The sequence below is a fragment of the Pholcus phalangioides genome, unplaced genomic scaffold (assembly GCF_987345545.1).
Source record: "Pholcus phalangioides strain wild (caught in Gottingen) unplaced genomic scaffold, Ppha-v1.0 ptg000024l_1, whole genome shotgun sequence".
Lineage (NCBI taxonomy): Eukaryota > Metazoa > Arthropoda > Arachnida > Araneae > Pholcidae > Pholcus > Pholcus phalangioides.
The window spans coordinates 22,530,879-22,667,601 of record NW_028301616.1 but is presented as its reverse complement, the minus strand read 5'-3'; the positions used below and the strand labels follow the sequence as shown (position 1 = coordinate 22,667,601).

The 136,723-nt window shown below is 37.9% G+C and overlaps 1 protein-coding gene across 1 annotated transcript; it reads right to left on the bottom strand.

Annotated features, from left to right (window-relative positions):
• Positions 1–18,713: 18,713 nt before the first annotated feature.
• Positions 18,714–135,833, bottom strand: LOC149069001 (uncharacterized). The gene is made up of 6 exons (XM_089251113.1): positions 135,175–135,833; positions 69,428–69,715; positions 57,539–57,660; positions 39,906–40,279; positions 22,706–23,965; positions 18,714–18,924 (listed from the first exon to the last, which is right to left on the bottom strand). Exons 1-6 carry the CDS (start codon positions 135,217–135,219, stop codon positions 18,830–18,832), a joined length of 2,184 nt encoding a protein of 727 aa, XP_089107239.1. The 5' UTR covers positions 135,220–135,833; the 3' UTR covers positions 18,714–18,829.
• Positions 135,834–136,723: the final 890 nt, after the last annotated feature.

The window sequence follows — 136,723 nt, the reverse complement described above, 5'->3', positions numbered from 1 at the left end:
GTGCACACTTTTTTCTCACTTCCATGCTTGCACACTCTCTTGCTTGACCATGTCGCTCTCTAGGTCATGCGTTGCTCTCGTGCTGGCAGACTCTCTTGCTTGACCATGTCGCTCTCTAGGTCATGCGTTGCTCTCGTGCTTGCACACTTTGTTTTCACTCACATGCTTGCGCACACTCATGCTCACTCTCATGTCACTCTCTAGGCCATGCATGTCTCTTTTTGGTCACTCCCATGTTTGCGCACTGTTTTAGTTGTTCACGTGCTTGCACACTCCTTTGATCACTATTTTGGTCTCTCCAGTGAGCAATTCGATGCCTCATTAAGCCATTCTTTTTTGGTCACTCATAAACAAGTCCCTCATTCTTTGTGAACTCACATACTTGCACACTCCCCAGGCCACTCTTTTGGTCACTCCCTAACGTGAATCCGCTAGGTCACTTGTTTGGTTACTTCTATCCCTACACACTGTTTTGGTCCCCCAGATTCTTATACATTCTCGTGGTCACTCTTTTGGTCACTGTATCACCTATTTCACCAAACAACTCTCACAATTTACTGCCATTAATGAGATTGATTTGAAATGAAGGCGCTATCTATCGGTGGTCACCTCAATCGCGTTAGGCAAAATGTCTTATCTACATCTTCCCTCGGGTTTAAACCCGGGACAGTGACAGGAACCACCTTCAGCAATGAAGAGATGGTGGGAGACGAGCATCTTACCACCACGCCACTCGGACGCTAACCTCTTACTGACCTGGTACTTCACACTACACGCTCATGCTTTTAGTCACTGACTGACCTGGTACTCCAATCTGTGGGTTACACTTTTGTTCACTCACATGCTTGAACATCCTTTTTGTCCATTCATATACTCGCACACTCTTTCATTAGCTGACATGCTTGCACACTCTCATGCACGACCATGTCACTCTCTAGGCCATGCATATCCTTTTTTTGGTCACTCCCTTCCTCACACAAAGTTTTTTGTCAATCCAGTTTTTACACACAGTTTTGGTCACTCCCCTGCTCAACACTGGTTTTGGTCAATTATTAATTAATTATTCTTATATTTCATGTTCGATTTCACTGTCGAAAATAAATATGATATGTATTAAAGGACATGTTGTTTTTATTTTCGGGATAACGTTCATGTTCATGAATATTCAACATGAGGCAACAGCCGTAAGGATTAATAGCCTGGCTATTGAAAAACACACACACACACACACGTGACAAGTGGCATAGGAGGGAGGGAGGGGGGGGTGGGGTTATATATGACATGAATCGATGTAGAGCTCATATTTATGACTTGATGAGGTATTTTTCAAACACACACAAAAATAAATGGTAAAGGACCGCTGACAAAACGAACATGAAAGCCAATGCCGTGTATTACAACTACCTACTTACGCCACTGGGCGAGAGAGGGAGAGAGAGAGAGGAATGATGTATGGTCAGCGCTGTCGTCGTCGTGGTAAATGGCGCGTCCTCATGGTAGAAAATGGGTCGTTGACCCTCAAACGAATGACCAACGCGGGCCATTGGAAATTTTTCAAACGCGGTGCCAAAAAGAATAAAATAAAAATTCGGGCAGTGGCTATTTTTCCCGAGCAAAACGATACGTAACCCCACTCGCTTGCTTGTCCGTTGTCCATCCTGGAATATAGATGGACACTCGTGGAGAGGAGGAGGGGGGGGGGGCAAAAGAGGACCATTTTTCATTTTGTGACTTGGCAACGATTTTCTACGGGATGAAAAGTGTTCCGTCCGTATATTATTATACGATACTCCGCTGTCATGTAACGATTCGAAAGGAAATCAAAATTCGAAGTCAATTGTTGCATGTTAGCTGAAAGAAATTTGCAATTCAACACATACAAGGTGATTATAATTAAAGTTTCCGTATACTCTTGAGTAGTTTATTCTCGAATACTGCTAAATTTCTAGGATATCTTGATGAGACCAAGGGAGAGAAATTTCTGAAATAAAAAAAATTCCGTTTTTGACCCCCAGAGATGAAAAAGTGGCGCCTCTTTATTGCATTTTTTACATTTTCCCCATGATCTACATAGTCCTATACCAAGTTTCAGAACGGGCGCTATGTAGGTCTGAGTAGTTTCAGTGTACTGACACTGCTCACATCAATGTAGCACTCGGCAGTCAACTGACACTTCTCGGACCTATGTAGAGCCCGTTCAGGAGGACGTATTCCATTGAAACTTGGTACTCAATATCTATATATATAAAATTGATTTTCTGTCTGTGTGTCTGTGTGTGTGTTCGCTATACAAATCTACAATTTTAGATCGATCGTCGCCAAGTTTTGCATATATACCAAATGGGACCCGACTTGAACGATAGGCTACTTTAAAATTTCGCCAGACCAGGGCAAATGCCCTAAACGGGCAAAACACTGTCCGGCAGCAATGGTTTTTGGGCCTCAACAATCACTTTCCGAACGTTTACTTTGGTTACCGTGGTTCCCTAGCAATGCGTTTCAGATGTGTAGTATATGCCTTTACAACGGTTTGTCACTTCTTTAATCCTGTTAGTATATGTATAATAGTTTATGCCTTTATAATGGTTTGCCACATTTTCAATATACTCTCAGTAATGAGGCTTTTTGAATAGACGTCATAATCATCATCAGCATCGCTTTGAGGTTCAGGAAAAGGGTGATCCTCATAGAAATCAGTGCTAAAATTGTCGATTTTACTGTAGAAATGCGGAAATTAGTGGGATTTTCCACCCCATCAATAATTTTAAAAATTGTATTGAATTCTCGATTTTTGAAATATTCAGTTCGCTTAGAGATATACGAAGCCCAGGAGATTAAATACGAAGTAATTAGCCAAACCTATACTTTTGAGTTGGATATTCGAGCAATATCATTGATTTCATTTATATCTTCTCAAGTATGAAAATTAATGTCTCCATATTGTCTCTTTTGATATTTATTTGCATAAATTCATGTGCGTTAGGATATTTTAAAATTAGTTATGAGCCCGTGAAAAGTGCATCGAAGAAATTCCACAGCTGTAACTAAGGATTTTTGGAAGCTGGAACAGACAGATGGATAACTTGAAGTTCAGGGGGGGGGGGGATCGAAATACCTAGCGCCCCTTAAAAAAAGAAAAATATATATTCATTTCTACGTTTCTGTGTAAATCTATATTTGTTTATTTCATGAATCGCGCAGGTCGCCATATTGGTTAACTTGGACACGGTTTGTATGTCCCTCAAGAAAAAGAGAGGGAGATATCACGTGATCCAAAAAAGCCTCATTGAAGAAAACCCGGGCAGCGCCGGGTATTATAGCTAGTTCTATATATCAGGGATTCTCAACTTCTTTTGGCTCGCGGATCCCTTTCTGGTCCATAATTTCCATAGGGGGGGGGGGAAGCCCCGTAGGAAAATTTTTTTATTTATTCATCAAAAATTCTCCTTTTATTATTTAAAAATATTTATAATAATTCTTTTTTTAAATTTTACCGTCTTTTTTATATTTTCCTCGAGCGTCCGCGGAGGCCCTGGGGAGTGCACACGGAGCACCGGTTGAGAACCGCTGCTCTGTATGGTTCATGGGAAAAGGGGAAATTCGATAAAAAAAAAAGTCTCCACTTTTTCACCTGGTGGTCGAAAATCTAAATAATCTCTCTCCCATAGTCTCTCCTAGAAATTTGGCTGCATTCGGATAAGCAGGTTTTTGAGGGAAAACTACTTTGAGTACGGGGACTTTAATTATAATCACCCTGTACATACAGTCGAACTTGATTAATTCGAGGTCCAAAGTCATTGGGAAAAAAAGTTCAAATTATCCAATAAATCTGTCCTGTATCTGTAAAAGGGCTAAAAATTACCACAAAATCATTCACATAGGATAATAATTATCAATAATTAAAATTTTTTATCATCAGTTACGAAAGTGTTTCCCAAATTTTAATAATTTTTTGATTATGTTGATCACGTTAATTATGTGAATACGAGATCGTGGCTTTTACATTATCTAGTATGTTTTACACCGCTCTGTTTGTATTGTCACCGATACAACTGGCCTGGACAAATGATTGCCTGGCATGCCCGGAGCATTTAAAAATTTCTACCCGGAGACATCTGTCTTTTTTTAATCACACACCCGACGGGGCATATTAGAAAAAATTTACATTAAATATAGTAACACCTGTCTGTAGGGACGCCTATAAAATATATTGTTATAGACAGGTATCGTTGTAGAGAAATCAGTGTTTCTCAACCTTTCTGAACCCAAGGACCGGTAAAATATCTGAAATGATTCGACGGACCACTAACTCACAGCATGAGTAACATGACCATGTGTCCCGTATTTTACGGGACGTTACTGTATTTTTGTCCGTTCCGACTTTATACAATTGTTCCGTTTTATCAACGAAGATTATTCGAACTTGTAATCTATACTTAAAATAACGAATGAATCCTGCGATTGCAGTTAAATTCTTTCGGAGAATACATGTCGGCCGTCAGTGAACTACATTCTAAAAGTTAGTGTGAGTTTCAGTAGTCCTTCAATTTCCACTCATTCGTGATTTTTTCAGCATTTTAGCAACAATTCGTGATTTTTTTTAACTTGTGATAATGCTTGAGAAAACAACTATCTATATCCCGTATTTTGCCGTATTTCGGATCACAGTTTCCCGTATTTTTCCCGATTTAAATGGTCCCCAGTCATGATCGCCTTTTTTTCATGAGATACATTTTAGTTAATTACGATTCGCTGAAGCAATTTTAGCAATAATCAGCAAATTTGTCGTAAATTGCATTTCTTTTTTTGGCTACAATTAACTCCACATTGAGTATTCTGATAAACAGTATTTTCCTCAACTAGATGTTTTTACCCTAAGTGTTAAAATATAATTTTTATACTTTGAGCCCATAAGGTTCTCACTAAAAATCAATAAAATCTATTGATAGAATATATTGCTAAAGTCAATAAGAACATTATTCATATTATCAAGTCTGCCTGCGGAGCACCTGTATCATCATCGTGGACCACAGGTTGAGAAACACTGTTGTAGAGCATTTGAGCTATTTCCTATTGAACAGGATTTCTGCCGGGACCAAAGAAAATATCGTCGATGATGAAGCGTTCGGGTATACACATGCGATTTCACAAAAATGGCAGCCATGATGCAAATGTGTTGTCAACGTATTTTACGATCCTAACATTCAGCAGCCCGACGTGATGACAGACATTCGTATGTTGTAACTCGTTCAGCAACTATATACCACCGTAAGACAGTTTCCAACCAGTGGAGTTGGAAATGAAGTCGCCATTTATATATCAGTGGTTGTCCTCAGGTTCGGGAGGTAAAGAACTTGCTTCTGATGTTCCTCCACCCGGATTCGAACCCACGGATCTTGATGAGTGGACGACAAGCATCTTACCACTGCGCCACTCCGGCGATATACACTTCGACTGGGCTCATAAGCTGGAATTCCCTTGACGAGTCCCGGACCAGGATTTCTTACGGCTTTCTCAAAAGTTTATCGGGTAATTTGATTTCTTTAATAAATTCAACTCTTTCGTTAACAATAACAATGGAATTCATCCTAAGATAGGATGGTCCAGACGTTCCTGTTTTTGGCCAATAAAATGTTTTATCCCGAAAAAAAAAAAAAGATTTCGGGACAGCTGTTTGTGTCCCGATTTTTTCCCCTCCAATCGAACATTCAATAAAATCAAATTATTTTTAAGAAAACAATTTAGTGGAGATGATGGCGAATATTGGGAGGGTGGAGTGCGGGGGGGGGGTGTACGCTTTCCTGTTCCGATAATTTTTCGTACGAAAAAGAAATAGGCCTACATATAGATATTTCCTTGCATGCTAGGACCTCTCCTGCCACCTATTGGATAAAAGCAATACTATATGTTATAATATGTTTTAATTCCTTATATAAAAGGGTTGGTTTAAAAACCGATGTGCAGCATGAAAATTAATAACATGAGGTATGAAACAAAAAAAAATTTTTATGATGCATACCGGAGTAAGTTTTACGCTACTCAGTGTCGTATTATATAATTATGTTTATGCAATCTGATCCCATAGAATCCATTTGCTGCTTACTTTAAAAAAAGGGACCGATATGTTGGCATCATATGCAGTATGAAAACAAAAACAAAAAATACACTTTAATTCTATATGTTGTTTATTTTCATGATGCAAATTGTTTCAAGACCAACAACCATTTCATTTTTAGAGTTATAACAGATAGTTTTGTTTTTAGTCAACAGGTGACAGCACATGAGTCCTAACTTTTTTTAAATTTCAAATACCAGGGCCGTAACTAGGATTTTTGCCACCCGGGGCAAAAACATTATTTTAAAATTCGATAATTTTGTAACGTTGTTTTCTTGTTCCCACCTAAAACTGCCCCCCCCCGTAAATTTTCAGTTTCCCCACCTGTCTTACCCCCCCCCCCCCCCAGTTATGGCAAAATACAATACACAATCACAATGTCAAATCCACACACTCACACACTTTGTGACCAATAGTTCCTCATATTTATTTTAGTCAAGTATAAAATAATTATTTTCTATGGGTGGAAGATAATGAGGACAAAGTGATCCCACAGATGCCATATCTATCAATAGTATGAACGTACACACTACTACTACTACTACTTAACCGTACATGCACCTCATACACATTCCTCTACGGAATTTCTAAATTTCTAACGATTCGGCACACGCCGGAATGCGTGTTCTGGGTGTATGTGTGGCCCCTAACGTATTCATGTTGTCGAGGCGCGTCAACTGTAGGTGGTGTTGGTTACTTTGGTTTCGTGTTCATGCTGTCATCTATCTTCCATTTTCTGAAGTGAAGATGGAAATCCGAGGAGATGATGTCACACTCTCCGCTATCCATACGAAAGTTTTCAACAGCTGGCTGATGCGAAGATATATTTAGCGATTGTGACCTTTGGCCTGAGTTAGGTCCGACGGTCCATGTAAGGTCCCGTTCAGTACACACGAGCTCCAAGGAAAGATTGAGATGTTCATTGCCTCTGTAGTCTACTGGGCTAGTGCAGCGGTTCTCAACCGGTGCTCCGCGGAGCCCTTGGGAGCACTTCCCAGGAGCTCCGCGGCTGCTCGAGAATAATAAAATAAACCAAATAATAAATTTGATAAACAAACCAAAAAAAAAGAGGCCTAAAGGGTACCGCCATATAAATGATATACTAAAAAGGGCTCCTCGAGTTAAAGCAGGGCTCCGCCGAAGACGTTATTCACTGAAAAGGGCTCCATGAGTCAGAAAAGGTTGAGAACCGCTGTATTATCAGATTGATGATTGATTTCAATATGCGATTTAGGACTTTATATTTGAATTAGGACATTATATTTGAATTAGGATTTAAGATTTGAAATAGGATTTATGTTTGATTTATGATCTTGCAAACCTCGATTTTATACTTGTTATGATTACAATGTACTTTGTATAAAAATAAATGCATGTTTTTTTTGTTGATAAATGAGGTATCCAGTCCGTGAAGGCAATAAGTCGGTTTTGCTATATGGTGATGTGGACTGGGTATCCCTTTGATTGACGGATGAGTGTCCCCATCGCCCCCGCCGTACCTCCGGATCCACACCTGGCTCAAGGGTCCAGAGATCAACCTTAATTAAAACTCTTTTCTTATCAATTTGTTTTTGACTAACTTCTGTTGAATAAGTGAAAAATGTCTCATTCCTGGATGTGGGTGAGGGATCCTGGATAAGACGGGCCACGAGAAGAAAATATGGTACAAAGGGAGCCCCACGGACAAATAAACTATATATATATAAACTATATTTAAAAAACCGTTAAGAAACACTGGTATAAAGCATATACAGGGTGTCCTGGAAGGGATGATGCTGCCTTTATCTCAGCAATCGTCCCTCGTAGAGGAATGATTCCAACTGAAAAAAATGCTATAAAGGCGTTCAAAAATTACCTTGTACAAGTTTTCCGAGTGAAAATATAGTGTGTAACAAAATAAAAAAATGAAATTTTTATATGGTCCCCTTGTCCTCTAATTTCCAATTAGAAAGTTGTTGCCCTGTATCTTCTGAGACCAACAGAAAAATGTTCCATATTCCCAAGCGCAATATTCACCAAGATATTTGAATTCAAAGATTGGAGGAAATTGGGAAGTAACAGCAAAAACTAACGGACACTACGCTCCTTTCCCTCGTTAATGCTGTTGCTTTCCCGATTTTTCAATGATTTTTCAATTTGAATATCTCGGTGAATCTTTTTTTTTGTTTTTTTGTTAGCTTCAGGAGAGACAGGGTAACAAGTTTTTCATAGGAAGTTAGAGGACGGGGAGGGGACGTATAAAAATTTAGACTTTTCATTTTGTTACGCACTGTATTTTACACCCTCAAAACTGAGGGTAATTTATGAGCAAATTTTGAGCGTTTTTTAAAATTGAAACTATACCTCCACGCGGACGGTTGATGAAATAAAGGTTGCATTAGCATTTACAGGACACCCTGTATTCTTTCCCATGGCTAATTAGATTAGAACCCACAGTCCCGGGATCTCGACTCATTAAACCCTACGATTTCAAATTAATCACTCAACTGCCAGGCGACGCATTAATTAGTCACCAAACGTCAATCTAATTTATGACATACAAAAATACTTATGATAATAATCAAATATTCACAAACACCAGAGATTGATATTTGTATAATGATAATAATAATCCATATAAAAACCCGCATGTGGCAATCGAGACGTACTGTATGTATCCCGACCCACGGTCCCCGCCTCTTTTTGCAGCGAAGGAATGTTCTACTCCCATGTCACAATAAATCATCGAATATGCGCTTCTCTCTCTCTTTCTACATATTCCTTTTTTTTTTGGGCCTGCCAATATGAATTAATTCATTTTTACGAATCGCAGAAATACTCTCCGTCCATTTACACAGGCTGAATAACAACAGCGGGGAAAGCTGAATTATTGCCGAGTGGTAGTAAGTAGCCACTGTGCTGAATTTCTCATCTTAAAATCGCAGAGCATTTCTTCCCCTCCCCGATTCCCGTAACATTAAATATGTCTGCCGAACTTAAGAGAGAGAGAGATAGGGGGAATATATTGGCGACAAAGGTCGGCATTTATACGAATCCCAGATAAATAGTTTGGACCCTTGGGCGTCATTCCTTTTAGCATTAAAGCTCCCCTTCGGTGCATGGAGCAAGAAGTACGTATGGTAAACAGGTGAGGACTGGCTACTGCGCTGAGGAATTTCTAGCCAGCGGAAACGTACAATGGCTTTCTTTTTTTGTTTTTATTCTGAAAACAAACGTGCCAATTTGTCGACTATTAACTGTCCCACACCCAAATATTCGAAATCTGTTCCCGTTTGTAAATTGTGCATGAATGCATCGGCACAAACTGCCTTGCCTCTCCCCTTGTGCAAATGATCGGAATATATATTTTTTTTTGGCTTTATAGGTGCGCCATCTTTAGGCTCTTCTCATCTGGTATTACGCATGATGAAAAAACAACAACTAAAATAAAAGGCCGAGGATATATGAGACCTCGTCAATCCTCTTCGAGGCTCCTAATTTTGTCGATCTTTCTTTTTTTCGTCTTAAGAAGGTGATCAACTTCTGTTTCGTCGATCGATATAGTTTGTGTGGTTTTTATTTTACTTCTGTATCTTTTCGACCAAGGCCGTCTCGATGAGTTTCAGCCCCACGGGTTGAGCTTTCACGCGTTACTATTTAATAACTTCATGTTGAGTTCTCAGCCATATCCTCTGCTCCTTTTCTAAAAGGGCACCGCAGACAGGAGCAGCCTCAAAATTTCTGATGTGGCTTTACCGGTTGCGGTTTTCCATAATCTCCCATATACAGAGATTCAATATACAGTAATATGGTAACATATACCATAACTTTCGTCCCCGGAGCAGCCACCAAACTCTGGGAATTTCCACAGAATAATGTTTCTCTTCATTCTCACGTGACCCACAACTCATGTTAAACCACTTGGTGTTAGAGCAATGGGCAAAATTTGTCTAGGCTTTTCCCTTATGGGACGCCAAATGATGATGATGATGAAGGTGATTCAGCCCCCCCCCCCCCCCCGCCGGGAGTGAGTTGTGACAATTTAAGTCCCGTTTTGATAAAATTGGAGGTAGGCTGTGTCATAGACACGGCCGTAAGTTTTGACGGGAATACGTTGTTTTGTGTCTTGAATCGCATGTAATGAAAGTAATATCAGCGGTTTTGAATGGACGATAGCAATGGGGTCCTTCAAATATTACGTCATCATCGATGGCGGGCGGAGGGGTTTCCCGATTTGCTGACTTTTGATGACAAGGGGGGGGGGTTTCGGATAATGCTTACGTCATCAACCAATTGTCATCAAATAATTGTCGGACTCATATGATGATATGTGAATGTATATCTACAGTGTGTGATAATTACAATGCAAAATATAATACTTAAGGGAAGTAATTTTATTATAAATCCCAGGGACACTAAATTGCTGCTCGCGAGTTGTTAATGGTTGCTCCCTGGGGTAAGATGTAGATTGATGATGATTTTATTTTATTTATTTATTTTTTTTTGTGTGTTTAGAAAATAAATGCTCCCTTCGGGGAACCCCGTATGGCGAACTATGTTTGCTGGGCCGGGGGTTAGTATCTCTTACGTCATCAACCACCCTTTATCAAAATATGAAATATTTTTAATAGCATCTTACTCGGTGCACCAAAAACGAGAAAAACCTTTCGATAGTTTGTGGGCACTTGAATTAACACCCCCTCCCCCCTCCCTATTTATAAGTGCCCTACAGAGCCACTTTAGCGATCTCTAAATGTTTCGCGGATCTAGGTTATCTGGAAATGTGTCCGGGCCGCTTAAGTGCTCTGGAACTGTGCCACTCATCACTCAAGTGCTCTGGAACTGTGCCACTCATCACTCAAGTGCTCTGGAACTGTGCCACTCATCACTCAAGTGATCCGTAATTATATGTCTTATATGCTGCGGATCACTTAAATAATCTGAGAATGTACCGCGGGTAACTTGAGGGATGTGGAACCGCACTGGGAGCCACTTAATTTCTCTAAAACTGCGTCGTATGTCACTCAAGGGATCTCTATAAATGTGTCACGGATCGCTTAAGTGTTCTGGAATTCTACCACGGGACACTTAAGCGATCTGTGGATGTGCCGCTTAGTTCATTTTCTTGCAAAATTAGGTTTGATTAGGGCAGGCCGCATCAGATAACCCCCCGGGGCCATATTTGGTCCGCGGGCCAAGGGCCTTTATGTGATTTATCATTGTATGGCTTAGAGGGTAGGTCGCAATAAATTTATTAAAGATACATTTTGCGTTCATAGCCTTCAGATAACATTGAAATTAACAGAAATTGATTATAATAACATATAAAGGTATTTTCTTCCGAAATTTCAATGAGAAAAATAAATATTTTTTTTGCATTAAAAAATAAATTTTTTATCGTAGGAGGGGGGGCATAGGGAGTCCCCTATGCCCCCCCCCCCGTGTACGTCTCTGATCCCACCAATATGCGTTAGGATTCAGAGGAGCATAGTTGATGACGAAATTTTGCTGACAAGGGGGTAGGGGGCCAGAGTTTTGCTGACGGGGGGGGGGGTCCAAAATGGCTAAAAATTTGCTTACGTAATACTTGAGCGGCCCCAATGTAGTCACTTTGCGTTTCTCGAGATACAGCGTAAAAACAATTTCATTACGGATACGGGCCGCGTAGGAAAAGTGTTTTTCCACTTTTCCGCATATTTTTATAATTTTTGGGATTATTTTTTTTTTTTTAATTTTTCTGCAATTCCTTTTGCATTTTTCTGCATTTTCTTTTTGTAAATATTTTACATTTGTGTGTCAAATATCTGCTTTTTCAAAAATCCGCGTTTTTCCCCCCTCTTTATTTTTTGAGGCATATTTTCCCTCTTTAGGGAAGTTTCAGCATTTTTAAATGTATTTTTTTTTCATTTAATGTATATTTTTATATATTACCATAGGGCATATTGAAGAATTTTTAGAGCATATTTTTTATTGTATGCATATTCCAGCATTTTCAAATGCATATACATGTATTATATATAACAACTATTATTAACTTGCTCATTTTTTGATACTTTCAAATGCATATTTTTAATTTTTGCGTATATTTTTCATTTCTTGTCCCACACTTTAACATTATTAGATGGATTTGTTTCCATTTCTTGCATATTCAGTCGAATCCCGTTATAACCAACTCCAAAAGACCGGATAAATCACTTCGTTATAACGAAATTTTCGTTGTAAAGGAAATCCAGATTTTTGCATTGTTCCTGTGTAAACTTATCTGGCGGATTAGAAAAGTGTTCGTTAAAACGAGATTTTCACTATAACGGTAATCGACTGTATGTATTTGTTCTCAGCATTTTTAGATGAAGATGTATCGTAATTTTTAGTGCATACTTCATCTTCTTTAGTGCATATTTTGCCACGTTTTTAACGCATGAAATCCGGGTTCTAGTGAGATAACCGTAGCCGAAATATAATCATACCCAACCACACGTACACCCTGTTGTTTTCTCTACATCACTTCTCCCACGATTCGTTTTCCTACCAAAAAACGAAAAAATTTCGGGAAAATATTTACACACATATATACATATTGGGAAAGAGGGAGAAGGAACAATATATTGGAAAAAATCGGTCTTTCGAGTTTCCAGATCAATGGATTTTCTCTCCATTTCAATATGTTTATTACATCACAATAAGCTCGTGGACGCGACCGGGTGTTTTTCCAATATTATGTAAAATAAGTGTCACTTTCTCTGACGGCCAGATTTCATAACAGACTCGATTTACAGCGTCACTATTGTCACTCGTTTCATATTGTCACCGTTATGCGAGACTGGGGGGAGTTGGGTGGCTTCAAAATCTCGCGAAGTTTATATACGATATCTTTTTTTATCGGGTAAATCTATGATCAATATCATGTAAATTTGAAATTTCAAGACATATCCGTAAAAATAGCAATAAAACGATGTTATTGTATTGAATCTCAATGAACGAGAATCTGTTAAATATCATTTTAAAATTTTAAACTAAAATGTTGAATATTTATTGGGAAAAAAAATTGAATTTTGAAATGTAATATACCATACAGTGACCTATTGAAGGGACTAATTTACTATATGGTGACCAATTGAAGGGACTAATTTACCATATAGTGATCAATCGAAGGGACTAATTTACCATATAGTGACCAATTGAAGGGACTAATTTACTATATAGTGACCAATTGAAGGGACTAATTTACCATATAGTGACCAATTGAATTGACTTATTTACTATATAGTGACCAATTGAAGGGACTAATTTACCATATAGTGACCAATTGAAGGGTCTAATTTACCATATAGTGACCAATGGAAGGGACTAATTTACTATATAGTGACCAATTGAAGGGACTAATTTATCATATAGTGACCAATGGAAGGGACTAATTTACCATATAGTGACCAATTGAAGGGACTAATTTACTATATAGTGACCAATTGAAGGGACTAATTTACCATATAGTGACCAATTGAATTGACTTATTTACTATATAGTGACCAATTGAAGGGACTAATTTACCATATAGTGACCAATTGAAGGGTCTAATTTACCATATAGTGACCAATTGAAGGGACTAATTTATCATATAGTGACCAATGGAAGGGACTAATTTACCATATAGTGACCAATTGAAGGGACTAATTTATCATATAGTGACCAATGGAAGGGACTAATTTACCATATAGTGACCAATTGGTCATATTTATCGAGTTCGATACATTTTGAATGTTCAATCATTCCGAACATGAATTCCAGTTTCGATACATTACTGTAAACCTACATTTGTTTCTTGGCTTTGATTCTACATCGAAATATCCTTACATAAAAGCTCAATTACAGTTTTAAATGAAAAAAATATTGAGAATTTAATTGAAAAATTTTAAATTGAAATGCTAAGAATTTATTTCAGATAAATTATGAATCTTCAAACAAATTTTGAAATTATTAAATTATCTAAATTTTTCTTTTAAAGATAGGATTATCGATATCGTTAATTTTTGTCAATGATGTTCTTGAAAAACTTTCTTATGCATCAGTTGTTATTAATCCGTTATCAAGTTATAAAGATTTAATTAAATCTAAATTTTTGTAAATGCTATGAGTTTCCAAAATTTTAGCCTTTTGAACCCTGGATATCCGAGAGGGTGTTACCAAGTCCTAAATGATTAACGCATGGTAGCCTAGTGGCCTTAGGGGGCTCTATAACGATGGGGTAAGAAATTATGATTTATTCAAGAACAATTTTAAATGGATCCGTAGGCTGGTACATCCAACATGATAGACATCTACATGGACCGGGGGAAGGGGGCTTGATATTGTTGAGGCCAACGCCGGGCTCAAGTATTTTACGGCACTCTACAATATCTGTACGCATATCCCACATAAAGGGATCGCTTTCTAGGCTAAACCAACAAATTGATCGACTTTATGCATGTTTTTTTGCATTTAATGCATGAATTTTTCAGTGAATTGAAATGCTCAATCAATTTCATTATAAATTTACTAGAATACCATTGTAGGAGACTCAAAAATTACCCCTTCTTGACCTAAGTGGGGCTAAACCATACTTAAACAGATGGGAAGAGTTTCATCGAAAAAAATATTGGGTATATACTAACTACATTCACTATATATTTAATTTTTACTGAACTACTTGACAAAGCCTTTATTAACCCTCTCAGAGCGATTATCGGGTATCTCGCCTCCTTAAAACCCCTTTCTTTCGGCAATGACGAGCCCAGTATTCATGGAATTTTTAGACATTTAACCGACATATTATTTTCCCTCTATACCCCATGTAAAACACTATACAGTCGAACCCCGTTCTAACGAATACCGTTATAGCAAAAATCTCGTTTTAACAAATACCGTTAGAGCGAAAATCTCGTTTTAACGAATACCGTTAGAGCGAAAATCTCGTTTTAACAAATACTTTTCTAATCCCTCAGATAAGTTTACATACTAACAATAGAAAAACCCGGAATTCCTTTTTAACGAAATTTCGTTATAACGAAGTGGTTTATTCGGTCTCTTGGAGTTCGTTATAACGGGATATTCGACTATATATATATATATCTGTTTTTAATATAGATTTTTTATATAGATATATATGAAATAAGCTTTCTTTTTGGATTTTCAGTGTGGTGGGGTAAATGTTTTCCATTGAGAAATTACTTTTACAAAACGTCCAGATAAGCTAAAATAAAAGGCTTTCAAGAGGGCGAGATATCTCGTCAATGCCGCTTAGAGCGTTAAAAATTTTTTAGGAGCGTATTCATTATGAATGTTAAAGATCCAACTCCGCGGAATGGACAGCCACTTCGCGTCACCAGTGTCGTCTTAACGCATGGGCTCCACCCGGGCCTCACAAAAATGAGATCCAATTGAAATTTTCTAGAATTTACCAGGTGGGGCCTCAGAAAAACCACTTTCAGCCCGGAGAGAACATGATGCTCTTAAGGGCCGTATTCACCGACATGGTTTAAACTATAGTCATAATTTTTGGATAAGAGATCGACACGGATTGGTTAAATTCAGGTTTCTAACCAATCTATATTCATTTCTTATCCAAAAATTGTAACTACAGTTTAAACCATGTCGGTGAATACGGGCCTAAGATGGCTCTGCGCGTCACACACATTCCTCAGAGACTTCGGACTTGATCACTCCGTGAAGACGCTCAAACTTCGGACATTGGAGAGTACCATATCCTTGAACTATATCAATTTCTCGGCTTTTATGGTGACGCTGTAGTCACGGCAAGAATGTATTAATACGAAATCACTCAATTTCCCAATAAGTAAAGAAAATGATGCATACACAACAATATTGTATATAAACAAAGTGTGATCTTTTTTTATTATTATTATTCAATAATATCCTCGTTGTATAATTATAATACAATTCTTTACAGGTATTGTTGTACGTCCTCATGCACACTTCGAAGAGCAGGACAAAGTGTGTGTGTGTTTTTTTTGACATGGGACAACATATATTCAAATCATTGTGGGAAAATAAGCGATTGCACTTGAAATTCGTATCGCAGCTATATATATATGTATATATAAAACAGTGACATTTGCGACCATTTTTCTTGTCGTTACAATAAATACATTTGATCCAAATCAGAAAACAATAATTTCTTAATGATGACGATTTCAAAATGAAGTCAAATTTGTACAGTAGGAATTCGATCAATTTCGTCGGACGACGGTCATTTAACGGGCGCCAAGGTTGATTGGGTTGGAATCGACCATTTACAGCGCAAGTTCTCGACCTGTGGCCAGTGAATCAAATGTGGCCTCCGGAGTCATCCAATGTGACCCGCGACCTCAAACAGTATATTTGTAAAAATGAACTAAGCGACACATTTAGAAATCTATTAAATGTTCTGTGCAATTCAACATCGTTTAAGTGGCCCACGGCATTTCTACAGATCACTTGAGTGACCCTCAGTACAGTTCCAGAGCACTTAAGCTGTTCACTTTGCAGTTCCACATCACTCAAGTTACCCGCTGCAGAATTCCCGATAACTTAAGCAGCCTAACACCCGTGATCGACCCAAATGCAGTGATTCTTAAATCTCTTTTGGCACCTTTGACTCCTTGTATCTAGTGATCAAATACCTGTTAATTCTTTTTTCCCGTGCAGGGTTTTTTTTTAACCAGGGGTTCAAAGACCCCTTCATATATTTCAGGGGACCTTGAGCTAAATCAGATAGTTAAATTATTCATTTTAAATTATTATATGCCGAGTATTATTCTGTTGATGGTCCGAGGGGTTCATTTCATTGGCACGGGGGGGGGGGGGGGCATGACTTTCATCTAATTTTCATAAAGGGTCCATGGAGCAGAAAATGTTAAGGACTCTTGCCTACTGATTGTGTACCATTGGTTCCTTGCCTTAGTGGTCAAAAACCAGTGACTTTGGTTTTTTTTTTCAGTTTGTTGGTGACTTTTTACCCATACCTCACCTTTCTTGTTGCTCATTGATCCGCGGACCCGTTGTCTCTTATAACAGATGTACCCGTGACAACGCTCTCATAGCAGCCACTGTTGTGCATATGATCGGGTAATTCCGGTTAATCACCGCACAGGCTCATAAATGTATCTTCGGCTCGGTGCGACGCCATTAACCGAGTTTGGTGACACTTCTGGAAGAGCTGTGACGCATAACTTGAGAACCATGGGTTTGAGGGCACCCTGGTTGAACTACAAACACCGTACGCTCCGAAGTTTACATGCTGCAAATATTTCAATCTACGTCCCTTAGAATTCAGTTGTATACGGACCCTAAGATATCATGTCGTGGGTGAGTAGACTGAGGCCCCGATTCCAGCCTCGGACTACTCCTCCACCACTCAGACTGCCAGAGGGGACCGTACTGACAATTCCAAGTTTGTCAATCCGATTGCAATGATCCAATTTCCACTGTATCCTCTCGGATTATCACCAATATAAGTAATGATAATAATTATATTATTTCATTATTTCAGCTGCACAATTAAGTTTCTTCATACCAGAGGTGCACAACCTTTTCACTTCACGGGCCAGATACGTGGAATTTCAGCAATTCGCGGGACAGAAACTGGAATATTTATATCTGATGACCATGTGACCCTAATTTACGAAACATCGCCGTAATTTTGGCCGTCCTGACTTTTCTGTAAAATGTCCCGATTTTTCACGAATCTATTCATTTTTTACTGAAATCAAGGATTGAGATGTTTATACGATGATAATTGCGACTCTGATAACTATTTATTTTACATATTTGTCAAAAATATAGTACGTTTTTCTGATGAATTACATCTATTTTTATCTATTGTGAGTTGCGGAAGCCATTTATTTCCCACCGTTGGTGATTTTTCAGCAATTTTAGCAATAGCTGACAACTTTATTTCTCCTTGAACATTTTTTGGCCCGAAAATGGCAGCATCGCATACCTTTGACAATTTGTGAAGTAATTGGCATTGGCCCGCATGGATTCCGATTTCCAGTATTTTTATGATCCAGTATATTTAACATTTTACCTGACACTTTCCTACACGAACACCTTTCGCGGTCCGGATGGAACTCCTCATAGGGCCGCATTTGGCCCGCGGGCCAGAAAGTTGTGCACCCCTGACTGCATACGGATGTTACGAATCACAAACATTATAATAATGAGAAATAATTATTATAATTCCTTGTATTACATACTGAAATATTTTAAAATTAATTTAATGAATCGTCGAGAAAACCTATATATAAAAAATAATAATAACGACATTATGCAAAGCATGTAATAATTATTGAATTTCTCACATAAAATAGCGTGAATGAACACGTTACAACGCATGCGCAGTGAAGTACATTCCGTCGGATTTACATTGAGATCACCATATCGTGTACGTACATACGTATATATATACACCGTCATTTTATAATAATAATTATAACAATATCAACGCATTATTTCTTCTTCAATTGTTGGTGATTTCGAAGAAATAATGAATAATCAGACATTATTTCGGAAAATTAACATCGAGAAGGAAAAAAAAACACTCCGAAAAATAGGAGAAAGAACGAGGAACCATTTTCTTTTTTTTCAATGTATATATAGTCCAAATATAATAATTAATTTAATTTTTAAAACATCATCATCATCATCATTATCGTCGTCATTATTTCCCGGTGATTGTACAGGTGTTGCGTTATTTTCTTTTTATCTGATTAATGCCAGGCATGAAGGCGGCTGCGTGGCAATAGTCACATTTTCAGTCACTAAAACGTCACCTTTGTCCGGTTGAACGGGCTTCCCTGCAACAGTAAGAAATAGATTAATATTGTTTTAATATATATATTCAGCATTATAAATCATTAAAGATAATGATTTGTTTCTTTAGAGCAGTGGTTTTCAAAAAAGTGGTCCGCGTGGAAGTCCGGGGTGTTGTTAAAGGCACCGTGGGTCACAACATAGCTTTTCGCTATACTGTATTTTCTGCCGCACCATGGGTTAGTAAGTCATATGTCCCGCACATACTAGTGCGGGGGGGGGGCCTAGGCCGGGACCCCCGGTCAGACTTTTCACGGGCGCTTTCAATAGTTAATTTATAGGGTAAAAAATAAAACAAAAAACGATGAGAATTGCCCGGGCTCTCTGAGCCCCGTCCTTATGGGAGCCATATTGAGTCAGGCCTGTAACTAGGCTGCCTCCCCCCCACAAAAATATCAACTTATTTTGCATAACCATAACCTATTTCAAGGAGCTCAAGAATAAGTCTGCCCCGGGGTCTCCGAGAAGTCACGCTGCAGTGTGTCCTCGTTTTGACCAAAAGAAATGGCAGACCAAATAATGCTAATTGTTACAAATATTCCGCGACACCAGTTTTTCCTCAAAGTGTGCGCCGGAGAAAGGCCCCCTACGATGGAATCTTTGACGGGCCTCCCAGTCAGACTTCTCACGGGCCCTTCTATAATGAATTTATAGCATGGAAAAACAAAAAAATGATGGTAATTGTCTCCGGCCCCACGGCTAGAGCCCTGTGAGCCCCACCCTTGTGGGAGCCTGGGCGTCGGGGGAAGTGATATTCTGAGCCCCCACTTCCCCTATTTATTTGAAAGCACGTACCTTTTACCAATTCACATGTAAATCACTTTGCCAAATACAATTATCAAGGAGGTCCTATGCATTGGGGCTGCCTGATTCTACCATAAAGAGAAGCCCCATAGCATTGTGCATGATTAGGATTCTTCAATACTTCTGCGGTATTACCACTACTTGGGTACCATGTAGCAATGTTTACAGTTCATCGCTCCCGTTTCACTATGAAGCGAGACATTATTTGAAAAATACTGCTCTAACGGCACAGTAATTAATATAATAATATAATAAAGACAATGAACACAATGTTTTTTATATTATATATTATATTTCTTTACGAAAACATTTACATTTCTTCGTAAAATTGCAATTTTTCATTCGGTAACAGTAATTTTGAAATAATGACTTTGTTCCTTATAAGCGAACAAAAACTCATAACAGTTCCGATAGGTAGCAGTTTTATAATAGAATAACCTTTATGTATGACAACAATTGCAACCGTTAAAAATGCCATAGGGTGATGTCCTGTTTCGTCCTTTCCCGATTCATGGCATAGGCCTACTGCAAACAGAACTATCAGCTAAATATAGCTTGTGCTTAAGGTGGTCATTTTTTGTCGTAACCAGGTTCTTCCATTTTTATGTCGAGACCTACTGCTTCGAAAGGCAATTCTGCCCACGTCTTTTTAATAGGAATCGAACTCAGGCCAAATTCGACTTAGGGGGGGCCGTACAAGTATTACGTCAGCAGATTCACTAAATAGGCTCTGTAGGGGACTTATCAATAGGGAGAATGTTTGTTCAGGTGCCCACAAACTAGCGAATGGTTTCTCTTGTCCCACCGAGTAAGAGATGACATTAAAAATACTTCATATTTTTAGACAGATAGATAGAACCGCTCACAACCCCGGACTGATGTAAAGCACCTTACTTCCGTTACCTCAAAAGAGGCAAAGTTGTGTCGGAGAAAGTTAGCAAAGATTTATAGCAGTGATTTATTGCTCCCCGTGCGTATCGGGCAAATATCGAATCACTCGCGTCGTTCTCCCCATGAAGGCAGTCATCAACTCGACGCAACGTAAAAGCCATTTGACATAAATGTATAGCTGAACCCAATGACTAGGGAGAAAAATTGCACTTGCGCCCAGTGGCACATAAGAGCCGGAGACCGCAGCCTGGGTTTTCGAAAGAAATGAGGAAAAGACTTGTGGACAAGTAAGAAGTAGTTGGCATGTTGAAGGAGACATGATATTTAAATTTAAATACCATGCGTAATAATTTAATTTAACTAATACTAGTTACAGTAAGACCCGCTCTTAACGGACACCTCTCAGATGCAGTCACCCTTCTTTTTTTACGGCTAAATAATTTTCCCGCGTATAATAAAAGTATGCTTTCGAAAACCCCTCATTAACGGCCACTACTCTTTTATGGACGAAGTCTTTCGTCCCACCGGCGTCCCACAAAACAGAGGTTTTACTGTATTTTGCTGAAGAAAAACGGTCCTAAACAATGTTTTCTTTTACTTTTCCCCCCTGTTAAAATACGTAATGTAATCAGAAAATTTTGTGTCACCCTTAGACTCCAATTTAGAAGTTCACTCAAATTTAGCTCACATTTAAAAAAATTTAGGTGGCAATGCCGAGATTTTCTATTTGCCACGTCGACCTGGTGCTTGGGATTTGTCCAGCCCTGAATTAATGTGGCATATTTAGTAGGCCTCATATAACTCTTTTGCGACATTCAACGAAAACTGAAATGGGGCCCCCACTTGAAGTACTGTTTAGAGTTGTGGGAAGGGAAGAAGGGGTCCTCAATTTACTTAATATGTTGGCTCTCTCGATGTGGATTCTTGAGAGAGCGTTTATTGTCACGAAATATCGACATGAACTATTTAATCCTGTGTTTCTCAAAGTGTGCGTCGTGGCTCTTAGGGATGTCGTGGTGAGCCGGAGATATTTGTCCATGTTTTTACTTTAAGTGGTTCTTATATAACTAAAAATATTTATTAAACCAATGTTCCTCAACATGGAATCTATACGGCTCCTCCCCCCCCCCCTGGTCCTGGAATATTCTGGGGGAGGGGGCACGGGTGGAAAATCAGATGAAAGGGGGAGCCACGACAAGTGGTGAAGAGGGCCACAGAGAAATCTGAAAAAAAAATCTTTCAAGTAAAATATGGTGGACAAAAATGTGATCAAGAATCTAGCAGAGATGTCCATGGAATATCAGGGCAACCTTAACCCATGTGTTCCCAACCAGGTTCCTCAGGAAGGGGGGGGGGCACACGATGAGATCTGGCCCTGATTTTCGAGTGTAAGTATGAGATATGTAAGCTGTTGGTTGCTCAGTTAAGTGTGGGTCCCAGAACATCACTCTGCTCAAGGAGCCACGATGTTGAGACGGCTATGCATGAAACTCCACATGAAGGAAGTTCACAGAACTCTAGTCCGGAGTAGGCACGGATCCAGGGTGAGGACAAATCACCCTCTCCACCCCATGTGTCGATAAATGCGATTCATTGTGGAGGTGCATTGAATCGTCCTGCATTTTACACACCATATATATTTCCCCATATATTTCGGCTATTGGGTTGGATGATCCTCCCCTTTTAGACCCGCCCTTGGCCCAGGGGTCCAGAGATCGATCGATCCTTATTTATAAAAAAATCTTCATCACTATAAATTCAGTTGTGCCTGAATTAAATTCAATAAGTGTAAAAGGTGGGAGTATATGTAGGACCCTAGATAAGACTAGGGGCCACGAGAAGAAAATATGGTACAAACGGGAGGGGGCGGGGGCGCTATAAAGGTGGAGAAACAATGTACTCATGAAAAGCCACAGATGAACCATGAATTGGGCAAGGAAGACACGGGTGACAAAATTTTGAGAACCACTGATTCAATCCATATTTTTCACAGAATGATTCTTACGGCGTGATCGAGTGGCATTTACACATATGCGAGATGCCTCGATTTAAAGTCCCCCTGATATTTACCTCTGTTCATTTCGCAGGGTTCGAAATCAGGCAGAGCGGCTGCCATGCCGGCCGCAGCCCCGGATTTCTCGTCGTCCAGATAGCCGGCTGGTTTACGAGGAGCAGGAACTAAAGATTGCATGTACTCACAGGAGGGTGGCGGTGGTTGCTGTTGCACATCGGAAGGGCGTGGCCTCGTCGTCACACCAGCTGGCGATGAGGCCGTCGACGACGATGCGGATGCCACGTCCCCGCAACCGCCGCTCATGCTGTAAGGTGAAGGTGCGACGACAACGTGTTCGGTTTTGTAGTTCTGATTGCAGTTCGAAGAGGGTGATAGGCACGATTGAAACACCGGTTGCGACGATGCGGCGAGGACAGCACCGGGATAGCACTTGCCGGCATCGTACATGCCGGCGTAAGCTCCTCTCAGAGGTCCATTGTAACAACTGCCGTATTGTTGTTGTTGCCCCTTGCTGCTATCACAATCGACGACGACGACGTTTTGAGGTTCCTGAGCACAATCCGATCGGGTGTTCATGGTGGTGCCGCCACCGCCACCGCTGTCACCGTTCATCCAGGCGCTGTTGCGCCGCCCGACTTCGTCCGGCGGGTGGTGGTGGTGCTGCTGATGATGATGAGCCGGCGCGAGCCGTCCGCCGCAGGCGCCGTAAGCTCCGGATCCCGGAGCCGCCACCGGCGCGTTTGGTGGTTCTTTCGGGGAGTTCCCGCCGCAGTTCAAACCGTATTCCTCCGTCGCCGTCGGCGGAACGGGCATGATCTGCGTCAGCGACTCCGACCGTTTGAGGTTTGGTGGGCTGTCGGAGGTCGCCGTGTGGGCCAGTGACCATATCTTCGGTCGCTCGTCCATGTTCAGGTGTCCGGCAACGTCGCACATCGTCGAACAAGGAGACCCCGGACGAAGCTGTTGCTGCTGCTGGTGATGGTGCTGTTGTTGTTGATGGTAGTGTTTATGGAGGTACCTAGACGCGTCGTCGTACTGATGATGGTAGCCGTGGTGAATAGGGTGGATTCTCTCCGAGGGCAACAGCGGCATACAGTTCCCGGGGCTGATGGGGGACTGCGATCTGAACGCATTTGGGGAGCTACCAAACATCCGTTGAGCGTTAGGTCCGTGGTATTGGCCCATTCCCGCGGCAGACAAGCAGCCTGCCGTGGGGAGTCCCGTCGATTCTGTCTTGACGGAGCACGATCCGAAGTCTGGAATTTTCGTCCGGTCATCCACTGGATTTGACGAAAGCTCGGATTTCACTCTTAGATCTGCAAAATAACGTTAAACAAAAATGAAATTTCGATTCAGAATTTCAGTAAAAAATAATAATTTTTATACCGTATAAGGCCTGTATTACACTATAAAAGTTTTGTAAAAGTTATTTTATTAATTTTGAAAAATGCAGCCAATAAGCGTACGAGTAAAAAACAATAAGACTTATTATTTTTTTTACAAGTTTTGTAAAAAATCTTTCATCAAACATTAATAGTGTTAACATTGTAGTTAACATTGCAAAAGTTAATAGTTAACATTGTAAAAGTTAATAGTTAACATTGTAAAAGTTTGATAGAAGTACTTTTATAAAACCTTTATAGTGTAATCTCGGCCTAATCGTCCTCCCCCATGCTAGAAGCACTAATGTGCAATGTCATTCGAAAAAATAAAAAAAGAAGGTGGGAATTGTTGAATGCCTACTCTATGGCATTTAAGCCGGTATTACACTATAAAAGTTTGATAAAAGTCTTTTTATAAAACTTGAAAAATCCAACCAGTAATGTTATTGGTTACATTCTAGAAAATGCAACCGATGACCTTATTCTCTGCATTTCTCAAGTTTCATAGAAAATTTTACCAAACTTTTATAGTGTAATCCCGGCCTTACTCGCGTTTGAATATGCCTACTCTGTCCATGATTCTCTATGGATGTTATTTTGCCAAAATGTTTTGTAACGTGTGTTTCAATGGGGATACACATTGGCGTTTCAGGTAAAACTTAGATAGCAAAACAAGGTACACAAACAGCTGATAAAAGAAAAATTTGCACATTCCTGCTTCTAGCATGAGGGGGGAGGGGACGATATTTTATAGTATAGTAAAAGTCCGTCATAACGTGTACGGCTCAGGACTGGACAAATCTATGGCCCGACATGTCCAGAAAATTTAAAAAATTTGGATCGATCATGCATTTTTTTTCCGACCACGGGCCCGACGCGGGTACATAATATATAATGGTCATTTAATTTTTTCATCGGTGATGATGAAACTGTTCTGATGAACATGCGTGAACAAAAATGCTTTCTTTGGCAACCATGATGATATGCGTGGTCAATATATGTGTCCTAATATTTAGCAGCCTTTGAGGGGCCTTCATGGGTCTTCATATACTGCAACTGGGCTTATAGACTGGAATCTTTTTATCGTGCCTATTCTAGGACGGGCCTTTCTCCTACCTCTTTATTCAGCCCGTGGCCCCCTTTAGAATATCCCAATACCACCGGGTGTGGGGGCTATATGAACCCCAGTTGAGAATCACTGCCATAAATTATTCAGTGGGTTGACTAAATCACTGAGAATAAAAAAATATATGCAAAAATTTCTTAGGCAGGCGTTACACCATAAAAGTTTGATAAAAGTTTTTTTATAGAACTTGAAAAATGCTAGCAATAATCGTACCGGTTACATTCGCACAAGTGCAACCGATAGGGTTATTGGCTGCATTTTTTTAAGTTTTGCAAAAGATCTTTTATCAAACTTTTAAAGCGTAATCCCGGCCTTAGAGCAGCTGTTCCCAACCTTTTTTGACTCGCGGAGTACTGATTTATTTTTATTGTTCAAAAATAATTATAATTATTTTTTTCAAATTTACTGGGGTTTTTTCCCCCTCGAGTGGCTGCGGAGCCCCTGGAGAGTGACACGGAAACCCCAAGGGTTCCGTGGAGCACCGGCTGTGAACTGGTGTCTTAGAGAATCAACTGCTGTGAGACTGAAAATAAATTTCCTGATTAGAATTCCGTTCATTTGTCAACATTAGAACGAAATGATATGAAAGGCGTTTTAATGTTGAAAAAATAGAAATTTTTCTACCCTTACAGAAAAAAAAATTTTAACTGCAATTTTTTAACCTTTACCAGAAATGGAAATTCGTTTATAACGAGAAGTCCGTTACAACGACAACTTTCTTCGTGATTGTGAATTGGCATTAAGGGAACTTTTACTCTAATTATCACACTCGTGGAGGCCATAATGAAGGTTCTTGAACGAACCTTTGCTTGATTTTTTTTTTGGTCAAATGACAGATCTTGATTTCTAATCAATCAGATTGATCAGTATTCATTGGTCAGACAATTATCGTTCCGCTTTATTATATGCAGGGGATTGTTAAGGACATTTTCACAAGGACTAATATGCAAAAAAGTGCACCTACTTGTCCGCCACTATTGATACGAAGGGCGATGTCTGCAGCGTAAAATTGCATCAGATAATGCGCTTCAGTACATGATAGTCTTTCCCAAGGTCTTCCATAAATGAATTATTGAATTTTATGACATTAAATCAAATTTTGTGGAAGAATGGAATTTTCGTCCGTGTGTGAGCTCATGAATAAATAATCGAGTCAATATCGCCCCGAGTTTTTAGTCCAGTTTTTCTGGTATTGAGTCAACATCATGGTAATTTAAGAGGGATAATTGGGTTGGTATAAGAAATACCTATAATCAGTCATTAGCTAGGCATAGACTTAAAAATTTAAAAAACAAACGAACATGAGCATTATAATTATGGGTAATTAAGTACAGCACTATATCTATAGTCGGTCAGATACAGTGCATCTCGTCTATAACGTTTTTCAAAAACCAATCATGAAAAAAACGTTGTAAGCGGGGGAACACTTTTAACGGGAAATTTCAATGGGTATTCGTCGCAGTTGGACCACGAAAATAACTCGTATAAAGTGGGAACGTTGTGAGTATGATCCACTGTATACAGTATTCAAATACAAAGACCACAACAGGCAAATATTTACAACCTATTGACGGATATATCCGTGTAGTTAATCCTTACACAGTTATTTTTAATTGATTTAATTGTGATATGAATATTTCAAATAACACACAAAATATTATTTGTAGAATATTTTCTCAAATTTAAAAGTTTTTTAACAATAAAATTTCAAACGGTTTTCGGCAAGTAGATTTTTCTTAATACTCTGCTGTAATTATGCGTATGTGTGTAAAATAAATATTTGAAATGCTATATTTGTTTTTAGCATATGACGATTTATCGATATTCTTTTATGACAATATTTTCCGACAGAGGGCTTTTCTGAAAATTCACTGCCAATAGTTTCATTCTTCCGAAATGCTCTGTTTAAAAAGGAATTTCTTGGCAATGTCTGTGAATAAATGCGCTTTTTTTGAGGCTCGGTCGATTGCCCTCGAAATGGAAAGTTTTGAATTTTCGTGTTTCCGCAACAGGTCGATTGCCCTCAGTCTGATTTTCATCATTGTAGGTTAAGTAGGGGATTTTGAAATTTCTCAAACATATTGTCTGAGTAACCAGTAATCATATGTAGCGCCCGAGTAGCGGGGTGGTAAGATGCTGCCACGGTCCCGGGTTCGAACCTAAGGGAGGATTATAGAGATAAGATGTTTTCCCTAACGAACTTGAGGCGACCACCAGTAGAGTGAGGTGCCTTCATTTCCAACAGATCTCATTAATGGCAGTAAGTTACGATATGGTCAGAGTTGGTGTTTGGTGAAGTAGTAATAATCATGTGTATAAATTACCTGTAATTTGGTTTAAAAATTGAAAGAGCGATCAGAAATTTGTTGATGCGCACGCATAGCAGAAAAGTTGTTTTTGTGCTAGCGTTATCTGCTGTCAATTTAGAACACTAATTCCTTAATTAATGAGTATTTAATATTTTTCTCTCTTATTTTGGAAAAATTGACATTGTGTTTGTGTGAGTTATGATTCTGATTAAATTTTTAACAATTGAGCTCAATCAGAGTGAAATTCAACAGTGTCAAATATCGGTTAAAATAATTTATATTTATTTTCTTCTCGATCATTGAAACCAATGTATCGAAGTCCGTTTTTAGTGTCGGATCCGTTAATTATGCGTTTAAATCAAAATTGGTTTTGTTTTCTACTACAGTCGAATCCCGTTATAACGAACTCCGAGAGACCGGGGAAGTCACTTCGCTATAACGAAATTTCGTTATAAAGGAATTCCAGGTATTTACATTGTCTCTATGTAAACCTATCGGGGGGATTAGAAAAGTGTTCGTTAAAACGAGATTTTCGCTAAAATGGGATTCGACTGTAGTAGCATCTATTGCCAATGATGTCACAAACGATATTTTTCTTTTTTCTGAGAATTGGTTTTTTTTAACACATGTACTGTAATTTAACATTTTAATGATATTTAAGAAAGCTGAAATCACTTACAACGAAATTGGATGTACTAAAATATTGGTTAATACGGCCAAAATAATTCTTATTATTTAATTATATAATGATTTGTTTCTTTAAGCGTCATCTATATCTTTGAATTTAAATGAAACTTTCTGATTTTACTCGTATGAATTTCGGTGATATATATATATATATATCTTCATCCATCATGAACCTGAAGCATTGAAATAACGTTTAAAAAATAATATACGTCGCAATGTATTTCGTACTGCCTATTTATTATGTTTTGAATGTAGGAAACAAGGCTGGACGAATCTACTATTGTTTGACATTCCCGGAGTATGTAAAAATGTTGACAAGGACCCATCGGTCCCCTCTACCAAGATGTCACTAAATTATATGAGTTGGAGGCCCGCGAGCTTCATGGAAAGTTTCTATTTGGCCCGCCGTGTCTGAAAAGTTTAAGACCCCCCGATGTAGAATATGCTACTCCGTATAATAATATTTACAAATTAATTGTTTTTAATTGTAAATTACGTTTTATTACTCAAATTTCAACAGATCCTAGCATTAAAATGCCTATAAACTTCATCTAATACCAGCTGTCAAGCTAACCATAGTGTGTAAAAAAAAACACATGAAAAAAATCACTAACATTTCTAGAAAATTTAGTTCAATAATGAAGTACTATTTTATACTGATAAAAGCAAAAAATTAGTTCTTATCTCGGCATCAAAATAATATATTCGTGGAACCTAAACCAAACAAAAAAATTACCACCTGTTCGTAACATTAGATTAAATGGAAGTAGAAAAGAAAACACACACACTGTGTGATTTCCACAAACACACAAACTAAAGAAAAACATCACCTTAATGTTAAAACAACATGGCTAATAACTAGTTGTAGGTATATAGAAAAAAGTGGGAGTAACACTAGGAAAAACACGAGTGGTGTTTTTCAATGAGAACCTCCCTTTCCCACTATGATCATATCCTAGAAATGATCTTTCGATTATTGTTCTTGGTCCAACCAAAAAATGATGGAGTAGATCGTATAAGAGAGAGAGAAAAAAAAAATTAAAGGTTATGTAACCTCTCCTGTGGCACCACATTTCACAATTGATATAACTAACCACCGGTGTTTATTTAATCCGATTTTGATGAGTGTCGTTGGATCAACAAGAGGTGGGTTCTGTTTGTTCCAGAAAATTGCAAGGCAGCAGCAACAACTGAGATAAATAGCCCAAAACACGCAATTTGCCATCTCCTCGCGATGGACTGATTGACTACTGCCCGTAGAGAATTCTCTGAAATCTCTGAGGCTTCTTTTCTGTATCAATGGGTACAAAAAATAGAAAAGAGAGACGAGAAATATTTGTTATTCTTCGTAATAAAAATCTATTCGATCTTTTGATTGTCGTTGTTTTTGGAAACGATCGGTATCATCTGTATTGAATGGGACCAAAAAAGAAGATCCAATTTATGATTCATTTGGGTCATTTGTTTTTCTTTTTGTGGGAAGATCTCGCATCGATTGTTGTTGCCCGTAGACGTTAAGGACGTCGCCAAAGAAAATGAATGTTTTCTTAAAATCACATATTCTTACATTTATTTTCTATTGAAATCAGCTCTCAAACAAAAAACCAATGTAAAAGATAATTGTATATTTCTTAAAAGCCCGATTAAATGATGGGGATTATTTCTACTCTAAATAGAAGCAGCTTCGGGCAACGCACTTTAAAGACTTATCGTGTTTTGGTTTCGGTGTATTCCCGAAGAAAATGAGCGAAATTATTAGGATTGTATCAGAAATTACGCTTTAAGCATTGGTTCTCACAGTGTGTGGTGCTGCTTGCTACACGTCGACAAGATTGAGGCAAAATCGGCAGTCGGCAACCCGTCCATAGAAGGAAAAAAATCCTTTTTTCCTGACGATTTTTTGAAAAACTTCAGAATAAAAATCTATGGAAGCATACACATTGTACAGATATTCACAGTTGTAACTATAAAGATTGATTATAATTAGAGCCCGGATTATATGCTCTAAAAAGTGGCGAAATATGCTTTAAAATATGCACTTGAAATTGAAAAATATGCACTTGAAATTGAAAAATGTGCACTTGAAATTGAAAAATGTGCACTTGAAATTGAAAAATGTGCACTTGAAATTGAAAAATGTGCACTTGAAATTGAAAAATGTGCACTTGAAATTGAAAAATGTGCACTTAAAAATGCCAAAATGTGCACTTAAAATATGCAAACAACTTCTACATATTTTTTTATTTAGGCATTTTTAATTTCTAGTTTATTGCTCAGTAATGAAATAATCATTAACAAAAGAATTTGGACACTATTTTCTAAAAAAATTTGAACACTCTTTTTTGACATACGTCTAGGAATAACATTACAATGAAACGGTTGATTATTTGAAAAATGCAGTATTTATTGTAAACATCTCTGTTAATTCACTAAATACCATCACCGGCGGTTCATATTTTCATAACAACCCGATGTTATGAAAATATTATGAGCAATATTTGTTTGAAAAATTAAAAAAAAAAAGTGAGCTTAAATAAACCTTCAAAAATATGCACTTATTCTGAAAATTCTTTGATTTTATGCACTTATATCATATGCTAAAATAGGTCAAAATATGCAAATGCATATGTGCATATGCATATAATCCTGTGTGTGTGTGTGGCTCTCTAGTTATAATCAAAGTAAAACGTCAAGTAATTTTTGATAATAATATACGCTTAGCAGTGTGTGTTGTCTCGTGTACTCTTGATGCCCCTTGGAGAACACATGCAATTTTTTCTGAGGACGGAAAACATAGGTTTCTAAAATTTAAGGCCAAAAACGGCTACTTGAATAACTGTAGCATGGTTGTGTTAGCAAATTGTCAGGTTCCCGGCCCCTTAGGCCCCTTACACACGAGCACATATTTGCGGGCGTTTCCTCCGCATCTTCAGACTCATTTTGTTTTCACCCAGTGAACGCTGTACGTGAATAGCGAGTTGTTTTTTTTATAGTATTTAATTTTTTTAAAGTTTTATTTTATTATTTAAGAATAAAATTGTGAAGTATGGACAAAAGGAAGGTTCTACCTGTATACTAAAAATTTTCTTAAAATATTTTAATGTAAATTGCTGGCAGGCATTATACACACATGCTAATGTTTTTCATTGTAAAATGGGTTTTTTTTCTCAAATCTAAGTTTTTTCATTAGATAAGGAACATTTTCTCAAACATCACTCATTCAAATGTCTTGATACCCTGTGTCTCTCTCAACACCGCATACCGTAAAGTGGGGTGACTTTGTGCAAAGCTTCCGACTATGTGCCATTGACGGATTTTAGGACGAAAGCACTTCCTGGGCTGATGCCGATTAACGGGCTTTAGGTGACTCACCGACAGCATTTATTGCATCATCTGCTGTCAGTTGTTGTGTAGAGAATTTTTTAGGTTATATTGTGATATTTACGCGAAATTTTTCAAGTGTATGGAAACCTCTCCTGGTGTAGACAGTGTGTGTTTAGTGGACACTAGGTAATTTAATATCTGTGTAGAAGTTACTGAAATACCTATTGGAATTGTAAAAAATACTGCATTTTGGCAGAAATATGACGTATATAAACAAAAAAAAATGGGGATTCAGGTAGTGACTTTGTACCCCCTGTTTTTTCAGGGTTTTTGCCCTTTTTTCACTAGTTTGTTATTGTCCCAGCAATGGGATGTATATGTGAAAGCTGGGTAGTCGAACCTACCGCTATTACTCAAATGAAGCACTTGAAGAGGCTCTTAGAATAATAAGAAACAAACAGATGCTCACCATTTTTGATCATATTGGGGGAGGCGTGTGTAAGGGCCATGAAAAAAAGTTGACAAATTTTACTCATGGCCTGACTCAGTTGACGAAATTTGGTGTCCAAGGAGCCGAATCATAATGGAAATCAAGAAACCTCGACCAATTGCAGGGACAACAACTTCGTAGTGGATTCGAAGAAATGAATGTTATATTTATAAGTGTGTTATTGTTTTTTAAGAGCCTTATATTTTTTTTAGAGTTTTAAGTCTTCTTTATTTTTGTTACTGTGTCAGCAAATTAAAGCGTTTCCAAAAAAAAGTAAAAATAAATGCTTTCTTTACTTAAAAATGTTAATAAACTGATTTTTTAGGTTTCAGAGATTATTTTATTTGAAAATTCAAAATGGGCGGAAATAATTTTTCCAAAGGGTTGTAAGTAAAGTTAACAACCGGAATTTAATAAAAAGGGGTGTGACAGGCGAGAAAAAGTGATGGCACATAGTTGCCATCCCCCAGGGGTTGACAATGTGGAAGATTCTACAGATATTCATTGCCACGCGAAAAAAATTCGCTGTCCTTTCTTTGTCATCATATTTTTTTTTTAAACCAGAAATCGAAAGCTGACATGTGAGGCTACCTTTAATAAAATCACCAGCAGCCTAGGCAAATCATAAGAGTTGATATCAATGAAAAAACTCGAAAAGTGGCACAAAGTCATTCTAGTTTACGGTACTTTAACACGAGCTTTTAGGATTTTAATTGATGGTTATTTTTTTTTATTGAACTTTAACAACATGCAACTTTTTCAAACATCACCAAAATTTACCCATGTTTTGTCGCATAAAAATTTTTTAAAATAATTTTAATAAAAAATCCTCGTGTTTAAGTATGTAACACGTAGGCAGTTGCTATATCTCCTCTATCTCAAGATGGATAGACGTATGTGGGTACATTCTTTTGATGTATAGGGACCTTCATAATGGTGTTTTTAAGGGTATTTATGGCAAATAATTAAAAAAGTTCCATGCAAAATCATCTTTGAAACAGCCAAAGATGCGAGCGAGTTCGACCCGGACCCTCTCGCGTGAATAGTTCCATATAACCTAATGTACAAAACTTGTATATGCGGATGCGGAGACCGCACTTAGGTTTGGACAAGTGCGGATGCCATTCGGACCCGCGCGAATACTTCCAAGTTGCGGGCGCATTCCGCATCGTCTGAAAGGCTTCGTATGTACCAATAGTTGAAACTTCTTCCGGCCCTGCGTCCGCATCCGCTCAGTGTGAAAGGGCCCCTCAGCCGTGAACACAGGGTTACAGCAGGAGCGTACGTAGGAGTGATCGTTGGAGGCGCGCATTAGGTTTGGAAGGAGGCGAAATGAATTTCTTCAAGACAATTTTCTGTTACATACTTTTTTTCCAAAAAGTATTTTGAATAAACAAAATCGATTAAGAAAGCCCTCTCTCGAGGTTTTGTAATTATTTTACAAAGATATATAAAGATATTTTTGATTGTCTGGGTCTACGATGTACCACAGACTCTCGCTATATTTGCATTTAAATTTTTGCTTTGTTCTGATTATCATCTTAGGGAACCCTAGGGGTCACCAAACTAGCTTTTTAAAACTGCTCATCTAAACTATATCTAAACAACTGTGTGACCAGTACCATTGGAAAGAACAGGGTATCTCTCTCTCTCTCTCTCCCATAAATTCGTAAATAGTTTAAAACTTCATAAAAATTGAAGGAATTGAATGCGGTTTGAGAAAAAGCTATTCTCTCGAAGGGGAAATTATTATTATCATTATTATTATTTTGGTACGGAAAAAAAATTAGTTCAAATTTTTTTCGATGGAGAACGTTTCACGATAGAAAATCACTTTAAATATGCAAATCAGAGTCCTATAAAATTACGAGATTACGATTAAAAACTCATTTCTGAATTTTGTTACTGGAACTTACAAAAGATTTTGTGACGTTGGTGAATAAAGCATTATTGGTGAAGTTGTTCTACCTCAGCCACGTTCACAAGGGTTCATAAAAGTAAACCTTCATAAAGCCTCAGCCGGCTGAGGCTTTGTGAACGTTCCGGACACAGAAGAAATTGAAGAGAGGTTCAGGTCCAGAATTCTGTGATTTTTTTTCATGCAGCGTCCTCTATTGACAAAACTTTAAAATAAATTATTTTTCCGTACCAAAAAAAAAAAAAAAAAAATCCCCTCTATGAGAATAACTTTCTCGCATACCGCATTCAAATATACCAATTCCTTCAATTTTTATGGATTTTTAAACTACAATATTTGCGAATTTGTGAAGCACCCTGTATTTACCAAAATGATATCATGGCTTCATAGCTATCGTAATCTACTTCCAGCACGTCATTGAAAATAATTGTCCAAAGGCTGCCACGCGTGTCATGACGGACATACTCGGTTATACCAATAGTTAACTTAACCGATAATAAAATACTAGATTTTTCAGTGCATGGCGGACTGCATTTAAGTTAATAGCAAAATTACGAGCCATCAAATGGACGCAAAACTTTTCTATCATGTATTGTTTTTATATATAATTACACTTAATTTCTCATCCATTGTCCAATTCTTTTTTAGTATTACTTCGATTATTTACTTACAAAAAGAAATGAATATTTGATGAGTTTGTTGCGGATATTTCTCCGCGAACATTTCAGTACGCACATGGCAACAGCGATTTCTCCATAATGGCATCCTTTAACATGTCCAACTGGTGGCAACATCCAGTTCTTTCAAGGCACCACATGACACATAAATCGACTGAACACGTTTTCACTCCCATACAATAACAATAACAATTATTAACAAAAAAAACTTACAGTTCTATAGAAATTCGAGGGTTATTAGTGCCACTTAAATTTTTCATCACACGATTTTAACAGCCCTTCTTAGACCATTAATTTCCAGCCAGTGCATACCAGAAACTCAAAATATCCAATAACCATTTCTTTTCCCCCGGTACATCTATCAAATAATGGTAATTTTTTTTTTTTTTTTGTGTCGTGTCTCGGACAGTAATTTACGTTGAGTTATAGCATGCCGTGCTAGCTAGTACCGTACGTACACACCACAACCGTTGTGGCACTTTCCGTGAGTAATTATTACAGGATTTACGAATCGAACAAAACCGAAAACTGTCACATGCAAACATATCATTTTCCCCCTAGAGGGAGTAAACTCTAATACGTTGTAGACTGAAAAATCGTGTACACTGTACATACTTGTGTCTTTTTTTTTTTCTTCTCTCTCCCGTATATGGTCTGAAAGCTATAATCGAATGAGCAATTTATATTGACAAAGTCTGCGCATCATCATCATGGCCGTCGCGTTCCGTGCTAACACATCATCATCAAGGCATCAATACTACGAATTCAAGTATAGGATAATATGTAATTTCACCCCCCCCCCCCTCCCAACTCTGTGGGCATTGGCCCGCAAACGATATTCGATGGCGATATGGACCCATCACGAAGGCCGTATTGATTGTAATTTCCGTGACAAAACTGGCTATTTGCATACGTCCTCCTCCTTCACGACTGACCATTACATAATTTATCTACCATTACCTATGTGTGTAGCGTAAAAATTTCTCTAGTCGTGTCATGCGTTTTGCGTTGTGGATGCTACTCCACATTTTTTTGCTGTTTGTTTGTTTGTTTCTACGTACGTGATGAGATTTTTTCGCTTATGATGTTTGTATGTTTGACAAGAATATTCCTCATTAACCTCTTGACCATTTAGAACCAGAGGTGCGGAACCTCAGTAGACGTGGGCCAAATATTCCAGAGCGGGGCGGTTTGGACGCTACTCACTGGACGCGAGACACTTGGACTCGTGCAGTTCGGAGCGCCGGTCACAATTCCAGAGCATTTAAGTGACCCGTGGCACATTTTCAGAACACTTAAACAGTATCCGTGGCACATTTATAGATCCCTTGAGTGACACGTGGCACAATTTTAGAGCACTTAAGCGACCCCCCCCCCCACCCCGCACAATGCCATTCTATATCATTTAAATTACCCACGGAATATTCCCAGATTACTTAAATGATCCGTGGCATAGTTGCGGATCGCTTGAGTGATGCGTTGCCCAGTTCCAGAGCACTTAAGCGGCCCGGAAACATTTCCACAGCACTTGAAGGATCCGTGAAACATTTAGATATCGCTGAAGAGGCTCTGAAAGGGATTTATCATTAGGTAGAATGTGAGTTCAGGTGCCCACAAGCTAGCTAAAGAATTTTCTCGTTTTTGGTTACACCGAGTAAGATGCCATTAAGAATATTTCTTATTTTCATGAAGGGGGTGGTTGATGACGTAAGCATCGTTCAACCCCCCCCCCGTCATTAAAAGTCAGCAAATCGGTAACCGCCCCTCTCCCCCCTCACGTCGATGCTGACGCAATACTTGAATGACTCCAAACCAAAGGGGGCTCTTGGAAAAATATCGAAATGTAATAAATAAAAAATATGCATTCTTTTCTCCCAAAAAAATGCTGATCCTTTTTCCCGAGTGCGTGTTGTCGTTTCATCAACTGATTCTTCCTAGTCACTTTTTATTACGGTAAGGAAGTCTGGGTAAGAAACCAAAGGGCAAACGAAGGCCTGGATAAAAGAGCCGCGGCCACTACTACTTGACCGTACCTGCACCTCGAAAGATTTCTCAGAGGATAATTTGCAATGAGATAAGGTGCATGCCGGAACATGTTGCGAGCGTATGTGTATATGCGTCCCTAACGTATTTATGTGATGATTTATGATTACGAGTGATGCATGTTTCGTGTTTTGCCAATTTGCATGATTCGCGTTGTCATCTGTCTTGGGTCACTTTAATAATTGATCTGGAACAGCGCCACAGGTCCCTTAAATCATTTGTAAATATGCTGTGGGTCACTAAAGGGCTCTGAAAGTCTGTCGCGGTTCACTCAAGTGACCTGTAAATAGGCCACGGGTAACTTAACTGATCGGCGAATGTACTCGGGCCACTTGAATGATCTGTAAATGTGCCGCGAGCCACTTAAGTGTTCTCTAACACTACCGCGGGTCACTTTAGAGATCATGAAACACGCTGTGAGAGCCACTTAAACGATAAGGAACTGCACTGCGACTGGAAATGTACCGCTTAGTTCATTTTTACAAACCAGGGGGTCCACATCAGATTACTTCGAGGGCCACATTTGGCTCGCTGTCCATGGGTTGAGCATGCATGCGGTATAAGACATACAAGTCTCTTTCCCGAAGAAATCCAGATACAGATGTACCTCAACTATTTTGTAATTATATCGAATCATTTGATTATACCATGATACACGAGTAGCTCAATCATGTAACAACTCACATGCGAGTTCATCAACTAACGCCAAGTTCTCCATATAAATGATTCAGCCAATTAAATTCCCGGCATGCGTTATGTGTGTATAAACGTTTTCTCAAGATTTCTCATACATACAATACACGTGAGCACCCTCACACACAACATACACGCTCGAACACCATATATTTACCTGTGTTTCTTTGCAAGCAAAACATACCATTGATCGCATAATTGATGGTGGGAAAAGTAAAAACGCCATCATTCTTAATGTGGCAACACATACCATGATCTTTTTTTCGGCTATATATATATCTCCTTGAAGTAGAACAAAGCAAAGAAATCATTCGTTCGTATGGATTCTGTGGGGGGGGGGGGGGGGACCTCTTCCAACCTTAGGGCCCACGAGCAATGAATGAAATAAATGCCCTCTTTTACAAAAGGTCGAAATATCAAAATACTAGAAACTAAGACAGACACGCCCCCTATTCGTTTCTCACATCATCGCTCTATAATTTCCAACTGGAGATTTATCGTCGGGTATTAGAGGAGAAAAGTGGGGGGGAAGAGGGGGGGCCCTCCGATTAAAACGTCTTGGAGACCCTGGGAACTGACAAGCGAAGGTCCGCTTTCGTATGGTGAAGAAGAAGGATGATGGTGATCACGATGATAACTTTCCTTATGTATGTAGAAGCCGAGCCGGAGACTCTTAGACTTACTTTCCGCACACATACACCCTTTCCTCTTATGTGTATCACACACGTGTACGTATTTATAAATGGATCGCCATGTTCAGTCAAATTAAAGGGGTTTTAAATGGACTATGTTGGAATGGATATATTGGGTCTGGTTCGGTTCTCGCCTACTTACTCCTCTTGACATCCGTTTGATTGGAGAGGCGAGACTAACAAGATGTTCCGTCGTCCAACCTCCAACGCGGATGAATCGATCGTTTCGACGGGGGATTGGGTGAATGTTAGAGAGACTCGAGAGGTTTCATGTCTGAGACGCGGTGTCATCGTCGTCGTCGTCGTCGCATGTTATGAGTGTCTGGGATCGCATGTCAGCTGTCACCTTTGTCTGACCGATTGACGTTCTTAGAGCTAGTCAAATGAGCAACGTGAACTTAATTGGAGATTAATTCGAATGGGATGTTGTGTCTGAGGAAGTCCTGAACTTCGGACATGATGTCGAGCCGTGTTTATTTGATTTTTCATGAGAATTCGTTTTAAACATGGATTTGATTTTTTTGCAGTTATTCAGAACTTATGGGTAAAAATCTAAGGAGAGATAGAGCACATTTTTCAAACGAGCAATTTTCGTCAGGCAATGCATGGTCGTAACGCAAGCGGTGAGTAGCTAGACGGTGCTGTCGTCATACGCATAAGAGTGATGGGTTTTTGCCACTTAATCACCATTTTTATTGTGGATTGTACGAGAAGAGATGGCTGGTTTTTGCATACGGACATGCATTTCATGTATAGTACTACTACTACTTCACTATACACCAACTCTGTGGCCATATCGCTATATTACAATTTACTGCATTAAGGAGTTGGCTTGGAAATGATGACGCTATCTATCGGTGGCCACCTCAAGCTCATTAGGGGGAAAATATCTTATCTATATCCCCCCCCCCCTTACTTAGAATCTGGGACCTGATGAAAACCTTCACGGTGGTATACGAACATCTTACTACCACGCCACTCGGACTATGCATAGTACTGCGGACAATAAAATTTCTAGAGGATGAAGATTGTACAGGAGGTGTCTTCCGACCAGGATAGAGTCATTCTCCGGTATGAGTATGGCTTTACGTTGAGTAATAACCTCCAAGAGTGTGGTGCAAATGTGTTTAGGGATCGGGAGTTGTCTCAGTCGTTGTCTTATTTTAGGCTTACTGGAGATTATCAAAATCTGACCAGGACTGCAAAATAATCCAAAAATTTACATGCCCAACGTGTATGTGACTAAAATAATGGATGCCTAAATAATAATTTCACACCCCAACGTCAGGCATGTGGTTGAGAAGAAAATATGTCCGGTCAAACTTCTTACATGCTTTGTGTATGTCGGCAATAGATTTGTCCAGCCCCTTCTGATAAGAATATGTCCAACCTCTCAGCCATACGTGTACCAGATCGAAAAAATTTTGGCCGATTTTTCTCCTAGTGTCTGTGCGAAACAGGCTCCTTGTGGCATCTTCACACCCCTACCATGCCCTGTAGTCTGGATACCACTGACAAAGGACGGGTTAACAATCTGGCATGCGTGTTGTCGGAGAACATCCCCTGTAAGTACAATCGTTTGGCATTCCAGAGCATTCCCGTATGAAGTACAACACATGAAATGCATGTCCGTCTTGTCCTATCTCGTGGAACCATCTTCTGTAATTCACGATAGAAATAGCGATAAACGACCAAGCTACCACTTTATGCGTTCAATAACAGCGCCGTCTGGTGAGATTACTGGATAGCACTGTCATTGAACGCATGAAGCGCTAGTTTTAACGTTGTTATGACGAAAACAGATTAAGGAGTGATTGAGCACATCTGAACAAAGTTTTACCCATGAGCTCTGGATTACCCTGTAGATAAAATAGTGATATAATAACACTGAGTTCACACATTATGTATCACTCACCCCCACTGTCGTCGTCGTGGCACCCGTTCATGCTGTTGTCATCCCTGGACGACTTCTTACCCTGGACGATGTCGCTGGCCGCAGGAGACGAAGACGAGCAGTTGCCTTCGTCCTTGTCGTCCTGGTCGGTCGCCTCGCCACTCTTGTTCCTAGGTTCCCAGGTCATCTTGTTCTCTTTCTTGAGTCGCCTCCTGGCATTCGCGAACCACGTCGACACCTGAGTCAATGTCATTTTAGTGATGATTGCCAACATGATCTTCTCGCCTTTGGTCGGGTAAGGGTTCTTCCTGTGCTCGTATAACCAAGCTTTCAGAGTGTTCGTCGTCTCTCTGGTGGCGTTTTTGCGCCGCGCCACGCTGTCCATAGAACTATACCTGCGTATTACAAAACATAAAAATAATTAACTTATCATCACCGGAAGAAAAATCTCCTGAATTTTTTTTTAATCTTGAAAATCTCATAAAGGAATGGTTTTGCCCTTTTCAAACATTTTCGAAAAATACGTTTCTCGTGATCATTCTTCAAATGCAGTAGATCCCGGACTGTCCGGCCTAATGTGACGGAAGAGCGGGCCAGATAACAGAAAAGCTGGATAGGCGGAAGCTCTATAAATACAGTGAGATCTACTCATTTCCGACCCCTTTCATGCCATCAAAAACATCGGTTTTTGTACCGAAACCCGCTCTTAGTCATATTTTCTGACCTCGAAGCACAGGCGAGTACTACTTAATAAATTTTATTAAGTACTCGCCTGTACTTAATGTTTGATATGCACTTCTGTGAAATATTTACTACAGAAAGGAAGTCCAAGAATAAAAATATTGCACACATTTCAAGATAAGCTTTATACAGTCGAATCCCGTTTTAAGGAATACCGTTATAGCGAAAATCTCGTTTTAGCGAACACTTTTCCAATCCCCCAAATAAGTTTACATAGGAATAATGCTAGGTAACAAGGAAATCCTTTATAACGAAATTTCGTTTTAACGAAGTGATTCCTCCGGTCTCTTGGCGTTCGTTATAACGGGATTCGACTGTAATGTCCAACTTAATTGCTGGAAACATAAAGTCGTGTACAGTGTAAAGCAGTGTTCTTCAGCGAACCCCCATGCGATCATTTTCATTTACTATTATTACTACATTTTTCTATTATTACTACATGAAGTGTTGTGGACTTAGTGTTGTGAAATTGTAATTTACTACTTCAACTTTTTATGATATGCAAATTATAAGAAAAACATTTTGGATTTGGTGGGAACGCAGCGTATAAATTGACCTCCCTACATGCAGTTCGTGGTGCCTCCACCTTCATTAGGGAGGGGTGTCCACTACAGCAAAAATTTGAGAAACACTGCTGCATAGTACAAATACACACTCTTTTAGAATGAACGAAACATAAACGCATAAAACATAGACTAAGTTCTCACGAAAATTATTGAAGCTTATTTTACTGTTCATTGATAATGATAAATGATAACACAAATGTGAAAAAGTAATATTGTAATTCATTAATGTGTGTATTATATTTAAACTAAGCCGGATAGTACGGAGCCCGAGTATTCTACTGTGATTCCATAAAATTATTTGATTAAAGTTGCCAATCATACCAGCTACGAAATTAGCTTGAATGTTTCAATCACAATTACAGTTAACCCATTGTTTATCACTGTCCCTTTTTTGGGACCCTTACTTCTAAGCAGTGTTTTTGTTGTACCCAGATTTTGAACCGACTGCTATAAGCATTACGAACTGAATAAAAATATTTTAAATTGTTCAATAAGTAATAATTAATCAATAAGTAATAATTAATCAATAATTAACAATTTTAATGCAATAAAACATTTTTTTTTCAAAAAATAGTTTTCTTAGCATATTTGATTCATGTGATCATATTAATGTAATTTTTTTAAGTGAAATTATAGGGTTTTTTTTCGTATTATGAGTGAGTTAAAATAACCATGACTTTTCCTCAAACAAGAGTTTGCCAGTTCAGGGGAGGTTTTCCCCCCAATGCAGGGAAATCTTAATGAATTCGGGGATCCGCTCCCTAACCCTTCCCCAGAGAACGATATAATAAAGGTAATAAAGGTATAATCATAAGATCTTATGAGATTTGTTTTTCAACACTGTGTGAGAAGCTGAGAGGAAACTCCCTTTTTTCTTCAATTTCTTTTTTAATTGAGATAAATAATTTTAGAATAATTGAGTATATAATTTTGGTATTATTCCAAGAAATACGGGAAGGGGAGGGAACGAGAAGTTCTGGACAGATTTTAAAAATTGGTAAACAAATCTATCTACCAATTCACATAGAAAGGTGCGATTTGCATTAAAATAATTCTCACATGTAGTGTTTTCTTTTTGTTGTTTTTTTGATAAATTAAAAAATGGTTGAAATTTCACTCACACAGGTGGCGCTGTAAAACGAAGAACTCGACATTACATAAAATGCAATACAAATAGTGAACATAATTAATGCTTACTATAATAGATTATATTTAAATTATAATAGATTTTTAGATTTTAATAGAATTATAATAGATGTTTACAACTTTTGTTAATTGCATTTTTAATTGGGTTGCTGTATTTTTTAAATATATGACATCCATATTTTTATGGGCATCTTTTTCTCAGCCACCTCGTTGGGCATTTTGCCTGTTGTGGCGTTGTATTTGTATTTGTATTATGTTTACAATTTGCGTTATATAAAAATACTACATTTCGATGTGAGCGCCCTGTTTAGCTCGGACTGCATATAAACGGGTAAAAGGGGTGTTATGTTGAAATATGGTAGTTTTATATTGTACGAAAACTGTCATAAACATTAATTATGCACTGTTTGTGTTGCTTTCTGGGTGTTATGTTGGGGTTTTCCCTTTTACAGCGCCACACATGAGTGAAATTTGAACTTCTTTTTAATTTATCGAAAAAGCAAAAACCTCTTGGCCATAAGAAGCATTTTAGTGCAAATCGCGTGCCAATTGACTGATTTGTTATTAATTCTTGAAATGTGTCAAGGAGTTTTCGTCCACCCTGTATTTCAGAATCAATGGAAATTTATATTTAATGAAAAAAAAATTATTTTAGAATATATAAACAAAATTTAAAATTAACGAAAAAATATTCCAAAATTAAAAAAAAAAGGAAATTTCAGAATCAATGGAAAAACGATCTCAGAATAGATAAAACTCCAATAATTTAGGGTTCTGCTCCCCCTTCAGTCCTGCGTCCGTTGGGCAAACCGGTTAAGAAGCCAGTATGTGAATCTACATAATTCAGTTGGACTCGATGACCCTCGGGCTTCAGGTAAATTGTAAATTTGGCCAGCAATATCTGGAACATTGAAGACCTCTACATCAATACGAACATTTCTCCTATAATAGAGATTCGAACCCCAGTCAGAGATTGTCGCGCAAAACACACGGCTACGATTCACACACAATTCAGGGGCGTACGCATCAACATTTGGAGGGGGCGCAAAAATTTTCTTCCCGAGAAATTTTGCGTTACCATCCTTCGAAAAGTATTCAAGGGGTCTCCAACCTTTTAACATTATACAAAAAACTTTCTTATGTTATGTTTTATACTATTAACAATATTATTTACCCATTAATTTATTCCAAATTTTCACCGTATATATTTGATTGCGTCTGCTATTCTATGTGCTAATACAAAATTTTACTAATTTTTTAATTTTTTTACAAATTTTCAAAAAAAAAAACAAGTTAGCATCGTACTTGAGCACGATGAAATGATATCAATAAAATTGACTAAAAATTGATTCAAAATAAAAGAAACTGTTCAGTTCATAAAATGACGAAAGGGAAAAAATTTTAAATTTCTTTAAAATTTTAATTTTGAACAAGATTGAATGGATAAAATTTTAATATTTTTCATGATTTTATGAACTGGGTAATTTTATTTATTTGCAATCAATTTTTATTCAATTACACATTGATTTTATACAATTTTATTATGGGCGCAAGCATTAATTAATGAACTTTTTGATGAAAATTTGTAAAAAGTTACGTATTGGAGATATGTAAAATATTTTGTACTAGCATAGGATAGCATACACAATCAAATGTGTGCGGCAAAAACTTGAAACAAAAAAATCAATGGATATTTTAAATAATATTTCTACATAAGAAGTTTTTACCCTATAAAAGGTAGGAAGCCCCTTGAATTAATAGAAATTTTCAATATATCAAGGGTGTTTTCTTTAGAAATTTCGATTTCTTCACCGATATATTTTTTTTTCTTCTAATTTTTAGCTTGGGTGGAGGGTACGGGATCCCCAAGTACCCCCGTGCGTACGCCTTTGCTGTAATTCATACAACATACTTTCAGTAGATTTCAACGCACATCGAAAACTTTTCAACGGCTGAAGCTGTTTCTGCTGTCTAAAATTACGTGGTACGCATCCCATAAAGGATTATCACAGGTAATTTCTCAATATGCTAAAAATAATAATAAATAAGTTAGCGAGGGATATAAATATAATTGGTACCGAATCGAAGAAAGATGAACAGGCCTAGAGAAAAAGGCCGAGCAGGTGCAATCTGACGGCCATTTTTTTTTTCTTCTCTCTCTCTCTCTTAAAGGTAATATTCCATCAAGTCATTTTTTGACAAGTTTCTTAAACGGTTAATAGGCCAGCCATACAGAGAAAGAGAGAATCACTGGGCAGTCTGAAGAGTTTATCGCACTGTAATTGTCTATAATCAACGGGTCTCCACGAAGAGAAATGGCAAAAAACAGAGAAAACACTCAATCTATCCATATAACTGATGATATTATATTCGGCCTATCTCATGGTAATCGAACCTCTCACCCACCCGATTCCACAAAATAAAAATAATATAATAATAAACGCTTTTTCTATATATTCGGATAGAGCCGTCACGATTAGTAAATGGTCCGAAGTGGCTTTTTATTTCCCAACCAACCCTTGATCATGCATTTTTCAACATCACTGCTAAAGTGGGAGGAGTTTTCGTTGTTTTTTATATATATACGGAATGTAATTGCAGTGTCACGTTTCTTCTTGGCAATGGAATGGAATCATGCGCACACACACACACACACACGAGGGCCGCAGCATGATTCGATATTTACCCCCCTTGTACGTTTAGATTGTTTGACACTAATAACACCACAGTCAACATCGCTCCTCCCTGATTCAACATAACTCATTGGGGCTTTTCCGTTTTCTTGTTTTTTTTTCTTCCGTACGCTTACGTACGCACATGTAAGTACGCTTCGCCGGGATCGTGCATCATACGAAAATTGATGTGATTCCAGCATTTAAATCTGCGCTCCTCCCATCGTTACGGTCGATTCTTTATCTTGTACGGTGTGTACGCAAGGGCCTAAATGCTACTGATGATACGCTGTTTTTTTTGCTGGTTTTTTTTTCCCCTATCGGAATAGCGTATATCTTTAATTTCTTTTATTATTATTGTTATTTAAGGATCATGGTTGAATCTTGAAGTTATCGTCTTAAGAGATCTCGTTACGTTTTGAGATTTTTTTGTTTTCCACGAATCATAAATCTTAAAAGCTACATCCGGGGAATTCGTTGTCGAGTACTTGTTGTCGACAGCGTGTGTGCTTGTATTCTCTTATCTAATACCTTTTTCTCTTTCTTGTGGCACGAGATTGGTAAATTACAGTGGCTGGACGTGGAATCATATTTCTTTCTTTTCTTATATATATATATACCGTGGATTTCTTTTACTTCTCGACCAATGGTTTTTCTTTTCTCCTCTTTCAACTGGAACTATCAATAACATTCATTTATGAAATCCGAGTGGATTGTGGGCGTTAATTTATTCCAGCTGAGGTTAAATAGTTTCTCTGTAGATTTCGTGGTGATTTTGAAATGGTCCGTGATCCGATACATTAAAGCAAATGACGGATTTTTTTTTTGAAAATTGTCGAAAAATGGTTACAGTCAGTTACTTATACACTTGGGATAATTTTGAAAAAACTTGTACTGAAAAAATCAATCTCTCAATGAAATATTAATATTTAAAAAAAAAAGATACCCCCATTCTGAAGGGTGTGAAAGCTTTTCGTACTGATAATTTAAAAATTTTAGGTGTACATTTAGTAACGAAAAGAGAATAATGTTTGTCCCGTGTTAGGTGCGGATACCCTAACTTGAACAATATAGTTTTTGTGTGTTGACTCATGTTCAAGTGCCTCAGTTTTAACAACTTGAAAGAGGACTTTTTTATAAAAAAAAAGATTTAACCTAAAAACTATTATCAGACTGGAAACCGTTCGGAAATCATTTTATTCATCAAAAATAACGTCATAATCTTTATGACGAAATCACAGAGTAATTTCTCTGGCAAGAAAATATCACACGTCACAGCACACATTCAAAAAAAGGAACATATGAACTTAGAAAGTAAAAACTTTAAAGAAAACCTAGAAAAACCCGAACTATGAAAACTACTTGAAAGTAGAAAAACTTGAAAAACGTTAATATGTACAGCGACTTCGGCTGACTTAAACGAATAAAGAACAAAACATTGAAATGCTTGAAAAGCTCGGGAACAAAAGTGCAGTGATCCTCGGTGGGCACTAAGAGATTAAACAATTCTTTATATCGCATTTTATTGAAACTTCATTAATGTAATCAACACCAGAAAATGAGAACGCACCTGTTTTACCCATGTACGTTCTTATAAAAGGATTGGGAACAGCTGTCCCATCTGAATTAGCATATATGACCATGTAATTAATTTGGAATTGTGGATAACATGGGGCACTGTCCAAGTTGAGTGAAATTTGATTTTTCTTTACTCAAGCAGTGTTGTACTTAATAATGGCGACAGAAAAAAATATTGAACAGGGGAGATCTTATCTAAAATTGCCCTAAATTAAATCAGATACACCCCCCCCCATGTCAAATTCCATTCCTGATATCAAAATCTCTTTAAAAAAAGTCAATGCGTCATATGAGTAGATAATAAAATACAAAGAATCCGTATTACACAGTCAAATGCAAATGAGTTCAGAACTTGTAGAATAATATGCAATATGGACTCGATAAAAATCACATTCAAACAAGTAGGCACACTGTCTGGTAACATGACGATCCCACCTATTTACATGCAACACAAATGTGTGTACTGTGCTCAGATCGGTCTCTTGCAGACTTATAGCAAACCATCTTAGACATTATTCGCTTTTTATATGAACTAACTGCAGTACTTTTTCTTCAAGACTTTTTTTTTGTGGTTCTTCAATGACAGAAAATTTGCATCAGGAATTCGCAAATACTGTCTCGAAATGTGGTAAGCATGTCTCTGCCACTGCAATCACGTCTTCGTAGAAGACAAAAAATGAAGACCCAGAGGAGCGAGCTTGGAACTTTGGACTCACAAATTTAGCAGGGAATTCAGATTCCAGCCGAGAGGTGAGCAGAGACTCACTGGGTTACCCTGATGGAATGGTCTGGGGGAATCAGATGATTGGAGGGGAGTTGCCCATGCAGGTGTCTGAGGCTCCGGAGTGTGATGGAAGCCTTTTTACGCTTCAACCCATCCCCTCGGGGGTAGCAGGCAGTAAGTCATCCTTTGACAGGCATGAATTGATGTCGGATGTAACTGGTAACTCAGTCTTTCCCGAGATATTGGATTGCGTCGATCATGTAGTTAGTCTCATGGTCGCAGACCATCACTATTTTTATCCCACATTTTGTGTGCTTATTCGGGAACACTTTAAAATCTACCCATCTCTCGAAGGGAACAAGTTGTGTGCCGTTCTAATTCCGCTGCTATTCCTTTTAATGTATTCCGTTTTCTTCCCCCTTGAAGTCTTCTTGTTCCATGATCGCGGTCTGGAACAAAACCGTTCACAAAACAATTTTATTGACAAATAATTCCTCAAAAATACGTCTGCGAGATATTATATATCATATATATTCATAAACCTATCGTTACCAATAAGTCTCAGACTCACAGGCCAGTAACTGGGCTAGCGCAACCGAGGAACTGCTTTAGGGTTCCGAACCCAATTGGGGGGGGGGGGGGTCCAGAAAAAATTTACACACTTATTTTCATAATAATAACCCTTTCAAGAGGGACTCTAATAAAAAGTCTGCCTCGCGCCACCGAGAAGGCACGCTATGGTCCTGGAGAACCACAAACATGTCCCAATCATTACTAACAATACGTCTGAGAGATGTAGGGAAATATACTTTAGATACTAATGATACGCTCAAAGACGCAAGTATTCTACAGTTAAAACAAGAAGTCCCAAGTAAGGTCGCTGTCCCAAGAGTGCTTGACTATATAAATTTATTTGAGAAATTTCTTTACGCTAAATCCAAAGCAGTTGTTAATTTTTATATTGTTACTAGTTGATACCCGGCGACGTTGCCCGCCCCGTAAAAAATTTATATATGTATATATTTATTAGCTTATTAATTATTTCTTAATCAAAAAAATTTCTGCATCAAGTAAGAAAAAATTACTTTCATTTTTAAACATTTTAATTAAAAACTTCAGGCAATTGCTTGTGGATACACAATATTTTTTGTTTTCCCATCTGGTGTGTAAATGTACAAACTTTTAGGATTACCAACACGCGAACAGGCGACGTAAAGCTGTCCGTGTGAAAAACAGGCCTCAAGTAGGTTGATACCTGCCACTGCTAACGACTGGCCTTGCGCTTTGTTGATTGTCATGGTAAAAGCTAAACGAATCGGGAACTAATCGCTTGAAAGTGAATGGCATTTCTTCAGTGATAATTGGGACACGTGGAATGAAGACGTCTTCTCCTCCAGCACATCCAGTTAGAATCGTTGCTTCAATTATGTAAGTGTGCAATTTCTTCACGCAGAGTCTGTTGCCATTGCAGAGTATTGGTGTCTCAAAATTTCTTAAAATCATTATAGGTGCTCCGACTTTGACGGTCAAATTGTGTGGTGGCACACCCGGAATATCCAAAGAGTTCAGAAATTCTGCAGGATACAGAACTAAATATCTGTGCCATGTCTGTGACAGTGTCAACCGATTTGTAAGATGTGGAGTCTCCCGGAATAATTTTTAGGATTTTTTCGTTGATCTTGCTCACACTGTCATTTTTCGGTGCCAGAATCGCTCTCTCACAAAGCCACTCATGGTTTCGGTGATTTTGTTGAATTTGTTGAATGTTTGGGAAGACTTTGTCTGCAAGTTCTTGAACTGAATTTAACAACTGGCAAAATCCATTTGGGAACATAATCAGTCCAGTGCTTGGGTCTACGGGAATTCTTCCATTGCCAAGTTTCATCAACTGATGTGAAAATTATGTCAGTGCTGAGTCATTTTGCAGTTGAACTCGCATGTTTGTGGATAATGATAACTTCGTACCAGAGTGTTAACTTTGTGCCAGATTTTTTTAAAATTGAAACTATACCTATACGATGGGCGGTTGATAAGTTAAAGGCCGCATTATCACTTACAGAACACCCTGTGTATAGGCTAGCTGAAATACCCGGCGCTTCCCGGGTTTTCTTCAATTACTGGGAGGATTGGAAAAGTGACAAACCGTTATAAAGGAATAAACTGTTATAATAACAGAATTAAAGGTGTGACAAACCATTGTAAAGGCATATATTCACGTCTCAAAACCCATTGTTGGAAACTACGGTAACCAAAGTAAACGTTCCGAAAGTAATTGTTGAGGCCACAAAACTATTGTTGCCCTACAGTTTTTTGGCCATTTCGGGCATTTACCCAGCTCTGACGAATTTTTAAAGTAGCCTACGGTTCAATCCCGGACCTGTTTGGTATATATGCGAAATCTGGCGATGATCAGTTTAAAACTGTAGATTGTATAAAGAACATACATACAAACATACGGGGGTAGCCAACAGCTGGCCCGTGGCCCGTGAAGTGATTTTGTTGGGCCCGCGACAAGGTAAAAGTACCGTGAAAACGTTAAATTTGTGATCATTATTTGAACTATCGGTTCCAACAGCAGAATTCTTGATTACCAAACTGCTTATAAACTTCTTATTTCTAGTGACGAAATTAATTTAATAACTAATTAATTCAATTGATATTGGAGCGACTTATACACCGAAGTTGCACCACTGATGCGGCCCGCGACGCTATAGCTGACCATTATGTTGGCCCGCGAACAGAAAGAAGTTGGCCACCCTGATATATATGTCTTACTACATATATCATTAAAAGATATATGTAATAAGAATTACAATTATCGATAGCACCATTAATCGAAAATTTATTTATAAATTTTAACTCGCACAATACATAGGTTTATATATTAATTTTAAAAACGTATTGAAAATCGTCTAAAAATGTTATAAATATTTCGAAAGTTTCTCTAGGTTTCCTTTTCTATATAGTATTATTATTATTATAACTACATATGTTTTGCAAACATTACTCTGTTTAAAACAAAATCGTGCGTAGTCAGTTGCCTTATTCAATATATCGAAGGCAGGTAGCATGTGAAAACATAACATTTTGCGTGCTTTTATAGTTTTGTGTCTGATTTTTCAGTGTTGCCATCTATATTTCAGAAGTGAAGTGTAGTGATTGGATGTTTCTACCGTTGTAGGTCTGTAGCTCACGGTGGCGAGATTTCTTAACGGGGAGATTGGCTGGCATTCGCTCTTAGAACACCACTGTAGCTCCAGTGGGGATTCTTACCCGGGTCTTCGCGATGCGGGTTCGTCACTGCGGCCACTCGACCACCACATCGTGGCAGCACAAGCACACCTCTGGCAAGATAAATACATTAGGGCCATGTATATAAATACATTCACACAACACCTATCAACATGTACCGATTCGTTAGAAATTCCGCAGGGGAAATGTCTACGAGATGCATGTAGTAGCAGCGAGTTGCCTTAAACGCGTCATCTATTATACAATAGTTATCAAGACGGTCGTTATCAGTTATAACGACACCTACCAGACCAAAATCAAAAAAATAAAAAATTCCTTCCCCTCCAAGAGCCGATGGTGGACAAACATATTATGCATAGACAGAGTGGACACTGGGCCGACACGATAAGCGATACTATCCGCAACTCGACACGGATTACTGCTACTAAACCACACATGCACCTCGTCCACATTCCTCTGCGGAACCTCTAACGAATTGGCACATGCGGGAAGGTGCGTGTACGTGTAGGGAAACCTGACGTGAAGTTTGTTTCTGTGTAATGCTTGTTATGTTTAAAGTGCTGCCATCTACCACCGATTTTTCTAACTATGAGTGAAGTGAGGTGATTGAGTAATTAATCGTTGTAGGCCTGTTGCTCTCTGTGGCGAGACTTTTTAATGAAGAGATCAGCTCGCATTTGCGCCTCGAAGTTGGGAACTTCGGCCAACCACCACTGCGGCGACGGTGGGGTTCGAACCTGGATCCTCGCGATGCGAGTCCGTCACTATGACCACTCAACCACCACAGCGGCCCTCGACGCGGATTGAAACACGGATTGGAAACCTTAATCTCAGGTTCTTCAACAATCCGTGTCGAGTTGCGGGTTGTATCGCTTATCGCACCGGTCCAGTGTGTACCACGGCTATAAGGATCAACTGGACGCGATGCACTCATCTTGTTGGCGAGAGCTACCCGATATTACGTCTCCGAAGATGTCTGCCACTTACGTGAACAAAAACGTCAGGACGTAATTATCCAGCACGGCAATTGCCATAAATTCCAATATACAATTCGTATTCCAGCTCTTCAAAATTTCCTCAATTCGAAATTTGAATTAGTGTAAAGAGAAAAACCATAATGTTCTCTAATTGTTTTGGGCATTTAAATTATTATATTAGATGTTATACAGGGTGTCCAGTAAGCGCTAATGCTGCCCCTTCATCTGATCAACCGTCCATCGTAGAGGTATGTGATTCCTATTTAAAAGGGGCGTTCAAAAATTACCCTGTACTAGTTTTGAGAGTGATAATACAGTGTGTCACAAAATAAAACGGCCCCCTTTGTCTCATAACTTCCAATTAGAAAGTTGTTGCCCTTTCTCTGTCCCGAGTCCAACAAGAAAAAATCCAAGCTTCTAAGTACAATATTTGAATTTCGGAAAACGGAGGAAGAAGGTTGAGAAAGGGCTATGTGCATAAATGAGGGGGATAGGAGCGTTGTCGTGTTAGTTTTAGCTGTTCTTTCAGAATTTTTCTCAAATTTTCGAATTCCCTATCGTATATTGCTCTAAGAAACGTGGAATTTTTTTTTTCCTGTTGGCCTCGGAAGATACAGGGCAGCAACTTTCCAATTCGAAGTTAGCGGAGAGATCACCATATAAAAACTTAGATTGTTTTTACTTTGTTACACACTGTATTTTCCCTCTCGAAACTAACACCAGCTTTAGCCATATTGAAATTTACTGCCATTAGTGAGATGGAAGCGAAGGCGCTGTCTATCGGTGATCGCCTCGACGTTAGGGAAAGTATCTATATTTTCCCTCCCCCCCCCCACCCACCCACCCACCCACGTACGTTCGAAACCGGGACACTGACAACAACCTCCACGATGGTAAACGAGCATCTTACCACCGTGCCACTCGGGCAACACTCTCAAAACTGGTACAGAGTAGTTTATGAACGCCTTTTAAGCATTTTTTTTTAAATTGGAAATCGTGCTTCTACGACGGACGGTTGATGAGATAAAGGCCGCATTAGCACTTACAGGACACCCTGTATATTATGACGTTATCAGTTGCAGAAAACCTTCGTCGTCATTTGTTAATAATATTCTTCGATGTGCGCAATCCTTTGAAGGGCATCAGACATGGCCGAAAAAAAAAAGCAACCTTGTTTTTCAATGTCCGTGAAATCAAGATCTTTTTTTTTTTTTCCTGGATAAAAACGAGGAAAAAGTTGTGAAAGTTAATTTTGGACACATTCATACAGTTCCGCATCCTCATTGGAATCATGCACCTGAATACATATCGCGCCATTATATAGGATGGTGCGGAGGATAACGTACACCCCGTTATCGAAACACGGTCGCCCATATTTTCTGCTGCGATAAGAAATGGATTTCAAGTAAAACATGCAAGAAAATCCCCCGTTTTTTATTTTTGTGGTTTTCTTTTACCGAACATGATCACTGACGATATATAGCCTATAGACGATAAATGCGTACTCGAAATAGAGAGAAAGTAGCGAAGCGATAGCTGTTGTGTATCTCGTTCGCGTACCACATCGAGACGTCGATGCATGTAATTCATGTCGCGTCGTTGGCGATCATCAGTTGCTTGAACACGAATGATCTTTATCTGGTTGACAGCGGTTTTGATGTAGCTGGTGTGATCAAGTGATCGAGGAGGTGGGGATCGTATCCGCCTCTCTCTGTGCGATCCACTTTTTTGTTTTCTTTTTTCAGTTTATCTCTCTCTCTCGATCCCGATCATAAGGATGATATGAACTGAAATGACGGTCCGGCCCATCGCGTATAAGGCCGGCATTGCTATGAAATTTTGATAAAAGTTCTTTTATCAAACTCGAAAAATTCAACCAATAAGCACATCGGTTACATCCGCTCAAATGTAACCGATGCGCTTATTGGTTGCATTTTTCGAGTTTGATAAAATTAACTTTTATCAAAATTTTATTGTGTGAAGGCAGGAATTACACTATAAAAGTTTAATAAAAGTACCTTTATAAAAGTTGAAAAATGCAATCAATAAGATCATTGGTAACATTCTAGCAAATGCAATCGATCACCTTATTGGTTGTGTTTTTCGAGTTTTAGAAATGAAATTTTATGAAACTTTTATAGTGTAATCCCGGACTAAAAAGCCTTATGATAACTTTATGATATGGCAAACGTGTCCCGGAACCAGAGGATCCGGTAAAACAAAAGTCCAAAAATATATTATGGGGGATTCCTATAAATATTTAATCGTGTAATTGAAAGAGATGTAAACCGATATTGTGAGCACATGGCCATAACTAAGGCCGTTATTACACTATAAAAGTTTGATAAAAGTCCTATTATAAAACATGAAAAATGCAACCAATAAGGTCAACGATTGCATTTTCTAGAATGTAACCAATAACCTTATTAGTTAGATTTTTCAAGTTTTATAAAAGGGATTTTATCAAACTTTTATAGTGTAATACCGGCCTAAAGAGGGAACACGGTAGGTCTGGTTCCCCTAGCGCTGGACTTGGAGGGTGACGCCGAATTAATCCTTTAGCTGCTCCTTCTGCATTACACGGTGCCTAGCCCCAAAATGCGTGCTTGCCCGGCACATAAAGTATGTAATTGCGGCCCTGATTGTGGGTAGTAACATACATACGAGTGTGCACACATTGAACAATTTTCAAGATTAGTTGCTCAACCGTTTCGAGAGAGTGACGGCCCACTTAATTGAGCGATGTGGTAGTGTGCCGCGAGCTGCTGAAGTAATCTGGGACTGAGCCACCAGCAGCTTGAGTAATCAGGAAAAATATGCCACGAACCCTCCCTTCAGTGAACTGGAAATGCCCAGTGGGTAGCTTAAGTGGTCCGGAAATGTGTAGCGGGCCACTTAAGCGATTTGACAATTCCTTATTAGTATTTTAACCTCATGCCCGTTGGTATCCAGTGAAAGAGCGCAGTTCATTTCTCCCAAAATTAGGTTTGAGGCCGCGGGCTGCATTTGTGTTGTCGCCTGGGCCATGGGTTGAACACGTACGGATTAGTTGGTCTAACGTCGATTAGTACGTATACGAATCCTCTTCAGAGCTTCGGGGAAACACAGAATTGAAGATACCTCTAATTTGCATAATGTTCACGATGATTTTTACTGCTCAGTGAGTGCTTAAGATTCCAACACAAAACCATTTTATATGTATTTCACGTGCTGTCATCGACGGCTCTCCCTATAGCTTCTGTTGGAAATCTTTCCGACATCTCAACACTTCCCGAATATAGATCGGACATCCACTGCTGAGTATCACGCGTCACAAATCTAACATCATTGATAATTACACAGAGAAATATCTGAACCTATAAGAAAATGTCGAAAATATATGTCCTCCTACTCCGGAAACAGGGCCGCAATTCCCGGAAACAAAACGCCAAATCGGTAATTACGGGAAAATAAATTTAGCCCCCCCCCCCGCTTCCCCCTAAAAGCTGAAAAGATGGCGTCCCTATCAATATACATAGATAATATATATGTTCTCATGGATATAAATTAGCCTTAATTTTGGATTTAGGAGCAAAAACACGTCTAATGACTTTTTGACACCTGTTTGAGACAAAGAGCGATTCCTCCCGTGTCTTGTTGTTGTTCGGTCCTCACACAATCGATGTAAATTCGCATGTGTGTGTGTGTGGACGGTGGACCCTCCTCCATGCAGTGACTTCAGTACCTCAGGTTTGGTGGTAGTCGACGCAACTAACAACCAGGTATGTATGTATAAGTCGAATGATAATTTTTACGACAAGTTCGCCAGTTCTCTCCCGCTATGTAATTAAGCTGATTCGACAGATGCTTTGGGCTTGGCTTCCAGGCTTTTTCTTTTACATCCTAACCTCCCTCCAGAAAGTTCTTTTTTACATCATGTTGTTGTTGTTGTTTTGGACTCTCCTCCATGGTTGTGTTTTAAGGGGAGTTAGGATTATTAGAGGAAAAAGAGGACGCACATTCTAATGTTATTAATGTGACTTTCAAGCCAATGGTTATAATGATAATTTCGATAGTGATTTTTTTTTTTTAAAGCTAACGCAATGAAAGACCGCAACACATCCGCGGGACCTACCCTTAATGCAAGTCCCACTCTGGTATACCGGAAAGGGACCTACCTAATCATTGACTTCACCACGATCATCATCATCTGAACCATCACATCGATATTATAATATAAAACCATCAATTTGATTCGCCGTTTACATGCGTGATCGTTCTGTCAATGACCGGTTAAATCATTCGGTGATCCTTTGTTTTTTCTGAGTGTCGCTCTTAGCCGTCTATTGCCATCGTTTAAGGAGAATTATCCGATTGGATTAATTTAAAAATCTGATTTCTTCTCTCTCTCTCTCTCTAAGCCTAACTTTTAGCCAATCTTTGAGAATTTGTCCAATCGGAAATTAATTTAATAAATTGGTTTCTTCTCTCTCTCTCTCTCTGGCTCACTTTTAGCCATCTATTGTCATCGTTTAAGAATTTATCCTGTTGGAAATACAGTCAAATTCCGTTATAACGAACTCCAAGAGTCCGTAGAAATCGCTTCGTTATAAAGGAATTGTAGGTTATTTAAAAATGCCCCTGTGTAAACTTATCCGGGGGATTAGAAAAGTGTTCGTTGAAACGAGAATTTCGCTATAACGGTATTCGTTAAAACGGGATTCGACTGTATATATAATTTGGATTAAGGGTATCCCCTAAATTCACAAATACAATAGAACCCGCTTATAACGTTTTTTGAAACACCGCCGTGGAAAAACGTTTTAAGGCAGAAAACACTTTTTAAACGAGAATTAGCACGAGAATGAGTAGCACTAAGCGGGAAAAACGTTCTATCTGGGAACGTTATAAGCGGGATCCACTGCAGTTTAAAAATTCATAAAAATTTTAAAGAATTGGATTTTTTTTTTTTTGGATGCGGTTTGCAAAACAGTGATCGAGACCCAAACGATTTTTTTTTTCTTTTGTATAGAAAATCATTCAGATTTAGTTCAAATTTTGGTTAATAGAGGACACTGCACGGAAGCAAATCAGTGGAAATATACAAACAAATGAGATTCCTATAAAACTAGGGTGTACGATTTTTCTTGCCCTCACTTCTGAGTATCCCTTTGCTATACTGGTTAATTACATGAGGTTTTTATTGTAATATTGACCATGGGTGGGAAAGTAATATTGGTGAAGTCGTTTTTAACCTCAAGCAGGAATCGCTTGCTGAAGCTTTACGAACGTTTTGGACACAGAATAGCTTCAAGAAAAATTCGGGTTCAATTACTCTCGATTTGCCTTTGTGCAGCGCCTTCTATCGACAAAACTTGAACTTTTTTTGTACGAAAAAATATATAATTTAGCTCTTTATTTGTTAGTGTTGTTCTCATGTAGCAACATGTGAGTTTGTAAAACAGAATGTGCTCACATATCTCCTAATTTCTTGACAAGAAAAGCAAAAATGATTTTTAACCCTTGCATTTTGGAGGGAAATGCCCCCCATGCGTGAGGAGGATACATATTGCCGTGCGTTCTCCAACAATGACAGAAAAATTAGTTAACAAAAATTGAATTTTAATGCTATTCAAATGCATGTAAATCATGTAAATACAGCGTATTCCCTGAAATGCAACATCCCGCATTTTTTTTTTATAAATATTGACAATTTTTTTTGTCATGTAATAGTATTCACGATAGCTCATTTGCTTACTTTAGCCCCCCCCCCCTAAAAATTTTCTCCTCTGGATATTTCAGTGCCTACCAAATTAAAGTTTTAAACTAAATTTCTTCGGTACCAAAAAAAAATCCACCTTCATGAGAATTGCACAAACCATATTCAAAAAATCCTCCAATTTTTATGAATTTTTGATTTATTTACAAATTTATGGAACACCCTATACATTTTATTTCGATCGATTTTTGTATCTTTACGGGCAATTAAACGTACCAATTGATTTAATGGTTAACTTACCGATCGCCGTATGGTCCATAGGCAGCGAGTCCCGTAGGGTCGTAAGGGTAACAAGCCGTGGTGGCTCCCTGCGGTAGCGGAGCCCAGGCCCCTCTCGATTCCTTCAGATCGTAAGGATTAGGCTGTAAAAGAAGACAGTGAAAAGATGCGTTCAGAGTTTTTTTTGTAAATACCGGTGAAATTCCGATACAACGATATTCAAGAGACAACGTTATAATATAGAAGGAGTATACAGTCAAACCTCGTTAATGAGTCACTCTTGGGAGAGCAAAAATATGACTTAGTAAGCGCAGTGACTCGTTAAACGGAGTAAGCCATAGCTGTGCCAATTCCTGCCTGAGGACAACTGGGACTTCCAAAAAGTGACCCGTTAAGCGGAGTGACGTGTCAACCGGATGACGCACTAACGAGGTTTGACTGTATTAACACTGAAAAGTGCAACGACATCAGAGAGTAAGTAATATCGTTATACAGGATGTCCCAAAATGTTAGCTTCAGAATGATCTAAATGCACAATAATTTACAAAATATATACAGGGTGATTATCAAAAAACTCTCCCGACATATGGGCCCCTAACTATCATACCATTCACAGAAACTGAATGAAATTTTGGCATAAGGTATTTTGATGTATGCGCTCAAGAATGATATGGAAAACAACAGTGTCACTCTAACAGTTACGGTTACAGTGAGAAAATTTCGAAAATATCAAACGGCAACACCAAGTTTTTTGTATTGGAATGCGATCTCCATACTGAAAAACACTAAATAGCGTTGGAATGGCAACTGTAGCATGAAAATCACCGGTGGAAGATATGCTAAAAGTGAGGACAACCAATAAGGACAGAGAAGCAGCATAAAATAAAGCATTTTATTGTGTTTCACAAATTTTGCACATGACCTTGTGGAGGACTAATCAGGCTGGGATCTCAGCCCATCAAACGAACATTAATGCTCTGGTGCACGGCAAAGTCCTTTTTCCTTGCCAAGCTCCGGGGATTTTCGTGCTACAGGTGCCATTCCAACGCTATTTAGTGTTTTTCAATATGGAGATCGTATTCCAATACAAAAAACTTGGTGTTGCCGTTTGATATTTTCGAAATTTTCTCACTGTAACCGTAACTGTTAGAGTGACACTGTTGTTTTCCATATCATTCTTGGCAAAATACCTTATGCCAAAATTTCATTCAGTTTCTGTGAATGGTATGATAGTTAGGGGCCCATATGTCGGGATAGTTTTTTTATAATCACCCCGTATGTACATAGTGTTGAGAGAGACAAAAAAGTTTCAAGACATTTGAATGACTGGTGTTTGAAAAAATGATCCTTATCTAACAAAAAAACTTGGTTTGTGTGGAGAAAAGAGCATTTTAGTGGAAAACATTAGCATGTGTGTAGCCTACCAGCAGTTTACATTAAAATATTTTAAAAATATTTCTAGTACAGAGGATAGAACAAAAACCTTGAACACAATTAGACACAGAAATTTTCACTTTATTCAAAAAATTTGCTAACCCCTTAATTTCAATAAACAAAGTAATTTTTAATAAATAATTACAAAATTAATAAATCCCAACATATTTTTTGGCGTAATAAACCGCGGATTATATAGTAAGAAATTATAAATTTTTTTAAATTTTAAAATAGTTCTTAAACCCTTTATCCACCGACACTACTTCATCTACTACACTACTAAGCCAGGATAGATGATTTGTTATGCGCTAAGTTATTGTTTCAAAACTAATCCTTTTTTAACTTTAATTAGAACTAAAATGACCTAATAAATAATTTACATGATAATTACTCATTATTGTCATTATATCTTTACATTTTTATTTGTATTATAATTTTCTTCTTATTCTGCTTTTCATAATGAGGTAGATAACGGGTTTTAAATCAGAGCGTCAGGAAAAGGAATTACCAGATAGGCAGTGGTTTTGAATTAATTCTAAAAGCTAAAAATCAAGTTTTAGGATTATATATACGTTACTGCCAAAGCCCGAAGTTGGCCAATTTATGACCCGGCCAATGTTCGAAATTCGGGCTTTCGCCGGCCTCTATAGATCGAACCCTATGCATCCCTATATATGGATCACTAAGATATTGATATTCAGATTCCTTTGATCGTTAGGGTTGCCATAGCTAACCATAATCATCATGGTTAGCTATGTCTAATTATAAATGGTCATAATTACCGCAAAAAAAAGAAGAAATACGCCAACGCGGTGATCACCCTGAATCATAAGTACCGATATAGGGATGTACAGGGATCGATATATAGGGACGGGCAAAAAAGCCCGAATTCCGGAGATTGGCAGGGTCAACTAGGCCTGCTCCGTCGCGAAGAGTTTTGGCCGAAGTGTGAAATGCAGAAATGATTCGGCTTTGGCCGGAGATCCCTGGCCAAAGCTTGATGTGCTTATGTAAAAGGCGGCTCGGTAGAAGCCAAATCCTTTTTTTTTCAATCGCTGACGTGTGATACATGTCTATACATAGCAGCTGCGTTGGATTAGCTCCATGTGAGGAGAGAGAAAAAAAAAGTGAAAATTTGTGAGGAAAACTATGAAAAATAATTCTATAAACATATAGTTTCTTTCTGCTAAATTTGGGAGAGAGAAAATTATTACTGCATCGTGACTGCTGTCTTATGCGTTGCCATAACTAACGTGGATTACCACGAGAAAATACGCCAACTTGACGATGATCCCGAATCATGTCTTTTGTTATCAGACTTTGGATAGGGACCGTAGGCCACTATCCGAATTTCGGACATTGGCTGGGTCAATATTCAATGAAATCGGCAAATTCAATGCTTTGGCAGTGACATATATAAGCAGCAATTTTGTTGCGAGAAATTTTATTTTGATATATCATACAGTATGGGTTCTCAAACGGAAAGTACGAACGGCACTTATTCGCCGCAAATCCTGAACATTTGTAGTAAATACGTGTGGCTTATTGATATGAATTAAAACTTATATTTTTAAGTTAAAAATTATCCTAAATATACATACACTGATAATTTTTATTGCTCTTATAGGGTGTTCCATTAATTTGTAAATAGTTTAGATATTCCAAAAAAATGAAAAAAAAATTATATTTTAATGTGATTTGAAAATAGTTCTTTCACAAAGGTGGATTCTTTTGGTAAAGAAAAAAAAAAATTAGTTCAAATTTTCGTCGACAGGAAGCGCGCCACAAAAGAAAATCGCAGAATTCTGCACTTCTTCCATATCTTCTGTATCCCAAACGTTCGTAAAGCTTCAGATGTCGATTCATGTCCAATGTCAACATAACAATGAAAATCTAATGCAGCCAGCCGTAACGTAAAAATTCAGAAATGAGCGAATAATTGTATACCCCTTACATCATATGACTGTGATTTTCATATTTCCAGTGTTTGGCTTTCGCGCATCGTCCTTTATCGACAAAAAATTGGAACTAATTTTGTGTGTGTGTGTGTGTGTATATATAAAAAAAAATCCCTCTCCGTGAGAAAAGTTTTTCGCAAATATCGCATTTTTCGGAATGCACCAATTTCTTCAATACTTTTTTTTCAAATTTTCTCCCTATTTACGAATTTATTAGACACCCTGTACGAGCGAGAAAAATTAGCAGTGAATGTGGGTTTCGGATAATCTCTATGTTAGTTATTAATAGAGATATAATGCATATGTGCATATGCATTTGCATATTTTGGCCTTTTTCGCATTGATGCATATAAATGCATAAAATCAAAGAATTTTCAGAATAAGTGCATATTTTTGAAGGTTTATTTAAGCGTAATCACACTTTTTTATAATTTTCCAAATAAACATCGCTAATAATACAGTTTGCGGTCACCGGCGGGACAAAAAATTAGTTCGTAAAAGAGGGGTGACCGTTGATCAACCGTGGGTGACCGTGTGCCCCAAAACCCTCCCGTGTAAACCTAATTAAAAAGTTGTTGCCCTGTGTCTTCTCATGCCAAAAAAAAAAAAAAAAAAAAATTCTATGTTTCTAATAAGTGCAATATTCACTGAGGTATTCGAAATAGGGAGGAAAGTTGGGGAAAAAAGCATTAAGTGCGGAAAAAACCCCGTTTCACTCGCATTTTTTGTTTTTTTAACGGTGTTTTTCCCCAAATTTCTTCCATTTTTCGAATTCGAATACCTCAGTGAACAATGCCCTTGTGGAAACATGGATTTTTTTTTTTTCTTGGCATCAGAAGAGAGAGAGAGGGGGCAATAACTTTTTAATTGGGTTTTGGGGCACACACGGGGACTGTATAAAAAGTTATTTTTTCACTTTAATAACTATAAACAAACCCTTGCAACATGAATGACATATCTGAGTACTACATAGTGTTTGGAAACTACTTTTTCTAATTGGAAAGTATGCCTCTAGAATCAACACAGCTCGCCTGTAAAATGCAATTTTCCCCCCGTTTGCTACGGACCCTGCATATATTTCTAATCGATACCTCACTTTCACAATATTTTCTGCATTATTCACCTTCATCATCATATAATATCTTCACACTTCTTATTTTGCATAACCAATGCCAAAATTGTGCTTGGTAAGGGCATGGTCCTCCCCCACCGTTTATCTTGATTTTGCTAGATCCGTTGCATTTTTGTAGTCCAAAAATAGGTAGTCAGAAAATTTACAGTATTTGCTATTATATCCCTATTAACGTCATTTGCTTAGCATACTAACACACTAATGTTTTCGAATCGGTGTAGATATATGAAGAGACTTTGAGAGAGAACCACACACACACTCTCACGTTATAAATCCCAACAATAACTTCTAACGCAATGTTTCTTGACCTTTTTTTTTTGCCCGTGGCCCCCCTTTGAACCATAATACTTTTTTCTCGTGGCTCCCCTGTCTTACCCAGAGTCTTCGATCCTCATCTAGAAACAAGATCTTTTATACGTATTGAATTGATTTTTTTTTTCAGTGAATTTATGCTGAACGAAAATTTTGCAAAGAAGATTGGCCTCCAGACCACTGGCCTAGAATTTATTGAGCTCCCGAATAGTCTGAGGAGGAGCGTCTCAACATCATGGGCCGCCCCTAGGCAAAGTTATACCATGGTAGTCCTATACTTAGCTGGAAATGAACAGCCTGCATATTTCCTACTTATTTTCAAAATTTATTGTACTATACAAAATATCATAAGGTGGGGGGGTCACTTATGGACATGAGACCCCCCGGGCATGACCCCTCACAAGAGTGGGACTGACAGAGCTGTAGCCCGGGCGCTGATATGGTTTTCATCATTTTTTGTTTTTCACGCTATAAATTTTATATAGAGGAGGGATCTGTGAAAAATCTAGCCGGGGGCCTGCGATAAACCACATCCTAGGGAACCTGCTGCAAAATGTAGGCTTTGAGGCCCGGGTGGGTCCTTGTCCTACGACGGCCCTGGTTTTATGGGTGGTTTTGTTGGATTCTGTGATTATATAGTCACCAATATAAAAGTTTTATTTCTTCACACTTTAATTTTTCTTCTCAGCTCTCTGCAGCCCTCCAAACCACCTGTCATGGCTCCTTTCTCCATTTTGTTCCGTGGCCCCCCCCCCCACCCTTGAAATATCCTAGTACCACTGGATGGCCATATGGTCCTCGGTTGAGAACCACTGCTTTAACGTATAGGAAGAATGTAGAAAGATAGAGATGTAGCTGATGAAGAGGGTATCAACTGAGCCTACGCTCAGCGAGGATCTTCATTCCACCATTCAAGGTTTGTCAAGTGTTGAATAAAAATGACGCCAAAAAGGGCGCTAGGAAATGTAAAGTACGTATTTTCTATTCCATAAAAGTCATTTGCTTAGCGTAGGCACTAATAGAGAGAAATGATGTCACTCTCCGCAGTTCATACGAAGTACAGGAATCCAGGCTTTCGTACTTCGTAGGCACTAATGTTTCCGAATTGACATAGATATGATGAAGAGGCTATCATCTGAGACTACACACAGCGAGGACCCTCGGTCCATCATTCAAAGTGATGAATAATATGTATCAATAATTTTCGGAATTTTCGATGAATAATCCGCACTTTGGAAAAATCACCAAAATTTAAAAAAAAAAAAATTCCACAAAAATTTACCAGGACATATCCCCAATTTGTGAGACAACTTTTCCGCGAAACCGCATCCAAATATACCACCAATTCCTTCACATTTTTACGAATCCTTAAACAATTTACGAATTTATAGGACACCCTGTACATACATACGACAAACACAACCGGAATGAATAAACGTATCTGATTTTTAGTGTTGCTACAGTACGGTGCTGTACTCTTCTCCCTTTGGAGATTCGAACAAAAAACGCTCTTCACTTGACAGAGACGCTCTCTCAATGTGTATTATGAACAAGTAGAGAGCAGAGAGAGCAGCTCTCTCTCTCTCTCTCTTTTTCTAGTACAGAGCAGGGAATAGGAGGTTTCAATGGTGGGTAGAGAATGAGAGAGAGAGAGAGAGGAATGAATTCCTAATGGAAATTGTATGTTCTGATTTCCACTTCATCGCTCCATTGATTTGTTGAGCACGGATTAGTCAAGGCAGGGCGAAAGTGTAAGCAGCGTTAACCGCTGATGAGCCGTCAGCGTCGCTCAAGAGCAGCTCCCATGAGCAAAAATCATGCCAGAAATTGCCACGAAGAAGAGAAGACACTAAATTTTAGTGGAGGGGAAGAGACAGAATATTGTATGTATAAGAGAGAAGAGAGAGAGACTCTCATTCCAACCACTTGTAGATTACAAATGAAACTAGTACTTTCGGAGGGAAAATCACAAACAAAAAAACGTACATTTTCACAAGAAAAGCAAATTACGTCGATTTAACACGGTTTCCTCTCTCCGCTGATCTCTTAATCATATCAGAGCTTTCTCGGATTTTTACGATTACTAACTGAATTCGATTTCTCTTGGACGGTTATTCTACTTCCTATACGACGGAAATTGATAATTATAAGGAGGAGAGGATACTCGTAATTATGTTTATTATGTGTTTATGTCTGCATGAAACATTCGTTTTGGGACTTGGAGTGAAATATTGTGGTATTTGGAGTATAACATATCAATATTGGCCTTTTAAAAATTGCTGCAAAAAAATACTTTGATGGTAAATTGGGAAGTTATTGGGCTGAGAGAGTAGTGGCTTCAGCGCTGCTCTTTTTCTTTTTAAGGGCAAGTGTAGGCAAATTCCCGGGGCTTAGAAATTATTAAATGCGTTTGTCACGGTGAATGTGATATGGTTATTATGCATACTTACCAATCGTCTTGGTAAGTTTGATAGATTTTATCGTTTTTTTACCGACGAATACGCGAATTACCCGATCGTTGTTGGTAAATTTGATGGGTACTAAAAAAAAAATTATCACTTTTTTACCTGCGATTATGCATAATGTTCAAGTGTAATTTATGAATTTGATGAATATGAAAAAAAAAATTACCAGCAAGTCTAGTTTGTGATGATTTTAGTCGGACCCCGATGTAAAAATTTTACGATCGTACCCAGATACGTGTATGAATTATGAATTATCATGTATAGTATACCTTATAATGCGATTTATCATGTTTGCCAACGACGCGATGCTTGGGTATTACGCATAATCACCGGTAAAAGTGATAAATTTCGGGAAATTTATCAAACTTAACAAAATGCTTGGTAAGTATGCATAATAACCGGTTATTGTGTACAATAACCACATTTATCGCATTTACCGTAACACATTAACTTTTTTTTAGTTCTTGCACAGCCGTCCTTAGGATTGTGCGACTGGGGTAGTCGCCCCGGACCCCGCACTCACGGTAGTAGAAGTGAAAAAAATCTACATATATAGTCAAACCTCGTTAATGAGTCACTCTTGGGAGAGCAAAAATATGACTTAGTAAGTGGAGTGACTCGTTAAACGGAGTAAGCCATAGCTTGCCAATTCCTGCCTGAGGACAATTGGGACTTCCAAAAAAGTGATCCGTCGAGCGCAGTGACGTATTAACCGGGTAACGCACTAACGAGGTTTGACTGTATATCAGAATCCTTTTTGTTGGTAATGAAACGGATGATAAGAATATAATAATAAGAAAATAGCCTCAACTGGATTTCATTCTGGAATTTTCATCAGTTCTGGAATTATTTCTTTCATTAATTCTGCATTTTCATCAATTCTGAGGGGGGGGGGGTTTCCGTCATTAACGACGTGAAGAAATTTTCAATTCTGAAATTTGATAAGTTCTGGGTTTTTTTAAATTAATTCTGAATTTTTATCAATTCTGGAATTTTTTTCATTAATTCTGAATTTTCATCAATTCTGGAAATTCATTAATTCTGAATTTTCATCAATTCTGGAAATTCATTAATTCTGCATTTTAATCAATACAGGGATTTTTTTCTTTCATTAATTCTGAATATTGATAAAAAAAATTCAAAAAATTGCCGTCCTAAATACAGGATATCACTTCAGGGACGGTGCCGTCTTAACACATGGGTCCAATAGGCCTATATACAAAATATCACATAACTATTCCTAAACATTCATGTTTACCCATGGCCCGAAGTTATGGAGAACAGTCGCTCCCCCCCCCCTCCCAATCACGCAGCCTCATCGAAGTTTCGGGGAGAAAAACCAGCGAATATATAATTACCTATAATCGCCATTTCCATGCTTACGTGTCATGAAAAATGTAATTTATTCAGTAAATTAACGAGTTTTCCTTTTGAGATGAGAGGAAAGTCATACTCTTCTCTCCATTCCGTAATTTAGTTCTTTTTTAAGCTTCCGATACCATTCAATATGTTAAATGCTGATTATAAGAGAAAAAACCAGAAAACTCTCTCTTCCCTATAATATGATATCTTTATATCCGCCATGTTCTTTTTCCTATTCATGAATTCTGACATCTGCGGAAGCTTTTCTCTCTCCCCTTTTCAATCTAAAAAATTGTTCCGTGACTGAATTAAATCGATAATTTCAGAGCTAATGGATTCGCTAATTGTAAGGGAGGAGGCAAAAATATTATATAGCGCTTATGGTATTACCATAATGAGACGCGGAAAATCGGGCATCTGATGGGGTGCCCTGCCTATCACTGAATAGGCTTCACGAAATCTACGATCTGGAAAGTATTTTTAGCTCTTTTTTTTCGGAAAGTTCGATGATCGTGGCGTTAATGAATTTTCAAGGCTAGAAGAAAAGGTAATTATTAAAATTACGATACCTCTCGGGAAGTTTGTTGGGTATTTAATCGCTGTAGAAATTGTAATTAAATTTTGTTAAATATTTATATGGGCTTAGTCTATCATTTGAAATATATTTGGTTGGGCTAGATCGGTGTTTTTTCCAGACTGTGGTCCTTGGACAACCGGCTGTCCGTGAGTGATTTGTAAGGCAGGGGTCTTCAACGCATGGCCCGCGGACCACATGGGGCCAATCGGAGCTTTTTGTCGTAGCCCCCCGACTATTTTTAGACAATGGCACAAAATATCAAAAAACGCGATCAAATTGGAAAATAAGAATAATTTCATTCAGAGTTATGTTGCGGTGTAAAAGAAATAATTTCAAAACGTATTGAAGTGAATAATTTCGAAATATATATTCAAATGAATAATTTCAAGATTTATTGTAAGAAATTTCAAGATTTATTGTAAGAAATAATTTCAAGATTCATTGTAAGAAATAATTTCAAGATTCATTGTAAGAAATAATTTCAAGATTCATTGTAAGAAATAATTTCAAGATTCATTGTAAGAAATAATTTCAAGATTCATTGTAAGAAATAATTTCAAATTACAGTCGAATCCCGTTATAACGAACTCCGTTATAAGAATAACTCCCGTTATAAGAAATAATTTCAAGATTTATTGTAAGAAATAATTTCAAGATTTATTGTAAGAAATAATTTCAAGATTTATTGTAAGAAATAATTGCAAGATTTATTGTAAGAAATAATTTCAAATTATATTCAAGTGAATAATTTCAAATTATATTTAAGTGAATAATTTCAAATTATATTCAAGTGAATAATTTCAAATTATATTCAAGTGAATAATTCCAAGATTTATTGTAAGAAATAATTTCAAGATTCATTGTAAGAAATAATTTCAAATTACAGTCGAATCCCGTTATAACGAACTCCAAGAGACCGGAGAAATCACTTCGTTATAACGAAATTTCGTTATAAAGGAATTCAAGGTATTTGCATTTCTCTTACGTAAACTTATTTGGTTGATTAGAAAAGTGTTCATTGAAACGAGATTTTCGCTACAACGGTATTCGTTAAAACGGGATTCGACTGTATATTCAAGTGAATAATTTCAAGATTTATTCTAAGAAATAATTTCAAGATTTATTCTAAGAAATAATTTCAAGATTTATTCTAAGAAATAATTTCGAAATATATTGAAGTGTATAATTTCTAGATTTATTGCAAAAAAAATGTTAATGAAAAAGTTTTGAAAAATAATAATTTCAAGACTTTTTGAAATAAATAGTTTCAAGATTTATTAAAAGAAACAATTTCAAGATTTATTGAAATGGGTAATTTCAAGACTCGTTCAAAGAAATAATTTCAAGATTTATTGAAATAAACAATTTCAAGATATATGCTAAGAAAGGGAGATAATTTTTGAAAATATTGAAAGGGAAAAAATTTGCAAAATGTTGAGAAGGAATAATTTTTCAGAATCACACTGAAATAAATAATTATAAAATCACTTGAGGTGGTTTCAGATTATAAGAAGTAATTAACCACGAATTTCTTCTGAATTAGTGAAAAAAAATAGTTTCAAAACTAATAAAAATTGATAATTAATAAAAGAAATAATTTTAGAATAAATAAATCTTCTTTAGTCTTCGGGATATCCGCGACATCAAAGAAGAGGATGGGGGGGGGGGGAGAAACTGGCCTAGACCTCGGGGGCGTTCAGCCTTTAGAAGAGCGTGGGCCAATCTATACATTGATTTGAAAACGTATCGCGGGCCACTTAATTGAGTGATCTGGAATAGCGATGCAGGTTACTTAATAATATGTGCGGAGGGCCACTTGAAGAATCTAACTCTGTCGTGTTGGGTGTGTAAATATGCTGCAGGTCAATTAACTAATCTGAAACAGTACCGCGAGCTGCTCAAGTGCTCCGGAACTGTGCCGCAGGTCACTTAAACGATCTAGGAATGCACCGTGGGTTAATTGAGTGATCTGAGAATGTGCTGCGAGCCGATTGAGCGATCTGGAGCTGTTCCGCAGATAGCAAGTGATCTCTCAATGTGCCGCGGTTGGCTTTAAATGATCTGGAACTGTGCCGCAGGCGATTAAGGTGATCTATATAAGTGTATGTCGCTCGAATGATCAGGAACATCCCAAGACTTTCAAGTGATATGTAACTGCACCGCTGGACACTTAAGTGATTAGGTGACGCAAGTTTGAAGCCGCAGGGCCATATCAAATGATTCCGAGGGCTACATTTAGCCCGCGGACCATGGGTTGCGCATTGTTGTCAATTGTTAAAAACGTCATTGTTTGTTGATATTTTATTTCTTCCAACTAAGGGGTTCGTTCTTAACAGTAGATAAAACTTCACAGAATGGTGGTCGTCATGTAAGCATGTAAATATGACTATTTCATGTTCATATCAGTAGGAAGTTTCAAGCGTATCGCGGTCCGATTCTCGAATGGCAACGGCATCAATTCACTGACAAGTGAGAGGCATATCAATTAGCCCCCCCCCCCAACCCACACACACACACACACACACACACACGCGCGCGCGCGTGCACTCTCGCCGTTACTGCAATCATCGCCATCAACATGATTTTCGACATGTCGTCATCATGAAGATGATACGAGGAAATATAAAGGGGGTGTAAAGAAAAGAGAAAAATGAAAAAAAAGACACTTACTAATGAGGAATAGAAAGCCGCCGGTGGATTGGTTCCGGCGAGAGCGGCAGTGACGTATCCTTGCGGATCAGCCGCAGCAGCTGCGTAGGAAGATGCCGAGGAAGCGGCGTAGAGACCCGCCAGCCTTGGGAAAGACGACAGCAGGCGCGAGTCGTACGCCGCTGGCAAGGAGCAAACGGCCGCCTGCGCCGCGGGTTGAGCCGCGCCGCTTCCGGAGTATGCTTCCACGGGGCTCGCCGGTTGACAGCAGGGGGTCGCGGTCGCTGGATGGTTTCCCGTCATCAAGATCTGCAAGTTAATTAATATTAATTAATTCAATATCGAGTTCATTCTCACGAAATTGGGAAAAAAAGTGTCAAAAACAAACTAAATGTTAACCAAAAATTGCAAAAAAAATTCTCAGACCGGGATTACACTATACAAGTTTGAGATTATGCATAATAATCAAGTTTCTCGTTGATAAATTTACTTGAAATTTATTGCCTTTATCTGTGATTAGGCATAATGCCCTAAGTGCCAAAAAAAATGAAAAAGTTCATAAAATTCGTTAAAATATGCATTTAAGAATGCTGAAATATTCTTAAAATAAAAAATATGCTCTAATTTTTTTGGAAAAATATATTCACGCTAAAAAGTGGAAAATATGCCCAAAAAAAGGGGGCGGGGGGGGGGGCGTGGGTTTTTGAAAATGTAGAAATTTGACCTAAAAATCAAAAAAATAAGTATTAAAAAAGTTGCAGAAAAATGAAAAGAAAAATATGCATAGAAATTTAAAAAGAAAATATGAACAAAAATATGCGGAAAAAATGAAAAATACGTAGAAAAATAAACAAAGTATGCGTCAAAAAAATATGCAGAAAAACAAAAAATACAGGGAAAAATGAACAAAAATATGAGTAAAAATTAAAAAAATATGCGGAAAAAATGAAAAAAATAGGTATATATATACAGAAAAATTTACAAAAAATGCACGCGTATCAAAGCACTAAATATTTATATACCCTAAGAGAAAAGAAAAATATACAGTAAAGAAATGAGAAAACGTGCATTTAGCAGTGCAACAATATGCATTCAAACATGCCTAAAAATGGTGAAATATGTTCTTGATGAAATTAAAGAAATTTGATTAAATTTGAAGAATAAAAATAATCTTGAAAATATTAATAAAATGCAAATTAATTGCAAAAATGCTAGAAATATGCACTTGTTCTAAAAAATTTCGGTGATTTTATGCATTTATATGCAGTAACTATAAAAATTGCTAAAATATACAATCGCGTATGCACTTATGCATTTGCATATTATTTTGAATAGTGTCAATATTCACAGACTCCTCGACACTCTTTCTCTCATAACTGATGGTCAATATCTTTCAATTTACACAAAAAATTCTAATAATTTAAAATTACATTAAAAAACATATACAGTCGAATCCCGTTATAACGAACTCCAGGAGACCAGAGAAATTACTTCGTTATAACGAAATTTCGTTAACCAGGTTTTTGCATTGTTCCTATGTCAACGTATCTGGGAGATAAGACATGTGTTCGTTAAAACGAGATTTCCGCTATAACGGTATTCGTTAAAATGGGATTCGACTGTATTTGACCTCGGATTATCGAGACAAAATTTTCACGGATGACACTAGAGTGCAAGAATGATTACCAATTGATTATTGTAAAGGTTTTGAACAGTGTTATGTCATCATCATTCATAAACTCCTCGAGACACTCTCATAATAACTCATCATCCAGTATTTCCTATCAATTTACACAGAAAATTGGATATAGTGAAACCTCTGTTTTGCGAACACCGACGGGACAAAAAAAATCGTCCGTAAAAGAAGGGTGACCGTTTATCTGGGGTTTGAAATGCATATTTTCTTTCATACAAGGGGAAAATTATTATTTGGCCGTAAAAGAGGGGTGACCGTTAAGAGGGGTTTCGGTGTAATTCTATATTTTATGAGAAATGCATATAAAAATAAATTCAATCCTGAAATTTACCTCGAGTATCGAGATCAAATTTTTACGGATAACACTAGACACGGATTTGATTATGAATCGATTAACACTGAAAAACTTTTTTTCACAAGTGTCATCATTCATGGACTCCTCGACATTCCTTCAACTTATGATTCAAAGTCACGCACGTCAGTCACCGTTCGCGGTGCTCATTTCTAGGAACTTCGACTTACTTAAATTGGGAGAAGAGTCACCTCCCACAATTGGAATGATAGATAGTACCTGCTACCATACCTTGTTAATAAGACTGGGAATCGATTAAAATTTTTAACTGGTTAATCAAAAAAATTTCAATCGATTAATCGGATATTTTTCGTAACTATATAATATTAATTGATGCTATAAAAATGTAATTTATTTATTCATTTCACGTACCTATTCGCTATACGCAAACAAGTATAGGAATAGACGAAGAAATTGAAGCTGCCACGTGAAGCAATTTAATACTCGTATATGCTGATCATATTTTGTTAAAACCTGTAATTTCTTCATTTGGATAAATGTTGTGATTTTTTTCTTTTTTAAATCGAATATCTTAATTAAGTTAGTCACTGATTTCAAAACTACTTTTGATCATATGCTGTTACTTGTTTTCCTTGAAACTCGTCCCAAATGGTACTTGTGAGAAGAGGAACTGATACTGAACCAAGAATAAGAACAACTATTGTTCATAGTGGGGACAATAAATTTTGGTATTGCCTTTTAAACCTCAAACTCAATTTGAAATTGAAATGATCGCAATTATTCGTTGAATGGACTTGTATTTGCTAATGAGGAAAAATTAGATCAAAATATTCATTCAAATGTTTTTAAATACGACCACTTATCGAAAATGTTATTATTTTCGATAAGTGTTATTATTTTCGATTTCAATAATCGTAAATGTTTACGATTATTGTATTGGTACAATAATTTAGGACATTTAATCGGTTTCATCAAATAAAATCAAGTCAAATTACTAACTTTTTACTCAAATTTCAATCAAACTTTAATCGGATTGATCAAGTCGATTAATTCACCTAAAACTTTTAACTGCGATTAACAATGATCGATTAACCGATCCGATCAAATCGATTCATCGGACCAGCTCTACCTTGTTAACTATCCAAACCGTAAAATAATAAAGTAATCCTTTGAATATTCAATCCCAATAATTCAATATAAATATGAATAATAAAAAAAATAATATTATTAAAATGTAAACTAAATTGTTGCCACATAATGTAAAAAAGACTAAAATTAACATCGGAAAATCAAAGTAAGATTTTTCAAGCATTAACACAGAAATTTTCTATCAGTTTATACAAAAAAATAGTTCAAAATTACTCGAAAATAAATTAAATCTCAGAATTTACCTCAGATTATCGGGATCGAATTCCTAGCAGATAACGCCAGACGGGGGATTTGATCAGGAATTAATTTACTGAAAAACTTTTCAACAGCGTCATCAGTCATGGACTCCTTGACACTCTTTCAACCGATGATATAAAGTCGCACACCGTTTGCAGTGCTCATTTCTAGGAACCCCTGACTTAAATTCGCACAGTCACCTCCCACTAGCGAGATAACTGCACCTGCTACCATCTCTCCCCTCATCCATGATAAAATAATACATTTGGTAAATAAGAATCTACCAAAAACTAATTCCACCCAATCCCTATCCTTACCGTGAAACCAACAACAAAAAAAATTTGTCAATTAAATAGTGGGGAAATCAGACACGACCAATAATATCATCATCTTATTTATTAGTGAGGGAGAAGAGCTCCCGTTTATACGATACAATTTTCTCTCCCGTGAATCCCATGATTTTTCCCAATCCCGAGATGGGCGTTGCTTTCTCTGGAACGGGAAATTAAAGGATCCTCCCACTTTTAAACGAACTTTACCGCACACAATCCTCTATCATACCTTTTTTTTTTTTGTATTTTAACACGCATAGGGAGGAGAGAATGGATGCGCGTGTTTCCTCAACCAATCGAATATAATTGAGGGGAATTCTTAACAGAGATTTGCCTGAAAATTAACGAGGAAAAAAAAAATATATCTGGGGTCTAGATTTTCAAAAGCTATACAGTCGAATTCGGTTATAACGGCATGGGAGATTCCGTGAGGTTTTGTAGTTGTAACCGAGGTGTCGTTATGCAACCGAGGTTGACGTTTTCTAGACCTTTTTCAACCAAGAATTCAATCACAGTTAGATTCAAATACTGTGCATGAAGTTTTTATTTCATCATCATTATTGGGGTGACCCTATTTAATCGAGAAAAATACAGGGAATCGGGATAATGAGTATGGGGGCATTGTTACGTTATAACCGAGTTGTCGTTACAACCGAGGTCGTTTAACCGAGTTTAACTGTAACAAAATTACATGCGTATTGTATGTGTGACTATCATGTATCGGTATATTATGTTTCCCCAGCCTTTTTTGATGCCGCGGTTCTTTAATTAGTTAAAATTTTTGTCGATAGAGGGTGCTGCAAAAAAGCTAATTATTGGAAAAAATGAAAATCGGAGTCTTCTAACATGCAGGGTTATTGCACCGGTATCTGTCACATCGGTCGTTATAATGAGTATTCCTTTATTACGACTGATGTGATAGATTCTAAGCATTATCATTTTGTACATATTTATTGCTTTTATCAAATTTCACGACCGATAAATAAAATCTAATCCGTGACAACAACCGAACTAAGCTCCAACCCCCCCCCCCCCCGTTTTGTGTTGTTCTGCGAAGAAATTGCCAAAATCCGTCGTTGTGTATATTTGACGTTGACCTTTGCTGAGTGGAGAAAAGGTATGGAACACTGGTTTAATGAAAAAGCGTTGGCACTTCAACGGAAAACCCGGTGGTTAACTAGTGCCATCACTAGCAACGGGGCAAACCATAGCCACCATAGGAGGAGGCGCTCGCAGGTGTTGAGGTTGGTGCGCTAACCCCTCAACGGGGGATTTCCGGCGTTAGCAATTTTTTCTGGTCACGTCGGCGTTTTTATTGTACCCTGTGTCAGGAAAGTTTTCTGACAAGGACGAACCGGGTATCCAACTCGCGACATCTCTAAACATCCTTTAGTACTTTAGGCGAGTATCTTATCGACCTGGGCTACCGCACCCTTAGTTAGTTAGGGGCCGTTCAAGTATTACAATATGGTAAACCCTTGACCCCACGTACCAAATGTGGCCTTGAAAGTTATCTGGTGTCGCTTGCCTCCCCAAACCCAATTTTGTAAAAATGAACTAAGCGGCACGTTTACAGATCGCTTAAATGACCCGTGGAGCATTTAATTCCAGAGCATTTAAGTGGCCCATGGCACAGTAAAAGATCACTTAAGTAACCCGCGACACAGTTCCAGAGCACTTACACGATCCGTGGCGCAATTTTAAAGAACTTAAGCGACCCCCAGTGCGGTTCTACATCACTCAAGTTACCCGCGAAACATTCCCAGATGATTTAAGTGATCCGTGGCATAATTACGGATCACTTGAGTGATGCGTTGCACAGTTCCTTAAGCGGCCCGGAAACATTTCCTTAGCACTTAAGCAGCCCAGACACATTTCCCGAACACTTGAAGGATCCGTGAAACATTTAGAGATCGCTGAAGTGGCTGGCTCTGTAAGGGACTTATCATGGGGATGTTAGTTCAGGTGCCCACAAACTAGCGGAAGATTTTTCTCGTTTTTGGCGTACCAAGTAAGATACCATTAAGAATATTTCATATTTTCATAGAGGGTGGTTGATGACGTGAACATCATCTAAACCCCCCCCCCTCCCCAACAAAAGTCAGAAAATCGGAAACCCCTCCCCCATCGATGCTGACGTAATACTTGAATGACCCCCTTATACAGTTTTCCGAAGAAGCTAAACTATATGGATTTTTTTTTTCAAACGTTCCATATAACGATCTCCCAATATAACGTCAATTTCCAGTGGAACGAAGAAGGGTCGCTATAACGAGCGTCGACTGTATAAATTCCATTGGAGAAACCTGAGAATTCGCGAACATTCTTTATTTTTCATGCAATAAACCGACTTAGATACGACAGAGAGATACTCAGTACGTGTCGGAAAAAAAATATTGGCTCTCCCTCTTTACACATATATATTTGGCGGTAGATGTCTCAATGTCTCTTTATGGCTTCTGCTCCTTGAAAGATTTAGATATGAGTAAGTGAAGTGTGACAATAATAACGCTTAAGAGACAGAGGAAAAAGAGCCATTTTCGGGCTCGAGGAGGTCATGTAATAGGCCCATCAACTTCATAATAAAGAATCGAGCAAATCCTTCAGAGAGAGAGAGAGAGAGCCGTGTCTAAAACCCCTTTATATACACACACAATCACCTTCTCTCTCTCATTTTCGCGTGTCGACATCTTTTTATACACAATATAATAATATTATCCCCCCCCCCTCTCTTCCATATTGCTCGTAGTTATCCGTTCTGGAAAAAGTCACTCTCTCAGGTTATTATTATTGTTATTACAGACGATGTGGAATTTTCGGTGCGTTCAGTTCCTGAATATCGATCACTGGCGGTGTCGATTGTATCACTCCTTTTTTGGTGTCTCGTCGAGCAGGACGGAACACAAGACGTTCGGCTTAGATGAAAAAAGAAAAAGCTTTTGTCTTTTGTTTCTCCCCCCCCCCTCCTCCTCCTTAACTCCTTACGAGGTTATGTATATTTTCATGTAATTTGGACAAACAGTTCACGTTCTTGACGGGGGAGAAAACAAACTAAAATACGCAAAATACGCGGAAGATTAAGTATCTCCCGGGTGACGGCTGTTTGTAAATTCCGAATGATAACCAGTTTTCTTTGGACTATTCGGTTACAGGAAAGTCACTTGGAAAAAAAAACCCCGATAAGTATGGGTGTCCCATGAATTCGTAAATAAATCAAAATTGAAGAAATTGTTATACACTTATTATAACAAGCAAAATGCCCAACGAGGTGGCTGAGAAAAAGATGCCAATAAGAAATATGGATGTCGTATATTTCAAAAATACAGCAACCCAATTAGAAACACAATCGCAAAAATTATAAACAATATATACACATGATACAATGCCCATAAAGAATAATATTATGGTTGTCTTATTCTAAGTATGGATAGCTTCTCGATTTACCCCGACATGTTTATCGTATTTCTTTTTAAACGTGTCAATTGTGTTACAATTTGCCACCTCCAGGGTTAAGCGATTTATTAACAACCCTATTAGAGAAAATTTCCCTGCGACGCCATAACCTCGCATTGCCCTTTACCAATCGATACGGTGTCCCCTTTTAAAAGCAGTTGATTGGCGGTGTACTACATGTTCATGGTCCATCCTATCCATCCCGTTGAAAAGTTTGAACACTTCGATCATATATTTGCCCATGCTGCAATCCTGTTTAGGTTGCTCTCTGGAGCAACTCCCTATCGCTTTGATTCCCGGTTTACCCCCCCCCCCCATTAGCTTCGCGTCATCTGCGAATTTGCTAGCAATCCCCTCGACACCCTGATCGAGTTTATCGATAAAAAGTGTTTTTTCACTTTTTTCACACATGGGGTCAAGGACACTTCCTTGAGGAACTCCACTCGTGACGCCTGTCCAGCCAGAGAATTCTCCGTTCACCATAACTCGTTGCGACCTTTCTCTTAACTACGATTCTATCCAATTCAGTAAGTGGTCACCCCCTATCCCAATCTCGTGTAAACGCTTCAAGAGTTTACCATGTTGGACCCGATCGAATGCTTTCTGGAAATCAAGGTAAAAATCATCTACGTTCTTGCCATTACACAAAGCCTTCGTCACGTGATCATAGAAATAAAGGAGGTCAGTTACACATGATTTCCCCTTCCTGAACCCATACGCCAATATATTATTCTCGTCTATCCACTTCACAAACTTCCTTTTGCTGATAATGTTCACAATTTTCGAGAGGGAGCTCGTCAAACTCACTGCGGACGATAATTGTTCACAGATTCTCTACTACCCTTCTTAAATATCGGAATTTGAGGAGCTTTTATTTTCAAAAGCCCCCGTTTACATGGCGAGTAAAATACCCCGGGAAGTTACCGGTAACAGGGATTTTTGGATCACTGCATGCTTTTGGCCCGTACGCATAGCCTTTAGTTTATGTCAGTGTCCCCCTCCCCCTTCTTTCCGGAATTCGTCACTGGTCACGTGGGTTGAACGGAAGTGGTTGGCTCAAGATGGCTGACAAAGGAGCAGACAGTAGTTTTCCCGGAAGGCACAAAGGATTATGGGAGAGGAGGTTGGAGTCCAATCCACCATTATTCCGCAACAAAGATGAGCCTCTCTTGATTAAAGTGACCATATTTCCTCGAGAAAAATACGGGTAATTTGATTCAAAAATACGGGACATCGCTAATTGTCGCCAAAAAATTGTTATATTACAGCGAAACTGCCAATTAAGGCACACGCACTATCCAGAATTTCCTAAAATACCACAAATATCTGTTTTCAATCCGCAAGTTTGAAAACATTTTCAGAATAAGTTCGTTTCTGGCGATTCGTTTCGAAGTTTTCTCTTCTCAAGCTTCCAATTTATTTTTTTCCACCCTCCCCCCAACCAATCTTTTCCTCTCGAGTGAAGGGAAAACGAATGCTAACCGGAACATTTTCACATATTTGTTTACAGTTTCACTTTGTGCTCTGAATGTGTTTATTTTCCAAAATATACACGGTGGGCAAAAAGTGCGTAGAAACTTTAAAAAGTCATAAAAACCTGAAAAATAATCGAAATAAAAAACGGTTTGAAGGGTTAGCATCGCAAGGCCACGGGAATTTTTTTAAGACTGGGGGAAAAAACTCAAAACATCCGATAGGTGGCGCTGACCTACACAAGTCAAAGAAAAGATACGCAAGTAACGAACAGAATGCCTCCAAATCGTTTATTACAGCAGAATGACCACTACCACAGGGTATAACACATTGCCGGCGAGTCATAAATCCAGCAACGGCAGAGTGAGCAGGTCCACATACACGGTTTATAACGGTGAACTGGTTGTGTATTAGGAGCGCAAGTTCTTATAACCGTCTCATTTGCTCCACCCATGGAGACTCGTACCATCGCTACCTAAAGCCTGTTTTTTGAGGGGGGGGGGGTTCCTATCTTAAACAATTCCCTTCACCTAGCGATGCTAACCCTGCAAACCGTTTTTTATTTCGGTTATTTTTCCGTTTTTTATGAACTTTTAAAGCTTCTACGGACTTTGTGCCCACCCTGCACCTTCCTGGGCTAGGTAAAACCTTCATGAATCAACAGGTGACGTAGAAATTTCTAATTTTTCAGACTAAAGCCGGGTTTTCCTAGAAGTAGAATTTCAGCGCCGGGTGCAGTGCGAAAACGCTGATTGGTTAAAAACCTGAAATTCAGGTATTTTGACCAATCAACGTCTTCACCTTAGAAAACCTGCTCCTAGGAAAACCTGGCTTTAACCTGCTATAATTTTAATCAAAAGGTAACATTTCCGCTAATTTTCTTTCAAACAAATTTCCCAAATTCAAAATGTAGATAACTCCCTGGAATGCTGATCAAGAAACATGGTATTTAAATATCCTTTGTCCTTTCCTACATGCTACCTGTTGGGCTATTTTCTACTTTTGTAAGGCAAATGTACTTCTGTAATGTAGTCTACTGTAAATATTTAGAAAAGGTGGAAATTCCCTTTTGAAAATAAGCTCCTTATTTTATTCATTTCTAGCTATAACATCCGTCGCTGCCCGGATTTTCTTCAATTGTTGGGAGGATTGAAAAAATGACAAACCATTATAAAGGCATATAAACTATCACACATTATACCGGCGTCATTAAAGAAGTGACAAACCATTGTAAAGGTATATACGTGTCTGAAACACATTGCTAGGGAACTACCAAGGTAAACATTCCGAAAGTGATTGTTGAGGCCCAAAAACCATTGTTGCCCGCCGTTTTTTGCCCATTTCGGGCATTTGCGCAGATCTGACAAACTTTTAAGCCTATCGTTCAAGTCAGGCTTCGTTTGGTGTCTATGCAAAATTTGTCGACGATCGATCTAAAATTGTAGATTTGTACGGAGAACACACACACACACATAAAATGAATTTTATACACAGTAGAGTCTCGTTTATCCGACCTTGGCTTATCCGACATTCCGTATTATCCAACGTCCCACCGAAAAAAAAAAGAAAGAAGACCAAGCACCAACTGCGCAGCCTCTCAGAATTTCACATAATGACGGGTTAAGGCTCTAGAAACCGCAGTTAAATGCATTGAGCAACAAGAAGCAGCTACAGGAGATCATCAGGAAAAAGCAGGGAATACGATCAAAAATGCATTACGTCATCAACTTTTTAAATATTCTGTTTAACCTTAGAATATTCTGTAACAGCATTTTTCCAGTTAATTTTTTAACTGTCCCGTTTACTGCGCACGAACGCCGGTCATACAGCATTTACTTACCGATCGATTTGGGTCAGAAATGATGGTGCCATCTATCGGTGGTCGCCTCGGTTTCGATACGGAAACAACTTGTTATTTATGGTCTTCTCCAGACTCGACCCTGTGGAACTAACGGTAGCAGACAAGCAAATTACCACTGCGCCGCTCGGGCACAATTTTCCTGTTTACTACAACAAAGCTCGTGTATTTAACAGGGTTATGAAAACAGCAAAGGTGCAACCTAGCGGCTATTAGAATTCTATTGAAGGTGCGCTTGCCTAACTAGTGTTACGGCCTGGCGGAATTGTCGTCTACTATACGAACCTGAAACAATCAGCTTGTAGTTTATATTTACTATACGTCGATTTATTTTTTTCTCATTATTATTGCTATATTATTAGTCCTGCATAAATTGTTAGGGGCCGTTCAAGTATTATGTAAGCGATTTTTTAGCCATTTTTGACCCCCTCCCCCCCCCTTGTCAGCAAAATTTCGTCATCAGCTCTGCCCCTCTGAATCCAACTCATACTTATATTTTCATAAAGGGTGGTTGATGACGTAAGCATTATCCAAACCCCCCCCCTCCCCCATTGTCATCAAAAGTCAGCAAATCGGAAACCCCCCCCCCCATCGATGAAGACGTAATACTTGAACGGCCCCTTAACGCCTGTTTTGGGACAAAGCATCTACGGAGAATTTCAGCCAGGGCCGCAACTAGACGCTTAGTCACGCGGAGCAAGCGCGAATTTCGACGACGCCCCCTTGTAATGTTGAAGGAGAGGTTTCAGAATAAAATTCGCGCCCCTTCGTGACCAGCGCCTGGGGTATGAGACCCACCTGCTCCTCCCCCCCCCCCCCCCCCAGTTGCGGCCCTGATCTGAGCCAAAGACATTTATAGGAATTTTTGACTATCCTTTCAAACAAAGTACTCAAAAATGACATTAAAAACACACAGGCACAGCGACACTTTATGCACTCTTCATAATTCAACAAACTCTAGATTCACCTCCCATAAAAACAAATTCATAAACTGTGGTTGTTGTTTTTTACAAAAACGGATGTAAATTAGTGCTGCCAGCATATTTTTAATTGAAACAATATATCAACACGGCAATTTAATTGACCAGAGTGGATCTTTTAATTACCTAAAATTTTCAATTATGGGTAAAACATAGTTTGCGTTGATTTTAATGTTATCGAAAAACAGATAAAAATTTGCAAAATCAGTAAAAACAGCAAATTTGAATAGTTTTTATCTTGAATCTTATTGTCAATCCCCTGAATTTGGTGTGATCTTATGAATCTTTGAACAAGTAAAATTTCAGCAGCTCTCAAAAAATGACACCGACAAGGAATCAACTCTTTCTAGATTTAAAAAAAAAAATTTCTAATAGCCGTATTTTGTGCTGAAACGACACTAAAAGGTGTATTTTGTAACATATCAAAAAGAAATTGAAAAAATTAATTGGTATAATTTGTAACTGGTATAATGTGTTTCTTTTACCGTGTATTTGCCATGTACAGAGCGATTATATAATTAAAGTTCGTGTAGTTTTTCCTCAAAAACTGCTTTATCCGAATACAGCCAAATTTTTGGGATATTTCGATGAGAGAGAGAGATGGAGATATGAGAGAGAAAATCAAGTACACTGAAACTATACTCAGATCTATGTAGCGCCGGTTCTGGAGGACGTATTCCATCGAAACATGGTCTATACGCTATATCAGGGGCGGCCAACTTCTTTCTGTTCACAGGCCACCATAATCGTACATGGCGTCGGGGGCCGCATCAGTGGTACAACTTGGGTGTATAAGTCGCTCCATTATTAATTGAATTAATTAGTTATTAAATTAATTTCGTCACTAGAAATAAGAAGTTTGTAAACAGTTTGTTAATCAAGAAATATGCTGTTGGAACCAATACTTCAAATAATGATCACAAACTTAGTTTTTTCACGGTACATTTATCTTTTTTCCCCTCACAAAATCACTTCACGGGCCAGCTGTTGGCCACCCCTACGCTATATGGTCCATGGGAAAAAGGAAAATTCACCACTTTCTCACCTGGTGGTCGAAAATTAAACTTTTTTTCATTTCACAAATCTCTCTCCCATGCTCTCATTAAGATATCCTAAAATTTTGGCTCTATTCGGATAAGCAGTTTTTGAGGAAAAAACTACTCAGAGAGCACGGTAACTTTAGTTATAATCACCCTGTATATTTAGGGCTGTAAATATACCCCTAAATTCCCTAAGGGAATTAATTAAAAACTACCTCGTCAACCATTACTACGATTCAAAATAAAGTTAATCGACGCTTAAAACGGATTCGATCTCAACATTCCCGGAAGAAAACATGAATAAAAACGTCATATTAAAAATCAGTGATGAAAAAAACAAAGACCATGTTCTCCATTTTTTTATTTTTGGCATATGTGGCAAATGAATTGGCAGCTGCCATTACCATCACCATGGACGACCTTTCATAGATGAGGAGGTTTTTTTTTTTTTGTTATTCATACATACATACAGACAGCGATTAACCGTTTTCTCTCATAACCGTGAGGCTCTTCTTATATATAAGGCTCATAATACCTACCGGCGGAAGAGACGGACGTGACCAGATTTTTACTGAAAAATTTTCGCCAGAATTATTTTTCTTATATATTTTTTTCAGGGCCTTCCTCTTTCACGCCCATCTGAAGATTTTTTTTTTTTCTCCATTCCATTTTTATACTAGTATTATTATTATTATTATTCCACAGCACATATCGGAGGCCCAAACTCTTCATATAAAACACACGCTCACTCACTATCTCTCCAAAGAGATAGAGAGGATGTTCGTCCTCACCTTGCCCGAAAAAGAGGCACAAAAGGACATGCAGCTACTGGTCTTTTTCCCTTCGTGTATCCATTATCAGGTAGCGACGACATCACCAGCATATAGAACCTATATTTCTATATGGGGCTATGAATGGAGAAAGGACTAGACGCGTGAGGGTTTCTGGGTTTTTATGGCCGAGAAACGGCCCATCGAGCGATACAGTCGAACTAGGTGAGAACGACGTCGAGGAGATTCTGTCGTTGTAACCGAACTGCCGTTACAACGGAGGTTGAAAATTTCAATACTTTCATTGACGAAAAATATCTTCAGATGCAATGAAATTGTTTTTTCATTGGAGGGGAGGCCATTCAAGTATTTAAAATATTCATTAAATTCATGTCATTCAAGTACGTCAGCATCGATGGGTTAGGCCAACAACCACGCTTTATGAAAATTAGGGCTGGTCCGATTAATCGGGTCGGTTAATCGATCAATTGTTGATCGCAGTTAAAAATTTATGAATTAACTCGATTCGTTTGGAAAACACTTGATTAGATGTCATAAAAATCATTTTCTATACATACAAGAACATTTTGGATAAGTGGCCATATTTAAAAATATTTGAATCAATATCTTGAACAAATTAGATTCAATGAAAATTGATGATTTCAGTTTCAAATTGAGTTTTATGTGAGTGTAGGTGTCGCTGTGAAAGTTCTATATCAAAGTTGTTTTAAAACACAACCAAAATTTATTGTCTCCACTATGAACAGTAGTTTTATGTATTCTTAGAACTATCTCCTCACAAGTACCATTCGAAAGGAGTTTCCTGAGAAAACAAGCAAGAATATAATCGAAAAGTAGTTTCGAAATCAGTGAATAATAACCAAAAATAATCGATCTTTGTTTTAAAAAACGACAAGATCCAAATGAAGAAATTACAGGTTTAGGCAATTATGCTCAGCCTATCAAATTGCAGCCTTAATTTCTTTTTTTACCTATTCCTACATTTACATCTACCGAATAGGTGAGTTGAAATGAATAAAATATATTATTATAGCATCTATTAATATAATTTGGTAACTATTTGATTAAAATTCGATTAATCGATTAAAATTTTTTGATTAAACAGTTAAAAATTTTAATCGATTCCCAGCCCTAATAAAAATATGAAATACAAAAAACACGGTAAATATAGGAGTAATAATTTGCGGTCTGGTGGCAAAATAAATAAAAGGGAGAAATAATTTCATTACCGGCAAAAAAAATACATATATAACCAGGAGAAATGCTTTGCAGACCGGAGAAAATAAGAGAAACGATTTGCGGACTGGTGAAAATAAATTAATTTTAGAGTCTGAGAATTAATTTACAGACCAAAAATAAAATAAATGGGGGAAATAAATTTACCAGCCTGCAAAGAAAATGAGAAATAATTTGCGGACTGGTGATATGTAAAATAAATAAACGGGAGAAATAATTTTAGGACCGGCAAAATACATATATATATATAACCAGGAAAAATAATTTAGGGGCCGACGAGAAAAAATAAATAGCTAAAATAATTTGCAGACCGGAGGAAAAATAAATACATGAGAGAAATTATTTCTTTTGGGACTGGTGAAAAAAAATAAATGAACCGGAGAATTAATTTGCGGGCCAGAAAAAATAGACAAATAGGCGAAATGATTTTGCGGACCGACGAGAATAAATGAATAGGAAAAATAATTTGAGGACCAGCAAAAAAAAAGTAAATAAATGGGATATATATAATATTTGCTGACCGGCGGAAATTTCTTATGGGTCGGAAACGGTCCGCCTACCAGCGGTTGAAGGACACTGCTCTATAAGAATAAAATAGCGTTCTCTCTCAATATATATATATATATATATATATATATATATATATGTGTGTCACTGCCAAAGCTCGAAATTGGTTACTCCGCGAACTGGCCGGTCCAGTTGACACGGCCAAATTCCGAAATTCGAACTTTCGCAGGACTTTGATCTGCCCCTATATGTCGATCTCTATATATGGATCACTCTAAGATATCAATATTCAGATTCCTTCGAACGTTAGGATTGTCATAATAGCCAATTATAAACGACCATAATTACCGCAAAAACGAAAATAAAATAAAACACCAATGTGGCGATGACCTGAAATTATAGAAATCGATACATAGGGCCTAGAGTAAGCCCGAATTTCGGACATTGGCCGGATCAACTGAACCGTCCATTTCACGAAGTGGCCAACTTCGGGCATTGGCAGCAGCATATATACTTACAAGAGATTAATTAATCCGTGAAACAATGAAATTGTACATCGAACACGGGACTTTCACGGTCCTCTTAAAAAGTCCCCCCTGGACCCACCGGTAGGTCAACGGACCAAAGTCTGAGAATCATTGATCCATTTCATAGTATTATCTGACAGGATCGGAACACGCAATGTATTTAATACATCTTACAAATCGCGGAATTATTGAAATTACACGATGATGAGGTTAGTAATTAATTAATTAATCAATGTAAATGCTACACACGAAAAACGAAATAAAATTACGACGATGCCTGGGTGACGGGGACAAGTGGTGATCGATCATAATGAAAAAAAGATCGATCCAAAATGGCAAAAGGCTCACACGCACGCTCACCGAAAGACAGAATAGATAGGCTGACCCACAGGTTGACACTCTGATGGATTAGTGATGGGCCAGGATAAAAATAATAGCAGAACATACACTCGGTGTGCCGGTGGGCCCCTCATGATGGATCAGTGTCGGGCCACACATCACTGAAACTGCCGAATAATTGAAGACGGCACCGAGTATCGGCCAGTTTAGTGATCGCCATCGTAATTAGATCAGAATCTTTGAACCTCCTCCGTACATTGCTAAGCCATGGGATCCCCGTGTCTGTGGGTTTTACGCCCCAAAGAGGTGGTATCGCCCATTTTGGAAGAACCACTTTAGATCGGCGGGTCTCAACCGGCACCCCGTCGGATTCAAAAGGTGGTTCCGTTGGATGAGATATTTGTCGTGACCCCCCAGGCCAGTATTTTTAACCCCCCTCCACAGTAGATTTACACTATAAAAAAAATAGGAAATAAGATTTATCCAGGGCCCCCCCCCCCCGATCTGGCCGGGGATGGCTCACTTTACAGTTCTAAATATATGGCTCCCTTGCTGAGGCTGTAGAGCACATATGATCAACCTATGGGCCAAATGTGGCCATAGGGGTCTTCTGATTTAGCCCTGGGAATCATCTGATGTGACTCAAAAGATCCGTCTTCCGGGTCCACATCTCTTGAGTGACCGGTGTCATATTTCCAGATGTAATGTAAGTGTGACCCGCGACGCATTTGCATGTTCTTGAGCAACGTGCGGCACAGTTTCAGATCCCTGCGTGTGTCTCGCGGCATATTCACAAATCACTTCAGGGATTTGCGGTGCAATTCCACATCACCTAAATTGACCCACGACAGATCACTTTGGTGGCTGACGGCACATCTGCAGATCCGCTCAGGACACTCAAGCAGCCAGCGGCACATTTCCAGATCACTTAAAGGACCCACGGCGTAATTCCAGATCGTTTAAAGAACCCACTACATATTTACAGATCCCTTAAAGAACCCTCAACATATTAACAGATCCCTTAAAGGACCCTCAACATATTAACAGATCACTCGAGAGACCCATAGGTACAGTCCTAGAGGACTTAAGCCGCGGATCGTTTAAGTGACAAACGGAACATTCACAGATCACTTAAGAGACCCGCAGCACAGTTTCAGATCACTTGAATGACCCTCTGCACATTTACGGATCAATTGAGCGACCCACGGCACACTCCCAGATCATTTACATGATTCGTGGTGCACCTCCAGATCACTTACATGACCCGCGGCGCATTTACAGATCACTTGAGAAACGTGGGGCACAATTCCAGATCACTTAATTAAGTGACCTACGACACGTTTTCAAAACGGTTTCAAAGTGGCCCGTTTCCTACAGGATAGCGTTTTCCAAATTGGTCAATGTCACCCCCTCGGGAGGGGGGGGGGGAACTCAGGGGTCGTGAAAAAGTGGTAATTTCGGATACAATATTAATACAACGATGCTTAACCTTTAGGAGAATGCGGGCCACTTCATTGGTGTGAAAACGTGTCGCGGGCCTCTTGAATGATAATGATATGAAACAGCACCGCGGGTCACTTAAAATGTGCCTCATTAACGTGTCTCTTGTAAACGTGCCGTGAAGAGCTTATATGATCTGGAAATGTGCCATGGATCAACTCCTCCAGTACTGAACTCCTGGTCTGAAGAGTTGTTTCTGGCATGGAGTTATATAGCCCCTGCGGTGTCTTGGAATATTCTAAGGAGGCCACGGGTGAAAATCGAATAGAAGTGTGGGCCATGACAGGCTGTTGAGGGGGGGGGGGGCACCGGGAGCTATGAGAATAAAACTTCCAAATTAAAAATGGTTGGGAAAAGTTGTGAGTGGCTATTTTCAGAATCCGACGGAGTTGTCCATGGACCCGGGACCCATCTTATCGTAGGGGACCGACCCAATGATGACCCGGAAGTCTCATTCACATTATAAGATGGTCTACAGAAACTTGTCCCCACGATGTTTCATCCCTGACATTTCAATCCAGACGGGACCGAATGAGTCGGTGAGTGGGGGGGGGGGATGGGGAGGGGGAAGGGTGACCGTATGAGGGAAGTGGGTGCTGAGGGGTGGGTGAGTGACCAGGTGAGTGGGCGAGTTACCGACTGAGCGAGTGCATGTATGAAAACACTCATTCTCCCCCCCCCCCACCCAATCACTTGGTCACTCATACGATCACTCACTAATCATTTGGCCAGTCATACTTGGTCACTTATATTGTCACTTACCTACTCACTTGGCCCAGTCCGGCGCAAAGTGTCAGAGGCGAAACGTCGGGGACCAAATGTCGGGGGGCGGAAAGTGCCAGGGGCGAAATGCCCCAGGAACAAAATGTCGTAGGCGAATTTTCCGAATCCCGCGATGAGATCTGGTACAAAGATTTTCGAATGCAAATATGTAAGAGACCCTAACGAAAGCTGCTACTTCCAGCTGAGTAAGTGGCCCTAAAGCATATTAGACAAGAGGGGAAGGTCTCTGGACCAGTAAATCTGAAATAAGATGCCCTGAATAAAACCGGGAGACACCAGAAGGCCATGGGCCGAAAGGTCTGCGGACAATAAAACCAGGTTCAGAAACACTGGTCTAGAGACGGACCTCACCAAATTTTTTTTCTCTTGACTAAAAACAAAATCGCACTTCTGAAGAAAGGATCTCGTTCCTGAATGAGGTTGGGGAGGCGCAATGCAGCCCCAATGCAGCCCCATGCGTTAAGACGGCTGTCTTAACGCATGGGGCCTTCACGAGCCACAAGAAAGGGGCCTCACAAAAATGAGAACTGGTTGAAATTTTCGAAAATTTGCCAGGTAGAGCCTCAGAAAAATCACTTGGCTCGTTGCCCGTGATTCTCGAAACACGGCCCTGTGGGGACAGGCCTGTCATTTGGGGAAGGGGAGGGGGGCAGGTGGGGCCGTTCCCCCCCCCCCCGGCTTTTGAAAATACACTATAAATGGTATATATATACAAATATATATATACATACATTGAGTACATATGCTTTGCCCCCCCCCCCGGAAAAAGTTGAAATGACGGCCCTGTGTGGGGAGGCGCCTGGACAAGACAGGAGGCCACGAGAAAAAACAAATATGTCCCGAAGAGGGAGACCACGAACGAGATGATTCCTCGGAAGCCAATCATGAGAGAATATTTCCCAGCCGCATCGATCCCTACATCGAAGCACGTAACAATCAATGAGGAATGCATTCCATCAATTCAATATCCATCATTGAATTGAATCGTGGGGCTATGAATATTATTATGACCCGCATAAATGACCCTACCTCGCTAAACTGCAGTTTAAGGGGAGTTATAATACGGTTCAGCCTCCTTCTTACTTTCTTATATCACTGAGGCAGGTGGCCACAGTATTCCCCATAATACGGAAGAAAATTGGCCAAGAACACATCTTGCGGTTCCTGCATGTTTCCCCCCCCCCCACCTTAAATCTAATACAGGCAAGGTAGGCACACCTGCGCCTGTTTACCTGCCTGCACACCTTTTTTATTTCCTGATCATGCCCTACTTCATCAACATCCAGGGGGTAAAGCTCTCTGTCGGTGTATCTTTCACCTTCCTCATCTGAACTTACGATTATTGGATTGGCATTTTTTGGAGTCATTGTGAATTCATGGGAATGAATGGGAAATAGGAGTGTCCTCTCGTGGGTCCTTATATATAAGTTGGTGTTTAACAGTCATCAGGTTCGGGTAATTTGTGCGATTATTTCGATCGTTTTCTTTAACAGGGATTGTCATGATTATGAATGACTCTTGAAGAAAAATGGTTCATAATTCACGGGCGGATCTATATAAGCGTTAGAGGAATCTAGTTTTGATATATATACAGCAAAACCTCGTTAAGTCGTCACCCTGATAAGTCATCATTCAGGTTGAGTCGTCGTTTTTCTTCGGTCAAGTCTGGCTTTACTAGATAACAATGTTCGTAAACACTCGTTTTCTCCAAGCTAATTTCGTTGTCACTATGGAAAGGTTTGAGAGAAAGTAACATATTATTTTAATAGCGTCCTTTAAAGCAGTGTTTCTTAACCTTTCCCCCCCCCCCTATGCCTCCTCCCTTTGGACCCTTCTTTTCCGTGGCCCCTACCTTTTGTCTCATCGAGGCCCTCTCCCATCAAGGAAGGAGACCCTTCTTAATTAATGAATTAGTTTTTTTGGGAAAATTGATAATTAATGAAAAATTTCATGAGCAAGGTTGACCTCTGATTCGGTGAGGATTTGTGTGGGGCGATGCCCTGCCAACTCATAAGGCTCTTAAGCAGAAAGATGTTTTGGGGGCCCCATACATCAACTAGAAGCAACAGCTTACGTATTTATTTACTTCGAAAATCATGGTACCAGACCTCAACATATAGGACCCTCTATTGACATCAGGCTCAGAGCCATGTCTGGACAAGCCCATGTGTTAAGATGGCCTTGGTTCTATGCAGGGCTACTTTAGCAGCGTCACGGATCCCTTACCTGGCTATAAATTGCACCTGTATATAAATTTACATATTATCAAAAAACAAATAAAAATACGTATCAAATCTCATCATCGTGGGGGGCCTTTCTACGTACTCAAGGCCCCGGGTTGTGCTCGAGTGGACGCGTGTGTTAAGACGCCCTTGGCTCTGTGGGCAGTTCTGCTTCATTCTGAAAGAGTAGTCACACTTTTTTATTTTACGTAAAGCTTCATTTCTTTTTCATCTTAATTTTTTTCACAACGCTTTGTAGCTCACTCAGCAGCCTGTGTGTGTGTGTGCGCCGTGGATCCCCTTCGACCGTTGCCACCTTGGAGTATCTCAGGACCGCAAGGGTGGCCATATGGCCCAAGGTTGAGAAATACTGCTTCAAAGGCAGATCATTGGCCAACAGCTCAAAAGTTACGATAAAAACATGCAATAACGCAACAATTTGCCGAATATAAAACAAATGTTCTTGAGGGACTGTCCGAGCTGAACCAACACCATCTGTTGCAGAAATATCTGTTATAGATGGTGTTGTCTGAACCCGATTTCTGCATGGACCCCACTGATTTGGATCTTCAAATTCAATCCAAATAGCTTACTTACAGTTACTGAGATTAGTCTAAATCATAGTTCCCCAACATTTTTGTCCCATCACCCCCTTCAGAAATTTTTTCTCCCAACGCAATCTAACCCATAGGATCTTATGTTATACGCGTAGCTTCTACCACTCCCTGGAACTTTCCATCGCCCACATTGGGAATCACTGGTCTAAATTAAAAAAAAATATACTAGTATAAATCATAGAAATTAAATACTAAAAGCTTAAAAAGGTAAAAATTCCGTTTTTCTTTTGCAATCCATAAATTTTGTTAATATCGTAATTTCAGTTCATATTGTAATAAATGTTTATTATTTATTGTATATTATTTTCCCAATATTGTGTATTGAAACTGACGGCACTTCGCCCTATCGAGGTTTTACTGTATAGCAGTGGTTCCCAAACTTTAATTTAGGCCATGCTCCACCAAAGCCTATCTGAAATCCTGATATTCCCCCCGTCAGGGCCGCAACCAGAACTTTTCTCAGGAGGAGAACCCCACCCCCTAATTCATTGTTTTTACATTGCTACAGAATATTATTTTGTAAATGTATTCCGCTAGGAGAAGAGTACACACATGCAAGTCCGTTGCCTTCCAAATATCTACCAATATACTATTTTTACATGAGAATAGATGAATAAACAATTCATCACGAACCATAAGTAATACGCAAACAGCTAGAGGAAGCGTTACGCACTTTCTAGTCCGTCAGTAATCATAAAGGAATAAGTGGGATGTGAATATTGTGGTCTCATGATACAGTTACTGGAGAGAATACAGGACGTACGCGCAGTGGCGAATTAAAATCGGCCGAGGCCCCGGGCCGTTAGAAAAAAGTTTGTTTGAAGTGTGAAGTTTGTGTTTCTCGGGGCTTTTAGAAGTCGGGGCGCCCGGTGCGCCCACCGTTGAATCCACCTCTGCATACGCGTAAGAGTCTCAAAACCACACAAACCAAGAAAAGTGAGTAACGGGGTTCAGTTAACAATGTAAACACATCAAGAATATTCTGAGGGTGTCTTGGCGATTAAATACATCTTGGATATGTAGTCTGTACAATATCGAGCAGTCATTGTTGTTGATTTCGGCTCTCACTGCGAGTTACTGGCGTGGAGTAATCTATGTCTATATCCAAGGAAGATGTTGAGTCGTCGGCTGTAAATAGATGTGAGAGATGTTTATTATGCTAGTTTTGTGTAGGTTTTGTTATTCGAGAAGCCTGATGAGTGTTCTGACTTGGATCGATAAAACTTGCGATCGGATGATTCGCTTCTTCCAAACGTTTTTTAGTTTAGGATCAATCTCTGGGAAGTGATGCGAATTTGTGTCCCGACAACTGCCGCAGTAGTGAAAGAGACCCCCAATCTCTCTCCACAGTTGCAGTACTTCTTGCTTATAGTATTTTCTACCCAAAGAGTCCCCCGGACCGTGTCCAGGTGGACCCATGCATTAAGACTACAATGTCTGTCGCATACCCCCTAAGGGTGGCTCTAGATACGCGGGATATGTTACGTCACCAAGGTTCGCCGAGATCCCGCAAGTTCATATCGGCATCCCTTTTCAGGTGGGATTACCGGCAACTACATAACTGAAAAATCCATTTCAATGAGTTTTCTTACGTGCCTTACGGGGAGGATAAGGAATAAAAAACGAAGGATCGAAGAACATCCGAAAGCTATTTTGAATTTTAAAAGGCTAATTGAGAAGGGTATTTACAAGCGTAATATATAAATAAAACGCTCTACTGGATGGATCGGTTCAACTTCCTGAAATGTTAACGAGAAGAAACGCATATAATGTATACTCTCCGGATATTCTCAAGGACCGGGTTATGAATATTTATCGCCTTACTTGAAAACCATGTATCATGAAACGACTTTCGATCGGGACTGACACTTACCTCTTGCTATTAAAAATACCCGTTTGTGGAGAAAGAAAGAAAATAAGAAAGTATGAAAGAAAGAAAGAAAGAAAGCATTCTTCGAGAGTTGTTTCTTCTGAGGTTCCGAGGAGTACGAAGATTATCTCATTATTTATGGCCAGTTGGCTTTTTCATGGATTAGTGGAGAAGAAAATTTGTCTGCCGAGTTTCTTTTCATTTTTACTTTTTTTTTTCAAGAAAGACACGAGACGAGACACGGAAAAAGACGGGTTCGGATACACAAAGACAAGCTTCGGTTGTCAAAAAAGCCACGTTGGACATTGGATGGATCTGAGAGATTGTCCGGCTCTTCCTCCGTGGAATCCGTCAATGTCCCGCTATAATCAGATATATTACCATTGTCTTTACTTTTTTTTATTTTCAGAAATGACTATCTAGATATTGTATGAGTCATTGATCAAATATTCATATTTTCATTTCTCTGAACATTTCCGCTCAGTCAAACACTTAAGAAAACTACGGTACTGTTGGCCCCGCTTAATCGGATAACGAATACCTCCGTTTAAATGGATAAAATCCTCTGGCACCGAAACGTCTCCCATAGAGTTATCGTTCAAGTTCACCGCTTAATACGATCATTTCAACGACTTTTCACCTCGGCTTAATGGAATATTACGCTTCACACTTCAACTGTTAATACGCACGCGCACACACAAATGTATCACCATACTGATTGACTGAGGCAGATGCATTTTCTCAGGGCGTAACGAGTCTATAGACTCCCCTAAGCTTCCTTGCACGAGCTGGATGAAGACCAGAAATTGTATGTGATTTTTGTTGGGTGCATAAGAGGTGTGTCAATAAAACATAAAATTTTTACAGCCTAAGCTGTACTCAGAGAGTCAGTATAAATGAAATCAATATTGACATAATTTTAGAAAATAGAAAATTCGATAAGTTGCGGATTACTTATCATAGAAATTTAGCAGTTGCAGAGCTAAGTTAAGTCCGAAGGAGATCCAAAAATCTCTTATTAGGTATTATAATTTGCAAGAAAACCCTACGGACGATGTTATTGCCCGCGTAAAAACCTGGGAACCTGATGTTTTCTGGGTTCTTCGGGATAAAAACCCTTAGACTGACATGATATTGTCTAGGGCAGCGATTCTCAACCTTTTTTGGCTCGCGGAGCCCTTACTAGTACATAAACGTCTATGGCGGAGGCCCGTAGGCATATTTTTTATTTCTCCATCAAAGTTACTGATTTACTTTTATGACTCAAAAACATTTATATATTTTTTTTCTTCAAATTTACAGTTTTTTTATATTTTTCTCGAGTGGCCGCGGAGCACCGATTGAGAACCGCTGGTCTAGGGCATAGTGGCCAACCCGCGGCACGCCGAGGGACCAGAAGTGGCACGTGAACGCTTTTCAAAAATTTAGAAATTTCTATTCCATTTTTAAATCAGAAAATTCTCCCAACTTTTGAACAATGCTTTTCTTACGAATGCGTTATAGGACGCCAAAACGATAGTATGGTAGAGAGGCACTCTTAAAATAATAAATAATGTGATGACTTTTCTATTCGATGCACTTCCGTTGGGTTTTTCATCTTTGGGCATAGTTGCTTGACGTAAACCATGTGTATGAGATTCAGGATTGTCGGCATGTGATTGTACAATACAATTACACTGTATATCCACGAACTCTGGAGGGTGCTAAGCCCTCATACAAAGTTTATTGGAGGAGGAGAGGCAAGCAGCCTAAGTCCTCAGGTCCGGTGTCTATGTCCAGCGTGGTAGAGGTAAGTTGACCTCGTCTACCGTTACACATACAGACACAATCTGCACTGCGATAGTCGAATTTATTTCTCAAAAATAAAAACCGTTTAGAACTCAAAACAGTGAACATTTTTACGAAAATAAGAGGGCAGTCGAACTATATTTTGCATGAACGGGAAGAATGCCCTGTGAAAATGGGACGTGTGTATAGCCTGCGTTTTAAAATTCGTAGAGTGGCGTGCAGGTCGAAAATAATCTAGATTGTGGCACTCGCCTTGGCAATTGCCACCCCTGATCTGGGGGGAAAAACCCCAGATAATAAACCCCACAAATAAACGGTATGTTGTTATTACAATTGTTACTGAAGTATCAAACTTATTATTACATAACAATAATTCTGAGTAGTTAACTCATGTAATAAACTACGTCGCTAAGTTATATTTAAAAGAAAATAATTAAAAAATACATTTTAGAGTAGGTATGAACCTCCAAGTATCTTCAAGTTGTCTGCAATACGTACATTTATAATTATTTTATTTTTGTCTCTGTAAAGCCAATAGAGGGCGCTTACTTCCCTAATGAAAAGTATAAATCTCTTTAGGTATTCCGCGTTCATCGTAATTAAATATAATTCCCATTTCATTTTTTATGTCATTTATTCGCGAAGCTTCATAAGATGGATCCTCCATCAGTGTTCAATATAGTATTTTCCAGCATGGCCCAGGTCTTTGACCACCTGCTAATATCTCTTCGTTGAGACAGAGCGGAGGGACATGTTCCGGTTGGAAGGAGGAGTTTTCAAATATACAGACTACACAAACGTTGACAAACTATACTTACCTGAACAATTCAAAATGACAATTGAATTGTTCCCCGCACATAATCGGATACATTGTCGGATATTGTGTGCTGAAATCATTGATATCCGATGAAGCGGGGCCGACTACATCTCTAAGCTGAGAATGAAAAGCTATTTTATAGGATTTTCAAGAAAGACTACTACTACTACTACTACTAAACCCCACATGTACCTCGTCCATATTCCTCTGTAGAACTTCTAACGAATTGGTACATGTTGGGATATGCGTGTCCGTGTTGTGAACCTAACGTGAAGCTTGTTTCTGCGCAATGCTTGTATAGTGCTGCCGCCTGCCACGTATTTTTCGAACTATGAGTGAAGTGTAATGTTTGAAGATTTTACTGTTGTAGGGCTGTTGCTCTCTGCGGCGAAACTTTTTAATGGGGAGATCAGGCTCGCATTCGTATCTCGAAGATGGTTCCCAATTTCGAGATGCGAATTTCAAGAAAGGGCTGCTGATCAATGTCTGAGGCTGAACTCTCTGAATGTGATATCGTCAGAATTTCCTCGACGAGAAATGAAAGAAAGGCTCGCGTGAGACGAGACATGAAAAAAAAAAAAAAACGGGTTAAGACAAGGTTGTCGTAAAGTCACGTCTGACATTGGATGGACCTGAGAGACTAGGATGCCACTAGTGTAAATAGTTAATATAACTTTTACGGTGTTGTGCTATTTGTAAGGTAAGTCAAGTGTGAAAAGTTTGAAACCCTTCAGATCACTGGCAAGATATTTTGATAGCATGCTTTTTTTTTGCCAAAAATTGCAGTTTAATCGTCTAAATTATTTATCGTTTTGTCACATCATCCCGTTTCTATTTCTACAGAAGAACTTATAAGGTTCCAGGGCAGCAACTAGGAGGGAGAAAGAAGGCGGGGCTCGAATTTCATCTTTTAAACTCTTCTTCAACGTTATAAGGTAAGCGCCAAAATGCGTGCTTGCCCCGGTTGACCAAGCATCTGATTGCGACCCTGTATATCAGTCAACATCAGCTATTTCATCTCAATAAAACTCAAGGTTCTGAAGCTACAACGTTGCAAAGTTTTCTCTGAGTACACCAATTTGTGCTTTTGAGCCCTCTCAAATGCCCCCCCCCCTTCCCCAGTTTAAAATATGCTTTCAAATTGATCATGCGCGAAGAGTTGAACTTTGAGCTATGTAACTTGAACTATGTAACTGTTACGCGGTAAGTGTGACAACCCCGATGATTATGAATAATCACCGACCATTTTGGAAAGTTTGATAAATCTTGCTTACATATTGAGAGTTTACCCCATTTATCGGTGATTATCCCAGAGTTATCTGTTATAATCGCTGAGTTATTAAGCTTTCGACATCTTGCCAGATTTTTCATCAACCTCGAGTTTACAAATGGCATCTCGCCAATAAATAAGACGTTTTCGATGTCAAAACCAACACCACAATCGACTTCAAAACTGTCGTTTTCGGTATAATTGAAGTGTATCCTTCCACGTGACTATTATATAGGAGAGAAATTTTTGGTGGACAAGCATGTGGGTCATATTATTAAAATAATATGTAGGGCGCCTTATATGTCATTAAAATAAACGAAATCGTTTGCATGAACCGTAAGAATGACCCGTCGGAGCCAGAAGTGCTGTTAATGCTAGAGCACCCGAAGGTCTAAAACACTTCCGACCCTTCCTGACCATGTGGAATCTTTTAAGACATTCAAAAATAATTTTCTTCTCTCTTATGTTTCTCACCCTCTCTGTGTGCAAGGGTCAGTAAAACTTTGAAACACTTTGATGGACCAATAATTTACAGCAATAGTAGTGTTATCCGTACCTTATGAGACATTCTCTAAATTTTAAGTAATTTTAGTAACAGTTGGCGATTTTGTTGACTTACGGCAATGCTTTTTGGTGGCAATTGGCGATGTCCCGTACTTTGCCAAATTTAACATTTCAATTTTTAGTGTTTTTTTATATATTTTTAGATGGAATAAATCGCAAATCCACCCAAAATTTCATGATGAAAATTTTTTCTGTCTTGAAATACAATTTTGTTTATTACAGCACCCTTTTATTTCCCCACCGCTCAGCAATTTTCCAAAAATTGCTAAAACTGCTAATTATAATTAGGAAATTTGTCAAAAATTGCATATTTTGGCTATACGTAATGAATTTTGCATTTAGGAACGCAATTTCTCGTATCTTCTCGATAAAATATGGTTACCCTTGTGATTACTCCTTATAATATTATATAACCATCAATATCAACAATACAATATTATTTCATTCAATTAGAACTAAATGATCTAGCGTGCCTGCGAAGCTGTGCAATCGTCGGGGACCAGAGGTTGAGAAACTTTGCCTTAGAATATATGTATCATTAAAAGTCAGTGATTCATTTCTTCCGATCATTTTTTCGGACATTATTCTCCATCAAAACAGACCGGCATGCAGAAGTGATAAAGATCAATCGAGAAATTTTCAAAACGCATAAGAAGTCACAAACACACAATCATAAGAAACAAAACCCGTGGTAATGATGACCGGTGCGTACATAAGGAAAAAAGCGGGGTCCATTTCTTTCAAGTGGCGGCAATATATACGAGCGGAGCATTACAAACAAACGCACAAAACCATTATGCAGATTCCGTTTCCCGCATTTTCAAAGAGAAAAAGACGCCACTCCTTTTGCCGTCGTTACGCTCACGACCATCGCCATCGTGATTTGCATCAATTCCTGATTGGTATTCTGGCTATTATATTACATTACATACGTTATAACATACATTTAAAAGAAAAAAATACCGCCACCGTTGACGACCATTCAAACACGCGCTTCCGATTCTATTCTGGTTTTGTTTTTTTTTTTCTTTGGTATGGTTACTCCTCCTCGATTTGTATTGTATTGTCCATTTAATCCAATCGATTCGACGATGGGAAACCTTCTGACCTCGGTCCATTGTCGGTGAGACGATTTTGCTACCGTTTTCACCCGTGGTAGCGGCCCCGCAGGCGTAGAATGGCGTCCATTGTGATGTTGCTAGCGTCTTCATGTCCGAAATGGTTTTTTTTTTTTGTTTTGTAGATTTTCCAAAGCTGAGCTCAGCTAATGACTGAGTACCGGAATGATGGTCTGTTGAAAATGACAGCGTTGGGAAAGAGCAGCAGATGATGAGGAAAGTTCAAAGGGACGCGCAGAAGAAATTATAATTCAATTTTTGTCCGTGGTAAGTCCTCGCAAATCCAAAAGGGCCACCACTGGTTGCATCCGAATATTTCGTTGAACGAAAAATTGATTTTTTTTTTTCAATTTTATTTCATTTTTTTATCTAATTTTATATATAATTTTTTTTTCATTTTTTATCTAATTTTATTTTATTTCATTTTTTATCTAATTTTATTTTATTTCATTTTTTATCTAATTTTATTTTATTTCATTTTTATCTAATTTTATTTTATTTCATTTTTTATCTAATTTTATTTTATTTCATTTTTTATCTAATTTTATTTTATTTCATTTTTTATCTAATTTTATTTTATTTCATTTTTTATCTAATTTAATTTAATTTCATTTTTTTCATTTTTTTATCTAATTTTATATATATATTTTTTTTCATTTTTTATCTAATTTTATTTTTTTATTTTATTTTATTTTTTCTAATTTCTGTCATTTTGTATCATTTATTTCAATTTTTTCAATTTATTTCATTTGTTAATTTTTCTGATTTTATTTCATTTATTTTTCAAATTTATCTCCATTTACTTTTTTAATTTAATTTTATTTCATTTTTTTTGTATGAAATGTATTATGAAATTTATTATGAAATCGTAACAATGTAATACAAGGTCATAACATTGGTGGGGGGGGGGGGGGAGGCAAAGTGGGAAACTGCCGCGAGTGGTAAAATTTAGTAGGGGGTAAAAATTGTCTTGATGCGTCCCCTCCCCCCACTCACAAAAATCTTAGTTATGGCCCTGCTGTAATATCTTATGTTGTGGTTTTTTGATTTTGTATGTTAATTCGTGAATTCATACTTCCAGTCCACTGGGGCTCAGAGCACCTCTTCGCCCAGTAGGGCCTATAATGTTTTGACACAGCCTGCTATACCCCCAGTACCATGTGGTAAGGGGGACCCACTCATTGACGTTTGACTCCAAACATGTGGGTGAGAGTATAGTGACCAGATGAAAGTTGCCTCCAAAACCGGGACAAATCCAGAAATCGTTGTTAAGATCCACCTCCTGCACCTAACCAGACCATGGCCCGCTGCTCTGTCTCAATGACGAAATTTTAGCAGGTGGTCGGAGACCTGGGCCATGCTGGGAAATCTGCGTGTACTTGTTGTGAGCCTAACGTGAAGCTTGTTTCCGTGTAATGCTTCTTATAGTACTGCCACCTGCCATCAGTTTCTCAAACCATGAATGAAGTATAATGATTGTATAATTATATCGTTGTAGGCATGTTGCTGTCTGTGGCGAGACTTTTTAGAGAGGAGATCGGTTCGCATTCGCGCCTCGAAGTTGTTAAAATCCGGGATATTTTCAAAACTCTCATTTGGAGGATATTGCAACGTAAAAATGCAAATTAATAATGTATTATGAAAATAAGTATTATCGCAATGCTTCTACACAGAGGCGCAAAAACAAGTAAAGCATGAGGATATGGTAGACATGGTTGCCAGACGTCCCGTCCCGTATATACGGGATGGAGGGAGTATGCCATGAAGGATGAGAGATTCGTTACATTACATACTCATAAATTACTGGGGAAGTGGGGGGGGGACTCTTTTTTAAGTACTCGTAGTCACATACTGTAACTTTTAAGCTTCTACAAACAGTCGTCGACCCTCGGTTTACGAACTTACTAATTCGTTCCGGATGTTCGTTCGTAAACCGGATTGTTCAGAACCGAAATAATCCCTCCCCCCCCCCATAGGAATCAATCTAAAATGAATTAATTCATTTCAAGGACTGCGAATATTTTCAGTGTGAACTTTCACAGCAGTGCTTTATGCTCAAGTACGCAACGTAAAACCGATTGAAATCGTTACACTAACACTGAAAACGCTTTTTCCTAGAAGAAATAATCCCAACCTTACGAGATAACAGGCTTATATCCATATCGGAGGAAAGGCCGCGGGGCCATGTCTGATTTCTTTAATACATCATCTATAGCCTATATAATCACAAAAAATATATTGAAAATAATTCTATTTCACTGTGAGAAAATAAAAACTGGAACAAACAGGCGTATAGCGAAAAACCGGGGACATCTGATCACTTTATGTGAGAGAAATGTTTCTGACCTCATCGACTTTTGACAAAGGGCAGTGTTTCTCAACCTTTCTGAGTCCACATGGACCAGTCTGAAATAGATTGACGGACCACTGGTGTCCCGTATTACGGGGCGTTCCTGTAATTTTGTGGTTGTTTCGATTTTTTTTATATTTTTCTCCTGCTTTTCAAGTTTACTTGGATTTTTATAAATTGGTAAAATCGTGTGAGTACAAAGTGTTTTCATAATACATAAAAATTATATAATATTATGTGGTATACAATATATAAATACAAACTATATATACTATATTATACACGCACAATTATTAATTGTATTATACATGGTAAAACATACAAATATTCATCTCAGATATTTATCAGTTTTAACGTTTTTTTCCACAATTTTTCAGCAATTTAAATAGCAATTGGTGATTGTTTACACTTCTGGCAATTTATTTGATCACAATTGGCGATGTCCCGTATTTTAATCTATTTAAAATTCCAGTTTGCCGTATTTTTCTCAATGAAATATGGTTATCTGATCATTTGAATATATTTTTGCGTGAAATACATTTCTTTTATTGTGATTTGTAGCAGTCCAGCAATTTTAGCAACAGTAATTACCGAATTGCATAACTCATTATTTAAGGCAATAAATTGCATTTTATGGCAAAATTTAGTGATATTCCCGTATTTAGGATTGCATTTTCCTCGATGACGTATAGTGAACTTGAGCGTAAAGGTGTAGTTTTTATTTGAACCCATGCCGGTATCCCTAATGTCAATTACAACGGCTTGATAATTTTTCATTCAGTTAGAATTAAATTATCAAGTCTGCCTGCGGACCATCTATGCCATCGTCGCGGACCATAGGTTGAGAAACGCTAGCGCATAGGGTTTTCCATGCAGAATTCGGTTCTTAATAAACTCGTTGAAATGACCCTTTTCAATGGAAGTAACAAACTCGAGCTAACTTGGGTCATAACAGCGTGAAATCCTTGGAAAAGTAGAAAAAAAAATTCTTATCATTACATTCAACTTCAAAACGGAAAAGAAAAAAAAGTGACGGCCATTACGTGAAAAAACTCACTTTCCGTGAACGTATTGCGTGATTTCCTCATAGCCGCTTTTACCTAACTGTGCTACTAACTAATACGTCCTACGTACATGACCGTGACAACAAGTATGACAGGAAAGACAAAAAGAAGAGACAGCCGTAAAATATATCCAATATAGCCATTGACATCAATTTCTTAAGGCGTGGAACAGGGGGTCTTTTCTAGTTCGCGGGCCAGATATACTGCATTTCTGCCGCTCGCGGGGAGAAATCTGTATATGCATCCGCTGATCATATGACCCGTTTTTTACGGGATATTCCCATAATATGGACTTCCCAAGTTTTTTATATAAAATGTCCCGTTTTTTCCTCTTATTTTCAACAAGGGTTATTTTAATTTTTGAAATCAGGAATTAAAATTATTTTCCTTGATTTTTTAATTGTACATATTATGATAATTATGATTATCATAATTAATAATAATCGCATAAATGTATATCCATCTCACATATTTGTCAACAGCTGTATTTGGCAACTTTAATTGCCTGTGAAAAAAAAGAGATTTTACCACCATTTTTTGCTTTTTATAAATATTTTGGCTGTAATTGACAAGTTCACTTGCCGATGACAATTCGTTTGCTGTTATTGCAACTTTACATGCCAATATTATTTTTTGTGACTTCCCATTATACATATTTTTTTACGAAGGAAATATGGCCAGTCTAGGTATTTATTGTGTATCGTGTATCAACACATTTCTACCGAAGCACCTTTCGCGGGCCTGGTGGAACCCCTTGGTGGGCCGCATCCGACCCGGGGGCCGAAGTTGTGCACCCCCCCCCCCCGTTCTAAAAATGATATATTCTTAAAATTAATTTTATCTAATATACATGCCGATATATATTTATTAATTAATTTTATATCAGTGTTTTTACTTCATATTCAGGCACCTCACCAAAGTAGTTAGTGAGCTTTCGAACGGGCGTACACAAATAATCACGGCCTGTACCTGGTTCGTAAGTCGAAACGATCGTACACAAATGGCTGCATTACATAAAAACCGGACTTCAGTTTAAGGATAGATTTTTTTTTAAGAGACTTTCTCTCTGAACTACGTCAATACAGATTGTACTTAATAGAATTAGACGGAATCCGTGAATTCGGATAAGAAATCAATCAACTCATTGCTTTTGCATTGCTTCATAACACATAACGTTATTGCGCACATTATAACGACCGAATTTTAAAAAAAAATTCCTATTTTCATCCAATATAACGACCAAGAAAGGCCATTCATTCCAATGCAACTCATCAACACTTTTGTTCCTTTTTTTTTTTTGCAAATGAATATACAAAATTCGTGTTTTTTTTGTTTGCCAAAATTAAGGTATACTCTTTGCTCTAGAACAGTGTTTCCCAAAGTGGGCGATAGAAGCTACTGGTTTAATATAAGATTCTATGGGTTCGTTTGTGTAGGGGGCGATAAGAGAAAAAAATTTCTAAAGAAGGAGGGCGATGGAACAAAAAGTTTTAAAAACTATGCTGTAGAGCAGTATCTCTTAAAGTGGGCAATATCGCCCCGGTGGGAGTTGGAATGTTGCAGGAGCGTGATAGAACCTAAGAGTATAACATAGGATCCTATGGGTTTGCTTGAGTCGGGGAGTGATGAGAATGAAATTTTTTTGATGAAAGGGGTGATGGAACAAAAAGTTTGGGGGAACTCATCGTCAACTTCCTCAAAGATTTTTTCTTCTCATCGACCCCAACTAAAGCCAACAAATAGGATCCTGTACTTAATCTGTAGCTTCTATCGCCTTCCTCCGCTATTTCATCGCCCCCCCCCCTCCCCCCGGTGGGCGATATTGCCAACTTTGGGAAACACTGTTCTAGACGTACACATGTGTACCTTCATTTTCGACGGTTTTCAAGGATTATAAATAGTTTTAATGATGATTTTTTTTTCTTCAAGTTAAGAGTTGAGGTATGCGTAAGGGTAGAAGATATAGACACCAATGGTCTTAGTAAAGATATCGACCATAATTAATTAATTTTTTTCCAATTTCTTTTTAAAAGGCAAAATTTTTTCATGCAATAAGCACAAGTCAACCAAAACAAATTTTTCTTAATGGTTAGTTTTGGGTCAAGCTTGAAGAGGGTGAGAAGGTTTGAAAAGTGTGCATACACATGTAATTAAAAATTGAAATTTTATTATTTTCTCATCTGATTTTCACTGCATCACAATGACATCATATATGAGACAACAAAATTAATAATATAATTCTTATTCCGCCCAAATATGAACGCCAAAAATTTTAACGTGCCAAATATTTTAAGAAGCTAATTTTTTTAAAACGTTTGATATAGAATGACCTCCCAATATATAAGGTCCATTTTCCGTAGAACGAAAGAGGTTGTTATAACGAACGTCTTTGAAGGGGTCACAGACTTTTTCCCCAAGAAATGTTGGGTTACCACCCTTCAGAAAGCATTTAAATGAACGGAAATTGGTTAACATAGCACATAAAGGTTTTTTCTTTCGATATACAAATTTTATCACCGAAAAATTAAATTTTTTTTCTTCTAATTTTTGGTCGGCTTGGTGGGGGCACGGGTCAACTGAACACCCCTCCCGCGTATGCCCCTGGTCTACAGTATAAATATTATTTTCTAAAGGGGTTCGTGGCCGTCATTTTATTGGTACAGAGGGCCCGTAGACTTAATCACATTGTCATGGGGGGGTCCGTGAAGCAAAAAAGAAATGCTAAACTATACAATACCACAAGACTTATCACGCTGAAAATTTAAACAATAAAATTAGAGAATGAGAAAAATTAGTTGGTGATGGAATTTATTTCATGATTTTCCAGCATCTAAAAATCTAAAATAATCAAAAAAATTTTAGATTTTTTTTTTTTTTCCATCGCAGGTGTGTCTTACGGATCCGTATTAACGTGGATGAAACCATCAAATAATCGTTTTGGCATTCCGAAAATTCGTACGAAAAAAACTAAAAAAAAGAAGAAAAATTACGTGGAATTTTAATACGGGCACGTGGATTATACATTACCAAATAATAATAAATAATCCCTATCTGATTTGGGTTTTTCTTCTGTAACAGTCTTTTTTTTTCTTTAGCGACTAGAAGAGCAGCGAACTGTTCACAAGAAAAACTCACACAAGATATTTCTTTCCTTTTTTTTCTTAACTTTCGAACCTCGAAGCCTTGTATTTGACTTTCCAATCACGTCTAGAAAGTTCGATACATTATAAGTACATAGAAGATCTCTCTCTTTCTCTCTCTTCCATAGACTTCACCTTATGCACCAATAAATTCGCTGACAGCGACTGACATTTTGTGTATTTTGCTGACTCAGTTTTCAGAGAAAGAGAGAGAGGTCTAGTTACTTCCTCGACTGCACAACCTTAGCACATCCATAACATCCTTCTCAAAATATTAAAAAAAAGAAATACATATGCTATTTTTCTTCTGTCCTAGACAGGGTTTACCAAAAAAAAAAAAAATCACAGAAAAAAAACCCCCAAAAAGAACGACGCTAGAGGGCGTTCCGCTCGGAAGACCGTGGCAGCATAAGTACTCCTATAAAGTGATTAATTGAAACTAGAAACGCTTCCCTAATTTCGGAAGGGAATATAAGGTTTTTTGAGTAATAGACTTAAGCCGTAAAAGTACACTCTGTAAATCGATGCTTGATGCGTATATGGTGAAAAAATGGGTATTTATATACAACGTTCTCATTACCATTGACTTCCTGGTGAATCGAAGGACGTGATGATATGAATATTTCAAGGAAGATACCAGGATTAAAGATTCCATTATCAGTATATGTAATACTCTTATTATTCATCTAGTATTCTACAGATTACGGGACGTGTTCGATAAAACGATTAAAATACGAAAATTTAGGTTTTCCTCTCGTTGATATCAGAGTTATAATCAAGTCGTACTAATAGATAAGGCTGGATATTCTAAGCCAGGGGTGTTCAAGCTTTCAGATTCAGATGTTGTAGGTCAAATTACAACTCTCCGTGTAGCCCGCGGGTCACCTACTCACACTGCAGTAGTATTTAGAGTTGAACATGCACCAGGCCTTGGTGTCATGTACATTAACGTCTTAATGGGTCCTGAGTCGACCGGGAACCATAAAATGTTGACTTTCACTTATTTTGAAATTACTTCTTTTTATTAAATGCAAATTGTCATTACTTCTAAAATCGTGTCTTTCATTTCAGAATTTTTGAAAAAACGAATGGTTTTTCAGAATTTGTGAGAAAAATATAGTTACACGAAGTCTTGGAAGAAATCACTTCAGAATTAGTGAGCAAAAATTATTTCAGAACTAATGAAAGAAATTGTTTTAAAATTAGTGAACAAAAATCATTTCAGAATTAGTGAACAAAAATGATCATTTCAGTATTGGTGAACAAAAAATTAATGAAAGAAATTGTTTCAGAATTGAAGAAAAATAATTTTATAACTAATAGAAATTCGTAATTTATGAAAGAAATTAGTATTATAAGTGAAAATTTAAATTAGTGTTATAAAAGAAAGGATTTTAGAATTAATAAAAAATCTATATTTACGAAAGAAATGATTTTGTAATTAATGATATACTTTATAGTTGATGATATAATACTTGATGATCTAAAATACTAATTCTAGAATAATTTCTTTCATAAATTACGAATTTTCATCAATTATGAATTATTTCTTTCTTTATTTCTGAAACACTTTCACTAATTCTGAAACAATTTTTTTCACTAATTCTGATGAGAAATAATTAATGAAATAATTCGTTTTCACTAATTTTGAAGTGATTTCTTTAAAAAATCTGAAATTTCTTTTTAAAAAATTTTTTGAATTATTTTTAAATTCTGAATTTCCCTCGTCTTTCGCTATGTCTTTCAATTGATGTAAACGCGTTTGTGAATGCGTCCATACTCGTCGTTCACTTAATTCTATTTCTTGCGCGTATCATTTATTTCGTGTTATACTGCATTATGATACTTAAAAATACACTTGATGGTTAAAAAACTCGCTATTGTAACAGTTATAAAGAGCCTTCTACAGGAATTATAACACGCATTTGTCAAGGCATTACAATTATAAGGTTCTTAGCAAAATCTGTTGAGCTTTTCTCTGACTTTCGCTGACCAAAACTTAAAAATTTCCCTGACTTTTGCTAAACTTTCCCCTTTTCCCTGACTTTCCAGGTCACTGAAAAAATTAATTGTCTTACATATTTTTTAAAAAAATTCACTGGGTAATAAAATTCATCGACTAAAGTTCATTAGGCTAAAAAAGTAACAATAATTATCAAAAAAAAAGCAGAATAGCGATAATTATCTTATGATCAGTACCATAATAATTACGATCAAGGCAGGCAACAGTAATCATTGTATAATCGACGTATAAAATATCATTCATATAATTCATTCAAAAAATATAAAAAAATAATAAAATTCAATAAAACAAAAGCCATTTCACTTTTCCCAAAAAAGCTAATTTCTATATTTTTTCCCTAAATATTTACCAAACGAGTGCTATTAGACGTCTGTCTCTCATAATACAAATCGGATGTATTTATTATCATCATTGTGTGACAAATTCCTATAATTCCGGTTTTTTTTTACCCCAAAAATATTTTTCACGAGCGAAATTAATGCATTTCTGCGAGAAACCGCCGCCGAATAAAAGCTTTTAATTTGGCAGTAATAATAATAATAATAATAATGGGGGAAAACGAATGTGTCTCTCGCAGGTGGTTTTTATTGCCTCGTCTCTCAGATCGATCGAATTGAATGTAATCTCATTACCACTTGATGGTTACCCTCTATTTTGATCTCGGTGACAATTATTATTACACGGTAGGGAGAGATCCAAGAGAACTGCCATTTATACGCTCATTTCCCCTGTTGCAGAATGAAAAAGACTTAATGGGAACCAACGTTGTTGATAGAGGGTAATCAAACTAAATGACATACATTTCTCACTCTGTGCTGCGATACATATACAGGGTGTTCCGCGGTGAGTGTCCGAAGGGAATAAAAGGTTCTGTGGTTGGTTCCACACTGATATGCATTTAAGCAGTGTCATGCCTATTAATATGGTCAAAAAAAACCTAAAAGTGCAGGGGTCTTCAACCCATGGCCCTCCGAGCTCTTTGCCGAGGCCCCGCCGACCACTTTGAGAAAATGGCTACTTAAGGTGCCCGACTACGTTTAAAACGTCATTTTGGAGGTAAATATCGATTTTTATTTACGTATTTTTATTTTTTATGAAATCCCTGTTTGTTGTAACTCCAAAACAGACCTTGTTTTTATTCATACAGTGGAATCTCCCGTTAACTGACACTTTTCTGATCCCCGGTCCCGTAGAATAGGGTATTAATGTATTTCACTCCCCGTTAGCGGACACTCTCGATAGTGCACAGTAAAATCAGACAAAACTAATTTCTTTTCCAAACTCTAATTTCGTCATTAACTAATAATTTATCGTGTTCAACCAAAATTATGGTGAATTAGTGTTGGTTTTGTTTGTTGATACATGTGAAGAAAATCAACATTACAAGACTGATAATTTTGTTATAAATGCTTTCATCTTCTTCACACTTATTTTTATTGCGAAATATATGTATAGTGTACACGTATCACATCTACGGGTAAAAATAATTAATTGATTCAATGAAGAGAAGATAAGTTATTAATTTTTCCATATTTATCAGGGTTTCCAACTTTATTTGGGAATTATGCATAATCGCCTTTAAAAATGATGAACGGAATGAAATTTAATTAAACTTTCTTTATCGAGACGATTTGTGATTATGCATAACCACTGGTGTATCACTTTTACACACAGTAACATATATGTACATTTTAACATTAAAGTGAATATAAACCAATTGGAGACCGAAACCAAACGTCGTATAAATGTGAAAGTCGTATACACGAGGCTCTATGGTATATCGTACCTCCCCAATTACAAAATTTTTGGTTCCATGGATGTCCGCTATCGAGAGGTTCCACTGTATGAAGCTTAGAATCGAAGTTACGTCCACTTTAGTGTTGAGTTTTTACATACAAGTGATACGTAAATAAAAACTTTAAACGTATGTTTTATAAAAAATGCTATTTCTGACATTTACTAAAGTTGGAGAAACATGATTAATAAAAAAATTCTTTTCATTGTACCATTACGAAAGTTTAATATGATATTCTGGTGTATATTGTTGAGTTTATCCACTAAAAAATATCAGGTCCGCTACATATATTTGTCTAATTACAGTGTTTTATGCACGATATGTCGAATGAAATTTTAAAAAAGTTCACACGTGCATTCAACAGATTTAAGTGTAACTTTTCAGCATGTCATACAATTCTTAATTTTTTAGTTCATAACCTGTACTATTATTAGCCAAATGTACAGCAAAAATGGCATAACGTTCCATTCATAGAAAATTTGTAATCTTATTTCGAATATTACATGAATTTTGCTTAAAATTTGACATAAAAATGACTTTTTTTCATGGAAAATGACATAGGTAGTCCATCCCAAAATTTATTATTGTTTTCATCAATTTTGGACACTAAATATCAAAAAGCATTATCAAAGTTTACTCCAGTATCATTTTAATAGGTCTGATACCTTTTAACATGGTGAAAAACTATGCTCTCATAGAAATATCATTAAAAATACTATTTAACCATCGATTTATTCCCAATTTTTTACACATATTCTTGATTGTATGTGCTATCCTATGCTGGTATAAAATTTTACATACCTTGAATACTTAATTTTTTGTAAATTTTCAAAAAATGCATTGAAAACAGCTTGCGTGCATGATAAAATACCATGACATCAATGGAATCGAATAAAAAATTAATTAAAAATAACGGAAACTGTTCAATTCATGAAATGAAGCAAAAGGGTGAGATTTCATTGAATCAATCTTATTTTAAATTAAATTTTAATTTAAAAAATTTTTGGATTTTAAAATTTAATTCTAAATGAGATTGAATAAAAATTGATTAAAAATAAAGAAAACTGTTCAATTCATGAAATAAAGCAAAAGGTTGAGATTTCATTGGTTCAATTACATTGATTTCGTGGTATTTTATCATGCGTGCAAGCTGTTTTAATCCTTTTTTTTTTTTTTTGAAAATTTACAAAAAATTAAGTATCTGAGATATGTAAAATTTTATACCAGTATAGGATATCCCACACATATAATCACGATCATGTGTAAAGAATTTGGAATAAATGAGTAGTTAAATAGTATTTTTAATTATATTTCTAATAGAACATAGTTTTCCACCATGTTAAAAGGTATGAGACCCCTTAAAGAAAAGCGACGAGAAAGGTATTTGGATACCCCACAAAGAATTTCAGAATTTTTGAAAGTAATCAGTCATGACAAAAAAGATTAAGGATTGGCAAAAGAAATATTTTCATAGTTAATGAAAATGTATAATTGATGAAAAAATCACTTCAGAACATAAAAACCGAGACAAATTTCACAATAAACAAAATAAATAATAATTTTGAAAAAAATCGAAATTATTTTTCTTTTAATTTAAGAAAAAATATATTTCACAAAATAAATAAAAATTGGAATTTAATGAAAGAAGTGATTTCAGAGTAAATAAAAAAGTTCAATAATTTGAGGGAATCCCTGTCTTATATAAGACTTGGTGGCCCGCGGGCTTCACGGAAAGTTTTAATTTGGCCCGCGCAATAGCTTAAAGGTTGAAAACTCCTGCTCAAGTAGAATTTAAAAATATTATTTAACAGTGGAAATTAAAAAAAAAAATTAGTACACATATTTTTGAATGTACAGGGTGTCCGATAAATTCGTAAAAGTTTAAAAATTCATAAAAATTGAAGGAATTGGTATATTTAAATGCTGTTTGCGAAAAAGTTGGGGGAGGGGATACAGCAAAAAAAAATTAGTTAAAATTTTGTCCATAAAGGGCACTGTACGAAAGGAAAGTATGATTGGACCTGAATTTTTCTACAATATCTTCTGTGTTCGAAACGTTCGCAAAGCTTCAACCAGCGATTCGTGGCTAATCTAAAACTGTGCTTTATCCCACAAGTGTCAACATCACAATGAAAGCCTTATGTTCGCACCGATGACAGGAAAATTCAGAAAAGAGCTGTTGATCATAAACCCAGCATTATATAAAACAAGAAATCTGTCCACCAGATTTATAAAATAATGTTTTAAATATTACAAAAATAAGTGGGAGAAAAAACAGAAATGGATAAAAACAACAACAAAAATCATATCCACATGATATAGCATGTACTAACGGGACCCGAACAAGAATTTTTATGACATTCCCGTTACAATGATGTAAATGTGATAACCACAAGTGCCCTTCATGCCGCTATTCTAGCTAGGGTGCTAGGCGGGACGACACGAATGGTTTCATAATAACCATTACATGTAGTTTATATTATATATATATTCATTTTTTTTTAAAAATATAAATATAACCAGCCAGATTGAGTCAACCAAAACACCAAGACCGAAGCTGATCCTTAGCTAAGGCTCTCTCCAAGCAATCCCCCATTTAAACCAAGCCCACATTGCTCACCAAAATAGGTTTAGGGCGAGACGACTGTCAGTTATATATATGTACTAGCTATAATACCCGGCGCTGCCCGGGTTTTCTTCAATGAGGCTTTTTTGGATCACGTGATATCTCACTCTCTTTTTCTTGAGGGACATACAAACCGTGTCCAAGTTAACCAATATGGCGACCTGCGCGAAATAAACAAATATAGATTTACACCCCCCCCCCCCCGATCTGTCTGTTCCAGCTTCCAAAAATCCTTAGTTAAAGCTGTGGAATGTTTTCGATGCACTTTTCACGGGCTCATAACTAATTTTAAAATATCCTAACGCACATGAATTTATGCAAATAAATATCAAAAGAGACAATATGGAGACATTAATTTTCATACTTGAGAAGATATAAATGAAATCAATGATATTGCTCGAATATCCAACTCAAAAGTATAGGTTTGGCTAATTACTTCGTATTTAATCTCCTGGGCTTCGTATATCTCTAAGAGAACTGAATATTTCAAAAATCGAGAATTCAATACAATTTTTAAAATTATTGATAGGGCGGAAAATCCCACTAATTTCCGCATTTCTACAGTAAAATCGACAATTTCAGCACAGATTTCTATGAGGATCACCCTTTTCCTGACTCTCAAAGCGATGCTGATGATGATTATGACGTCTATTCAAAAAGCCTGATTACTGAGAGTATATTGAAAATGTGACAAACCATTATAAAGGCATAAACTATTATACATATACTAACAGGATTAAAGAAGTGACAAACCGTTGTAAAGGCATATACACGTCTGAAACGCATTGCTAGGGAACCACGGTAACCAAAGTAAACGTTCGGAAAGTGATTGTTGAGGCCCAAAAACCATTGTTGCCGGACAGTTTTTTGCCCATTTGGGGCATTTGCCCTGGTCTGACGAAATTTTAAAGTAGCCTATCGTTCAAGTCGGGTCCCATTTGGTATATATGCAAAATTTGGCGACGATCGATCTAAAATTGTAGATTTGTATAGAGAACATACACACACACACACACAGACACACAGAAAATCAATTTTATATATATAGATAGATATAAATGTGTGTATATGTGTGTATTTCTCTTTCCTCTATTCAAGTTGTCCATGCATTTCATGTCCACAACACACGTGCGTGCTCATATTGTCGTATTCATGTTGCTCACCGAATAAAGGTCTGGACACACGTATCCGCACCGTGCCCGACACGTGCGTCGGCCGAGTGTAGGTCATCACACGGTCAAAGAATAATTCTTTGCTAAGCAATGCAGCCGTTCACACATATCCGCACCGTAGCCGAGCACCGCGTCCGCACCGTCACCAACTAGTTTATTTTATATTTTTACGGTGACGGTGCGGTCTCGGGAGAGAGAGAGCGCTCATTTATTTTATGTCGCTTCTCAATTTTCATCAATTGCTGAATTATTAATTCCATTTATTTCTTGATTTTAATCAATTTCTGCATTACTACTTTTATTAATTCTGAATTTTCAATAGTTCTGGAATTATTTCTTCCGTTAATTCTAAATCTTAATCTATTCCGAAATTATTTCTTTTATTAATTCTGAGTTTTCATTGGTACTGAAATAATTTCTTTCTATTATTTTTTAATCCATCGATTCTAAAGTTTTCCTTCATTTCGGAAACGGTTTCTCACATTAGTTTAAAAAATTACCTCCATTAATTTTTGTGTTAATTCACATTTGTGTAGTTGGTTTTTTTTTGTATGGGGGGTATTTCTTAGCGTTCGTGTATATTCAGTATGCCGATTCCCTCTTCCCACAAAATATATGGAATCTTGTTAAAGGGAGGGGGTGTCCTAAACATTTTTCGTGCCCCGAAATTGTTTAGACGCACCTGGCCCCGGTTCTGTGGCACCAGCGTAATATGTAAAAAACATATGGATAAGCATTTTCACAACTTTGATGGGAAAACAAAGTTTAAAATTATGTTTCACATAGCATATAACGAAATTTTGCCAGGGAGATTTTTGTTAAAATAATAATATAAACTTGGAAAACTAACTGGGTTTAATTTCCGATGCTCTATAAATGAATCATTTTTTTGGTTAATATTAACCAAATAAATTATATATATAAATAGAAAACGGTTCGAAAATTTTTGGGTTTTTTCTTATGGGGAAAATGTAGGAGACATTTTAAATTTGGTACTCACATCAGATGCAACATGTTAAGCCATAAATACTTAACCCATGTCCTGTGCTCCAAATGCGGCCCTCGGAAGCATTTGATGTGGCCCGTGACAACAACAAAAAAAAACAAGGCTCTCGAGTGGTCTCAAACACATTTCAAAATCACTTGAGTGACGAACGGCACACCTCCAGTTCACTTAAGTGGATCGTGATACATTTGCTGATTATCCTATTTGAGTGGTTAGTGGCACATTTCCCGATCTCTCGAGTGGCCCGCGGCGCACTTGCAGATCACTTAAGCGGCACGTCCCACTTTTTAGATAATTTTGGAGGATCGAGACTCATTTCTGGATAACTTAAGAAGCCCGCGAAGTATTTCAAAACAATGAAGTGGCCCACACCTTCCAAAAAGTCGAGCACCTTTGTGCTAAATATCTGACAAAGGTGTTTCAGCGACTGGGACTTTGGCAATGAGTGCTTTAAATTACTATCGAATACTGGTGAGGCTTTATCATTGAATCAAGCCCCGGCAAACTAAACACCCCAATTGTTATTGATTTTAATATCCATTTGCCATCTGCAGAGGAGCCAATTTTCAGTTTAGGAGATTCCGCGAACACACACACAGAGTAAAAGATATGCTCACTCTTTCGTACAATATGCTCCTACTGAGCTGAGATACACTTCTCCGAGGTGTTATCGGAATTTGACACCACCTGCCCCTACAGATGATTATATTTATGATGGTTAATGAATTACGTTGACTCTGAATAAAAAAAAAACGATTGATTGATTACACCGAACCGGCTGCGTTAAAGACTTGAAGCAATCGACACAGCTTCGTAGTCAGCATACGGCAGCGATACGGGCAACACACGGAAAGGTGTGGTCTGAAGAGGAACGAGCCGAGCCACGGCCAACTGACGCCCGAGCTACGGTCCTGGCACGGTGCGGATATGTATGTCCAGACCTTAAGGTGCTAAGCGAGATGCCACGGGTGCTCCCTAATTGTATATATTCCCCCACACAATACTTCTATTTTGTATATTTTCATTAAATCCACCGGAGCGAGTGAACTCAACCCAATAAAACTGATGCTGGCTTCTAGTCGCAAGTTATCAAACCCATTTGCTCACCAATAAGGTGTTAAGCGAGATGAGACTCGCTCCCATGGATATTCACAATAAGATTCTCATTTCGTTTCTTTTTGTATCCTGTGTATTTAATATGGCAAGTGTAAGATAACAGATGAGATGGCATGGGGGGGGGGGGCCCGCTCAATTGCTTTTAAGACATACCTCCATCCTAATATGTGTACATTCATCTTAACTAAACCCCGAAACTTCTCCAACTCCTAATCCCATCTCGTCTGTAATCACCACAAAATTTGTTAATCGCGACAGCACCCAATTGTCCGGGGAAAATATGTTGTAGAAAAGTTTGTATGTTTTTTTTGGGGGGTTTTTTTTAACACTAAATAAAGTGTTCCAGACTCTGCCACGAAGCTACGCTGGAAGAGATCTCGGCAACGGGATAAGTCCAGTGGCAAAGTTCTGGCGTTCATTCATTCAGCATTATATTGGACTCTGATTTGCATATTTTCAATGTTTTCCGTTCGTTCAGTTTCCCCCTGTCGACAAAAATTTTAACTACCGTTGTTTTTTTTTCTGTACCAAAAAAAAAAAATTCGCCCTTCGTGAGAATAACTTTTCTGCCAACAGCATTCAAATATACCAATTCCTACCATTTTTATGAATTTTTAAACTATTTACAGATTTATGGGTCACCTTGTATAGCTATGGTTAAACAGCAGAATGTCTTCCGTACCTCCGATACTTTTTCTTTTCCAAATTTTCAAATACAGTCGAATCCCGTTATAACGAACTCCAAGAGACCGGACAAATCGCTTCGTAATAACGAAATTTCATTATAAAGGAATTCCAGTTTTTCTGCATTGTTCCTATGTTAACTTATCTGGGGGATTAGAAACGTGTTCGTTAAAACGACATTTTCGCTATATCGGTATTCGTTAAAACGGGATTCGACAATATTAAGAAAAATAATATATTATTAACATTTTGCGCACAGGATAAAATAGCATGACATCTGCAATTGAATGGAAATTAATTTAAAAAAAAAAACTATTCTGGGTTTATCAAATGAGGCAAACAATTTTGAGATTTCATTGACCCAATTTTATTTAAAATGAAATTCAAAATTCAATAAATTTTATATAGTAATTTAATAATGTTCTTTTCAGGTTTTTTTTTCATGAATAGACATCAAATGTTTCTCCTCATTTCTCATCATCCATCATTATTATTATCCTCATTCATCTGATACACATAAATACCTTGGTGTAATTTTCCATAAACGCCTTTCGTTCGCCCATCACTATTCTGTAGTTATTTAAAAAAAGCCAAACAAACCAGAGGGGGCCCCATAGCAAAATTTTTAGCCGTAATACGGCCTTCTTTCTATCAACAATAAACTTATTTTGTATGAATTGATCACACGTTTTACATTACTTTACGCAGCTCTTGCCTAGATGTATGCTAGAAAATCCTAATATTACTGCTCTTGAACGTTTCCAAAACGTAACACTCCGAAGTTTTACCCCAGGTCCCTCTGGTTCATCAGAAATAGTCATATATGCAGAGATATACCAAGATTGAAACAATCATGGGTATATGCTAAAAGGCTCTCCAGAAACTGCTTTGATTCTCTACGCAACTCTAACTATATGAACATCTTCGTGAAATCTCCAATTATATAATAGCACTGATGCTGTTAGACTTAGAAAGGCCTAAAAAATTTTCTCGAGATGTCCAGACCCAATGTTCAGGGCCGTTTTAAGAGTATCATGGGCCCCGGGCCAACTGATTTTTCCGAGGCCCTACAAAACAAATTCCCGAAAACTTCAATCAGATCTCATTTTTGGGAGGCCCCTCTTTGCTTGAAGCCCCCGGGCCGTGCCCGGGTGGGCCCATGCCTTAAGATGGCACTGCCAATGTTTCGGGTCTCTGACATGTATTATATGGCTAATTTCTCCCTTCTGGCAACTGTCAGAATTGATGCACTGCATATGTCATTGCAAATACTTCATGATTTACGCATATTATATTCCCTATTCAACCTCAAGTTGAGTATAATTCACCATTGTTATTTTTATCTACATCATCATATTCATATAGCATTATTAATGACATCACTATTAACATGTTGCATCTCCAGCATCTTACTCATCGTCTATGGTGATCATCTTACTCATCGTCTATGGTGATCATTTATTCATCGTATTATCATATATAATTAGTTAGCATCAATTGTCATCAATATATGATATCCATTAGCTCCTGTGGAAGTGGCTATTAATTCCCGCGGTAAAGATGTACTTCAAGCCCCATTTCCAAGTTTTTCGCCACCTTAGAGATGGTGTGAGATGACTCTTAAATTGTCATCATCCCTATTCTCTTATACCAACCACGGCTTCAATGCACTACTGCATTTAATTGACAAAGCGATAATGAAGCGGGGTATGAGCTGTTAAAGTCTCATCTACTGCACCCCGATATACGAGATAAGGTTCAAAGTCATTTGATAGACTGAGCAGTTTTGTTTTGGATCAATTTTTATGCAAATGAATGCCATTTTCTCATGTGCGGAAAGTGTTAATATGTATTTTTTTTCCTTATCTTAATATTTGAAAATTTGCAAAAAAATATATATTAGAGATATTGGAGAACATTTCTGTGCTGGCAATAGCATAGCATATACCAGTATTTCTCAACCTTTCTGTAACTAAAGGCCAGTAAAATGTCTGAAACAATTTTGCAGACCACTTGTGTCCCGTATTACGGGACATTTTTGTAATTCTGGTTGTTCCGATGTTTATATATTTGTCTTTCAACAATAAATTTGATATATTTACCAAGTCGTAAATACTCAGCGTTTTCATAATAATAGTATATAAATTATATTATGACAATAGCAGAAAATGTAGATATTTATCTCACATACGAGTATTTGTCACGTTCAACGTTTTTTTCCCCAGTTTTTCAGAATTTTTAGTAAATATTAATGAGATAGTGCGTCCCATCAGCAACATTTTTGATGACAATATGGTTATGCCCCGTATTTTACCCTATTTTTAGACCTCAGTTTATTGAATTTTATTTTTCTTAATAAAATATGGTCATCTGATCATTCGAATATTTTTTTTTTCGTGAAACAGATTATGTTCACTGTGATTTGCAGTAGCTCTTTATCCCCCCCCCCACCCCCTTCAGCAATTTTAGAAGTAATTAGAAAATTGAATTGAATGCAATGGATTTTTTGGAAAAATTTCACGATATCCCGTTTTTACGATCGCAATTTCCCGCATTTTTCTTGATGAATCTAAATATGAAGGTACAGTTTTAATTGAACCTATATTGATATTACGAGCATCAATTACAACGGTTGAATAATTTTTCATTCTTTTTTCATATAAATAAATTACCGAGTCTGCCTGCGGACCACTCATGCCAACGTCGCGGACCACGTCTGGTCAGCGGACCATGGGCTGAGAAACACCGGAGTATACAATATAAAATATGTGTACCAAATTCGAAATAAATCCCTTGTTAAATTATATTTTTAATGATATTTTCTGTATATCATATTTTTTGAAGATTCTGAAAACATTAAGGTTATGTGACTCCTTAAATATAAGAAAAATTACCAGTTCACACACACTCACGGCGAGGGGGATACGGGAAATACTCAAACGCCCGTAATTTATTAATCAGGGCTTAAATACAAAAATTTAAATTGTTTGGTGATTGGCAAATTCCTTCTATCTTTATAGAAATTTTTCCTTTAAGCTGCACAGCAGAAATCACTAAAATTCAGAATGCCGAATCTTTTTAAAGAAATAGGCTGTCACAAAGTAAGGGATACACGGGAAAAGTGTCCCAATGAGAAACCAACATTACAAAATATCAGGACCTGTCAGTGCTAAAATAGGAAGCTTTTGAGGCGAGATATCTCGTCAATGCCACTTGAAGGGTTTAAATATTTTGCCGAGATATCAGAGAGTGAAATTCTTGAGTTTTGTCACTTTTTTGCGATAAGTTCTTAAAAACAATAAGTTCTTTTGAAAAGTTTATAAGTTCTGCGATAAGTTCTTATGGAATACGTAAAAAATACATTCTTATGGAATACTCGTGACTATATTTTTTCCCAACATATTTCACTTAAAAGCTTTATTTCATTTCCGTGAGCCCCCTTAGCAATTTCTCATGGATCTCCTTCCATGGAATTTCACCCGCGGCACCACTTAACATATCCCAGGACAACAATGACGTCGTATGACCCTATGTTGAGAACTACTGGGTTAGCGCAGCAATCTGATTATCCACGGGTCTGGGTCGAGTATCCGGAGTGAAATGGAAAAATCGAAATCATTTTCAAATTGAAGGTTGTGGCCAGTGACTGCCAGTTTGGCAGTGCCGGCTTAACGCAACTAATAAAAAATCAAGCAATTGACAGCAAAACAAAAAGAGCAGTTTGGACCAAAATACTTTTCAAGACGTCGATTTGTTTTGAATAATAATAAAGAAAAGTTCAAACTTTCGCTCACAGATGGCGCTATATGACAAAAACTCGACATAGCACATGAAATGCGAACAAACTGGGCGTAATTAATTTTTATCACGATTTGCGTCAAAGACTACCACATTTCAATATGGGCACCCTTTCATCCGTTTAGATGTAGCAGGAACTAGAAAGAGTTCTCACATTGAAATATGTTTTTATGTGATGTAAATAGTAATAAACATCACTTTTTGTGTCGTAATTTATGTGCTATGTCGAGTTAGTCGTGATACAGCGCTATCTGTGAGCGAAATTTTGAACTTTTTAATTCTTTTTTTTTTATGTCGATTGATTTTTTTACATATTTTTAAAATGTGTCAAAGGGACTTTTGGCCCACCCTGTATGCTGCTAATCACGATGAATGAGACTCTAATGAGTTTTTTTTTTTAATCAAAAAACTTGAGAGTGGGGAGAGGGGAAAGAGTTGCTGCCGATCACAGATTGGGATCCACTTCCCCAACATTGAGTAAATAGATATTTCAACACGTGTTACAATCGCACCGAAGTATCCTCTTTCTCCTCCGCATGATCCTTTGTCCACACTCTTTGTCCACATTCCACAATGGCGAACAAAGCATTAAAATCGCTACTCCATTGAAATCGATTGTCTCGAATTCAGTTAATGAAGCAACTGAAAAATAATAATAATAAATAAATAGAAAGGGGGGTGTTTTGTGTTCAAGTATCAGATCGTTCTAAGCTAATTGCTCGCATATAACGTGATTTCAAAACATTATCGAAAGTTGAAGGGGGAGGCGTTGAATCATGAAAGACTTCCTCTCTCTCTCTCTCTCTCTCTCTCTACCGCCACTGTGTATCTATCCTCAGCACCCATTAAAGACAAAAACCAAATCATCATTGCCTATAATGTAAGAAAAAGCCAAAGGAGAGCAGGGCAATCATTTGACCGCTTCGTATTTAAACAAGACAAAAGAGAAAAAAAAAATGGATGATTTCAGAACATGCCATGAAGGAATAATGTTGAAGTGCGAGCGAGAGAAACTGCGTAATCGTTGTGTTATTCAGACAGTGGAGTAAACGCTTTTCTCTGTCTGTTGTCCATTCTCTGAAACAAAATAAAATGCTATTTCGTTATCTGAAATACCTGGAATTTCTTTTCGCCGGGGGACAAAAAAGCCTCTCTTTTTTTTTAATAATGAAAAATGATACATCAATTCCTTGCCACGGTATTTATACGGTTATTGTCCGTGTGCGCGCACGTACGCCACTGGGTGAATTTTTAGTTTTGCGCAGAGACAAACGAGTTCGATAAATTATCTTTTGTATTAGAAACAAGAAGATATCCTGTACACACACATATATATGTCATTGAGAAAAGAATTCATCTTTCCTGGTTGGAAGGGATACGATCTTGTAAAATGGAGTATTGTTACATCGTTTCGAAGAGGAAATAACTATTAATGATATCAGTTTTGTGAATCGCTATGTATACTAGTCGATTCATCATTTTGTCACTTGATTAAAGCAATGATTTTCGATTTCAATTGAATTGTGGCTAGAATCTGGAGGTTTCGAAATTTTCTTGGAAGAATGTAATAATTTATAGGAAAATTTATTATTATATTATTACAGAAAATTCAATCGTTCATGCGAACGTGGGGGAAAGTAGTATTTGAATTTTGTGAATTTATTAAATATTTCCATTATACAGTGTATGAGTTTTTTTTTTGATTATATGTAAAGGGGCCCATTCCGTGTGTAAGTTGGTTTTTCTACTTGACACTTTAAATTTCAGACCAAATTTGGCAAATGTCAGAAATTTTGATTCGTTGCTTATTTGATGTTATGTATGATCTTATTACCGTGTTCGGTAATAAGCCAGCATGCCGTAAAAATCGGGAAACACCAACTTTTTTGAAGGTTAGAGACTCGTCCATTCCGTCATGAAGGAAAAAGCGAAGTCCAATAAAAGGTTCACGGAATACATACAGAAGACCGATATAAATCTATAATAAAACTTAATGAATTCGCAAATTGGAATGAAATAATAGTTTTCACTGTAATAAAAACGTGTTTTGTTCAGGAATTCGATAACGGTAATGAAAATTAAGCATTTATTTATCGCTCTGATCTAATTATCGTCCACCTAACACGAGAGATAGGCACGCCGTAGAGATAGGTATACTAATTTTTTGCACGCTTTTGTACATGTTCAGAGATTGAGAAAATATATCGTCGCTATTTTATACATATATATCATGTTTAGGAGTACGATTCTTCAAGTTTTTGCTATCCTTACTCAAATCTTGAACGCATGGTTAAATAGTACGAAAATACTTCGCATTCTACCAATTTTTAACGTGTAACGTCAACAATCTCTTTAGCTTATCTAATATATTAGACCGAAGGTGCTAGGGGATATCAGGCATATGCAATAAACCAAGATTTGTGGTAACAGAAAGGACACTTAAAGCTATAACTATCTGAAAACAGTTCGTAAAATACAAGGAATCCCAAAATGTAAAAAAACATATTAAGGTTCAAATCAATTAATTGAATCGATTCTATGAGTCCAAACATTTAAACATTTTCCAGAATCTGTGACTCGAATTTCCTGGAATGCCGAAAATACGGGTATTCCCTTCAAGCTGGTCTTCCTCACTGTTTCCCGGCATGCCGGCTAATGCGGAGGAAATACGGTATATTTCTATAGCAAGTAAGCCTATTCACAAAACAAATCCGTTGGCTCTCTAGTACACAATGTTCATTATTGACATTTAGCGGCTTGATTTTAAAACTTCGCATTCTACCAATTTTTAACGTGTAACGTCAACAATCTCTTTAGCTTATCTAATATATTAGACCGAAGGTGCTAGGGGATATCAGGCATATGCAATAAACCAAGATTTGTGGTAACAGAAAGGACACTTAAAGCTATAACTATCTTAAACACACATAATTAATGTCAGCATACATATATAATAGTTTATATGCCTTTATAATGGTTTATCACTTCTCTCTATCTTCCAGCAATTGAAGAAAACCCGGGCAGCGCCGGGTATTATAGATAGTTGTGTATTAAGATTGATATTATTTTTGGCTTTACGTGGGGCCGCATCAGATGGCGTCACATAAGTCGAGGAAATCGAACGCCAATCTTATCAAAAGTGACTTTTTAAACAGGAAATAATGTATTCGTTGCGTAAAAGTCATACATAAACACATACCCGTGTATTAGAAAACTGTAAACCTCATCATTATACGAATGACTTACAGATTTGCTTGTATATGCGGAATATCTTCGCATTTCTTTCGTTAACCATCTGCATTTCAATGCTTTCACATGTCATCAGTAATTTTGCAAATCGTATCAACTAAGGATGCTCAGACGTTTGGTGACCGTGGGATACTAAAATGGCTTTGTAAGTGTTTACAAACCACTTGGATAGTTTTTCAACTATTTGCGGAACACAAATTATTCAAAAATTTTCAGTTGAATACCGTGAAAATTTCAAATGACAACCAGGATCAGCGGCGTATTAACGGGTAAGCAAACAAAGTGAATTTCCTGAATCAGACAGAGGCCACAAAATCATTGAACCTTTATTCACAGTTTTTTTTTTTTTTTCCTATTCTTGACCTTTGCCAAATTTATGCTGTTTTCTACAATATTTGATTTAATTCTGTTTTACCGGCAATTCCCGTGCTATATTTTATTACGAAAAGGTAGTTTTTACAAAAGGCAAGGCAGTAAAACGTGGAATAAACATATTCATACCCTGAGCCCAGCGAAATCGCCAAAATGACCGTAATTAGAAGACAATTTTTCCACTGAAATGACTTAGATTTGACCAATAAAGAACACTGAAGTGTTGATTTGTCCCCAGTTGGAATACTCTCTCTTATTCATTTTAATAAACATTCATTTTGTCATCTATATATACATAAAATTGATTCTCTAAGATTGTGTGTTCTCTATACAAATCAAATTTTGCATGTCTGCCAAACGACTTGAACGACGGGCTACTTTAAAAGTTTGTAAGAGCTGGGCAAATGTCCAAAATAGGCAAAAAGTCGGGCAACAATAGTTTCTCGGCCTCAACAATCACTTTCGGAATATTTACTTTGGTTACCGTGGTTCCCTAACAATGCGTTTCAGACATGTGTATGCCTTTACAATGGTTTGTCACTTCTTTAATCCTGTCAGCATACATATATAATAGTTTATATGCCTTTATAATGGTTTATCACTGTTCTCTATCTTCCAGCAATTGAAGAAAACCCGGGCAGCGCCGGGTATTATAGATAGTTGTGTATTAAGATTGATATTATTTTTGGCTTTACGTGGGGCCGCATCAGATGGCTTCAAAGGCTGCATTTTGCCCACTGCTGAGCATATATGATATAAACTTACCAACCATGTGCGATTGCAACAACTGCATAAATTCAAGGTAAAATTTTTGGAATTATTTTAAGGAGATTCATACTCATATTGGGACTTCTCCGCTCTCTCCGAGGCCTGTCAGGGGTTTTAAAAATAGCAAAGGAATAAGTTCGGTATCCTCTTCTCACCTATGCACGGTTCCACCTGCGGTTTTATAATGTAGTTATTACTCAATAAATCATGACTTAAATTATACGCTTTCAGGTTAACCGCATAACCAGCAAACGGCAGCCTGTTTCGCCTAGGCTTCTTCAGCTGCTCGTTACCAGGAACTACTAGTTCCCGTTCGAGAGAGAGAAAAAAAATCGAGTTTCAGATTCAATATTATTGTGTATTTTCCATCTCCAGAAGGAAAAAAAACACTATTTAAATATTGATTGATATTTTTTTAAGAAAGTACAGGAATTGAGAAATTCTGAGACCCGAGATTGCGAAAACACACACACGTGTGTGTGTGTGTGTGTGTTAACCACACGCGCCCCAGAAAAACACAAGGAAGAAAAAATAATGCATAATAAGTCATCGGATTTTCGACACTTAATAGATCAATGCGGTGTTGCTTTGAACTCGTTCTAGTAATGAATAGTCATGAATATTGATACGGATAATTGTTGTTTCACTTTCACAAATGTGTTCTCGATTAATTATCATTTCCGCATTGTTATTTCAGGATTTCATAGCAAATTTTTTACGCGTTATATATAACACGCAATGTGGGAATTAAACTATGTAAATAATGTATGCATTGAATAATTTCTCATTTATCGAAGTTCGTACGCAATAATTGGAATAATTGGAATGATGAAAGATTCTCACGGCATCTATCGCTTATATACATATCTATAGACTAGACTACAACCCCCTTTTTTTTACGATACCGAACTCTTTGGTATCATTAAACCCGTTTTTTGCTGTTGGTACGAGCCATTCACAGCCTGACATATCACTTAATTCTATTAAAATGTTTTATTGCTCCATAACAGAAAAACAGTCTACCCTTTTCAGTTCTTTCTTTGGGCCACATCGGGGGAAAATAAATTATTTGGTGCCACATTGGGAGAAGAAAAACTATTTAGTGCCACATTGGGAGAAGAAAAACTATTTAGGACCACACTCTAAGAATGCAAACAATATCCTTTTGGCTATGGACACGAAACCTACCAAAAATAGTATTAAAATAATTATTTTATGTAAGTTTGAAATTTTTTCATGTAAATTTTTGAAAATTTATTGTTTATTATTATATATTTCTAGGCGTGATGTGGAACGTTGGTTGGATGTTCCTGCTCTATAACGTTTGGAAATAACGCGTTCTTGCAGCTTCTGCGCGTGGGAAAAATTACTATTAGCAATTAGTCCGTTTTATCCGTTTTCTAATCATCTTTTACCTTTTACCCATTGTTTGTTATTGTGACAAGCCCAATCATGTTGAAATGTGAGTGCTCTATAACAGATAATTGAGCTTTTTTGGGGTTTTTAGGCTACATTAGGAGAAGCAAAACTATTTAGTATCACAATCGGAATGCGAAGAATAGGTAACGAGTGGCCTTTTGGAGTCGAATTCACCATTCTGAGTCAAAAAATATTAGCAAAGATCTTTGGCAACGGCACTTGCAATTTTTAAATACATACCTATTTTGTGTAAAATTTGAATTTTTATGTAAGTTTTTAATTATTTATTTATGTAAGTTGCTCGTTGTGCCACACAAAAATCTCTTCTAAGTCTTATGCGGCCAGCTATTTGGATATTTCTGCTCCATAACATTTGTGAATAACTTGCTCTTACACATCTTTAAATATTAGAAAATAGTTATATAATTATCAAATTATCCGTTTTGAAATCATTATTGAACCTATTGTTTGTTGTTGGCATGAGACGTGATATACCACTTGAATCACGTTGAAATTTAATTTCTCTATCACAGACAGTCTAGATTTAGGTTCTCTAGGCTACACTGGAAGAATAAAAATCATTTGTGGTCATATTAGGTAAAGAAACACTATTTAGGGCCGCATTGGGAGGAAAAACTATTTTTAGGCCACACCCAGAATGTAAATGATAGTTTAAGAGTAGGTTTACGGAGCCAAAGCTCTTTAGCACAATTTACACAAAATGTGCTTAAATAAAAATATTTATTTCATGTTCGTAGCTTGTTGGGCCACACTGAAATCTCTTCTAGGCCTAACGCGGCCCGCTAGTTAGATATTCCGGCTCTACAACATTTAAACTTGAAAAGGAAATAACGCTCTTGCAGCTTACACTTTTATAAACGTCAGAAAAAACAATTATTATGATCAAATATTCGTTTTCAAATCATCATTTAACTCGTTGTGTGTTGTTGGCAGCCTGATATGCCACTTGAATCATATTGAAATGTCATTGCTCCGTAACAGACAGTCCGAGTTTTTGGGTTTTCTAGGCCACATTGGAAAAATCAAAATCCTTTTTTGGTTACTTAGAAGAAAAACAACTTTGACCACACTCGGAATGCAAGTAGAGGACGACCTTCGGAGCCGCATTCACCCTTCTGAGTCGAAAAAATAATTAGCAAAGCTCTTTAACAATGCACACTTGAAATGTACTCGAATAAAAATATTTACGTATTTCGTGTGAGTTGCTTGTTGGTTTACACTGAAATCTCTTTTAGGCCTTTACACGGCCCTCTTGTTGGATATCCCTGCTCTACAACATTCGGAAATTACTCTTACAGCTTTGGGCTTTCTAGGCCACATTGCAAGAACAAAAATTGTTTAAGGCCACATTAGAAGAAGAAAAACTATTTAGGGCCACACTCAGAATGCAAGCAGTAGCTGATGAGTGGTTTTTTTGAGCTGAATTCACCATTGCGAGTTTAAAAAAAGAATGAGCAAAGCTCTTTGGCAATAGACCCTTAAAATCTATTTAAATAAAAATACATATATTTTATATAAGTTGATTGCTGTGTGCCACACCGAAATCTCTCCTAGGTCCAATGTGGCCCGCTTGTTGAATATCCCTTCTCGTTTGGAAATAACGCACTCTCTTACAGTTTGTCCTTCTATTAAATGTCAGAAAAGAAGAATTAATGTAATTATATTATCAAATTACCATTTTGTGTGTGTTATACAATATTTGCTCATCTTATCATTAATATCAACCTTCATGTCTCGTTCCGGAGGTGGAAGAGCGTGTGTCGTCACCGGCCGTATATACCCGTAGGAGCTACTGTGGACGCTCGTGGTGTGTCGTGGTTCTTTCGGATGACGCGTTCAAATTTGCTCTTTATTCCATTTTTTTTTTTTTTTTTTTTTTTTTTGCTCTCGTGCCGAGCTCGTCACTGATATACGACGCGAGCGTGTAGTTTGGAGAGAAAATAACGTGTGCGGCGTGTGTGTGTGCGCGCGAGTTGATTTATGGTTTGTCTGGTAGACTTGACCGCACCGCCGCTTTGACTCAGATATCATCATGCGCGCATGTGGCGGCCAGCGCCCACACGAAAGCCATCGCGCACGGCCCGTTATTATTATTATTATTATTATTATTACTATTATTTTAGCAATTTAATTGACTTAATGACGTGGTAATGAAATCTAACATATTACCAAAACTCGTGAACTAACCATCACTATCAAAATTAAAATTTCGCTGTAAGGTACTCTTAATTGCACGCGAGAATTGCAGTGGAATGATAATGCATTCCCACAAAATGTTTGCGTAAAGGAATTAAATTGGAATTTTGAATATCTCGCGGCATATATTCTGTGTGATTTCGAAACACTTCGACGGCACCTTGAACTGTCGTGTCACATTGGTTAGGGATGGGCCTCTATACCGCCTTTCACGCAGGAGCCCGATAGCCCCCACCCCCCCCCCCCCCGGCAAGTGATATTAAGGTTATTTGCTCTCGAAAGTGATGTTACCGAATTCCATGATCATCACGGTCCCCCTTTACACCTAAAGCTCCCAGGGCCGTTGTTGGGCCAATGCGCTGTTGTTCTCAAACTTTCGTCACCCACGGCTCCCTCGCACTAGTCAACGCTAAACCATTAGCGTTCCAACGCTAAACCATGGCTCTCCAGAATAGATAAAGAATCATTTCAAAGCACCGAACAGATACACATGAATATTGCTAGCTCACCACGACACCCCCTATAAGCCGCGACGCCCACTTTGAGAGCCAATGAGTTGAGAGTTAAGTTAAGCCTTTTTTTTTCCACTGTACTTTCAAAACGCATTTTTTCACCCAAAATATCTCGCGACCCGATCTCACGGCACCCAAGAGAGAGTAAGGATTCCCAAACTTTTTTTTTTTTTTGCATTCGCGGTAAACTTGGAAATTCTAAATTATCTCACGGTGCCACTGTCTAATCTCGAGACACTTCGATGACATTTTGAACTGTCGTATCACATTGGTAGGGAAAAGAGGCCAGAATGGGAGAAGAAAATCGTTCTATTTAGGGCCACAATGGGAGAAGAACTATTCAGGGCCACACGTTGGAATGCAAACTTCAGAGTGACCTTTTGGAGCCGAAGCTCCTTGACAATGGGAACTTAAAATCTTTTTAAATAAAAATATTTATTTCATGTAAGGTGCTTGTTGGGCCACATTGATATTACCCTCCACCCTTTTCTCGGCAAGTGATAGTAAAGAGACTTTCTCTCGAAAATCATATTTCATAATCATGAGGTCCACCTATGCATCTGAAGCCCCTAGGACGTGCACGGATTATGTTTATGTTAAGGGGTTGGTGCACGCAAATTTTCCAAAAAACACATTTTCGAATTTTTCAATTTCCAAATACTATGAAATTTTCTGCGTCTAATTGTGTTCAAGTTTTTGTTCTACCCTGTACTAGAAATATTTTTAAAATATTTTAATATAAACTGCTGGCAGGTGAAGGGGGCATTATGTATGCTAATGTGTTTTTCACTGAAATGCTTTTTTCTCAAAACTAAGTTTTTTGTCAGATAAGGCTTATTTTTTGGAACACCACTCATTCGAATGTCTTGAAACTTCGTGTGTGTCTCAACACTATGGTGCTACATACATTATTCCTAGGGGGGGTTTTCATTGAAATTATTTAAAAAAAATTTTATAGCCCAAAATATGGGTAAATTTTGGTGATTTTTGAAAAAGTTGCATGTTGTTGGAATTAAAATTCAAGAAAACAATAATCAACAATTAAAACTCGAAAAGCTCGCGTTAAAGTACGTAGCACCATAGTGTTGAGAGAGACACAAAGTTTCAAGATATTCGAATGAGTGATGCTCGAAAACATGTTCCTTATTTAACAAAAAACTTAATTTTGAGAAAAAAAGCATTTTAGTGAGAAACATTAGCATGTGCATATATATAATGCCTGCCAGCAGTTTATATTAAAATATTTTTAGTACAGGTGGAACAAAAATTTGAACACAGTCAGACGCAGAAAATTTCATAGTATTTAAAAATTGGAAAAAGGGATTTTTGGCATATTTACGTGCACCAACCCCCTTTTAAAAGCCTTTCTTGCTACCGTAATTTCTCAATGCATTTTACCATCCAAATAATATTTTGCGACATACATACCTGACCGATCTCACGGTGACCAAGAGCAGGGATTACCAAAATTTTCTTACATCCACGGCGCACTCGGAAATTCTGAATCATCTCGCGGCCTCCCTGTCTGATCTCAATGCATTTCGACGACGGCACCTTAAACTGTCGTGTCGCATTGGTTAGGGATATGGCCGTCTCTCTCACAAGAGCCCCATAGCCCCCCCCCCCCCGGGCAAGTGATATTAAGGGGTTAAGGGGTCCTCCTATGCACCTGAACCCCCCAGGTTGGGTTGAGAGTTGAGTTTTTTTTTTACTATTGCAATATTTTTCAATCCATTTTTCCCCAAAATATCTCGCGACACATATATATACAGATCCTAAAAATTTTAACATTTTATAATAATTTCAAAATCCAATCTAATTGAAGACTGTGGAATATGAGCTTGTGGATTGGCTTTTTTCCCGCTCCACCTTGGATTATTAGCAAAAGGATTAAATTTTTTCATGACTAAAAGCTTGTAATCCTGATCCTTGGATATTATTCATTACCTTATCCCACATACCTAACCGTTTACAGCACTCTGGAGCAAGGATTCCCAAACCTTTTTAAGCTTGCGGCATCCTTAGAAATTCTAAATTATCTCGCGGCATATCCCTGTCTGATACCGTGTCACTTCGGCGGTACCCTAAAGAGCCATGAAGGTCTTGTATTCTTAAATAGGCCTTGTATTTTAGGCCCCCAGGGCCAACAATATTGTATAAATAAACAAAATAAAACCACAGCTCTTTTGATACTTTAAAAGATGTTTTTTTTCCCTCCCTACACCCTTCAGGCAGAGCCGTCTTGAAGTATGGGCCCACCCGGGGAACGGCAACGGCCCAGTGGCCTCAAGAGAAAAGCCCCCCCCCCCAACAAAAATGAAATCCAGTTGAAATTTTCTAAAATTTACAAGGTAGGGTCTCAGAAAAACCACTTGGCCCGGAGGCCCATGATGCTCTTAAGACGGCCCTGCCTTCGGGAATAACAATGTCAGGGTAACGCTGCGTACCATTTCGAAATCATTACTTTTCATCGGATTGAAATTTAAATATTTCCTATTTTCAGCATGGAACTAGCTTCCATTCCGTCTATCACTTAGGCTAATCCTCATAGCTCATATATACTGTACATAGAACTACTGTATCTTTTATCAAACTTTTATAGTGTAATCCCAGCCTATAGCCGAGAGTTTGTGGTTCAGGAGTGGCTTTAGAGCTAAGCGACCGGAGCGGCTAAGCACGGAAAGGAGGGGCTCCAGATCTGATTCAAAAAGAGTGAGAATAACAACAGAAGGGTAAAACAAAATAGATTTTTTGCTATGAATATATTGGATGGAATGATTCGCAGAGAAACGGTAATTTTTGATGCCTTTTCATGAGTTTTCAGGGTCGTTTCACTGGAGAGACTTATACGCTGGAGGGATGCCGAAACGAATCACACGGATGAGAATTTTTGTCTCGAGCCGCCCGTGAGTGTGATCAGCTCACGATCTGAAAGTAGATGTAGTGTGCGGAACATGGCCATCTTAATGAGTGTATGTGAATTTCGGTGTTCCCTGTGAGCCCAATGAATGCATTGAAAATCTTATATAGATATTGATAAAAAAATCTTCGATTAGGAGTCCTCTATTAGTCTCGGGGCTTATGGTACCCCATTGATTAAGACGCCACTGTGCACGAGATAGAACTCAGTTCGAAGATGAATTCACACACACACACACACACAAATCTTTTCTAGTCTTTCAGTTATGCATTTGCTTCCTATCTTATACATAAATGTGAAATTATGTATGTGTTCTTTATACAAATCTACAATTTTTTAAGCCGATCGTCCCCAAACTTCGCATATATACCAAACAGGACCGGCATTGAACCATAGGCTACTTTAAAAGTTCGTCAGAGCGGGGCAAATGCCCGAAATGGGCAAAAAAGAGTCGTAGGGCAACAATGGTTCCTAGGCCCAGCAATCACTTTCGGAATGTTTACTTCGGTTATCGTGGATCCCAAACAATGCGTTTCAGTCATGCCTTTAAAATGGTTTGTCACTTCTTTAAATGCTGCCAGTAATTTGAAGAAAACCCAGGAAGCACCGGGTATATTTGCTAGCAACCTATAAAAATCAATTTTAGACATTGCTCTCCTAGGTTTTGACATTTCTTCTCAGCTACAAGTACCCCTAAAAATGCTAAATTCTCGAAGGCCAATGTCTAAAATTGCTTTTCAGCGATACTGTTGCCTGAACGACGTTTGGTTTGTCTTGCTTCCTAACCATTATATGGAGCTTATGAGATCATAAATATAACGTTAAATACATCTCACTCATAAAAAAAAATTAACAAACTCATAAAGCACTCATTGTGATTATCCTAAATCCACGAGGAAGTATACAGCTGTTTGTACAGTCGTGAAAACACCAGTAACAGAGGTTTATTTAATGAAACAACTTAACTTATTTTCACGTGTCTTTCAGTCTAGAGGAAATATAGCTTTTCCACCATACAGACATAGAATTCTCTCAATTTAGTTTAAAAAGAACTCTGATGAGAGCCGAGGTGATATAAAATATTTTATAAGATATGGATATAACATCACTTAAAAAGGACTGTTTAAATTTTTTATCATTATTAGAGGTTTACTAGACCCAGGTCTAATATTTGCTTCCGGTATCATAGGATAGCTGTCATAACAACTAATACCCATTTTGGAAAACTTACTAGACAATAATTATTGACGTTACTCATAATTTTGTTAAGTGAATGCATTTATCTATATGTATAAAATTGATTTCCTGTCTGCGTGTGTGTGTCCTCTATACAAATCTACAATTTTGCAGCCAAATTTTGCTTATTAAGTATTGTAGCCAAATTTTGCGTATAGCGTATATACGAAATGGGACCCGACTTGAACGATATACTACCTTAAAAGTTCATCAGAGCAGGGCAAATTTCCGAAATGTGCGGGAAAAACCATCGGTCAATAATGGTTTTTGGACCTGAGGGGTCATTCAAGTATTACGTCAGCATTGGGGAGAGGGTTCGGATTTGCTGACTTGATGACAAGGAGGGGAGGAGGGTTTTAAGGTTGCTTACGTCATCAACCACCCCTGTTTGAAGATATGAAATATTCTAAGGTGCTGACGTGGGGAGGGGGGATCAGTGCTTTGCTGACAAGGGGGGGTCAAAAATGGCTGATTATCTGCTTACGTAATACTTGAATGGCCCCTCAACAATGACTTTCGTAATGTTTACTTTGGTTACCGTTCTTCCCTAGCAATGCGTTTCAGATATGCCTTTACAATGGTTTGTCACTTCTTTAATCCTGTGCCAGTCATTCCTTTATAATAGTTTGTCACTTTTTTTAATCCTTCCCAAAGCCAATAATTAAAGAAAACCCGGGCAGCGCCGGATGTTATAGCTAGTGCATTTTATAATTTTGAGGTATGGCATTTCATGTGATAGTGACATGATATCCATGAAAATACAGTATTTGTCATTCTTTGCGGTTCCCCATTTCTCTGATAATCTGCTCTACGCTTTTTTTGTTTTTTAAACCACCCTGTGAATCATACTCTGGAAGAAAAAAAAAACCCCCACCAGATCATGCATTGTTGCATTTCTATGTCAAAAAAAAGAAGAAGAAAAAAGTTCGACAAACGATAAGCTGGCTTAACAAAACGTCGTAATGAAGAGAATCGTTCCATAATTGACGGGGTGGGAGATTTTCGAAAGCCATTGTTGCCGCGTGCAACAGACCCATTGAACATTCTTGGACAATTTCCGTAAAAAAATTTCTCCAGGATATTGGGGAGAAGAAAATTCGATTATTGCTTTATTTAAGGCGGAGATCGCCCAACATTTTACGTTTGCGTCATTTTACATCTCGCGTCAATGTGGTAGCACATCGGAAGACACAGGTTGGGAATCGCTGGCTTCCAGACCCTCGTCTCAAAGCCGAGGTGGCAGAGATCACGGTAACGGGACGAGTCCGGTAGAAAAGCCCTGGTGTTCAAATCATGTCAAATTACTGGAAATCGCTGAATTGTATTTTATCCCCGAAATATCTCGCTACGGTCCGTAGCTGACCTTATGACATGCCATTGGGAATGACTGCTCTAGCGCAGAGGTTCACGGACCAATTACGGACATTTCAAGGGTCCGTCAGCTTGGAAGAGAAAACTATAATTGTTTTTACATTGCCGTATACCGAATATTATTTTATGGGGGGGGGGGGGGAGATCCAGGGACTTCATTTAATTGGCACGGGGGGCAAGCAAGGCTGTCTTAAGAGTACCATGGGCCCTGTGATTTTTTTGAGGCTCTACCAGGTAAATTTACATGCATACTCCTTGAAAATTGCAACTATCATTTTTGTGAGGCGCCCTGGTGGGCCCATCCGTAGACGCACTGGGTCCATGAACACAAAGGATTAAGAACCCCTTATTCTAGAGGGTTTGTCTGAAATCCATAAGATAGTTCTATCTCTATTACATTAATAAGGAATTTCGATTCTTTTGTTCGTCATGTTATTAGGTTTCTCACAGCTTTCATGAGATACGTGATTGCTGAAAAGTTTACCAAGCACAGAATAGGAGTAATTCTCCCTATAGCACTTTTCAACATCGAAGAGTTTAAAATTTGCCGCTGAAATTTATCAGTGAAGCTTCGGCTGACTTATGAGCATACATAATGTTCATCTACACAAAAAGTTTGTCTGATTTTGACATATGGGATTATATCCTGGAACACGCAGGATTACCGATTCTTCATCAAAATCCACGTTCTAGTTAATTCAGTATCTAAAGTAGTATCTACCAATGCAGTATCTAGTTGTCAAATGGGATAAGATTTTATAACCCCTACAGGATGTAGATTTAGAGTAGAGGCTAAAGTTTCCCAAAGTGGGCAGGACGGTCCAGAGTAGTCCGTGGAAGCTATGAGCGTAAGTAACGTAGGAAGGACCCTGCAAGTTGACTGAAAATTTCTGAAGAAGATGAGGTAGAACAAAATGTTTAAGAAAATCTGATCAAGAGCAATGTTTCCCAAGAACTGCACTAAAACGTCTCAAGGAGGGAAGGTTAAGACATTGGTCTGTAGCAGTGGTTCTTAATCAGGGGTCCTTGTAGTGTAGAGGTTTCGAGTTGTCCGTAAGCTTCGATGAGAAAACAACCAATTCACTGTTTTTGAATGTGCTGAATATTTTCTGTAAAGGGGTCCCTGGCCTTCATCTTTTTTGACGCAAAGGAGAACACACAAAAGCTTAAGAAGCCTTGGTAACACACGAAAGCTTAAGAGCACCTGTATAGCAACAGCTTCAAATAGGTATAATGATAATCCTTGAATGCAATTTGAACAGGTTGTTTCATTGGGTATGTGCAAGGCTCTAGCCCTGGGGCAGGGCTCCGGGTCGATTCTAATCATTTTTCCCCCACACACTATAAATTAACTTCAGAAGGGGCCTCGTCACAAATCCCAGCCTAAGAGCCCGTCCGCAAGACGTGGCATGGGTATGAAAATTGAAAAATCGCGAGTAAGAAAAATTTGTGGAAATTGCTTCAGGACGCATCGTGTGGCGCTCGCGAGTGACAGTTTGAGGATTCTGGGCCTAGAGGTATAATGTGTGCCTTTTAACACACACAACATGTTCAACTTCTATCACTAGTCATCTTTATGGTCAATGTTAGCAGTACTAATAATCGACATCTAATAAATGAAATTAGATGTCGATTCTGGTTTTATAAAACAAGACACTTCCAGAAATTATATATATATATGAAATTTATTTTCTGTCTGTGGCCGGGATTACACTATAAAAGTTTTGTAAAAGCTCTTTGATAAAACTTAAACAAATGCAACAATAAGCATATCGGTTACAATTGGAGCAAATTGGATTATTGGTTGTTTTTAAAGTTTTGTAAAAGTACTTTTACAAAACTTGAAAAATACAAGCATTAAGCTGATCCATCGTTCCATTCGAGCATATGCAAACGATCAGCATTTTTGAAGTTCTATGAAGGAACTTTTATCAAACTATTATAGTGTATTCCTGTCAAATTTCCCACATGTACAAACAGGACCCGGCTTGAATCAGGGCATAACTGGGGGGGGGGGCAGGGGAAGGGGCGACTGTGTGTATGTGGCTCGGTGCGGAAAAATTTGGGGTGGAAGTTTTAGGTGGAACAAAGAACACCATTACAAAATTATCGAATTTTAAAGTTGTGGGGGCGATAGTTACGGCCCTGACTTGACCGATAGGCTACTTCAAACGCTCGTGAAAGCTGTGCAAATGCCCAAAAAGCGCAAAAAAAAAAAGAAAAAAAAAACAATGTCGGGCAACAATGGTTATTCCTCAACAATGACTTCGGGAACGCTTTCTTAGGTTATACCGTGGTTCCCTAACAATGCTTTTCAGGCATGTTTATCCCCTTTACAATGGCTCGTCACTTCTTTGATTCTCACAACATGAAGAAAAACCCGTGGGAGGCGACGGGGACTACAGCTAGTGACATTACATATAACAAGAGAAAAGGGAGTTAGTTCTTACCTGCGAAGATGTTGGATAGGTATAACCGAATTGCGTGTAGGACATGATCCGCAGACCCTCTGATGTATCGGTCGGTTCAGACTCGGCGAGTTGACCGCGTATCTGTCGGTGGCATGTTGGCTGCTAGTAAGTCCTCGTCGGCGCGAATCCGCCTCTTCATCCGGATTCATCCCAGAAATGGACAACTATGCCGGACAGAAAAACCTCGATAATTGCACCAGCGGGAAAACTCACACTTATGTCCACACTGCATTAAATCAAATCAAAAACGCGAAATTCAACAAAAAAAAATTAAATTAAAAAAAAAAACAAACACAACAAATTGTTGTAGATGAGAATACGCTACTGTGTCACTGTTGAAAACATATAAGAGCACGCACTTTTTCCCGACAGGTTTAACACTGAAGATTCATTCGGTAACATAATAGTAGTTACCACGAGGAAAAATATCACTGAAAAGTCTACATCGTAGACTTATACCGAAAAAAAACATGTCTGAAACTACAAAAAAAAAAAAACCTGTCCACCGGTTTTTTTTGTTGTTGTTGTTTTTTCCCCTATATATGAAGTTGAAGTCGTTTTTGTCTGAACGGGTCGTGGCGTCGACGGCAGCGCGATCCCGCGAAATAACCGAACCCTACGAACGAACCAAGTTAGTGGCAGGGCCTCGCTATAACCGAAGTTGAAACAAAAGTGGGTGCGGCGTCTTCGAGTAGCTCTCCTGGAAGGAGACTCCGCCCACCTCGATCGCCATTGGCTGCCCGACGGTAACGCCCACTGCCGTTCCCATGGAAACGGGTGAGAGACGCTACCATTGTTGACAAGCGTCCGGAGCTGGGGGAAAAAAATTAAACTATATAGTACCAGTCTCTTCTTCTTCATGTTGTTGTTATTTTATTTCTCTTTACATGTCCACCCCCACCCCCCCTTCACCCACGCACACATGTGCGGCGGGAAAATAAACCACCTGAATTGTTGGTATCACGAAACACTCTTTTTTTTCAGTGTAAAGTAGTTTGTGTTGTGCAGCTGCTGATTCTACTATATATGTATATATATACGTACAACATGCATGTCACCTTTATTTTATTTATTTTTTCCCCGTCTCTATTGTATAATTTAAACCGAAATGTACAATGCTGATAATAAAAATCACGCTATTTGTTCAGCTTATTCAGATCTGGAAAAAAAAAAGGAATTGACTTTTTACTCGGGGACGGGAGAAGAAGAATGGATGTCCATTGTGTAGTCAACAATACAAAATTTTGTATATTTTGTAGATAATTATTGAAATTGTTATTATTATTATTATTACCCCTTTTTTTTTTTTTAGTATGAAATTAGTGTACGTCCGTGCTTTAAAATGACATCATGTCGTTGTGTTAGCTGGGTAGTCAGCTGAGAGAGAGAATAATGGTTTTTTGTTATAATAATTGTAGACATCGGGTTTTCCCTCCCTCCCATGTAGAGAAAACAAAATAAAACATGCAGGTTTTCATTATCAAATTATAAAAGTATGTTTTTTGATATTTGAATATTGAAGAATATA

Excerpts from the sequence above, each read along its gene's own strand:
- LOC149069001 (XM_089251113.1), bottom strand. The coding sequence starts at position 135,219 with ATGTCCTACACGCAATTCGGTTATACCTATCCAACATCTTCGCAG. Across the intron at positions 69,716-135,174 it reads CCTATCCAACATCTTCGCAG|ATCTTGATGACGGGAAACCA; the intron begins GTAAGAACTAAC and ends ATTAACTTGCAG. Across the intron at positions 40,280-57,538 it reads TATGGACCATACGGCGATCG|GTATAGTTCTATGGACAGCG; the intron begins GTAAGTTAACCA and ends TGTAATACGCAG.